This window comes from Musca autumnalis, unplaced genomic scaffold, assembly GCF_047663935.1.
Source record: "Musca autumnalis isolate F117 unplaced genomic scaffold, ASM4766393v1 scaffold_2, whole genome shotgun sequence".
In the NCBI taxonomy this organism is placed as follows: Eukaryota; Metazoa; Arthropoda; class Insecta; order Diptera; family Muscidae; genus Musca; species Musca autumnalis.
Genome location: NW_027411755.1, coordinates 240,422,667 through 240,525,945, shown reverse-complemented (window position 1 = coordinate 240,525,945; position 103,279 = coordinate 240,422,667). Strand labels below are relative to the sequence as shown.

General features: G+C 31.0%; 8 protein-coding genes across 12 annotated transcripts; 2 read left to right on the top strand and 6 right to left on the bottom strand.

Annotated features, from left to right (window-relative positions):
- The first annotated feature begins 613 nt into the window (after positions 1–613).
- Positions 614–77,525, top strand: Tbp (TATA binding protein). 5 transcript variants are annotated; one of them, XM_073971136.1, is made up of 5 exons: positions 614–901; positions 3,486–3,587; positions 66,592–67,420; positions 67,478–67,721; positions 76,867–77,525. In XM_073971136.1, the coding sequence occupies exons 3-5, from the start codon at positions 66,855–66,857 to the stop codon at positions 77,143–77,145; spliced, it is 1,089 nt and encodes a 362-aa protein (XP_073827237.1). In that variant the 5' UTR covers positions 614–901; positions 3,486–3,587; positions 66,592–66,854; the 3' UTR covers positions 77,146–77,525. The 5 variants fall into 5 exon arrangements, with proteins under 5 accessions (XP_073827237.1, XP_073827238.1, XP_073827236.1 ...); XM_073971137.1 differs by lacking the exon at positions 3,486–3,587; XM_073971135.1 differs by lacking the exon at positions 614–901 and having other exon boundaries at positions 3,130–3,587.
- On the bottom strand, positions 3,066–18,195 carry LOC141395394 (uncharacterized). The gene is made up of 4 exons (XM_073971133.1): positions 18,110–18,195; positions 17,797–18,028; positions 7,647–8,994; positions 3,066–4,787 (listed from the first exon to the last, which is right to left on the bottom strand). The coding sequence occupies exons 3-4, from the start codon at positions 8,989–8,991 to the stop codon at positions 3,736–3,738; spliced, it is 2,397 nt and encodes a 798-aa protein (XP_073827234.1). The 5' UTR covers positions 8,992–8,994; positions 17,797–18,028; positions 18,110–18,195; the 3' UTR covers positions 3,066–3,735.
- LOC141393372 (uncharacterized) lies at positions 32,404–34,559 on the bottom strand. Its single transcript, XM_073966371.1, has 2 exons — positions 32,910–34,559; positions 32,404–32,835 (listed from the first exon to the last, which is right to left on the bottom strand). The coding sequence occupies exons 1-2, from the start codon at positions 34,374–34,376 to the stop codon at positions 32,815–32,817; spliced, it is 1,488 nt and encodes a 495-aa protein (XP_073822472.1). The 5' UTR covers positions 34,377–34,559; the 3' UTR covers positions 32,404–32,814.
- On the bottom strand, positions 39,718–46,050 carry PrBP (Prenyl-binding protein). The gene has a single exon (XM_073971141.1). It carries the CDS (start codon positions 45,907–45,909, stop codon positions 45,430–45,432), a length of 480 nt encoding a protein of 159 aa, XP_073827242.1. The 5' UTR covers positions 45,910–46,050; the 3' UTR covers positions 39,718–45,429.
- Trs23 (trafficking protein particle complex subunit 4-like protein Trs23) lies at positions 52,235–53,114 on the bottom strand. Its single transcript, XM_073966370.1, has 2 exons — positions 52,907–53,114; positions 52,235–52,844 (listed from the first exon to the last, which is right to left on the bottom strand). The coding sequence occupies exons 1-2, from the start codon at positions 53,079–53,081 to the stop codon at positions 52,360–52,362; spliced, it is 660 nt and encodes a 219-aa protein (XP_073822471.1). The 5' UTR covers positions 53,082–53,114; the 3' UTR covers positions 52,235–52,359.
- On the bottom strand, positions 55,521–59,121 carry Klp68D (kinesin-like protein 68D). Its single transcript, XM_073971125.1, has 3 exons — positions 58,752–59,121; positions 57,861–58,619; positions 55,521–57,796 (listed from the first exon to the last, which is right to left on the bottom strand). The coding sequence occupies exons 2-3, from the start codon at positions 58,532–58,534 to the stop codon at positions 56,062–56,064; spliced, it is 2,409 nt and encodes an 802-aa protein (XP_073827226.1). The 5' UTR covers positions 58,535–58,619; positions 58,752–59,121; the 3' UTR covers positions 55,521–56,061.
- Positions 77,155–81,489, bottom strand: eIF3k (eukaryotic translation initiation factor 3 subunit k). The gene is made up of 4 exons (XM_073971139.1): positions 81,464–81,489; positions 81,298–81,399; positions 80,750–81,189; positions 77,155–77,830 (listed from the first exon to the last, which is right to left on the bottom strand). Exons 2-4 carry the CDS (start codon positions 81,366–81,368, stop codon positions 77,676–77,678), a joined length of 666 nt encoding a protein of 221 aa, XP_073827240.1. The 5' UTR covers positions 81,369–81,399; positions 81,464–81,489; the 3' UTR covers positions 77,155–77,675.
- Positions 81,490–82,459: 970 nt separating this feature from the next.
- Positions 82,460–83,373, top strand: LOC141395393 (uncharacterized). The gene has a single exon (XM_073971132.1). It carries the CDS (start codon positions 82,594–82,596, stop codon positions 83,320–83,322), a length of 729 nt encoding a protein of 242 aa, XP_073827233.1. The 5' UTR covers positions 82,460–82,593; the 3' UTR covers positions 83,323–83,373.
- The last annotated feature ends 19,906 nt before the right edge of the window (positions 83,374–103,279 follow it).

Here is a 103,279-nt window from a genome sequence, read left to right as displayed (position 1 = left end):
ACATGAAATCACGTCATCGCAAAGAACCCCTTCCGTCAAATTTTGCTGGGTTGTAACAAACAAATTAAATTTTTTTCATCTTTGGTCTGTTCCTGAACTGCAAAAATCTACTAGTTTTTACTATTTTTTCCGATAACACAAAGGAAAAATTGTTATCGTAGTAAAAAATAGTAGATGCTTGCAGGTTCTGGAACAGAGCACTTGTTTACAAAATTTTAATATTAAATTGTTTGTTGCAGCAAATCGGATTTGCAAAGAGGCTCTGCCATTTAGAGTTGTTAAAATCTAGTTCGTTTGAACGACCTAGTTCAAAATATAGTTCAGTGGACACCGGTTGTTTCCATGAACGAACTGCGAATGAGTTATTTTATCTCTTTGTTTTAATAACATAAATCATACGCAAACGAACTATGGTACTGAACTAGTTCACTAGATTTAACAACTCTACTGCCATTCCTTTATAATTTGACATTTGGGGAAGCAAGCAAAGCAAGCGAAGATTGATTCTTTTCTGGCCTTTAAAGCATACGATACTTCCTGTTTGACATATAATCAGTAATATGTGTGATCATCCTTAAAAAAACTGGTGCTGTGAACAGCCCTTGGTTTTTGTGCATTCTAACGGAATTTGTCGTGCTAGATCGTTTCAACTCGTTTGCTTAAAAGATTGTTGCTTTGCTTTACCTGCTTTACCAAGAATTATTATTGTAAAAGGCATTTTTCATTGTTTTAAAGATTTATTTAATTTTTGAAGTATTTGATTATCGAAATCCACTAACGCGGGTGCATTTAATGAATATAATTAAACACAGAAGTGGTAATCGACTGACGCTATAGAAAAACAAGTTCATTTTGGATCTTGCATTTTTTGGAGCTGTGTTGTGCTGCTTTCATCATTCTGGTAATTAAAAAATTGTTTTATTTACACTATATTATTTTCAATCTCGGGTTAAATTCAATCTGTGAATAATAATAAAGATGGATTGAAGTGAATGTGTTTCGGACTTCTCATAAAAGATGCTACCTGACGGAATGGCTTGCAGCAGCTTTGGAGTCTCGTAAATTTCTACTATTCCAATGTCAGAAAGATTTGAAGACTATCGGCAAATTCACAGAAATATTGTTAATTGAGTGCTCTAGCTTTTTGGATATTGCAGACGACAAACTCGCAATTTACAGATGTAAACTTTTAGGACACTCTAAGGTATTGTGAGTTTTTTCGGCAATTAGGAAGTTTTGATTTGACTCTGATTTGTAACATATTTTGCCACTACTTCCAAGATTAGCCTTTGCGCTGGAGAGAGGTTTGTTTTTTATGTTCTGACTGCTTCGTCAAATTGGAATTCACTCTTTCAATGGAATTCTGTTCGTGACTGAATCTTTATATGTGCAGAATGCAGTAGACTTCCCATCTGTCTTTTTGTTTATTTCCACTGTAGCTTTGCTACTTTTAAGTGGCATAAATTGAAAAATATCTTCCCGAGATATGGGGGAGTATTCAGTTTGTCCCGCGGGCGAGCTGAAGGGAGTCTTTTTAGACAAGTTGAAATTAGTCTTTACAGACGAGCTGAGTGAGTCTTTTTAGACGAGCTGAGTGAGTCTTTTTAGACGAGCTGAGTGAGTCTTTTTAGACGAGCTGAAGGGAGTCTTTATAGACAAGCTTAAGGGAGTCTTTATAGACAAGCTTAGGGGAGTCTTTATAGGCGAACTGAAGGGAGTCTTTATAGGCGAACTGAAGGGAGTCTTTATAGACGAGCTGTAGGGAGTCTTTATATACGAGCTGAAGGGAGTCTTTTTAGACTAACTGAAGGGAGTCTTTATATACGAGCTGAAGGGAGTCTTCATAAACGAGCTGATGGGAGTCTTTTTAGACGAGCTGAAGGGAGTCCTTTTAGATGAGCTGAAGGGAATCTTGATTGACGAGCTGAAGGGAGTCTTTGTAGACGAGCTGAAGGGAGTCTTTGTAGACTAGCTGCAGGGAGTCTTTATAGACGAGCTGAAGGGAGTCTTTACAGACGAGCTGAAGGAGTCTTTATAGACGAGCTGAATGGAGTCTTTATAGGCGAGCTGAAGGGAGTCTTAATACGAGCTAAAGTGAACCTTTATAGACGAGCTGAAGGGAGTTTTTATAGACGAGCTGAAGGGAGTCTTTATAGACGAGCTGAAGGGAGTCTTTATAGACGAGCTGAAGGGAGTCTTTATAGACGAGCTGAAGGGAGTCTTTATAGACGAGCTGAAGGGAGTCTTTATAGACGAGCTGAAGGGAGTCTTTATAGACGAGCTGAAGGGAGTCTTTATAGACGAGCTGAAGGGAGTCTTTATAGACGAGCTGAAGGGAGTCTTTATAGACGAGCTGAAGGGAGTCTTTATAGACGAGCTGAAGGGAGTCTTTATAGACGAGCTGAAGGGAGTCTTTATAGACGAGCTGAAGGGAGTCTTTATAGACGAGCTGAAGGGAGTCTTTATAGACGAGCTGAAGGGAGTCTTTATAGACGAACTGAAGGGAGTCTTTATAGACGAACTGAAGGGAGTCTTTATAGACGAACTGAAGGGAGTCTTTATAGACGAGCTGAATGGAGTCTTTATAGACGAGCTGAAGGGAGTCTTTATAGACGAGCTGAATGGAGTCTTTATAGACGAGCTGAATGGAGTATTTATAGACGAGCTTTTATCCATATTTAGAGGTAGTTTACACTAGTTATCAATGTCGTATGACCTGAAATAACTTTCCATATCTTCCCACGCCGGAAATGTGGAGACGTAATTTCACTGCATTTTTGCTGGTGCGGACGCAAAAAGCAAATGGCGTAAGGAAAATCCCCAATATTGCACATATTAGCGACTGTATAACGATGGAAAAATTCGGCACATATGACATTGATGGTGTAAACAACCTCTTAGCTGGAAATTGTTATTCTTTCGTTCGATCACAATTTAACTTGAAGGATTTTGAATGATGGAAATTGTTACCCCACACATCTGAAAGAGAGATTAGCCGCAGAAATAAGAATCACAAGAGGAGCATGGTGAAAATTACTGCATTAATTTCAATAAAACAATAATAATTTTTCATTAATCTTAAAATATCAAAAAATACATTTTATTTTTACTCTTTTCTTTATAAATATATAATTTTAGACGCTAATAATATCTCTTCAATTGCACTATTAAGGAAACTTGTTTGAAAATACTTTTTAAAATATAGACATAAAAAATAGGCGTTTTTTATCTTAAAGCATAAATAAGTACGAAATACTTTTGTGGAATGTTTCAAAATTTGAACCATTTTCATGTAGAAATCACTTTAATGGATTTCTGACTTAAAACTATGAAAATAAATTGTAAATAATAAAAAAATTGGATTTAAGGGCAAGCATGGAGTTTTTAAGTAGATAACTTAATTTTAATTAAATTTTGATTTTGATTAAAAATATTTTAAAGTGAGATACGTGTGTACTAATATCCATAATACATTATTTTATTAGGTACGTACAATTATTACCCATTATGTGGACAAACATAATCATTTTCAAAAGCAGACCTTAACGATTCATTATCATTGAGCGTTGTTGTTGGATAGCAAACAGGTAGGTATAAAAATATAAAATGAAAATTACTATTATATATAAATATATCCCTACTATAATTTCATTTTTATTTCACTTAATATATGTAAACCTTACATATTTTACTGGACAATTGAATAAAACCAACGTTACATTAACTACAAACCTTTCAGTCACATTCCACAACATCTCCATCAGCTTGGTGAGTCTTAAGATGATCATTATAGGCATCGATGTCACTGTAACGTTGACCACATTCACAACACTCCAACCAATCATTGCCACCACCATTTGAAGAGTCCTCCTCCTCATCATTTGAATCATCGATACTATAACTTTCACTTGATTGATATTTCCTACTATGTTGCGCCGATGTTGTATAATCATCATCATTTTTGTCCGCATCACCTGTATCGGGATGTGAATCTTTGTGTTCTGTGTATTTAAGAAAATCACGAAATTTCATTGGACAACTCATGCATTTATACCAACGATCCTTTTGATGGGTGACCATATGTTTCTTCAATGTGGAATATTCACGGAAAGGTTTACGACATTTACTACAACTGAATGGTTTCTCGCCGGTGTGGATCATATAGTGACGTTTAAGATTGTGACGAGTGCCAAAGGCACGATGACACAGTGGACAGGAAAATTCCTTACGTGTAATTACACCCATATCAAGTAAATCTTGTCGATGAACAGCCGGCATATTATATAACAGATGTTTGGTATCATTTGTTGTTGTCGTTGTAATGGTTGTTGAAGATTTGGAGGAATTGGGAGTGTTTACCAGGGTTATGGTTGCAGGGAATTGTGCTGATTGAACTGATTTTATAACTGGCTTTATAATTGCAACAGATGTTATTGTGGCTGTCGATTTTGAGGAAGATGCCACCGATGGTGTTCTCGCTGGTGGAGGCGGTGGCGGAGACTCTGAAAGCATTATTATATGACCATCTTTTTCTTCTGCCTTGTCACTATTCGACTGATTTGATTTTTCATCTTCTTCGTATTTCTTCATGGATGCCATTAAAACTGCATTCTTCGATTGGGTACAACAGTTAATACAACGTGTTGGATCATTCTCCAGCGGTGGCAATTTTTGGCAAACCATACACATGAAATTAGCTTCGCCAGCATGTCGTCTACGATGTTTCTTCAAATCGCTGAATTCACGGAATCGGCGATCACACAAATCACAGGCAAAGGGGCGCTCGCCTAGAGGAGAGGTGAAATGAAAAAAAATGTAAGTATACGTAATCTTTAGGAGATCATTATGGATGGGAGACGAGCAAAAGGGGGTCTTTATGGAAGAGCTGAAAGGGGTCTTTATAGACGAGCTGAAGGGGGTCTTTACTGAAAAGCTGAATGGAGTCTTTACAGACGAGCTGAAGGGAGTATTTATAGACGAGCTGATGAGAGTCTTTATGGACGAGCGGAAGGGGGTTTTTATATACGAGCTGAATGGAGTCTTTTTAGACGAGTTGAAGGGAGTCTTTATAGACGAGCTGAAGGGAGTCTTTTTAGACGGGCTGAAGGGAGTCTTTTTAGACGAGCTGAAGGGAGTCTTTATAGACGAGCTGAAGGGAGTCTTTATAGACGAGCTGAAGGGAGACTTTATAGACGAGCTGAAGGGAGACTTTATGGACGAGCTGAAGGGAGACTTTATGGACGAGCTGAAGGGGATCTCTATAGACGAGCTTAAGGGAGTCTTTATAGTCTAGTTTAAGGGAGTCTTCTTAGACGAGCTGAAGGGAGTCTTTATAGACGAGCTGAAGGGAGTCTTTATAGACCAGCTTAAGGGAGTCTTTATAGACGAGCTGAAGGGAGTCTTTTTAGACGAGCTGAAGGGGATCTTTATAGACGTGCCTAAGGGAGTCTTTATAGACTAGCTTAAGGGAGTCTTTATAGACTAGCTGAAGGGAGTCTTTATAGACGAGCTGAAGGGAGTCTTTATAGACGAGCTGAAGGGGATCTTTATAGACGATCTGAAGGGAGTCTTTATAGACGAGCTGAAGGGAGTATTTATAGACGAGCTTAAGGGAGTCTTTATAGACGAGCTGAAGGGAGTCTTTATAGACGAGCTGAAGGGTGTCTTTTTAGACGAGCTGAAGGGAGTCTTTACAGACGAGCTGAAGAGAGTCTTTATAGACGAGCTGAAGGGAGTCTTTACAGAGGAGCTGAAGGGAGTCTTTACAGACGAGCTGAAGGGAGTCTTTACAGACGAGCTGAAGGGAGTCTTTATAGACGAGCTGAAGGGAGTCTTTATAGACGAGCTGAAGGGAGTCTTTATAGACGAGCTGAAGGGAGTCTTTATAGACGAGCTGAAGGGAGTCTTTATAGACGAGCTGAAGGGAGTCTTTATAGACGAGCTGAAGGGAGTCTTTATAGACGAGCTGAAGGGAGTCTTTATAGACGAGCTGAAGGGAGTCTTTTTAGACTAACTGAAGGGAGTCTTTATATACGAGCTGAAGGGAGTATTTATATACGAGCTGAAGGGGGTCTTTACTGAAGAGCTGAATGGAGTCTTTACAGACAAGCTGAGGAGAGTCTTTATGGACAAGCGGATGGGAATCTTTATATACGAGTCGAAGGGAGTCCTTATAGACGAGTCGAAGGGAATCTTTAAAGACGATCGGAAGGGAGACTTTTTAGACGATCGGAAGGGAGTCTTGATAAAAGAGCCGAATGGAGTCTTTATAGACGAGCTGACGGGAGTATTTATATACGAGCTGAAGGGGGTCTTTACGAAGAGCTGAATTGAGTCTTTACGGACAAGCTGAGGAGAGTCTTTATGGACAAGCGGATGGGAATCTTTATATACGAGTTGAATGGAGTCTTTATAGACAAGTCGAATGGAGTCCTTATAGATGAGTCGAAGGGAGTCTTTATAGACGATCGGAAGGGAGACTTTATGGACGAGCTGAAGGGAGTCTTAATAGACGAGCTGAAGGGGATCTTTATAGACGATCTTAAGGGAGTCTTTATAGACGAGCTGAAGGGAGTCTTTATAGACGACCTGAAGGGAGTCTTTATAGACGACCTGAAGGGAGTCTTTATAGACGACCTGAAGGGAGTCTTTATAGACGACCTGAAGGGAGTCTTTATAGACGACCTGAAGGGAGTCTTTATAGGCGACCTGAAGGGAGTCTTTATAGACGAGCTGAAGGGAGTCTTTATAGACGACCTGAAGGGAGTCTTTATAGACGAGCTGAAGGGAGTCTTTATAGACTAGCTGAAGGGAGTCTTTTTAGACGAGCTGAAGGAAGTCTTTATAGACGATCCAGAGGAACTTCTAAATGGACAACCCAAAGGGTCTTTTAAATAGAAGGAAGTCTTTATAGACGATCCAAAGGAACTTCTAAATGGACAACCCAAAGGGTCTTTTAAATAGACGACCCAAAGGGACCTCTACATAGACGTCCTAAAGGGACCTCTAGATAGGTGATCCAAAGGGACTTATTGATAGACGACCTAAAGTACCTCCATATAGACGTCCCAAAGGGACTTCTAAATAGAGGAACCAAAGGACCTCCGACCCAAAGGGATCTCTCTATAGATGACCCAAAGGAACCTCCCACATGGACTTATAAATATCCCGAAAAAGAGCTCAAAGAGACCCAAAGCGCCTCTATATAGACGACCCAAAGGACTCTATACAGACCACCCAAAGGGCCTCTATATAGACGACCCAAAGCGCCTCTATATAGACGACCCTAAGGGCCTCCATATAGACGACCCATAGGAACCTATATATAGACGACCCATAGGAACCTCTATATAGACGACCTATAGGAACCTCCATATAGACGACTCAAAGGGACCTCTATATAACGACCCAAAAGGAGTCGTGTAGACGACCCAACGGGAGTATGTAAAGATGAGTCGAAGGGAAGTCTTTCAATGTGACTAGAATGAAGTCTTAAGATTAGTCTTTTGTAGAGAGTCTTCTTTAGCACAAAACCTGATTTGGATTTTCTTAAATAACCAAAACGATGAATCCTCGATAAAAACTTTTAATTATCCCCCCATTCATAACCCTACAACTGGATCTCAAAATAAACTTTATGTACTCACCCGTATGAATCATCATGTGGCGCCTTAAGTTATAACTGGATTGGACTTTCTTGTGGCATAGATAACACTCAAAGAAAACACGTTCCCTTTGGCGATCATATTCTTCCCAGCGAACAATTACATTGTCATGTGAATACGGATCAGAATGTTTTGAACGAGAATTTCCAAAATCTTGATACTTGGACGAAGAAGTAGAAGAAGATTGGTGATTGTTATCAACATCGGCGTCGTCGTCATCATCATCATCGTCACACTCCAATTCACAACTGACCGCTGCCAAAGGTGGCAGCGTATCATCGTCATCATCATCATAATAATCATCTACAGCATAATTATCACCATCACCGTGATTTATTTGAGCGGCGTATGAATTATTCTCATCGTTCTCATCATCATCATCGTCACTGCTATCAATTAAATTAATTTCTGCAATAATTTTTTGTTCCCCACCACGAGATGATGAAGAATTCAGCTTGGACTTCGGCTTTGTGGTGGTGGTGGTGGGAGGCACAGTCTTTTCCGGATTTTTCGGTATTAAACTAATATTTAAGGAATTTGTGTGGCGGGAATTCAAGTTTAAATTTATGGATGGATTTGTTGTTAATCTCTTGGCAGCCAAATTTTGTTCTGCCTGTTGTTTTATTTGTTTTAATTTTTCACGTTCATTTTCATCATCCAGCTCGATAATTTCATAGATTACGGGTCTACTATTTGCCTCCGATGAAGATGTGGTTATGACACGACTAATTTTTCTAGCATTCTCTGGATATATTTGACGCTGTTGACCAAAACTCATTAGATATTGTTTAACTTTTTCATCATCAATCGATACAAATTCCGGTTGTTCTTCAATGACAATGTGAGGCGACGACGATTGATTTTGCTGCAGATGACTGGTGGCGGCGGTGGCATTGATATTTGTGTTATATTGATGTTGTTGCTTATCGGCTGTCATGGGCAAAAGTGGTGGTGGTGCTGGAAGATTTTGTTGTGATGTTGTTGGTGCTGCTGTTGTTGGCATGCAACATGATTGCAAATTACAACAATAACCCACCGTACATTCAGTACAAGGTGGTGACGATAGAAGGCATTCGGTATTATTGACGGTGCTGGTGGTAGTCGCAGTGTTGCTGTTATTTTTGTTGTTGGCGGGTGGTGCTGCTGCTGTTGGTGGAATGTATGTTGTGATTTGTTGTACTGGCGTTTTAGTTTTAGGATAGGGGCTCGTATTTGTGCGTTGCTGCAATTGTCGTTGACGATCGACAATTTTTAATGATGAATGTCCCGTAGAGGCCACACTTGGTCCCGTCGTAGGTGAACATTTTACTTTCATAATTATTTCCATTGGCTGCAAAGAAGAAAGAGCGAGGGAAAAAGATTGTAATGAAATTCATGTTTTGCATATTGTTGGGAGTTGAAGGTGTAATTTTAAGATAGATGGACGATTTTGATACAAAGCCATGAGGTAGGTTCATACTTAGAGGAAATATCCTAAATTACGAGTGTTCTAACCCCACTCTTATGGAATTTATGGAGACTCCATAGACGACCTAAGGGTGTTTTTATAAATGGAGTCACTATAAAGGGCTTAAAGGAAATTTTTTTTAGGTTATCTTGTTTAGGGAGACATTAAAAATGAACTAATGGAGGAACTCTTTACGGGTGACATAAAGGAGCGAGTATTATATTTGATCTTAAGGGTGTTTTTATAAACGAATACAGGGGACACTCCATGAATAGGCTGAGGGACCAGTCACCCAGCAAACCAAATGTCTGATGTCCGACACGTCTGAAAAATTTCGGAAGCAAAGTCGTTCAGATTTAGTTCCGATTTCTAAACGATTTTTCGGATAGGAAATAGTTCAGATTTTGTACCGATTTCGTTCCGATTTCGGAACGAATGTCGGAAAGAAATTTCTTATCCGAATTTCCCAAGGATTTTCTTCAGATTTCGTTACGAAATCGGACCGAAATCGATCCGATGTCGCTAAGACATTTCGTTCCAAAATTATGTCAACCACTTCATACAACTCTCGTTAAGATATCGTTACGATTTCGGATCAGTAGTGGAATTCTGTAACTCATTTTTTGACTTACCGACAAAAATCGGTAAAATTAAAATGCTTATAATTTCGGTAATTAACGAAACTTTTTGGTAAGTTAACAATTAAAATAAGGCCGTCGCTAAGTCCTACCGATAGCAACAGTGTTGTCAACCTTTAGTGATACTTTTCATTCATAATTTTTCGTTTTTATTTTACCGATTTTTGTCGGTAACTCAAAAAATGTGTTACAGAATTCCACTACAGATGTCGGACGTATCGTCCGAATTTTGTTCCGATTTCGTTACGATGTCGGTACGATCGGTACAAAATCTGAACTATTTCCTATCCGAAAAATCGTTTAGAAACCGGAACGAAATCTGAACGACTTTGCTTCCGAAATTTTTCAGACGTGTCGGACATCAGACATTTGGTTTGCTGGGTGGCTACGTGTGTCCGTCCGACTGTCCATCTAAACCTTGTAATCGCAATTTTCATAGGATCGTCACAAAATTTTGGGTGTTGATGAGGATCCCGGAGGGGAAGAAGCCTATTGATTTTGGTGATGGTGGGATAATATTTAGGTGTCGGAATGGGCAAAAAACTTATCTGGAGAAAAAGTCAACGTTTTATTTCAAAGCGAAAATCTCCGCATCTATAAAGGGTAGATCAACAGCAAAACCTGCTAATGAAAGTAGAAAATATCACCTTTATAACAATGTGAAGAAACAACGAAGATATCGCAATAGTCGCTAATACAACCCAACTTTTCATTTTAGCGATTTTAATTATAATGACGAATATCACGGCTTTGGTTGGGGAGCTTCCAAAAGCAAAGCCAGACTATGAAAGTAGAATATCCCACCTTTACAATGATGCAAAGTTGGTTGGCGTAGATGGCCAAATAACGGAGATATAGCAATAGTCGGTAATACATCCCAGTTTTCAATTTTTTTTCGAAATCGCGCTACAGGTCGCAATTTTGATCAGATCTTCACGAAATTTTGGTAGTTAATGGGATTCCCACAGAGGAAGAAGCCTATTGATTTTGATGATGGTCGGATAATATTCAGGGGACGAAGGGGCAAAAACGTATTTGGAGAAAAGGTCAACGTTTTATTTCAAAGCCAATAGCTCTGTTTCTTTAAGAGGTATATCAAAAGCAAAACCTGGAAAGGAAAGTAGAAAATACCACCTTTACAACAATGTCGTAGGTGGTCAAACAACAGAGATATCGCAATAGTCGGTAATGCATCCCATTTTCCGATTTTTTGTAATCACGCTACAGGTCGCAATTTTGGTCGGATCGTCACAAATTTTTTGGGAGTTAATGGGGGTCCCCACAGAGGAAGAAGCCTATTGATTTTGGTGATAGTCGGATAATATTTAGGGGTCGGATAATATTTAGGGGGGAAAAACTCATGTGGAGACAAATTCAAAGTTTTATTCTTTGTGAATATATCGGCTTCTAGTAGGGGTATTCCAACGGCAAAGCCTGTCGATGGAAGAAGAAACTATTACCTTTACATTGGTGTAAAGTAGGTTGGCGAAGGTGGCCAAAGAAGGGAGATACTACAATAGTCGGTAATGCATCCAATTCTTCAATTTTGCTAACAGGGGTATATTCACTTTCATACGGGCAAAATGTGCTTCATCGAAATAATGGTTTTAGACCTCAAGTATGTTTGGACGAAATGTGTTTCAGACAATTTGGAGTCGATTTAGCAATGCCCGTCCGTCTGTCTGTCTGGCTGGTGCGCACGATAACTTTCGAACGTATGAACCGATTTGGTCCAAAATTTGGCTTTCGTAATATTTTGTCCAAACTTAGTTTAAGTTCGAAGATGGGTTATATCGGTCCACTCTTTCCGGTACCTCCCACACAAAAGTTCGGAAATTTGTGCGAACGATAACTCTTGAAGGGAGTAACCGATTTGACCTATCCTTTGTACATCGTGAAATTTCTACCAGACTTAGATGAGGTTTCAATAAGGACTCAATCGGTCCACTCCTTCGGGTACCTCCCACACAAAATTTCGGAAAAGTTCAGTTTAGGACCTGCTCTCGAATAACTTTGATTTTTGTTGTAACAACTTCTGTTCACTGTCCTCTATACGACAGTACAAGTTTCATCAAGGGCAAGTCCATCTTACCTGAGAATGGTGGAAAAAAATCCCTATGACACCGTTTGTAGTTGTTGGAGCGCAAGATAACTCTTGAACGGATCTGACGATTCGGCCCAAAATTTGGCCTTCGTAATATTTTGTCCAAACTTAGTCTAAGTTCGAAGGTTATATCGGTCCACTCCATCCAGTACTTCCCCCACAAAAATTCAGAAATGTTTGGAAAATTTGTGCGCACGATAACTCTTGAGGGTAGTGACCGATTTGGTCCACACACAATATATCTACCAAATATATATCAGGTTCGAATATGGACTATATTTGTCTACTCCTTCGGGTACCTCCCACATAAAATTTTGGATAAGACCACTTTAAGAACTGCTCTGGAGTCACTTTGATATTTGTTGAAGCACGTTTCATTCTCTGCCTCAATTACGACGGTAATAGTACGCGCGATATCTCATAAACAGAGCAACCCGATTGGAATCACACCCAAAATAAGACCCACTTTCAAAACGGAATATGTCGGTCCATCCCTTTTGATACCTTCCCCGCAAAATTTTTGAGCTTTTATCCAAATCCATATTTTTGTCGGTTCAAATTTTCAAAACCCTTTAAATATGTACTTTTTTTGGGGAAAAAAGTGTTTCCATTCACACAGGCTGAGGGTATATCTCTGTCGGCAAAGCCGACTGATCCTTTTTCACTTGTTTTTTCATTTAACATTAGTACATATATACAAGAGTTTAGGAATATAATTCCTGTTCTACTATATTATTAATCGGTTCTCTTATAATACAAATTAAACATTTGTATAGAAATTATAGTTTGGGAAAATGCATGATTTTTGGAGAAAGGGACCAAAAAGACCACTTTAATGATCAACACTAGTGTTTATTTTTTAACAGAAATATTCCATGCATTCTAGTCATTAAAGTTGCCAAAATGTAGAAATTATGGCAACTACCCACGTTTTTTTTTGGAATAATTGAAACCGATATTTTCTTGGTATGTAATGCAAATAGCGTTCACATTTCTTTAGTGACTTATTTCGAAATATAGCGGAGAACATTTTTGTCTTTGATATCATTACTCTAAATAATGTTTTGTGGGAAAATTTTGCATAAACTCAGATGAAGTATGTACAACTTAAACCAGAGCTCCGAATACTAGCTCGAATTACACTCGCGAGTGAAAGTTTTCTCGAAACTCTTCTCCAAAAAAATTGCAATCAAAAAAAGTTACCTCCTCCCCCCAAATTTTCACTCGCGAGTAAATCGGAGCTCTGACTTAAACCCTAAAAGCTGTTTTTAATTTTGAAAATTCGTGGAGTTATTTTATTAATCAACATTTGTCCAATTTGGGGTTCGACGTTGTATTGGGCAGGGTAGTGATATGTTTGGGCCTATAAGGAGGTGTGAAAAATAATAGAGCCAACAACATGTACGTTCTTTTAGATATCAACTCTAATAGAACGTACATGTTTTTTTTACTTCAGTTTTTGGAGCAAAGGAGCGCAAAGTTTTGATATTCCTTACAAGACCCACCATTTTGTGCACTGAAACCTTCAAAATACCAATTTTTTCAACTGGCTTTTAGTGTTTCCTGATTTTTGTTAGATGTTTTGCCAATTCCATTCAAATTACAACTTTTGTTGCGATATTGCGGTAGATTCGAGGTCCGTAGTGGGTATTATCTTTATTTCTGGGCCCAAATGTGTTTCCGCCCCTTCCGGGGTCTAAATTGTAATAAGCGGTGCGGAATTTATTCTGGAAAAGAATGCTATCAATGACAAATGTTGATTAATTTTTATACCCTCAGCCTTTAGGCTAAAGAGGGTATTTACACTTTGATACGACCAAAAATGTGCCTCATCGAAATAATGGTTTTAGACCCCAAGTATGTTTGTACGATATCCGTTTCAGACAATTTTGAGTCGATCTAGCAATGTCCGTCCATCTGTCTACTGTCTGCCTGTCTGGCTGGCTGATGCGCACGATAACTCTCGAACGGATCAATCGATTCGGTTCAAATTTTGGGTATCGAATTATTTTGTCCAGATTTGATATAATTTCGAAGATGGGCTATATCGGTGCACTCCTTCAGGTACCTCCCCCACAAAAGTTCAAAAATATTCGGAAAAATTGTCCGCACGATAACTCTTGAAGGGAGTAACAGAATTAGTCCATACTTTGCATTTGACATTTGCATCGTGACATTTCTACCAGACATAGATGAGGTTCCAATATGGACCTTTTGCTCAAGTGCAGTTTAAGGCCTGCTCTCGGATCGCTTTGATTTTTGTTGCAGCCACTTGTATTCACTATCCCCATTACGACGATATAATTTTTTCAGGAGCAAGTCCATACTTCCTCAGAAATCAGCACGAAAACTGCAAACAACCCATATAATACCATGTGTCGTAGTTGGAGCGCACGATAACTTTCGAACGGATCAACATATTTGGTTCAAATTTTGGGTCTTTCAATATTTTGTCCAAACTTAGTTTAAGCTAGAAGATAGACCATATCGGTCCACTCCTTCCGGTACCTCCCCCACAAAGGTTCAAAATTTGTCGCCAAGATTGTGGGCATGATAACTCTAGGAGGGAGTAACCGAATTGAGCCAAACTTTGCTATTGGTAATATTACTTTCAGGCATAGATCGGGTTCTAATATGGACTATATCGGTCCACTCATTTTGGTACCTCCCACACAAAATTTGGAAAAAGTATAGTTTAACAACTCCTCTCTGATCTTATTAATTTGTGATGCAGCAGGTTGCACTTGCGGTCCCTGATATGACGTTGTAATTTTTTTCGTGGGGCAAGTCCATACTTCCTTAGGTAATGATCCAAAAAGGTCCAGAAAATCCTACCGGCACCACCTAAACTGGCTAATGTGTAAAATAACCCTTTAAGTGTGAAATCGATTTAGCTCAAACTTTGTAAATTGAAAAGTAAAATTGTCATATATTTAAATTCAGAAAATTAAGCACAAAATTTGTAATTATATAGTATGTAAGGAAAATATCCATAGACTAATAAAGAAAAAAATATTTCCAACAAATTTGTATTAGGTCCGAATATGTACTACATCGGATTACTCCTACGGGTACACCCTACCCAAAATTTGGAAAAAATGCACTCGTCTTGGATCATTCTGAATTTTGTCGCAACATGTAGTTTTTTGCGGCCCTTTCCATCCTGGAAAATTTTCCCAACAGCTAAAAAACCTACAGAAGTATTGTGTTAACTTTTTTTCTTCGGGTACGTGACTGAGGGTATATCTCTGTCGACTTTATCGTTATCCTGAGAGATCACGATTTCAATAATGTTCAATGCACCTAAAAAATCCGGATCACAAACGACGCGATCTTGCGTGAAACGTATGAAGGAGCTGCGCTAAATATTGAAAAATTTCGTGGTTCATAACTCAGGAATTAATGAATTGTCACAGAAAAGAGTTGTAATCATGATCAGAGTACGTGAAAAAAAAAACTTTATGAAACGTTTGCAATCGTTTCGTATTTCCATAAGAACAAAACGAAGCATGGCCCAAGTTGATCGAATTCTGTTTAGTTTTGTTATCATTCAATTTCAAATTATTTTATAAATATAGGGCCAAGAGCGGTTCCAAAAAACTACAAACCCTGTACTACTACTCACTCAGCTTAAAACTAACAATGTATTGCATGCGTGAGTGTGAACAAAAAGAAAAACGAAATGTTCTCAACTTCACAACAACTCATAGCAAACGAAGTCGTACCAAACGAAATTTCGGATGTCCGACATGTCTGAACTATTTCGAAAGCTAATTCGTTAAGATTTTGTTTCGATTTCTATCCGTTTTTTCGTAGGAAGTTTCGTTCCGAATTCAGAGCTAAATGTGGGAAATAAATGCCTCTTCGAATATACCAATCTGATTTCTCTCCAACACTTCGTTCCGACATTATGTCAACAAGTCCATACAACTATCGTTACGATTTGGGATCCGAAATTGGACGTAGCATCCAAAGTTCGTACTGATTGCGTTACGATTGGTTTGCTGGGTTGAGACATCCACCCCAAAATCTTTCAAGTATGTTGATGTCCCAGCAAACCGACACGTCTAAACAATTTCGGAAGCAAACAAATATATACATACATGCCAACCACTCCATTCAACTTTCGTCAAGACATCGTTACGATTTCGGATCCGACATCGGATGTTGTTGCATCCGAATTTCGTGCCGACTTCGTTGCGATGTCGGCTACGCGATTTAAAGTTTTTCTATGGAACTGACGTTATTCAAAAACATAAACTAAGTCCATATTTACATTAGGCAATTTTCCTTGCGGCAATAGTCAGTTTGTGGATGAGAGAGGGTGTTGAGATGCAAAGGGTTACCATATGCCTCACCTCTCTCTCCTTTAAACTGACAATTGCCGCAAGTAAAATTGCCTAATGTAAATATGGAACAATTTATAACTTTAAACTTTTCCATAGACACCTAGGTGTAATGTAAAGAAATGAGCCCATATATCTGGATGCAGAGAGTTATAATCTGGCCTTTATTAAGTGAGCATATATAATGGGCCCATTTTCGAGGGTTTTATACTATATCACCTGAACACTGTTCAGTAGAACCGGTTCTAACCCAAGTTTTGTATCCGGACTTTCGGATCAAATATCCGGGATCAACGCAACAATATACGGAAATTTGCTTAAGTCTCGTTTAGGCGCACCTCTCGGATCGGGCTAAAATTTTCACCATAGGTAGTCCTTGGGACCCTGATCACAACTATATATATCTTTCCCGGGGAAGTCCATACTTCCCGAGATATGGGTCTTCACATTTCGGGAAAGTCCTACTTCAACACCATTACTTCATTTATGGGCGTCTCTCGGATCGGGCTGAAATTTTCACCATAGGTAGTCCTTGGGACTCTGATCACAACGATATATAACTTTCCCGGGGGGAAGTATATACTTCCCGAGATATGGGTCTTGACATTTTACTATTTTTACTTGGGCAATATTGGTATCATTTTAAAGCTCGTGGTGAATACTTTTGATTGCGTTTTCGACTTTTGCTCATGTCCATAGGAGAAAGTCTTAAATCCGGGCCGAAGGCCGGCTACTTAAAGAAAACTTATAATTTTGGAGAAACTTGTTCGCGTAGCCCACTTTTGCTCCTGTCCATAGGAGAAAGTCGTAAATCCCGGCCGAAGGCCGACTACTTAAAGAAAACTTAAAATTTTCCCATATCTCGGGAAGTATGGACTTCCTGCGCGAAAGATATATATAGTCGTGATCAGGGTCCCAAGGACTACCTATGGTGAAAATTTCAGCCCGATCCGAGAGGTGCCCCTAAACGAGGCTTAAAGGTAACGAGGTAAAAGTATTATAGCCAAATAACAATGGTGTGGCAGGAGAATATCAAGTTTACAAGATTTCCATTACCTTGTGATTCATAATATTCTATCCAGAACAACTCTTTGTCATCTCTTTTCATAGATTTCTCCGTAAAAAGTTTTGTGAATGATCACATACTTAAACTTATAATAAATATATATCAATGTAAACCACAAGTTAAAAAGTAATATGTAAATAGGTATATGCCCTTTTCACATTCCAGAGGAGCTCAATTTTATTCTCAATTTGTCTTGTTCTATGGTATTGTTATTATTACTGTATTTGTTTTTGTAAATTATCCTAAACAAAAACAATTGTTGTTTATTTTAACACACTACGCTCCAATCCAATAACACACAGGCACATAAACCAATTCAAATGCCAATTAGAGCCGTAAATACGAGACGAGAAGTGTCGTCCAACAAAGAAAAGTTGTATGTGAAAATAATTCTCACACTCTCTTATACTCTTTAGCTGTCATGCTTAATAAGTGACTTTTTAAACAAGTGTCCTTTTTAATACACACACACGCACCAATCACACAGTACAAAATGTAAATAATCAGCAGCAAATATCAAAATAAACTTACTTTATTTGTTAATAAAAGTTATTAAAAGAACAGCAACAACAAACAATTCACTATTTTTGTTGGCCACAAATCCAAAAGAAACAAAAACTTTGAATGTTAAGAAGAAAATGTTAGCGATTTTTCTTTAATGGTTGTTTTCCAGCAACTCTCTAAAACCCAACTGGATTTCACTGCGTCACCATCACCACACAAAACGCTAACAATGGAGGAGATGCACAACACACAACACGGACTGAAAAAAAGAAACAGCTCAAAATAATTGGAAAAATACTAAATAAGAAAACAAAATCGTGAAAAAACACAGTTGTTTTACTCGGCTAAGCAGCACTCGACAATGGCACAGCACACCACAGAGCGAGCACAACCAGCCGAGACAACAGGCAGAGTTAGTACCACAACAACAACAACGATGTACGTCAAAATTGTATATACACACAACGCAACACAGCCCAGCAGTGAGCTGAGTTGAGCGGCGAGCCCAGCAAGAGTTACAGGCGACGAGAGTAGAAGAAGAAACACATATTGGATTTTTGCTCGACAACGGACTTTAGGTGGTCGGTCGGTCGTGCTGTTACTACCACGGCTGTTGACTGTTATTATTGTGGTTGTTGTTTTTGTTGTTTAGCAGTGTGATCACGAACAACAAACTGGAATCACAGGCAAGGCATGCAGGCAATCAAGCAAGCAGCCAGGCAAGCTACAACAACAACAACGGCAGAAACATTCCCGGACTCAACCCCTCTCCTCACTTGGATTGCAGGAAGATGGAAAATAACGAGTTAGTGATGGGGGGATTTGTTATGGCTTAAGGATGGAGTTGTGACAACAATCGGGAGGGGGCATGATATGTATGACAGAGCACTGGAGAGGATTCGCGCGCTCGGTTGCTTACTCCACATGCAAACGAAGAAGAAAAGAATAATCAAATTGAAAGGCTCACGATTTTCTAGACTTGATTTTAAACGCCTTAAGCTTAAATTTTATAAAAACAACAACAACAACGCCAACATCTTCTGGCTACCTAGTACCCATGGAATACAAACGAACAACGAGAAGACATGGTCGAGTCTCTGAAATTTTTATGGTGAAGTCACCCAAGCAAAACTTAAAATCAACTCAGGCACCATCAACATCATCATCATCACCGACCGCCATCTAGACAAACTAAAGCTATAAAAATGTTTTTTTTTTATCGTGGTCTGCAACGAAATGCCATGATGACTACAATCATCATTGCCAGTAAGTAACAGCAGCATTAACCTAATCACTTCGGGTGAAGATATCCGTGTAGGGGCTAATTTATGGCCGGTGTTTTCTTGCTTACCGTTTTCTGTTGTTGTTGTTGGTCGTGTATTCGACATTTACAATTTTTCCGTGCATGAACGAGCCAAATTCAATACAAAGAGCAGCACACGCACGCATACCTATCTATACCTAGGAATGATTGCCGTGGTGCCTTGCTGCTCGTTCGTCGTTTTTGCTGTCTTCCTCTTTCTGATGAATGTATGAATCTAACTGCCTGCCTGCTACACACCATGACTTGGGCAAATATTCGTCGTTATTTTCAATTAATTTCAAGCTTTAAGAAACCAAAAATATATTCAACAATTGCGTGTTACGAGCTTCTTTAGACCACAGCCAACCAGCCATCATTCACACACAACCATTAACCACCAACCTTCCAACGGAAAGTTAGTTAGTACTCGCAATATTGGCCGAAACTGTAGAGAATTCCATTCCCTCAAACTAAGCCAAACAAAAACTTCAAGCCACAAAACCCTCAAACATATGGACACACATACACACTGAAGCGTATGCGAATTGATAAAGAAACCCCAACCAACAACAACAAAAAAGAGTTTTGAATTTGCCAATTCGTGTGACCGACCGCAAACGCCGTCACCACCATCATCATTATCACCACCACTTGTAATCACTGAAGTGGGGAGAATACGGGACGGGCCACAACAAGCAAGATGCGCTAAGTGTGTGGAGTCAGCCAGCCAGCCGCAGCTTCTCTGAAACAAATCGGTCGCGGGAATCATTGGGAGGTTCTTAAAACAATGCTCGTGTTTCTTCTTTTTTCTTCAGCAACTTGTATAACTTGTCGAGTCGGCTATGACGATGATAACGAACGACACTGCGAGCTCGATCTTAGTTTTGAATGTATTTCATTTCGCTTGTCGTTGATTTTTTTGCTCCTTTCCTTTTTTATTGCTTTTCTTTGGCATTTGGGTTTGGTTCGTAGCTCGATTGCAAGCTTTCTCACACACATTTAGAAGTCACTCTTGTTTGTCGAGTAATAGAAAAATGTGACTCATATATCAAATAGATTTGTGTCTAAAGAGGAAGGAATATTTGGGTAGATTTATTTCTATTGAAGGCATTGATGTTCCTCACAAATCAGGAATAAAGAATATCTATACTTGTTATACCCTCAGCATTTATACTAACGAGGGTATATAAACTTTCATACGGGCAAAATGTGCCTCATCGAAATAATGGTTTTTAGACCCCAAGTATGTTTGGATGAAATGTGTTTCAGACAATTTGGAGCAATGTCCGTCCGTCTGTCTGTCTGGCTGGCTGGAGCGCACGATAACTCTCGAACGGACCAACCGATTTGGTCCAAAATTTGGCTTTCGTAATATTTTGTCCAAACTTAGTTTTAGTTCGAAGATGGGTTATATCGGTCCACTCCTTCCGGTACCTCCCCCACAAAAGTTCGAAAATGTTCGGAAAATTTGTACGTACGATAACTCTTGAAGGAAGTAACCGATTTGGTCCATACTTTGCAAATCGTGAAATGTCTACCAGACTTAGATGAGGTTCCAATATGGACTCAATCGGTCCACTCCTTCGGGTACCTCCCACATAAAATTTCGGATAAGTTCAGTTTAGGACCTGCTCTCGAATCGCTTTGACTTTTGTTTTAGCAACTTATATTCACTGCCCCCCATACGACGGTACAATTTTCATCAGGCGCAAGTCCATACTTCCTGAGAAAATTGTCTGAAAAATGCACAAAACCCTATGACACCGTGTGAGGTGGTTGGAGCGCAAGATAAATCTCGAACGGATCTGCCGATTGTGTTGTATCCTTCATTATCTTTATCGAAATCCCTATCTGTTATACTTGTATTTTACTGTCATCAATGTTTGTCATTATACTCTCATTTATCAATACCTGTTTTATTGTAAACCGTAATCTTGGGCTTTACATGGAAGCCATTGTTCAATATTACTGCCCTTCTTGTTTTAAACGTCAATCAAGTTACACGTCTTAATTTTCCCTTAGTTTATAATGTTTTGTTAATAAAGTAATTTTATATTAAACAATGATCGACCACGCGTCTTCTTATTTAATTATGTCGTAGTACAGACATAACAGATTGGGTCCAAAATTTGGCCTTAGTAATATTTTGTCCAAACATAGTTTAAGTTCGAAGATAAACCATATCGATCCACTCCTTCAGGTACATCCCCCACAAAAGTTCAAAAATGTTCGGAAACATTGTTCGTACGTTAACTCTTGAAGGGAGTGGTCGAATTGGTCCATACTTTACACATCCTAATATATATACCAGATATAGCTCAGGTTCAAATATGGACTATATATGTCCACTACATCCGGTATAAGTTCATTTTAAGTTCACTTTAAGAACTGCTATCGAATCACTTTGATTTTTGTTGAAGCAACTTGTATTCACTGCCTCAATTAAAAGTTTTTTCAGGGCCAAGTCCACACTTCCTGAGAAAATAGCCTGAAAGATGCATAAAAACCCCCTATGACACCATATGTAGTGGCTAGAGATCCACTTCCATAATGGTCAATGTCGATCCCTTCCATTAAGTATCTCCTACGCAAAACTTTTGCTCTTTAATTCTAGTCAATATTTTTGTCGGTTTATACGCCGAAAAGTTTTAAAACCCCCTATATAAATACGTTTTGTTTGGGAAAACATTGTTTCAATATACACAGGCTGAGGGTATATCTCTGTCGGCCGACTGATACTTTTTTACTTGTTTAGTTAAAATTCAATACTCTTGAATATAAGAATTTGGCTCGGGTTATCGAATGGAATTCGTTATCATGTCCCAGTCGTTACGAACCCCTTTGAGGGTTACCTCTTTGGGCATTTCAGGTGACGATATACTAAGACGAAAAATCCCTGCGTCTCAAAGGATTAAAGGCCCGGGTATATAAGCAACCTCGTCGCCTGGCTCTCTTGCCTTGCTTCATTTCTGACATAATAAAAACAAAAGAATACAGAAGAAAAGGGCAACCTACTCTTGTGCCAGACACGGAAAATAACACATGAAAATGTTTTAGCTTTTAGGAGAGAGCGGAGGTGAAGGAGCTCCCTTTCTCCCTTCTTACCCAAAAGCTCAAAATATTTTCATGAAAATTTTCATAGTCTGGCACAAGACTTATTTATTGTTTTATTTTTATTGTGTCAGAAATGAAGCTAGGCCAGAGAGCCAGGCGACGAGGTTGCTTATGTACCCAGGCCTTAATAATGAAACACACAAAATGCACACGGGCAGATTTCCCGAAAACCCTGGCCAAAAATCTAAAAAATTAATCGATTTTTATATAACCTTGGGTACATAGGTTTTATGGGTTGCTGACTTCATACTATTTAACCCACAGGAAGTCAATAAAAGCGTCTTTTGGTCTCTTTTTCCAAAACTCATTCAAATCTCCAATAAAAAGTGATCGTATTAGATCAATATATTCTATAAAGTTGATCGCCATAAAGTTTTACTATAGGTCCCAGAATACATAAATATTCTATATCTTATTTAAATAAGTAAAATTTATGTAAAAATTAAAAACACTTTTAGAGGGTTAACGTCGTACTTCTTCTGAGTTTATTCAATATTATCGCACAAAATATTATTCGAGAGGAATGATGTCAACGACACAAATGTTTTCCACTAAATTTCACTATAATTTACCAAGGAAATGAAATATTTATTTTCATTACTTGGTCCATACCCAGCAAAATTTGAAGGAAGGGGTTCCATGCGATGACGTGATTTCATGGCATCTTTTACATTGGTTCAAACGAAGTCGTGAATGATCCGATCTTTTCATTAACATTTGATCCAATGCAAAGGAAGTCGTGAAAGATCCGATCTCTTCATCAGCATTTGAACCCATGCAAAGGAAGCCGTTAAAGATCCGATCTTTTCATCAGCATTTGAACCCATTCCATCGATCCAAAAGAGTTGAATTTTGTGTTTTCATTTATACACATTTTCTAAATATATAAGATTAATTATTTACAATAGGCTTGATGTTGTCGGAGACTCGAAATCACAACCAATGTTTTTAAAACTCTCACCGTAATGATAATGTCATTGCAAAGGGTTGGTGAAAAAGGCATGCCAAAGCATTGGTGAAAATGACATGTCAAAACATTGGTGTAAATGACATGTCAAAACATTGGTGTAAATGACATGCTTTGCATCCAAAAATAAATAGCATATTTGGGGTTCACGCTCATATAAAATTCATCGATTAAGATGCTAAAAAGATCACTTTCACCTATGATTGAATAGCATCGTTGGCATCGAACATTTTGCTGGGTATCTAGATTAGGAAATTTTATTTGCGGCAATTGTCAGTTTGTCGGTGAGAGAGGGTTTTGAGTGGCAACTGACAATTGAGGCAAGGAAAATTGTCTAATGTAGATATGGATATGCTAAGGAAATATTAGTATCAATTTTGCCAAAAATCAAGAATATAAAACAAAAGGGCAAGTTTCACCACTTCTACACTTTTGGCATATTTAAGTTAAGATTCCTTGGAATCCTTGCACAAAAGTGTTTTTTGGTCCCTTATTCCTAAAATCATTATAATCCATAAAATGTGATGGTATCAGAACAAAATATTCTACAAATTTGTTTGCCATATAACTTTATTTGCTATAGGTCCTAAAATACATCAAAACTTTATCTAAACTCCAAAATTAAAAACACATTTTTGAGTTTAAGTCGTAATTTATCTGAGCTTATGAAAAACCGCCCCACAAAATATTTGCAATCCCACGGCAGCAGGTTTTTTCTTACCGGATTGACCCGGAACCATAGTGTTTCGGCCAGCGGCTGCCAACTCAGCATTAAATCTATGCGTCAAAAGCAGAAATGTTCTTCAAGAAATTGCACTATAAGTTACAAAGAAATGAAATCCATCTATTTGCATTACATACCGGTATCAATTTTGCAAAAAAAAAAAAAAAATGAAACTAAACAAGTAAAAACCGCGTTACATTCGGCCGGGTCGAACTTGTTATACACTCCACCACAAGTTATATTGAAGTAAAATGGAATAATCAGTTTCCTTTCGTGTATAAAGAAGACTTAATACTAAATTTCAGCAATTTCGGTAAAACAATGGTTAACAGTTTATATCACCAACGAAAACTAAATACCAAATTGCAGCCATTTTGGTGGAATATTGAAGCCACAACCTTCAAAATACGGAAAATCGGGAGGTACCTTTCCATGGGGGCTATATGAAGGCGTGGACCTATACCGACAACTTTAAAGGGGAAATTTGAGTACCCCCAACGAAGTCTAAATACCAAATTTCAGCCATTTCGGTGGAATATTGATTGAGGCCACAACGTTCAAAATACCGAAAATCGGTAGGTACCGTTCTATGGGGGCTAAACGAATGCATGGACCGATACCGACAAATTTCTGGGGGAAAGTTTTATACCACCAACGTAGACTAAGTACCAAATTTCAGCCATTTCGGTGTGATAATGAAACTAAAACCTTCAAAATACCGAAAATCGGGAAGTACCGTTCTATGGGGGCTATATCAAAACGTTGACCGATATATCCCATTTATACCAACCATCCTGCAAGTAATAAAAACTTCTGTACCAAATATTGATTCTCTATCTTTAAAATTGCGAGCTGTATCTTGATTTCAACCGACAGACAGACGGACATGGTTAAATCGACATAGGATTTTATGCTTAAAAAAGTAATATATATACTTTTTTTAGGGTCTCCGACTTATATTTCGATGTGTTACAAACGGAATGACAAATTTAATTATACCCTCCATATGGTGGAGGGTATAAAAAGGGGAAATATAAACCATTTTTACATTTTTTAAAATATTTGAGTAAAGATTCTTCGGAATCATTCCACTTTAGGTAAATGGTGCCTATGGCAACTTTACTAACTAGAATGCGAGGAATAGTTTTGTTAATAATATTAACGCTCGTGCGGACCATAAAAGAGCTCTTTTTTGTTCCTTTTTCAAAAATCATTAAAATCTCATATAAAATGTGATTGTAGCAGGTTTACCCAAAAAGTAAATGTTTCAACATATTTAAAGATATACCCTCAGCCTGTGTGAATTGAAACTTTCATCTATGGATAATTAGACGCGAATACCGGCTACGTCAGCACATTCTTTTTTCACCAAGAATTATGTATAGGATGTTTTAAGATTGGTCCTCTTTGGACGTATGAATTTGCCGACAAAAATATATATTTAGATTGAAGCTCAAAAGTGTTGTTGAGGAAGTACGTGAAGGAATATACCGACGTAGTCCACTTTGGAGATCTTATTTTGGGTGTCGTTCCTTTCAATAGATATCGCTCCCACCAGTCATTTCAGTCGACCACCGGATAACTTAGAAGGTTTTGACCACTATGACGAAAAGCTTAAATCGCTGTAAACAGGAACGCAAGGAGTAGCATCGGTATAATTTTCCAAAGGATCTTTGGACTGACATGATCCATCTTCGAACTTAAACTAAGTTTGGACAAAATATTACGATATGCATATTACGATGTGCACAATTTTAGCGAAAAGTATTTTCTTCATAATGCAATCTCTCAAATAAAACGCTTGCTAACTTACTTACTTAGATGGCTTTTATACTAAACAGAACGTCTTGTTCCATAAGCCGAACTAAGAATAGATTTCCAAACGCACCGATCTTTTGCCTTACTTCTCCAATTTTGGACGCCATGTTTTGTGATATCTTCTTCAACTTGGTCTTTCCATCGGAGTTTTGGCCTTCCCTTGGGGCGTATACCGTCGAGTGGCTCGTATTCAAATGCGTTTTTGGCGGGGGGCATCTTTATCCATCCTGTTGACATGGCCAAGCCAACGCAATCGTTGTAGTTCGATACGTTTTACTATATCGATGTCGGTCGGCTGGTATAGCTCGTGGTTCATACGACGTCGGTATTCACAGTCAACGCATATTGGTCCATAAATCTTTCGAAGAATTTTTCTCTCAAACACACCAAGTTCTGCCTCATCTGCTTCCGCAAGTACACATGCTTCAGATCCATACATAAGGACGGGGTAGCATCAGTGCCCGGTCAAGTGTAGGTTTGGTTTGACGAGAGGTGGTTTTGCTTTTAAACTGTTTATTTAGACCAAAGTAGCATCTGTTGGCCAATATTATTCTTCTCTTTATTTCAAGGCTTATATTGTTGGTTTTATTTATGGCGCTGCTGAGGTAGATAAAGTCTTTTACTATCTCAAATTTATAATTATCAACATCCACAGTTGGTCCGAGTCTACTGGTCTACTCTTTTTCAATTTTTGCAAAGGTGGCTGTTACGGTTCGCGCTGATCTACCTATTATGTCTATGTCATCTGCGTATACCAGCAACATTACATCTTTATTGTATATCGTGCTGATTTTGTCTCTGACCGTATATATATTCGCATCTCGTATGACCTTTTCCAGTAGGATATTAAATAGGTCACACGATAGACCTTGTCTGAAACCTCGTTTTGTGTTGAAAGGCTCGGAGAGGTTTTTTCCTATTTTAACCGCAGATCTTGTGTCAGCCAATGTCATCCTGCATAGTCGAATTAGTTTTGCAGGGATGGCTTGAAACACCTTTGCTCTAATTGGGCTGTCGAACGCGGCCTTATAATCGACGAATAGGTGGTATGTGTCGATCTGTCTTTCGTGGGTCTTCTCCAATATTTGGTGTAGTGTGAAGATTTGGTCAATTGTCGACTTACCAGGTCTAAAACCGCATTGGTATGACCCGATTATTTCATTGACCATGGGTTTTAACTGTTCACACAGTATGCTCGACAACACAAACCGTTTTGTCTACCCTAATTTTTTTAATTATTTTTTATTTTTAACTTTTTAGTTAAAATAATTTTTAACTTTTTAGTAAACAGCATTTTTTATCAGTGAGAATCCCATAACCAAATTACAGCCAATGCTGATCTAAATTGTAGATAAAAATCGGGTGGTACCGTTATATGGGGGCTATACCAAAACGTGGACCTCTGTCCACAATTTTTAAGTTTTGGTGGGGAAGTGTCTTTACCATTTTTAACTCCAAATGCCAAGTTACAGCCAATTCAAGCTAAGAATGAAGATAAAATTCTCATTTGGTTTGGATTCATGTTTTCAGTTTTACTTCGATTGGACAATTGCAACTGTGTTAAAAATGAGTTACTAGATTTTAACTAAACAGACATGATACAAAGCAAGTTAAATAAAACACTGTAAAAACGCACACATCATTGGGAACACTATAAATTTTAAACACGTTTCATATACCTTTCATTACAATTATCAAAAGAAATATTTACCCCCTGTTGTTGTAATTAATTTTTGTTCGTTCGTCTATTTTCGTAATAAATTAATTTGTGCATCCATAGATCCGCCTGACATACAGAGCTAATTTAGATATATATAGTTAAGAATGCCTCATTTAAAAATCAGAGCTCTACATTTGCGCTAAGGCGAGTAATTCGATCTACAAAATTTGACAATTCGTGTGAAAATAATAATTTTTTTACAAAAGCAGGGGCTTTAGAACTGTTATTATCAAATTACAGATAAAAAAATTATTTTTTCTTTCATAACAACACTGGTGCAAGAAAGAAGGTGCCGCTAAAAAAATTTTTATCAAAAATAAATAACAAATATTTCTCTTCTATAAAGAATATCTGTGTACAACATCTTTATTTAAGCTTCGCGAAGAATATTTTACCGTTTTCTTCTACATTTTGTGGATATTTCGCGCAAAAAATGTGACAGCAAATGAAGACTACGGTCTGAATTCGCCTTTTGGATCACCTTGTTAAATTCGCCTTGCATAACAACAAACAGCGGAGTCTTTTCAACAACATTTAAAAGTAATGAAAACTTATACATATGTTTGGGAAATTGGCCACTGTGTGAGGGTACGTATTTTATTCACACAACACTGAAGTTGGATTTGTTTTTTGCAAGTAGGTGTAGTTATTTTCTAAGAAGTAACGTAAAATATTCATAATTGTCATTCTATGTTTAGTTTACCCTTACTTTATTTTATTTTTATAAGCATAATAATATTTTAATCATGGTTTTAATATCTTTTGTGATCGCAGCATATCCTTTGCGTGAAAGAATCTTCACGTTTTACCACTTTTTACTTGAAAATGTTCCCTTACTTCGAGAAGCATACAATTGGTTTGGGGAGAGTTCACATCTTTTACTACTTTTGCAACTTTTACTATTTTTTGTAAACAAGGTACAGGTCGCATTTATTGTCCGATCCGCATGAAAATTTGGGAAGATAGTTTTTTTTGGCCCAAGAACGAACGCTATTTTGGAAAAAATCGGTTCAGATTTTGATTTAGCTCCCATATATATTTTCGACCGATTTCACGTATTTCCTGCACCAAACACGATATATAAGTCCAATTTTTATGAAATTTGGAATGTGTGACTGAATTCGGTTTAGAAATTAATGTGTCAAATTATATCGAAATCGGTTTAGATTTCTATATAGCTAACATATATATTTTTTGCCCGATTTGACGTAAAGACTGCTCTAAACACCCTGGAATGTGTGACGAAATTTATTTTACATATTCACAGTGGTGTAGGGTATCATATAGTCTGCCCCGCACGACTTTGATCCTTTCCGTACATGTTTAAGATTAAGGAACAAACCCTAATACAGGGTTTGACCACAACTCCTTTTAATACACAAGTCCTTTTAATATATGACACGGGAGAGGAAAATGGAAAAAAAACGTTTGTATTGTTCACAATTCAAGTTCTACCAAACGAATGGCGTTTCTTTATTCAATATCTTTTCTTTTCACATCATTTCTTAAATCTATCCAAATACATGGTTGTCTTTTATATACATGGTTGCATTTTTGTGTACTTTATGCTATCAATTCAGGGTTTATTTACAATGGGTGTGTTCCTTTATGCTTACAACTCGGCCAACCTGACGGTAGTGACCGCCCCGGTCACACGGGGTTAGAGTAATTATAATGGTTAGTAGGGTACTTAGTCTATCTATTTACATACTTATGCTATAAGGTGAGTATTATGTACACTTAAATCTACGACTATCTACAACTATATACAATCGGGCAGAGCAGCTCTGGATCCCTAGCCTGGGCCATCCCTTTTCCACAACCTCATGTTGCATGCCTCGATTACCCCATCGTAGGGGATCTGCGTAATCTGACAGTTCTCTATGTCCCTAACCACATACCTGTCATTCGGTAGCACTTTGTGGATTACGTAAGGCCCCTTAAATTTGGGCACCAGTTTTTTATTGACTCCTACTGTGGTGTCTATGTTCTTAATTACAACAAAATCCCCTAACCGAAACGAATTAACCTTGTATCCTTTCTCCTCGGACCTCTTCTCACTATACCTTTGCGCCCTCGCAATAGCAGCCTCTGCTTTGTCTCTGATTTCCTTAGTACCCTCCCCCGGGCCCGAAAAGTTCTCCTCCAGGTATTCTGACAACTTGTCTACAACTTCTCCTCTTTGATTCACTCCGAACAAAAGTCTACTTGGAGTATCATTTATAGATCTGTTAATTGTATTATTAAATGCAAACTCAATTTTCCCAAGTTGCTTCACCCAGTCAGCATGTGATACTGGCTCACTCAGTTTAGCCAACATACCCACCAGTGTTCTGTTCACTCGCTCCACTTGACCATTTGCCTGGGGCGAGTGGACAGCCACCTTCACGTGGTCTATATTTCTTTCCTTTAAAAAGTCTGCAAATTCCCCTGAAGTGAAACAACTTCCCCTATCCGTTATACATCTGACTGGCCTACTATAATAGTCGAAGTATTTGAGAAGTGCCGCCTTGACTTCTTTGGTGCTTGTTGTTAATACCGGGTACAATCTAACAAACTTCGTAAATGCATCTATGATTACCAAAATGTGTTTCCTTTTAGATTGTAACGAGGGTAATGGACCCAGATGGTCTAAATGTACCGTATGAAAAGGTCTCGGCTCTTTCGGAATACTGTGCAGTGCTCTTGCATTGGGCCTATGAGGAGCAGAGTACATTATACATTTTACGCAATTTTTTCTATGGTCCTCTATTTTCTCTCTCATATTTGGGAACCAATAATGATCCTTCATTTTTAAATACACCTTATCTACCCCTAAATGACCCAACTTCTCGTGAACGCTTCTAATTACTTCAGTTTCCATTCCTTTTGGTACATAAAATCTCAATCCCTCATTAATCTTCCTATACACTACTCCATTTACCATATCATATCCACCCACGTTGCCCTCTTCCAGCTTTGATTTTAAATCCCTTATTTCCTGGTCCCGTGCTTGGGCCGCACATAACTGGAAGTCTATATCTTCCGACTCAATAGTAGCTACCACCTTACTATTATCCTGGTCAATTCTCGACAAAGCATCCACGTGTCCCATCTTTGCTCCCGCTCTATGCACAATAGTATAATTATAATTTTCTAACTCTAGAGCCCACCTTGCAATACGGCTATTGATATTTCTTTTCGCTAGTGTTAGTGTGAGTGAATTGCAATCCGTCAAAACTTTAAATTTTATACCCTCCAAATATGCCCTAAATCTTCTCAACGCATATATAATAGCTAATGTTTCCAGTTCAAAACTATGGTATCTACTTTCCGGCTCTGTGGTTCGTTTCGAAAAATATGCTACTGGATGAAATACACTGTCGTCCTGTTTTTGCAAAAGTATTGCCCCAAAACCTGCAGCACTTGCATCGCAATGCAATTCCGTTTCCCTTTGCGGGTTGTATATTGCTAGAACTGGGCTAGATGTTAAATGCTTCTTTAATGTTTCTATAGCCTTTTTACATTCATCTGACAATTCGTATTTGACCCCATCTTTCGTTAATGCATATAAAGGTTTTGCTATTAAAGAGAATCCCCTCACGAACTTACGGAAATATGCACATAACCCTAAAAATGCCTGCATTTCCTTAACATTTTTTGGTATTGGGTACTGCTTTATTGAATTCACATGACTTTCCGATGGTTCTATACCCTTCCTAGACACTTTATACCCTAGGTATTCTATTTCTGTATACGCAAATTTACACTTCTGCATCTTAAGCTTCAATCCATACTTTGCTAACCTATTTAAAATTTTTCCTACCAATTGAATATGTTCCTCCAATGTTTTCGAGGCTATCACAATATCATCCATGTAAATCACTATTTCATTTCTTTCCAAAAAGTCCTTAAAAATTCCCGCAATGAACCGCTGGAAGATGGCCGGTCCATTTTTCAGCCCAAATGGCAACCTCAAAAACTCATACTGTCCGTTAGGAACAACAAAGGACGTATACTTAATCGAGCTCTCTTCCATTCTAACCTGGTAAAACCCCGACTTCAGATCCATTATGGTAAACCATGTTTTCGCTTCCAAATACTCAAGACAATCCTCAATCAAAGGAAGGGGGTAATTATCTCTGACTATTATTTTATTAAGGGACCTATAGTCCACGCACATTCTTGTTTCCCCACTTTTCTTCTTTGCTAACACAATGGGTGATGCATATGGAGAATCACTCGGCCTTATAATCCCTTTGTCCAATAAGTCTGCTATAATTTCATTGACCTTTTGTTTTTCCGCGAACGACAATCGCCTTGGGGAGCAATACGTTGCATTTCCAGACGTAACCATTATTGGTGCCCTAAAGTCTGATATTTCCGGATCATTATTAAGTTCCTTCACGTAATTCTCCTCTATAATCCTTTCTATTTCCCTTTTTTCCCGCATACCTATCCGTGGGTTTATATCCCATTCTTCTTCGTTACTCCCCTCTATATTACCTACCACCAATGCTTGGTTTAGGTGCCCTCCCTCACTTTCTTTCCCCTTACTATTTTGTGTTTGTTTAACTTCACATCTGCTATCACAAAATTCTTCTAAGTTTTCTTCATTTTTCGACAATTCCGATTTTCTTTCTCTTTCCGTATTATTTGTCACAATTTCATTGTTTAATCCTACTTCCTTATCTTGTTTCTCCTTTTGTTTTAATTCACTGTTACCAATTCCATTTTGATCTGTTTCGATTACTGTTACTTTTTGCTTTTCTTTCTTTTTACTTTCTTTTATTTCCGCACAATCCATCACAATTTCATCATTCACTTCTATTTTCTTATATTCGATTTCCTTACCATGCGTTTCCGTTTGCTTTAATTCATTCTTACTAATACTATAATTTTCATTTTGACTTATTTCAGTTTTTGTTAATTTTTGTTTTCCCTTTTCTTTCTCTTCTTTGCTTTTCCCACTGGGTACTTTCTTTCCAATTCCACTTTTTCTAATTACCTGCTTGCTACCATCTTTCCTTTCCTTTTTTGATCCAATACAAACACCGCACAATATTTCTTTTTTGTTTTCTGTTTTTATTTCAGGTGGCTCCAGATTTTTTTCATTTTTTGAGTCCACACACAAATATACCTTTACATTACGTTTTATATTAAATTCACGTTCTTTTGATAACTTATTTTTGCAACATAAAATTATTCCAAATAGATTTAAAAAGTCTCTTCCAAGCACCATTGAACAAGGGGCATTACTCCTCAAAATATTTAAATTCAATTCTCTCTTTTTTCCCCATAATTCAACTTTAACTCCTATTTTTCCACACAACTTCAGTTTTTCCCCATTTAGGCTCCTAAATCTCGATACTTTTTCTTCCTTAACATTAGCACCCGGGCTCAACGACTTCACCACCTCCTCATTGATGAAGCTGCACGGGCTACCAGTGTCAATTAAAGAGTAAACAAAACAAGAATTAGACCCATAGCTAGAAGATCCCAAAACTACTCTTACCTTCATTCTCCAATCGATTTCTTCTTCCTTCTCCTCTTCGTCCACTGCCGCTACTGTTTGCTTGGGGCATTTTTCCTTGAAGTGGCCCAGTTTTCCACATTTGAAACAGGCGCCTTTTGGTTTGTACTCCATAGTACAAGTTGTTGCATAATGCCCGAACTGCTGGCACTTGTAGCATCTTACCTCAGCTGATTTGGGCCTCATTGCATTGGTTACCCGTTGCTGGCTCCGTTCTCGCAACATCTTCTCGTATTTTGGAATGCAGCTCTTAAAGCTTGCTAACGTTGTATGATTAAGTGACATTGTGGTGGCTAGTGATCTGTCTTTAACGCCCTCCACAATGTACTCAATCAGTTCTGCCTCCGTCACAGGAGCACCTTCTGCCAACTCTTGCATTACGAGGGTGTATCGATGTAAACTCTCAGCCTGGCGATTCCACTTTCGGTTTTCTAATGTTTTGAGCGTTTCCTTTATGCCCATCGATCGCTTGAATTCAATCTCCAATTCTTGCTTAAAATCTTGCCACGTTTTTGCTTCTGATGAACGCATAAACAGGCCCGCACTTCCCGCCATCATTCTGCGTGCGTATAAAAATTTCTCAGTCGCACCGCAACCCAACACTGTTGTAATTCTTTCGAACTCCCTTGTCCATTTTACCACATTCTGCTCGTCGTCACCAGTAAACTTTGCTATGGCACCTTCAACGTCCACAAAATTCACACCCTTTGTGTTCTCCTTCTTTTCTTCTACCTCATTCATCTCGTACTGTAACTTCAACAATTTCAATTTTCGTAGTTGCTTGTCTATTTCTGCCAGTATGTTGTTAGCCTGTACATCTTTGGCTTGCTTGTCTACGTGCTCGCGTACATTCATAGCAACAGCCGGTTCGTTTGTGTGTTCGCCCATATTCATAGCAACAGTCTGTTTGCTTGTATGTTCACGTACATTTATTTCATCAGCCTGTTGGTTTGTTCGTTCGCGCACATTCATGGCATCAGATTGTTGGCTTGTCTGTTCACGCACATTTATTTCATCAGCCTGTTGGTTTGTCCGTTCGCGCACATTCATGGCATCAGATTGTTGGCTTGTCTGTTCACGCACATTTATTTCATCAGCCTGTTGGTTTGTCCGTTCGCGCACATTCATGGCATCAGATTGTTGGCTTGTCTGTTCACGCACATTTTTTGTTGCCTCACCCCTGCGTTCTTGCTCGACGATAATGGAATGTATGTCGGCTTGTACTTGCTTACTGGTGGCGGCATTTGCTTCTGTGTGTGTATGCACATCGATTTCATCTTGCACATTTGCTTGTGCTTGTAATTCCACTTCACCCTCACTGTTCTGGTTTTCTGGCCCGCTGGCCCCAACCACCTTTCTCAGCATTTCCCTCAACTGGGACACTGTTGCAGTTTCTGGGAATTCCATTCCCAACTTCCTCAAATTTTCCATCAATTGTTCTCGTACCATTTTTATTTCCACTTTTAATTTCACTGGAACTCTTCCTTAACTTCAATTTTATTTCAGCTTCAGTTTTTCTCAGTTTCTGTGTATACCGAAATTCACTTTGTTATACACAATTTGTTCGCTTGCCGACGGGTTCTTTTTTCACACCTGAGTTGTTCACAATTCAAGTTCTACCAAACGAATGGCGTTTCTTTATTCAATATCTTTTCTTTTCACATCATTTCTTAAATCTATCCAAATACATGGTTGTCTTTTATATACATGGTTGCATTTTTGTGTACTTTATGCTATCAATTCAGGGTTTATTTACAATGGGTGTGTTCCTTTATGCTTACAGTATATTACCGACAATAAGAGTTAAAAGTCTCCCTTTCCCCTATGGGATGTTTGTTATACAATTACACTAGGTGTAATTTTTTGATTCATGGAAATTTAACCATAAAATAAAATATGAAGACACGTATCCCGGCGTTTTTCCCTGTTACTTCGACTTTTGCTGTTATAGGCCAAAAGTGCTGAGGCCTTGATGTCAAAAAGGTATCATTTTGTCAGGCTGATATCTTCTAAAGCGCTAAGAATTTTGGTTTACTCGTGGAAGCAATCTTGTACCTTTCGTCTTAAAGAATAATAATTGTGAACACATGAAATTCATTCAACCTCATCTTCAAGGTCAAAATCGTGAAGGTCAAATTTCCGTTGTAATTTGTTCTCGGATTTTGGTCTAAAGGTATCAAACCGATAAAAATTGAATCATACAACCAACTACAAAAGTACTACTCTTTTGTTACTCTGACTGAAGACATGAGGAGTGACTTAATGTTATTTTTTGACGAAAGAGCTGACAAAAGAATGGGAAATTTTTACAGTAAGTGGAGTTGATTGTTATGTACCCTTTTTTAACAAAAAAAAAAAAATAAATAAATAAATAAATAAATAAATAAAAATTTGAGTTACTACCCTTTTGCTGAACAGGTGCAATATGTTCCCACAACATGCCTGAAGGGACATAGGAGATTTCTCTCATATCAATGAGTGCAAGCCGATATTGGTTCAATGATATGGGACACCACTTGTAAATAGGTTGTTTATGGCTGAAATACTCAGGAAATGGGAGTCGACATTACTCTGAGGGGATTTGCCACCGCCGAACATTTGATATTCTGGTCGTGGACCGCAGACCTTCTGAGTGCAATGCGGACGTGCTTAAATTGTAGTCCATGGAAGACAGAAACAAAACAAAAAACTGGTTTTATTCGAATCTCAACTTTAAATAGGCATAACATATTTTTTTCTTCACAATGGATTTTTATAATTACTAATTATAAATTAGTGCTATCTATTATAAAAAAGGAAAAATTAAGTATGCTTTCGAAAATGGAAAATTCAACAAAATCGACTAAAGTAGATATTGAACTACTATTTATGCAATATTTTGAGTTTTAACTTTTTTTTCAATTTCAATTTCAATTCAATTCAATTTCAATTTTTTTATAATATTTTGTATTTCTTAGTACCACTGTGCGTAGGATTGTTATTAGTTTTCTAATTAATAACAATCATACGCACTGAGGTCCAAACTTTTTGAACTTTTTTATAAACTGAATTGTCAGAATATATTAGGATCTACACCGAATATTCCAAAATTTAATAAATATATTTCCAATCTGTTCTATTCAGTGCAGCATAATAAAAATAATTATCTACATGTATAGAGTAATTTCGATGCCAATTAAAAATTTTTTTAAATCTTTTCATTTATTTCCTGTAATTTTTTCTGTACTATTTTAGAAAGACCCTAGTATTCAAATGTTGCTATTGACATTTAGTTCCCATAAAACCGAGGCAAATTTATGTAAAGTACAGTGTTGCGCATATCAAAAGCAACAAATCCAGGATTTTGCATTAATTCAATTTTTGGATCCGTTACAATTTTTTAAAATGCAATATTTTGTGCCCAGTTGTTCTTTGTTATGTACAGAGAGCTTTCAGCAAGTTGTTTTTGTAGTTGGATGGGATAACAACAACAGCAATATTGGCTGATCCTCGAGAATGGAGCGTGCAAAACAAAAGCAACAATAAATATTTTATTAAAAATTTTAGTGTCTTCGGTGTAAGTTAACTGTACTTTTGACTTAAATTTGTCTTTTGGGCATGGTAGTGTCATTTTAGAAAGAATTTGCATTTTTTATTCTAACAGGGTTGCCACTTTCTACCACTTTTCCCACGGTCTGGGAAAATATTATAATACCCTCAAATCAAAATTTTTTATTAATTTTCTCGTTTAGAGTTAAGCTTGATGATCGGAAATTATTTGCAAGTGAAAAAGGAAAGCCAAGCCTTAAATATAAAAATTTAAATTTTAAAATATTCATTCGGAAAGTGGATCAATATCAACCTTTCTTTTGTTTGACGCATAATAAAAAAAGTTAAAAACCAAATATTGGTAAACGCAATACATCCTGGTGTAAATCCCTTGAGGCCATCGGCACATTGGGGCCAAAAACGTTGGGGAAACTTTAAAAATAATGCAAATAGGAACTTTCAAGAATTTGTTGGGACTGTACTTCGCAGAAGGAGTTTTGAAAACAATTTGTCCATTGTCCCAATTTGAACTTAAATATCTCAAAAATGGTAAATCATAGGAAAAAGTCATAAAGTTCAATCTTGTAGAGAATTTTCACTGCTACAACATTTTTTTAGTCCCATTACCATACGACTCGCGATTCCCAAGCAAAATCGTGAAAACCTAAAAATGCCCTAAAAATGCGAACTTTGACCGCGATTTTTTTAGTTTTTTGATTCTTCTCATCTATGAACAATTCAGTTTTAGAATCCGCAAAAACTTCCCAGGTGTAAGCACGTTTCATTTAAATCTAGTTAAGGCGCACCGTGTTATAAAAAGAAAAAGTTGCTGAAAAATATGTTTCAGCAACATTTAGTAAGTACGAGTACAAACCTATTTCCTTGTTTAGTTACATTTACCGATGACACAAATATTACAAACAAATTCCTATGTGGTTGTTGTTGAGTTGTATTTGTTGTAGTATTTACTTTACCTTGTTCGTTCTACCATGTCTTGAACTAATCAACCGATTTGGTCAAAAATGTTGTCTTCATAATATTTTGTCCAAACCTATTTTAAATTCGAAGATGAGCCATATCGGCCAATACCTTTCGGTGCCTCCCTCTTAAGAGAGCTAAACAAAAAATTTCACCAAAATGGTACGCAGGATTATCTTGAACGGAGCATCCTATTTGGTCCAAACTTTGGAATAGATCCGACTACTCATTGATTACATTGGTTTAAGGGAGACTTTACATTTACATATGTGTTGTCACTTTACACATACATTTTGTATATACAAAGTGACAACCCATATGTAAAAAAACATATCGTGTAAAGTACTCATAAGAAACCTTAACTCCAAGGGGTTTTGCAAACTTTCAAGGCCCATACTTCGTGATGAATACATTTACTGGAAAAAATCATCATAGCGATCATGAATACTCACGTAGGGAGCTTCTCACGAGTGAGTTGCAGCTCACTTCTCACGTCTCGACCTATCACAAATGACAAGGGAGGAGCGAAAAAAGTGAAGAGGGGTTCACAAGTTTGAAAATTGAAAATAGTGCCGCATTTTGTGAACCCTTGAAAATATAATTTGCGTTGCCATATCGTTATTGTATTTACAAATAATTTTGCAATAACTAAATTCGTATTTTTTTTATAAAACATTACTTTATTTTAAATTAAATTAATGTTTCTAAAACGAAAAATAATTTTTATCAACAATCCACTTTAAAAATACTTGGTAATTGATAAAAATATTAAATGTTTGATATGTGGCAACATCTGTAACAGCTGTTTTTGTTTTGTTTTGACAGATACATACATATGTAAAAATTGTTTATTTACGCCCGAAGAATTTCTGCAATTTGCAAAAAAGTGAACAAAAACCGTTTAAAGGTCATTAAATGGCAAAAAGAAATGAAAATGTTTAATATTGCATTTTGAATGATGTGCGAAACGACAAACGCTGAGGAATACAAAGAAAACCAAGCAAAATTTTGTGGAAGTCGTTCCATGCTATGCCAATATCTCACTGGATCTTTTGTATTAGTTCAAATGAAGTTGTGAAAGATCCCATTTTCAGCATTTGGAAGGAATTTCAAGAATTGTAAATAAATACAATACGTGAAACATCCGATCTCTTCTCCAGCAATAGGACCAATCATATGAATGCTAAGTACAATTCGTGAAATTCGGATCCTATTCAACATTTGAACCAATTTCATGGACTTTAAATACAATTTCTCAATTTTCAAGAAGGTTAACCCTGCAAAAGGCTATAATATAAACATGCCCTTTTTTATGAATTTAATCCTTCCTATTGTGGCTTGTTCGTGGAATATGCCATGCCAAGGTGGTTGTTAAGATACCATTCCACTGGGTTATTGAAGATGCCATCCAATGTGATTTGGATCTGTTAGGGGTCACAGTCTTGTAAAAAGAATGGGCGAAGGTGGTAAAAAGGTGACATATAACTTGCACTCATGCTTGAATAGAATCTTTGGCATCGAATATTTTGCTGGGAACCTTAGCGAACAAAGAACAAAACGAAGGCACTTAAAATATGTCACTTATCATCTTGAATGGCCGCAAAGTTTGGAAGTACCCACAAAAAAAAAAAATTTATAAAGGTGTTGCTCCTGATAGGATCCTCTTCCATTCCTGTTTTCATCATATGATTCTGAACCGCTTCCCATATCTGAAAAATTTTGGATAACTTCAACTCCACCTTCAAATTACGCCAAACTCGATTGAGGTCTTCCTTGCTTCATTGATACACGGATGAACATGTATAGTTGCCAAAAGAATTTCTAATTGTTTTTTTATTTGTTACCTTTAACGTAAAACACAAATAAATACAATTGATTATCATTGCAAAAGATTCGTTTCTTGTCGATTTTTTCTATAAAAAATGTCCATAGTTACATTTTTTGTTCAACTCACCTTGATTTCTGTGGTGAGAGAAAATTGCCTCATATTCTCACTTTTTTGACATTTATGATAGCTACTTTTCTCACGAACGTGAGTTTTGTTCTCCCTTATGATGTTTATAATAAGGGAGGAGGCGAGAGTGAGAAAACTCACGGTGAGATGATGTTCATGATTGGGCTGCATATATCAATTGAAATTACAATAGTTCCACTGATATATTATTTTTTGTGGTGGTACCTGTGATAAAATTCATATTTTTTATAAGTCGCAATAAACTTTAATTTTTAAATTAATTTATCCATTCCATAATCGTAACTGACTGAAATAATTAAAACTATGTTATTATTGGTTAACAGATTTTTTTTTTTGTTTGTTATTTTTATTTCAAATAAAACATATTTTTTATTTATTTATTTATTTATTTATTCGCTATCAATACAAAGAAAGCCTACAAGGCCAATTATACATGTATTGTGAGATTACAATTAAAATTTAGATTCCATGGCAGAAGGCCATTTAAAAAAAGTAATTCAATAATGTTGATATACGGCCCCCCGGCCAAATGAATATTGGAAAAAATAAGAAAAAAGTAATAAAGAGTCCTGCTGCGGCAATATATAAAAATTAAATTGGAAGCAAGAAATTCAAATTAAATAGGAACACCATTTAAGAACGCTTTTAATTTCTTTTTAAAAGTATGGTCAGTGTAGCAAAACATTTTAAGCGAGTTAGGTAGATAATTCCAGACTCGATAAACACGCACTAGAAATGAATGATCAAGGGCAGAAGAATGAGATATGGGAACGTCAATTTGCACATTACGAGTAGAATGTATAAAAGCGAACTCACTCACTAAAATTTCAGGTTGTTGTGATTTCATAATTTTATAGAAATGTAAGACTGTACGTAGATCTATGTAATCACGACAACTTAATCCAAGTAAATCAGAAGTTAGCTCAATTACTCGAACATGGTCATGTACTCTCAGTTGAAAAACATACCGGACAATCTTACGCACTATTTTCTCAACTAAGTCTATGTTATAGGACCAAGTCCCAGTATAAATTTCAAGACCGTAATTGATTAAGGGCATCAATAAAGAAAAAGCTAGATGTCTTCTTATGTTCCTTGGGGTATAAGCTTTTAAATTGTAAAGTCTTCTCAAAATAAGACAAATCTTTTTCGAAATTCCATTTATGTGGTCATTGAAATTTAGATCAACATCAACCAATATACCGAGACATTTTAGAGAATCAACAAACTCAATAGACTGTCCACAGACCATTATGTTAGGGTATGAGGTACTATTTCGAGGATGAAAATACATTGCTTTAGTTTTTACCGGATTTATTTCTAACTTGCTTAGTGAGAATAGGTCAGAGACGAATATGAGGTGGGCATTTATAGACTCCACAGAAGAATATGATTTGAATAATAAATATATATCATCCGCAAAAACGTAGGGCTGACAAACGGGGCTATTCATAGCAGAAACAACATCATTTATGTAGGAAAGAAACAGAATAGGTCCCAAAATAGATCCCTGCGGAACACCGGAAGTCACAAAACCCACACTCGAGTTTACACCTTTTATTGAGACATATTGTCTTCTATCTAAGAGGTAGGAATAAATCAATTTACATGCAGTTTTTGAGAAGTTGAAATGATCACGAATTTTTTTTAACAAAATAACATGGCTAATGCGATCGAATGCCTTTGTAAGATCTAGAGAAACCAGCGTACAGCTATGATGCACATCTAACTGCTGCCTGACAGAATCTGTAATAGCAAGTACAGCCGAGGTAGTGTTATGATGTTTGCGAAAAGCAAACTGAAACGGACTGAAAAATGAGTGGCGTTGGTAATGCTCTAGTATTTGGTCTTTCATAATTTTCTCTACAATCTTGGACATGGACGGTAGTACCGAAATTGGTCTAAATGTATTAGCAGAATCACGATCATCCTTAGGAATTGGTACCACCCGAGCCAACTTCCAAGCAGAAGGAAATTTAGAAGTAGTAAGAATCGTGTTGATCAAATGTAGCAAAACAGAAGAGACAAATGGAAAAATCAGTTTAATGAATTTTATAGGAACCAAGTCACAGCCTAAAGCATTTGATTTTATAGAATTCAGAGCAATAGATACCTCACACTCTGATACAGAGCGAAATGAAAAAGAGTCAGAACGATCCACAACTTCATCAAAATTGAAGGAAATATCGTCAGCAGGCCGCATGTTGTCCAGGAAATCAATTGCAATATTTTCAACATCAGTTTCTTCACAAGCGGAATTTTCTTTGCTGGTACAGCCCAACTGCCGTAATTTAGACCACATCTGGGAACCACTCACATTGGAGAAAAGTCCACTTCCGTATTTAAACCTGGCTTTTCTTATTCTTGACTTTGTCTTATTTCTTAAGCGGGTATAATTCTTCCAGTTTTCTTCAGTAGAATTGCGAAGATAAGTACTGTAACTTCTATCTCTTAGCCTCCTGGCTTGAATTATTTCCGGAGAGTTAATCCAAGCATGATCATTAGAAACACGATTACATCTAATTAAAGGAACTTGTGTGTGGAGTAAGTTAATGACGTGATTTACTATAGATAACTGGTGATCAACATCGTTGGTATCAAATATAGAAAGCAACTCAGTTTCTTCAATGAGATGTATAAAGTTTTCAATTCTAAATCTATTGTAGTCTTTAAACTCTATCCAATTTTGTCTCGACTGGTATGAAAATTCAACAGACAAGAATATGAAGCTGTGATAAGAGGAAAAGAACGGATATTGCAATTGACAATGGTGAGCACTAAAAGACGGTTCAGAGATTAAAAAATAATCAAGTAATGAGCTGTTTCCCGTACGAAGGCATAAATGAGTTGGGAGAGAATTATGCAAACAGTGAAGACCACATCTATCAGTAACAGTACGAAAATTATATGACTTGGCCAGTTCAAATAGGTTGTAATTGAAGTCACCCATGACAACAATATTAGAGTAACGATCAAATATGTCCATATGTAGATCTTCGAAAACATCAATTGCACCAGTTGGTAGATACACAACACCTACAATGAACGAAGTATTATTTCCAAATATCTCAATAAATAACGATTCGCAAGTACCATACCGAGTTCCCCTGAAAACCACCTTATACTTTAAATGCTTTGCAATGTATAAACAGACACCGCCACCTCTACGAGAAGGACGATCATTTCTAACCAGATTATAATTGGGAGTTGATAGAGAACTAGAGAACATGTGTGGTTTAAACCATGTTTCAGAAATTCCAATTATGTCTAGGCCGGAATCATTAAAAGTGTTTTTAAATTCTTCCAATTTCATGTTAGAGTTAGACGGACATAGACTTTGGGCATTTACATGGCCAATATTCAGATTTCTGGAAAAAGTCGATGTTAATCTTTTTATTATTTGATTATCAGTGCCTACAGGACCAAGATTTAGGTTATGAGTCATAAATTTTTATACAATATTCATGTGTTTGGGGGGTCGAATTTAAATGAACTATACATATCATGTTGAAAAATTCAAAACAAGCGATTTCAATATGAAACAATTAATGCATTTACAGTGGCACAGCCACTTAATTGGAAATATGAGATACAATATTGGTAAAAAAAAACATAAGAGAGTGAAATCAAGGAAAAAAAGACATTATAGTATCAAAAAGAAATGGAATTGGTTTTGAAAAAGTCGATACATTGATGTAGATTCAACTCCTTGGATTCTTGGTTGGGGAGGGTTATTTGCGCTTTAAGAATTTCACGATTTATGATACGGAAAGCTGTAACTTTGTTGTCTTTCTTAAGCTTCAAGCAAATATTCAGCAGTTTACTGGCCAGGTATGACAGATTGTCGTTTAAATATACCCGAGTTTCAGCCGATCCTCCAATAACGTCAGCCACTTTGAGTGATTTAGACTTGTAATAGGCATTCATAACTTGATCACGCTTCTCTACAAAGTTGAATTTAATCAGTATGGATCTACGCCTTTTTATGTACATGACTTTGTTGATGTGTTCAGGTGCGATGCCAACGTTTAAAAAGGCACATATATTAACAACCATATCATCTAAATTATTCAGATCTTGAGGTAGCCCAGTTACTATAATGTCAGCTCTATTCAATCTATGGTGTAACATATGGTTCTGCAGTTCAAGTTCAATAAACCGATTTTTATTAGCAACATCATGCGAAGCAACAAGTTCTTTGCATTTTGTAACGTCCTCCTTGATTTCTTGTAGCCCTTTCGACAGATCCGTCCGCACTTCCGCAATTTCATTTTTCATTTCAGTAGAAAGAGATTGGAAGGAATCTTTCATAGATGCAAATTGTTTACGCATTTCTGTCTTCAAGGAATCATCAGAATTGTCAGGCGGATTTTGCAAGCATTTGGCACAAGTATAGTTGACGTTTTTGTATTTGTGCAACATATCAAACAATGTTTTTGGCACTTTTTCACAGCTTGCATGAAACCACAATTCACAAGATCCGCACTCTATACTTTTTGTCCCCGTAGTATCAGTATCACATACACCGCAAGGATATGTCATTTCGTTTATTTTTATTTTCTTTTTAGGTAAGAATTTCAGATGAACAAAAATAGTCGATTTGATTGAAATGACGATGAAATGATGTTGTTTACTTTTGATTAGTTGGGCTGGAGAACAGTGCTGGCATAAAAAAAAATAACGCCGGCAAAAAGATTTGACAGCGTGTAGTAAGATTTTGACGGCGTAGAATTTTAAATTTTGCAGGCGGCGTGAAGTTTCAATTTTAATCAGTACTAATATTTCACACAACAATATCCCAATAGATCGACGGCTACTCCGCAATTGAAATTTCTGGACTCGGTGATTCCAAACAGCAAAAAAACACAAATGGCAGCGTGCAAAAAATTTTGTTTTTCACTTTAATTATATTAGTGTATTGCAGCAAAGTCACTTCGAAATTTCATATATTTGAGAGGTTACGACTATTTTTTTATGAAAATTTGGCACTTTTAATTCACTCTCTTATTAAATAGATTACTTTTTCTGAATTCCAACTAAGAGGCAAAAAAATTCACTTCTACCACAGCATAGCGTTGCCACTCTTTTTTCTCACGAAAACATTTTAGTAATACGAAAAAAAACAAGCGCTATTAGTTTTGTTTTTAGTTTTAATTAAAAATTATAAATAAATATATTTATATACTTATGTTGGGTATATTGTTGTAAATTCTTATTACATTATTTATCTAGAATTATTGCTTACATATTAAATAGCTGAATTAAAGTTTTGTTGGAAACGTTGAACGAAAAACGAATATCTAAAAATTGTTCATTCGTTCTATGGTTGTGGCGGCATCGTTAAACAGTTCCTTCTTCCTCTATATTCAAAAAAATGCAACACAAATTGTTAAAAATAAACGCAGACACACTAACATACATTCTACTAAATCATATATCAGTTTGTGTGTTTTGTTTGTTTGTTGTATGTGTGTAGTGTTAATAGTATAAGATATAAATACATATTATTAATAAATATTTAGTATTTTGTTTTTAAAGAAATGCTTAACAAAATTTCATTACTTTCAATTATTGTGTTTGGCGGCGTATATATGTTTATATGTATGTCGTTGTTGTTGTTTGTTTTTTGTTTAAAATCCAAGAACAATAACAGATGTACATAAATTTCTACGTATCTTCTCCTCAGTGTGTGAATGAATGCAGCAACCACCCAATCCAAGTGGTGTCATTGAACTGACCAAACAAAAAAATTAAATTTGTTTGTGGGGGAGCTTTAGAGGAGCCACACAGAGATCAAATAATCGATGAAATATAATGAAGCAGAAATCAATTTTATAATGTGTAGGCAGCAGACCGACGCTGATGATGATTCGAGTTGTGTTTTGTTTTTATTACCTTCAGTTGTTGTAAAGAAGTGTCATTCAATCAGCCAACTTGTCTTTTTGGTTATTATGAGCAGGCAATGTGTAGTTTTTTGTGTTGTTGTAGTCAACATTGTCGAGGTCACTGAGAATTAAGTGTTTATATATAGTAAAGTCGTACCACAGATTTGGTGATGAGTGTATCGTTGTCATAGAAACAGGTTTGAATGGTTACATTACCATTTAGGACCTTAGCAGGCATCATTTGTGATTCGGGTGCAGCTTCTATGGTCGATTGCCAGGTGTTTGTGGTATTCGCTCCCACCCAGCCCATTTCAAAGAACCACTCTTCCATAATGCGTCCCTTGAACAGGACCTTTTGATCTAGACGAAAGTTTTCCATTGCCTCAATTGTACTGAAATTGATTTCTCTTGATACCGCTCTCAAATCCAATATTTTCACTGGCACTCTCGCTTCATGTTCCACATCTGGGGATGAGAAATCTTTATTCTCCTGCCAAATGACCTTTCCCGTATCGGCATCACGTAAAATCATATAATTTATTTGGAATCCTTTTTGTATACGATCTCCTCGATCAAATGACTCACTGGAATTTGTGCTGGTGTCATCTGAACCCATTTTCTCCACTTTGATAGATTGATGATTAATTTATGTGGGGTAAAATATTGTTTTTAAGTGTTTTTTATCGAAGCACAAACTTTGAGGTGTTTTTGTTAATCTTTCCAAGAAAATATACAGACTGTGAGGTGTTGTTGTCAAAAACAGCTGTTTCAGTAAGTTGTTAGAGTTGCCACATTGGCGAGAGAGTATTGTTGTGCGATTAGTGAGAACGTAATGTAATGCCACATAGAAATGTGTTACTTTTAGGGACTCTAGTACTTTTTAAAGCCTTTGAAATAAAATAAAACCGTTGTTCAACTTTGGGAATTCATTAACGCTAATAAAAAAAACTTCTCAGCTTAATATAGACCTCATTTTCTGAGTAATCCAGCGATGATTTTATAGATCTTTTCTGAAAATATACTTTTGTAGACCCTTTCAGAAAGAAAGGGAGCTTTTCATGACACGGTGCTTTTATAGACCTTTTCTGAAAGAAAGGGGGGTTCTATAGACACTTTCTTAAAAAAAAGTTGCTTCTATAGATCCTTCCTGAAAGAAAGGGTGCTTCTATAGATCCCTCAAGAAAGAAAGGGTGCTTCTATAGATCCTTTCTAAAAGAAAGGGTGCTTCTATAGACCCTTTCTAAAAGAAAGGGTGCTTCTATAGACCCTTTCTAAAAGAAAGGGTGCTTCTATAGACCCTTTCTAAAAGAAAGGGTGCTTCTATAGACCCTTTCTAAAAGAAAGGGTGCTTCTATAGACCCTTTCTAAAAGAAAGGGTGCTTCTATAGACCCTTTCTAAAAGAAAGGGTGCTTCTATAGACCCTTTCTAAAAGAAAGGGTGCTTCTATAGACCCTTTCTAAAAGAAAGGGTGCTTCTATAGACCCTTTCTAAAAGAAAGGGTGCTTCTATAGACCCTTTCTAAAAGAAAGGGTGCTTCTATAGACCCTTTCTAAAAGAAAAGGTGCTTCTATAGACCCTTTCTAAAAGAAAGGGTGCTTCTATAGACCCTTTCTAAAAGAAAGGGTGCTTCTATAGACCCTTTCTAAAAGAAAGGGTGCTTCTATAGACCCTTTCTAAAAGAAAGGGTGCTTCTATAGACCCTTTCTAAAAGAAAGGGTGCTTCTATAGACCCTTTCTAAAAGAAAGGGTGCTTCTATAGACCCTTTCTAAAAGAAAGGGTGCTTCTATAGACCCTTTCTAAAAGAAAGGGTGCTTCTATAGACCCTTTCTAAAAGAAAGGGTGCTTCTATAGACCCTTTCTAAAAGAAAGGGTGCTTCTATAGACCCTTTCTAAAAGAAAGGGTGCTTCTATAGACCCTTTTTAAAGAAAGGGTGCTTCTATAGACCCTTTCTAAAAGAAAGGGTGCTTCTATAGACCCTTTCTAAAAGAAAGGGTGCTTCTATAGACCCTTTCTAAAAGAAAGGGTGCTTCTATAGACCCTTTCTAAAAGAAAGGGTGCTTCTATAGACCCTTTCTAAAAGAAAGGGTGCTTCTATAGACCCTTTCTAAAAGAAAGGGTGCTTCTATAGACCCTTTCTAAAAGAAAGGGTGCTTCTATAGACCCTTTCTAAAAGAAAGGGTGCTTCTATAGACCCTTTCTAAAAGAAAGGGTGCTTCTATAGACCCTTTCTAAAAGAAAGGGTGCTTCTATATACCCTTTCTAAAAGAAAGGGTGCTTCTATATACCCTTTCTAAAAGAAAGGGTGCTTCTATAGACCCTTTCTAAAAGAAAGGGTGCTTCTATAGACCCTTTCTAAAAGAAAGGGTGCTTCTATATACCCTTTCTAAAAGAAAGGGTGCTTCTATAGACCCTTTCTAAAAGAAAGGGTGCTTCTATAGACCCTTTCTAAAAGAAAGGGTGCTTTTAAAGACCCTTTCTAAAAGAAAGGGTGCTTTTAAAGACCCTTTCTAAAAGAAAGGGCGCTTCTATAGACCCTTTCTAAAAGAAAGGGTGCTTTTATAGACGCTTTCTAAAAGAAAGGGTGCTTCTATAGATCCTTTCTAAAAGAAAGGGTGCTTCTATAGATCCTTTCTAAAAGAAAGGGTGCTTCTATAGATCCTTTCTAAAAGAAAGGGTGCTTCTATAGATCCTTTCTAAAAGAAAGGGTGCTTCTATAGATCCTTTCTAAAAGAAAGGGTGCTTCTATAGATCCTTTCTAAAAGAAAGGGTGCTTCTATAGATCCTTTCTAAAAGAAAGGGTGCTTCTATAGATCCTTTCTAAAAGAAAGGGTGCTTCTATAGATCCTTTCTAAAAGAAAGGGTGCTTCTATAGATCCTTTCTAAAAGAAAGGGTGCTTCTACAGATCCTTTCTAAAAGAAAGGGTGCTTCTATAGATCCTTTCTAAAAGAAAGGGTGCTTCTATAGATCCTTTCTAAAAGAAAGGGTGCTTTTATAGATCCTTTCTAAAAGAAAGGGTGCTTCTATAGACCCTTTCTAAAAGAAAGGGTGCTTCTATAGACCCTTTCTAAAAGAAAGGGTGCTTCTATAGACCCTTTCTAAAAGAAAGGGTGCTTCTATAGACCCTTTCTAAAAGAAAGGGTGCTTCTATAGACCCTTTCTAAAAGAAAGGGTGCTTCTATATACCCTCTCTTAAAGAAAGGGTGCTTCTATAGACCCTTTCTAAAAGAAAGGGTGCTTCTATAGACCCTTTCTAAAAGAAAGGGTGCTTCTATAGACCCTTTCTAAAAGAAAGGGTGCTTCTATAGACCCTTTCTAAAAGAAAGGGTGCTTCTATAGACCCTTTCTAAAAGAAAGGGTGCTTCTATAGACCCTTTCTAAAAGAAAGGGTGCTTCTATAGACCCTTTCTAAAAGAAAGGGTGCTTCTATAGACCCTTTCTCAAAGAAAGGGTGCTTTTATAGACCCTTTCTCAAAGAAAGGGTGCTTCTATAGACCCTTTCTCAAAGAAAGGGTGCTTTTATAGACCCTTTCTCAAAGAAAGGGTGCTTCTATAGACCCTTTCTAAAAGAAAGGGTGCTTCTATAGACCCTTTCTAAAAGAAAGGGTGCTTCTATAGACCCTTTCTAAAAGAAAGGGTGCTTCTATAGACCCTTTCTAAAAGAAAGGGTGCTTCTATAGACCCTTTCTAAAAGAAAGGGTGCTTCTATAGACCCTTTCTAAAAGAAAGGGTGCTTCTATAGACCCTTTCTAAAAGAAAGGGTGCTTCTATAGACCCTTTCTAAAAGAAAGGGTGCTTCTATAGACCCTTTCTAAAAGAAAGGGTGCTTCTATAGACCCTTTCTAAAAGAAAGGGTGCTTCTATAGACCCTTTCTAAAAGAAAGGGTGCTTCTATAGACCCTTTCTAAAAGAAAGGGTGCTTCTGTAGGCCCTTTCTAAAAGAAAGGGTGCTTCTGTAGGCCCTTTCTAAAAGAAAGGGTGCTTCTGTAGGCCCTTTCTAAAAGAAAGGGTGCTTCTATAGGCCCTTTCTAAAAGAAAGGGTGCTTCTATAGACCCTTTCTAAAAGAAAGGGTGCTTCTATAGACCCTTTCTAAAAGAAAGGGTGCTTCTATAGACCCTTTCTAAAAGAAAGGGTGCTTCTATAGACCCTTTCTAAAAGAAAGGGTGCTTCTATAGACCCTTTCTAAAAGAAAGGGTGCTTCTATAGACCCTTTCTAAAAGAAAGGGTGCTTCTATAGACCCTTTCCCAAAGAAAGGGTGCTTTTATAGACCCTTTCTCAAAGAAAGGGTGCTTCTATAGACCCTTTCTCAAAGAAAGGGTGCTTCTATAGACCCTTTCTCAAAGAAAGGGTGCTTCTATAGACCCTTTCTCAAAGAAAGGGTGCTTTTATAGACCCTTTCTCAAAGAAAGGGTGCTTTTATAGACCCTTTCTCAAAGAAAGGGTGCTTCTATAGACCCTTTCTCAAAGAAAGGGTGCTTTTATAGACCCTTTCTCAAAGAAAGGGTGCTTCTATAGACCCTTTCTAAAAGAAAGGGTGCTTCTATAGACCCTTTCTAAAAGAAAGGGTGCTTCTATAGACCCTTTCTAAAAGAAAGGGTGCTTCTATAGACCCTTTCTAAAAGAAAGGGTGCTTCTATAGACCCTTTCTAAAAGAAAGGGTGCTTCTATAGACCCTTTCTAAAAGAAAGGGTGCTTCTATAGACCCTTTCTAAAAGAAAGGGTGCTTCTATAGACCCTTTCTAAAAGAAAGGGTGCTTCTATAGACCCTTTCTAAAAGAAAGGGTGCTTCTATAGACCCTTTCTAAAAGAAAGGGTGCTTCTATAGACCCTTTCTAAAAGAAAGGGTGCTTCTATAGACCCTTTCTAAAAGAAAGGGTGCTTCTATAGACCCTTTCTAAAAGAAAGGGTGCTTCTATAGACCCTTTCTAAAAGAAAGGGTGCTTCTATAGACCCTTTCTAAAAGAAAGGGTGCTTCTATAGACCCTTTCTAAAAGAAAGGGTGCTTCTATAGACCCTTTCTAAAAGAAAGGGCGCTTCTATAGACCCTTTCTAAAAGAAAGGGTGCTTCTATAGACCCTTTCTAAAAGAAAGGGTGCTTCTATAGACCCTTTCTAAAAGAAAGGGTGCTTCTATAGACCCTTTCTAAAAGAAAGGGTGCTTCTATAGACCCTTTCTAAAAGAAAGGGTGCTTCTATAGGCCCTTTCTAAAAGAAAGGGTGCTTCTATAGGCCTTTTCTAAAAGAAAGGGTGCTTCTATAGGCCTTTTCTAAAAGAAAGGGTGCTTCTATAGACCCTTTCTAAAAGAAAGGGTGCTTCTATAGACCCTTTCTAAAAGAAAGGGTGCTTCTATAGACCCTTTCTAAAAGAAAGGGTGCTTCTATAGACCCTTTCTAAAAGAAAGGGTGCTTCTATAGACCCTTTCTAAAAGAAAGGGTGTTTCTATAGACCCTTTCGAAAAGAAAGGGTGCTTCTATAGACCCTTTCTAAAAGAAAGGGTGCTTCTATAGACCCTTTCTAAAAGAAAGGGTGCTTCTATAGACCCTTTCTAAAAGAAAGGGTGCTTCTATAGACCCTTTCTAAAAGAAAGGGTGCTTCTATAGACCCTTTCTAAAAGAAAGGGTGCTTCTATAGACCCTTTCTAAAAGAAAGGGTGCTTCTATAGACCCTTTCTAAAAGAAAGGGTGCTTCTATAGACCCTTTCTAAAAGAAAGGGTGCTTCTATAGACCCTTTCTAAAAGAAAGGGTGCTTCTATAGACCCTTTCTAAAAGAAAGGGTGCTTCTATAGACCCTTTCTAAAAGAAAGGGTGCTTCTATAGACCCTTTCTAAAAGAAAGGGTGCTTCTATAGACCCTTTCTAAAAGAAAGGGTGCTTCTATAGACCCTTTCTAAAAGAAAGGGTGCTTCTATAGACCCTTTCTAAAAGAAAGGGTGCTTCTATAGACCCTTTCTAAAAGAAAGGGTGCTTCTATAGACCCTTTCTAAAAGAAAGGGTGCTTCTATAGACCCTTTCTAAAAGAAAGGGTGCTTCTATAGACCCTTTCTAAAAGAAAGGGTGCTTCTATAGACCCTTTCTAAAAGAAAGGGTGCTTCTATAGACCCTTTCTAAAAGAAAGGGTGCTTCTATAGACCCTTTCTAAAAGAAAGGGTGCTTCTATAGACCCTTTCTAAAAGAAAGGGTGCTTCTATAGACCCTTTCTAAAAGAAAGGGTGCTTCTATAGACCCTTTCTAAAAGAAAGGGTGCTTCTATAGACCCTTTCTAAAAGAAAGGGTGCTTCTATAGACCCTTTCTAAAAGAAAGGGTGCTTCTATAGACCCTTTCTAAAAGAAAGGGTGCTTCTATAGACCCTTTCTAAAAGAAAGGGTGCTTCTATAGACCCTTTCTAAAAGAAAGGGTGCTTCTATAGACCCTTTCTAAAAGAAAGGGTGCTTCTATAGACCCTTTCTAAAAGAAAGGGTGCTTCTATAGACCCTTTCTAAAAGAAAGGGTGCTTCTATAGACCCTTTCTAAAAGAAAGGGTGCTTCTATAGACCCTTTCTAAAAGAAAGGGTGCTTCTATAGACCCTTTCTAAAAGAAAGGGTGCTTCTATAGACCCTTTCTAAAAGAAAGGGTGCTTCTATAGACCCTTTCTAAAAGAAAGGGTGCTTCTATAGACCCTTTCTAAAAGAAAGGGTGCTTCTATAGACCCTTTCTAAAAGAAAGGATGCGTCCAAAGAAGTCTATCAAGCAATCTTGAATAGATATAAGCCTCTTCAAGGGATATAGATGGACGTTCTTTTCAGGAATATATGAAAGTCCTAAGGATTTGTCTATAAAGTCTTTTGTACATAGAAGAAGTGGCGAATGTGTAAATGTTTTGTAGAATATTCCCTTTATGCAAAGCACCATTTCTTCCTCACCCCTTCCACAGGCGTTCCTCATGGCCAAAAGTGTTTCATTTTATCTAGTTAAACAGGTTTATTTGTTTATTTGGAATGAAATAAATACGAAAATATTTAAAAAATACATAAAAATATCATTTAAGGGAACACATTACAAATACATACTTCACCCAGTATTAATTTATTTGTCCAAATTCAACGTCCCCGTTTTCTCTACTAAATCTAATAGCGCCTGTAACTTATTATCAAACAATTCACAGCGTATTGGCATTTCAAGTGAATAGAAAGGATTCTTGAGAGCATAATCTGAATATAATTCATAGATTTTTCGCAACAAAATATCCATACCGCTTAAACCTGTCTCACTTATAACAATAAATTTAACACCAGTCAGTGTTTGAAAACAATGCAATGTAAACGTGTCGGTTTCCAATGTTTCAATACCAGAACTTTTTGGTTCAGGACTTAACTGACTTGCTATGGCGAATAGTGGGTAAAACATACTGGCCAAAAAGATTTTTTCATTTGTGGTCATTTTTGGACGACTAAATTTCAAGTTTAGCGGATAATTTTCCGCGTTTTCCAAAACTTCTTTTACATCACGGCCATCTTCCAGAGTGGCACCGTTTACCTGGGTGCCATTTATCGCAACGAGAACGTGACCAACTGGAAGATAAAAATGTTTTTTACTTAGGTTTCATATTGTGAGTGAATCTTCAACTCCTTACCATTAATACCATCCTTCCTATTGAATGCCACAGTAACTTTCTTGGGATTATAGTCCAGCATTAGATCTAGCGGATATGTGAATGTTTTCTCATATTCGATTCTGGGTACATTGTTGTCCAAATTGAATATAAGACCACCAGATTTACTAACAATATACACCCCGTAAATAATCATTTTCGATTTGTGTGCTGTTTTTGTGTAAAATTGTTTTGCTGATAAAAACAGCTGTTTGAGTTAATGCAGAGTTGCCACATTTGGTGAGAGAGTATTGTCGTACGATTATTGAGAACGTTATGTAGTGTCACTTAACTATGAGATAATTGAACTCACTCTGTGTTCATACGTTTGGACTTAACTATTTTTTAAATCTTTTGAAGTGAAATAAAATCGTTGTTGTTCAACTTTGGAAAAACAAACAATTTTTGGATTTGCAGATAAAAAATATGCCGAGGCAATCGTTTATAACCTATATATTGGGGAATTAGTCAGACTTAGATTTCATTTCATTTATTATTGATTTGCATACCTTCTGTACAAAGAAGATTTATATCCTTTAAAAAAGTCCCTTTCTAGTAGCCTTCTGCAAATAAAAATCCTTATCAATGTGCCATCTATAGATATACATGTGTTGCAAGAAATCTTCTACAAATAGATATGGGATCAGGTTATCGTCTCTTTTAAGGTTCCTGAGTTATGTAGATAATCTTTAAAAATGTCCTGGATAGACGATCTTTCAAAGGGCATTTCATAGAAGCCTTTCCAAGAGGGCTTCCACATAAGTAAGAGCACAGTTCCAAGGGATCTTCTGCAAAAGTTTTAACTCCATTAGTGTTTTTTCAAAATTTATATTTGATGTATATTTCGGCTAAAGGTCAGTGAAACACTAGAGAAGGCCTTAAAAGGTCTTCGGTCTACTATAGTAGATATTAAAAGTAATTTGCGGTAAAAATTTTAAAATGATCCTCGTCGAACTATAGAAAAATTCCTAAAAACGGTCTTCTGTTTATAAAGAAGACCTAAAAAGGTACAATCCCACGGCAGCGGGTTCTAACGTACCGGATTGACCCGCAACCATAGAGTTTTGGGCAGCGGCTGCCAACCCAGCATCAAACCTATGCTTCTACGTAGGTTTCATGCTGCTACAACAACAACAAAAAGGTCTTCGGTCTACTATAGAAGACTTTAAAAAGGTTTTCGGTCTACTATAGAAGTCCTTAAAAGGCCTTCAGTATACAAAAGAAGGCCTTAAAGGTCTTCGGCCTACTATAGAAGTCCTTCAAAGGTCTTCGCCATACTAGATAAGACCTTAAAAAGGTCTTTGTTATACTAGAGAAGACCTTTAAAGGTCTTCTGCCTACTATAGAAGGCCTTAAAAGCTCGTTGGTCTACTAAATTAGACCTTAAAATGTCTTTTGTCTACTAGAGAAAACTTTATAAAAGGTCTTCGATCTACTATAGAAGTCCTAAAAACGTCTTCGGTCTACTATGGAAGTCTTTAAAAGGTCTTCGTTATACTAGAAAAGACCTTAAAAGGTCTTCTGTCTACTAGAGAAGGCCTTAAAAATCTTCGGTCTACCATAGAAGACCTTAAAAGGTCTTTGGTCTACTGTAGAAGAGCTTAAAATATCGTCGGTATACTAGAGAAGACCTTAAAAGGTCTTCGGTTTACTAGAGAAGGCCTTAAGTATACTATAGAAGACCTTAAAAGGTCTTCGGTTTACTAGAGAAGGCCTTAAGTATACTATAGAAGACCTTAAAAGGTATTCGGTCTACTAGAGAAGGTCTTCGGTCTACTATAGAAGTCCTTAAACGTTTTCGACCTTTAATGGTCTTCGTTCTACTAGAGAAGACCTTAATAGGTCTTCGGCCTGTTAAAGAAGAAATCAAAAGGTCTTCGATCTGCCATAGAACAGCCCTTAGAGAGCACCTTAAAAGGTCTTCTGTCTACTAGAGAAGACCTTAAAAGATCGTCGGTATACTAAAGAAAACCTTAAAATTTTTTAATTTTTTTGTGGGAGGAACCAGAAGGAATGGTCCGATATAGTCTATATTCTATGTTTTTAAGAAACAAATAATCCGGAAGTTGTCGTGCGCACAATTTTAGTGACAATTTTGAACTTTGTGGGGGATGTACCGGAAGGAGTGGACTCGGGGCATTGTAGACAGTGGTCTAAGAGGCATCAGGGTCATAGACTGCATCATAGGTGAATACCTTACGTTATTCTTTTTGTGTTTCCGTTTGATGATCTCATCATAGCCCTCAGAACGTTCCTTATTACTCATGGGACGACATCGTACCACCACCTGTACACATTCAAATAATGTTTTGCCACCATTACTGCCACCCGTTGCAGGTCTTCGTGCTCTAGCACTCATATTTGGTATTTTCTTTTTGATAATATTTCACAATCACCGCCACGAACGCGCAGCGCAACGTTACCAAGGCAAACAGATGGGGCCCATATTTTGTAAAGTATGGTCTTCCCCATAAAAATTATATATTATCGTTATCAAGGAGGCCAAGACCTACCTGCGGAGACAAATTTCATCACTTTCCGATTTTGGCGATTAAACTCAACGTGCTCCCAGATTTGTAAGAGAAAAACACTTCTCTTTTTTGTCTTGAGTGTCTTTCTTTATTTTTGTCAAAAAAAGTTTTGTGCAAAAAATAAAAATGCTAAAATTAATAATACAAAACATAAAAAGAAAAACAAATAAAAAATAACTATTTTTTAACTTATAAATAAAGAAATGCAGTTCACAATAATACAAAATACATAATAATAATGTAGAAAAAATTATAAACAAACATACACATAAATTAAGCTAAAAGCGATTCAATATTACGTACGAACATTATTAATTTTCTTTGTTATGAACATATTGCACTAAGAGATAGAGAGAGAGAGAAGTTGTCTTCGTCGTCGTCATCATCATCATCAGCAGCATCATCCAGTTGGAAAATATTAAGTAGATGAATGAGACGTATATGGGTAAGGTGAGTGTGAATGTGTGTGGATGTTTTCGAACCATATAAAGACATTTTCAAACACATGATGATGAAGATAAATAATTATTTTTTTCTTTTAAACTTCTACTTCCATTTTATATTTTTTGGTCATTTCTTTATCTGTTGTGTTGTTGTGGCCGGAGTTCATTTTGTGACTAGACCTCGAGCTTTGGGATAAGCTGAGACAGGCTTCTTGGCTGTGGTTGCAGGACGACCAGTTGGTGGTCTACGATTCGAGTCCATGGCCGGCGGTATACCTGATGCAATGCGACTAGATTTTATGCGACTACCACCATTGGCGGTGGGTCCAACACCATTAGTTGTGGGTCCATGGCCATTTGTGTTGCTGGCTGCATTAGCAGCAGCCGCCGCTGCAGCTGCAGCATTAGCACTGGCATTAATAATACTTTCCAAACGACTGCGTATGGAATTGGTGTGATTCTCCACGATATCAATGTCATCACCCGTCTGCATTGCCTGGGCCAGTACAGCCTGCAGAGAGGCTGAGATTTTTGGTGTTTTATATTCCTGAGTAGTGCGACAAGGCATTTCCAGTTCATAGGATACAATATTTTCACTTTTAAAGCGTAAGCCAGCTTCGCTTGTATTCGATTTAGCCTCAAGTAGGGCATATTCCGATATGGGTCGTCGTCTTTGGGGATGAGAGACGGGACGTTTGGTATTGTACGTGCCATCATTTCCTACGGGCAAGGCAGAGAATTTCCACTCCTCTTGTTCCTCATCATATTTGGCCTGGGTGTATAATCTCTGCTTAACCTCCACCGGCACAAAGTTATCAATGATCAATAGCTGACGTTTTAACTCCTTCACCAATTCATTTTGGGCCATTTCCAGTTCCCTCAAGTCCTGATTGTGTTCAAATTTACAGTCATTTAATTCCTGTTGCAATGCCAAGAACTTGGCATAGCATTTGGAAAGTTTGCGTTTCTTTAGCTCCACTTCCTGTTCTAAGGAGGTGACGGTTTCACGTATTTCCAAAGTGGTTTCTTCCTGCAACTCCAACTTTTGTTGCATTTCAATCTCCCGTTTCTTGCGTTCAGCAATTTCAACCAATTTCTTTTCCAATTCAATTTGTCTTTCACTGTAGGTGTCCAAGAGGTTTTTACCACCCCTTACCATTTGAGATTCCAGTTCTTTTAGTTTAGCTGCCAATTTTGCCGTTTCCAAACGTTCACTTTCCAACTGTTCATTGGTTTTTGCCACCTCTTCTTCGACTTCGTTTTCTTTATCGGACTCTTCTTCTTCGGCCTCTGGTTGTACATCAAGTGAATTGTCATTGATGGCACCCACTGTCTGTATACTTTCGGACATTTCTTTGTGTTGTTTTTCCTTTCTTTCTTTGGGTTTTTTGACCACCACCTTTTTAATGGGTTTCTCCACCTTTACATGCTGTTGTTTGGAACCTATTAAACGCTTGAGGCGCTCAATTTCTTCTTGATACTCCTTCAGTTTAGCATCTTGAGGATCTTCATTCTTTATGGGTTGATTTTGAATGGCCTTGGCCCTTGAGGCGTAACGCAGAGTGGTAAGGGTTTCATTGTAATTATAGGCAGAGGGGCCAACATTGGCAATCATAATTGTTTTGGAATTACCACCCAAGGAATCTTGCAAGAGTCGTGTCAATTTGGAGTCACGATAGGGAACATGAGGTGAGTTTTCAGCTAAAGCAGAGATAACATTGCCCAAGGAGGACAAGGCCAAATTGATTTTGCTTGCTTCCTTTAGTCTCTCAGCCGAGGCACCAGTTTTACTTTGACGTTCACTGCCAGCCAAATCAATCAAGTTGAGTTTACCCACCTTAATGGTATTCGTCTCAATGTCACACATTTCAATTTTAATCATAAATATGGAATGAGATCTGTAAGGAACAATTATTACACATTTGTTTATTGGACTTATGGGAATTGTACCTTGTAACCTACCTGGAACTGTGTTCATTCATATTGGTAAATCCCACGGTACGATTTTTGTTACCCACTTTCATGACATTCATCATATCCTCAACACTTTTACATGTCACCGAATGCAAATTGGGTACATAGACACCGGAACTACTTTCACGCACCTCTAAATTCTTGGAATTGGGCTTAAGAAGATCTCTCAACTCCTCCATGTAAATTTCCAAATAGGAAACATCAACAAGAAATTGAAAATTCTCCGTACGATTGATGTGCAGCCAGATTTGTTCAAAACTCCTGGGTATTATGCCAACCAATTCATCATTTCCCCGTATGCCCTCCATGGTAAATGTCTTACCAGTACCCGTTTGACCATAGGCAAAAATACAACCATTGTAGCCCTCCAATACCGAGCTTACCAATGGAAAGACCACTTCATTGTAGACAGTGGTCTGAGAGGCACCAGGGTCATAGACAGCATCATAGGTGAATACCTTACGTTGTTCTTTTTGTGTTTCCGTTTGATTGGAGATTTCAATGACGCCACGTTTAGGATAAACACTGATGACCTCATCATAGCCCTCAGAACGTTCCTTATTACTCATGGGACGACATCGCACCACCACCTGTACACATTCATTTAAGGTTTGGCCACCATTACTGCCACCCGTGCCAGGTCTCCGTGCTCTAGCACTCATGTTTGGTGTTTTCTTTTTGGTAATATTTCACAACCACCACCAACACGCACAGCGACGTTACCAAGGCAAACAAGACAATTGACAGCTAAGAGGGGGAAATAAAAGAAATAGAGAAAAATCAATAAAGCCCCTCGAAAAAGATTTAGAGAAATCATCTATAGGTTTCAAGTGCTAGAACTACTTTGCCAATCACAACTTGAAGACTCATTTAAGTTACCTGTGTTTTTAATTGCAATTATTGTGTATTTTTCTCAAAGAATTGTTTTGAGAAAAATAACACAAAAGAAACACCACCTGTCCACCACCACACCGCCAACTCCACAAACTTTTTCTATTTTTTTTCTCGTCTTAATAAGTCTATATTGAATGTGAAAAGTCCAATAAATGATTTAGAAACACAAACACCACACTTTTAAAGAAGATTAGAACATATTATTGGTTGATTTTCCATAAAATCTTTTTTATTATTATAAACTTTCTTTTTCGATGTGTATTTGTTATTACGAGCTTATTATTTTTCTGTCAATCATTCACAATAGTGACGAGTTATGAGTCAAACTAGTCCAAAGCCATGCCGACCATTATGCAAAACAAGTAACGGCGTTAAAATGTTATCACTATGTTATCGATAACAAACAAATGTTCTCGTTTAGTAGTAGGTTTACATATAACCGGATTTAATAAACCGACTGGAACATGGTAATGTAAATACAGACTTATATTCGGCAATTTTCCTTGCGGCAATTGTTTGAGTGAGAGAGAGGTGAGGCATATGGTAACTCTTTGCCTCTCAACACCCTCTCTCACCGACAAACTGACAATCACCGCCAGGAAAACTTCCGAATACAAATATGGACTTAGCTACACTCCAAAATATTTGCTCTGTTCCAGAACCTGCAAGAAGCTACTACTTTTTACTACGATAACATTTTTTCCTTTATGTTATCGAATAAAATAGTAAAAATTAGTAGATTCTTGCAGTACTGGAACAGACCAATTGTTGCTAGAAAATGGTCTGTTCCAGAACAGCAAGAATCTACTAATTTTTACTATCTCTTCCGATAACATAAAGGAAAAAATGTTATCGTAGTAAAAAATAGTAGCTTCTTGCAGGTTCTGGAACAGAGCAACTATTGGTTTGTTCCAGTACTGCAAGAATCTACGAATTTTTACTATTTTTTCGATAACATAAAGGAAAAATGTTATCGTAGTAAAAAGTAGTAGCTTCTTGCAGGTTCTGGAACAGAGCATATGTTATCGATAACAAACAAATGATCTCGTTTAGTAGTAGGTTTACATGTACCGGATTTAATAAACCCGATTGGAACATGGTAGTGTAAATATGGACTTATCTTGGGCAATTTTCCTTGCGGCAATTGTCAGTTTGTAGGAGAGAGAGGTAACCCTTTGCCTCTAAACACCCTCTCTCACGGCCTTTTTAGATTGCACCTTATATGCTTTCGTTTTACAAAATCCTTACAACACACGTACACAATAATTTTTATTCGGAACAATAGGAATTTCACAACACAAATGTTTACCAACTAATTTGACATAATTCAAAAACAAAAAAACATATTTTTTGCAAGTTTTTTTAACCATTTATTTTCACTTTGTTATTGTATGCCAATTCATAAATTAATTCTAGCTCGAGGTCATGTTTTTGAGTTGTATATTTATTCATAATCAATATCTCGCAATTTTCATGAATTGCATCCTCAGCATAATTGGTCTGTTCCAGAACTGCAAGAATCTAATAATTTTTACTATTTTTTTCCGATAACATAAAGGAAAATTTGTTATCGTACTAAAAATTAGAAAGAAGCTACTAATTTTTACTACAGGTTCTGGAACAGACCAAATATAATTTATTATTAAGCTGGGTACACAATGTCAGTTTTGAATGTCGATATTTCGCAATTATCGATAACTGTCAAACCGTCCAGCAACCACAAAATATTTTGCGGTTGCATGATGAATGACAAACATGAACGGCCACACTAGCAAGCAACAACAAAGCTGTCATTCAAAACTGACAATGTGTACCCAGCTTTAAATAGATATCTGATGCTCTGTCCCAGAACCTTCAAGAATCTACTAATTTTTACTACGATAAGAAAATAGTAAAAATTAGTAGATTCTTGCAGTTCTGGAACAGACCATGAAAGAAGGATACATATTTTTTCAGTTCATATCAATTAACTTTACTCGTCTTTTGGCTGAAACTTTCTTTAAAATCAGTAAACAAAACTATGAAAATATGTATCATGAATTGTGTACCATGTCGTATGAACGGGTTAATTCGTGTACGTAATTATAAGAACGAACGACGTGATTCAAATGCTGGTATGAACATGGCATTAAGCTTGGTACACATTTGGTCTGTTCCACAACTGCAAGAATCTACTAATTTTTACTATTTTCTTCGATAATATAAAGGGAAAATTGTTATAGTAGTTAAAATTATAGATTCTTGCCGGATCTGGAACAGAGCAATTGTCAGTTTTGAATGCGATATTTCGCAATTATCGATAACTGTCAACCCGTACAGCAACCACAAAACATTTTGCGGTTGCATGATGAATGACAAAAATGAACGGCCACACTAGCAAGCAACAACAAGACTGTCATTCAAAACTGGCAATGTGTACCCAGCTTTAAGGGGAGTACACACTATCAATCAAAAATGACAGCCACCGTACTTTTAGGACAATTTTCCGGCAAATAAGAACTTTTATTTAGCGAAAAACCTTTTAAATACAATATATACGGTATTATTTAGATATTACAAAAGAAATTTTTCAGTTAGGCTTTGATATTCACGAAATTGACCTCGATGACTGTCAGTTTTGCTTGTCGCTGTGTACTATATATACTTAAAGCTGGGTACACATTGTCAGTTTTGAATGACAGCTTTGTTGTTGTTTGCTAGTGTGGCCGTTCATTTTTGTCATTCATCATACAACCACAAAATATTTTGTGGTTGCTGGACGGTTGGACAGTTATCGATAACTGCGAAATATCGACATTTAAAACTGACAATGTGTACTGCTCTTTAGGGATACGCAGTGAAATGCAATAATCGGTTTTTCGATTGTTCGGTTTTCGTGAAAAACTTAAAACTCGACTTTCGGTTAGTCGATTATTTGAGAGCTTACTAAAATTCTACTTTAGATTATTCGTTAACCGCCGAAACCTGATTATAATCGAATATAAACGACCATGATGTATATATGTATAAAAAGTACGGCCCATTCCGCGGTAGTCGTCCACGATTAATAGTCGACAACGAATAATAATGGAATATGACTAAAGCGTGGTACACACGATCAGTTTTGACTGTCGATTTTTCGAAAATATCGATAACTTTCAAACTATCCAGAAACCACAAAATATTTTGTGGTTGCCTGATGACTAACAAAAATAAACGGCCACACTGGCAAGCAACCGATTATTTGAGCAAAACTGATCGTGTGCGCTAGAGGTGGCAAAAATTCGATGACACTATCGATAAAATCGATTATTTTTTAAAAATTATATATCAATAGATAGTCTTGCCTGTCGATATTATCGCAACAAAAATCCCCAACCTAAAATTCACTGAAATAAATAGAAATTTCGCTGCTTTTCGGTTTTGTGAGAAAGTAAGTCCGTAGTTACACGTACACATTTTCGGAAAAGTAAAATGCATTTTTTTAATATTTTTATAAAATAAAAGCAACTGTTTATTCTCCTTTACATTTCTGTGAACTACTTGTGCAAAATGTCAAAAAAAGCATTGACATTTCCGCCATTTTCATATCCAAATTAATGGTGTTGACAACTTGACGATAATATCGATAGCAATCGATATTTTAAAATATTATATCGAAAATATCTAATGTTGGGAATATCGATGGTTTGCCAGATCTACTAGAGCTGACAAAAAAACGATGGCATTATCGATAATATCGATTATTTAAAAAAATTAATATCGATAGATAGTTTCGTCTATCGATATTATTGGACTGAAAATCCCTAACCTAAAATCTATAGAAAATACGCGGTTGTCTTTAAGACAAAATTGTAAAATTTTCAAAAATTGCGATTTTGGTATTTTTGTGTGGTCTCTTAGGGTGTTCAATTGGGCCATGATATTTTTTATGGCCAAGTAAATCGGTATGTTAGTAAATAACGATACCACGTCGAAGGAAACTAAGATATTGTCGTCAACCTTAAATAACTTATAACTTAATAACTCGGTCTAACCACCCGTGAAACGTAGCATAGTGGTTGAATGTGTGGGACTTCGGTGGATTCCTAATTTTTCAATGTACCTATTAGGTCTAAATAGCTCAACTCGAAAGAGAATTAATTCAAATATCACTCTAAAAATGACCTTCGCCTTAATAAGGCAAAACAAAAAAAATGATTTCAGCATGAGCCAGGCTGGGATTTGAACCTGGGACCCCAACAACCAAGTGACACGGTTGCAGGCGTCTTAGCGTTCTAAGCCACCATCAACTTGTCAAAGATTCCGATGACAAATATTGATGATCAAAATCTTCTGATAAGAAGAACAAATAAAATAAAGGTGGAAAAAAGCTGCCTTAGTATTTGTAATTGAAAAATAGGGTTACCAGCCAAGTCGGACTATAGGAAAGGTTTGGAATTAAATGACTAACATTAAAAAAAAATAAATAATTCGAATATACAAATTTCGAATGATTTGTGATATAAATGCTAGTCTCCAAGCTTAGCCTTCGTCCACCCACTAAAAAAAAAACACCATTCAATATGCCTGATGATCGGTCTAACCACCCGTGAAACGTAGCATAGTGGTTGAATGTGTGGGACTTCGGTGGATTCCTAATTTTTCAATGTACCTATTAGGTCTAAATAGCTCAACTCGAAAGAGAATTAATTTAAATAACTTAATTTAACCCACAAAAATTATTTTCTTTTCTCTAAAGGGGAGTACACACTAACAGTCAAAAGTGACAGTCAACGTACTTTTAGGAAAATTTTCCGGCAAATAACAACTTTAATTTAGCTAAAAACGTTTGAAATACAATATTTACGGTATTATTTAGAGATTACAAAAGAAATTTTTCAGTTAGGCTTTGATATTCACGAAATAGACCTCGATGACTGTCAGTTTTGCTTGTCAATGTGTACTATACTTAAAATATATCTCTGACACCCAGAGATATCCGCCAAAACAATAAAATGTATAAATTATGCATCTAATTCCATAAATTGTACGGTAATACACACATTTCCTTGGGGTGTATGTAAACTTGTGTCCCTATAATTGTTTGGTTATTGTAAAATTTACCGTTATTTGTACTATGGAATATACTTTTGTTGTATTAAATATTGTTTATTAGTGAGAAGAAATAAAACTGCATACTTGGAATTTCATAAAAATCACTACTTACCCTAAAATCCGAGATTTATGGTTTGTATGTAAACTTTTGTCACTAACTGTATGTAAAAAAAGTACGGTTCATTGCGCGGTTTTAGCACACCCAATAGTCAACTACGACTAATAGTCCACGATTAATAGTTGACAACAAATAATAATAGACTACGACTAAAGCGGGGTACACACGATCAGTTTTGCTCAAATAATCGGTTGTTTGTCTGTGTGGCCGTTCATTTCTGCCAGTCATCAGGCAACCACAAACTATTTTGTGGTTGCTGGACAGTTTGACATTTATCGATATTTCCAAAAAATCGACAGTCAAAACAGTAGTCTTGGGCAATCTCGTTCATTGAGCGGATCGATCTTTTTCATTCCGTTCACCAAAAAGATCCGGGTCGTTTACTTCGTTCGTTGGCTCTTTTTCGTTCAACAATACATTTGACTGTATTATTTTGAAGTCGTTCGTTCTCTGCAGCATATGACTCCCTCGTTCTTTTGAAAATGTTCGTTCACGAATGACACAACTGTTTCTTGCTTGTTTGTGTGCTAATGGGGGTGGTTTTGTTTCTGAACGTAGTGGTGGTGGTTTTGATATGAAAGAACCAGATGAACGAATGATGCAATAGAAAGATATGACCGAGATGTGCTACTGAATGAGGTGAGTTACTGAGCGAGAGTAGCTCTCTGAATCATTGTTTGTTTTGTGTGGAAATTTGTGCTGTTTCCGCTAACGCAGCGTTTGTTTAGAGTTTGACTGTAAAACCAATGCTACTAATTTTGTAAGCAGCAATGACTCGTCCATCGGGGATCTAAATGAACGATATAAAAGAATGAGCTGGGTACGGATCCGTTCATTCTTTTCACGGAATCGTTCCTTTGAGCCGGTTCGTTCATGAACGACGCAACTCTACAAAACAGATCGTGTGTACCCCGCTTAATGGTTGACTACGAATAATATGCTGTGTGTTCGTTTACTTACAATTTGTACAAATTGTTACTGGATGTTGTTCGTTTACTCTACAGTACCATGCAAAATACCTTAGTCGATTACAAGAAGTTACTGGATTTGTACAAATTATTGAGTAAACGATGGTCTGTTCCATGGCAGAACTACCAGGTAGTGGTATCACACCAGCTGATCGAATATGAAAAGTCAAATCCCTTTATAAAAAATTATTTTTGTTGTAATTTCCCCAACAACATAAAGAAAGTTTTGACATAACATATTCAAAATTTTACGATGCCACTACCTGGGTAATTGTGCCATGGTCTGTTCCAAAACTGCATGGTACAATAATACAGGTAGCATAATCATTCCAGCTGATGGTAACATAATGTGTCAATTGCATAGAAATGTCAAACTGTACAGAAACAGGTAGATGTATCTCGAAAACAGAAAACAAATAAACCTAATGTTATACATGTAAAAAATCCGCATTTGTTGTGTTTTGTATGAGAACTTAATTTACAATAACTTATTTTAGCAGTTCAAGTTCGATCAGCAGGTATTTTCTATTTCGTCAAACAAAAATAACTGCGGGAACAACTTTTTCTCGGAAATGTTTTGTATGTATCTACCTGAATTGGCAGAAAAGAAATTCGCCCCAAAATTTTTTTCGCCTCTGTTTATAAATATTGACATTTAAAATCTTTGTTTTTCTTTGAATTCGCTTGATGGAGGACCTATAATTAAGCCATGCACTAGAGCTGGCAAACCATCGATATTCCCAACATTAGATATTTTCGATATAATGTTTTAAAATATCGATTACTATCGATATTATCGTTAAGTTGTCAACGCCATTAATTTGGAGATGAAAATGGCGGAAATGTCAATGATTTTCTTGAAATTATGCAAAAGTAGTTCACAGAAGTGTAAAGGAGAATAAAAAACTGCTTTTATTTTATAAAAAATGTAAAAAAAAATACATTTTATTTTACCGAAGAATGTGTACGTGTGACTACGGACTTACTTTCTTACACACACATAGCCGAAAAGCAGCGAAATTTCTATTTATTTCAATGGATTTTTGGTTAGGTGTTTTTATTCCGATAATATCGATAGGCAAAACTATCTATCGATATTGAATTTTTAAATAATAATCGATATTATCGATAGTGCCATCGATTTTTTGCCAGCTCTACCATGCACGATATATTTGGTCTGTTCCAGGACTGCAAGAATCTACTAATTTTTACTATTTTTTCCGATAACATAAAGGAAAAAATGTTATCGTAGTAAAAAATAGTAGCTTCTTGCAGGTTCTGGAACAGGGCAATTGTTGCTGGACGGATGGACAGTTATCGATAATTTCGAAAAATCGACATCCAAAACTGACAATTGGTATGTTCCAGTACTGCAAGAATCTACTAATTTTTACTATTTTTTCCGATAACATAAAGAAAAACATGTTATCGTAGTAAATAATAGTAGCTTCTTGCAGTTCTGGAACAGAGCAATAGTTGACTCCGTCTTCCGAAAGTCGATTAAGAATAAGCGATTATCCGGTTTTCGCACAATCAATAGTCGACTACGACTTTTAGAAATTTTACGGCTAATAATCGATTAACCGAAATCGATTTTACGTATCCCTATGCCAGTTGTTGACAAAAATCTGTGTTTTTTGTGTTTTTTTATTTTCTGCACAAGAAAATCAAGCAAATATTGGTGAAGATACGGCAAAATAGTTCGCCAATCAATAAAGTCCAATACAATAATTGTTATTTTCACAATCGCTTGGAAGGAAAAAAACTAAACCCAATTATAAGGAGTACTTCACAACAAAAGAACAACGCGCCTGAAAGCGCTAGCATCATTATCTATCAACATTAAGCTACCAGCTTCACAAACACCTCTACAATTCCTTTCCTTGATTGCAAAACTGCAAACCAGACAACACACACACCTCAAACATGGATCAAATGTTAAGTCCTGGGTTTTCAATTCCCAGCATTGGAACACCCTTACATCAAATGGATCCCGATCAGCAGATAGTTGCCGCTAATCCTGTTTATCATCCACCAGCTGCTTTGACACAACAACAACAACATGATATGAATCCAAATAATCATCATTATGATTTAAATTCCATTATGGGTGCATCACCAGCACCGGCTACCTCGAGCAGTGGTGGTGGTGGTATGGGTGTTACGAATAGCAATACCACAACATTAGGACAACATCCAACGCTGCCAGTACCCCATAAACAAATGCAATCATATCAGCCATCATACCAAAGTTCAATGTCCTCTTCAAATGGTGCTATGGGCAGCAGTAGCACAACAGGAACGACAACGACCACGGCACCACAATCCCTGATGCAACCTCAAACACCACAAAGTCTTATGTCGCCTATGGTACCGATGAGTGATCGAACCACAGATAATCTAAGCAATATACATCAGACCATGGGTCCAGCCACACCCATGACACCAATGACCCCGGGGTCGGCGGATCCTGGCATTGTACCACAATTACAGTGAGTATTCAAATGGCGTTTTTTCGTACAATTTATTAAATGTTTATTTTTTTGCAGAAATATCGTCTCCACTGTTAATTTATATTGTAAATTGGATCTTAAAAAAATTGCTTTACATGCCCGTAATGCTGAATATAATCCGAAACGTTTTGCCGCCGTTATTATGCGTATACGTGAACCTCGTACCACGGCCTTGATATTCTCATCGGGTAAAATGGTGTGTACGGGTGCCAAAAGTGAAGATGACTCCAGACTGGCGGCCCGTAAATATGCTCGTATTATTCAAAAATTGGGATTTCCGGTAAGATTTTGAAAGTAAAAAAACTAAACTCTCGGGAAACATAAAACTTCTATAGGTTTTCTATTTAGAGAAGACTTTTAGAAGGCATCTTTTGTCTATAGAACTTCTCTTAAAATGTGTTATGTCTGGGGAGGCCTTCGTGGAGTCTTTTGGCTGTAGGAGACACTTTAAGGTGCCATATTGTACCACAGAAGTTCCCTTAAAGCCGTACATCTTTAAATAATAGATCTGTTTAAGGTGTCTGCTAAATTTGGAAGACCCATGTAGGAGTTTCGGTATACACAAGATTTTTGAGAACAACATATATATATAGAACAACACTTGAAGAGTTCCTTTGTGTAGGCAAGAAACGTCTTCTGCCAAAAGAAGACCCTTCTTTTGAGGAGGTCTCTTTTTGTTCCTTTTTGATGAGATCTCCTATGTTGGACCACCATTTGAAGTAGTCTTCTGTCTGTAAAGGACCATTTTAAAAGGGACAAAGTTTTCATGATTTAATCTTTTTAGACAACTCTTTGAAAGCATCTTCTGCCTATAGAAGATTCATTGAAAGAAGTTTCTGACCATAGAAGCCCTTATGCATATTTTCTTCGTTTACGCAAAAATTTTTTTATACCCTCAGCATTTATGCTAACGAGGGTATATACACGTTCATACGGGCAAAATGTGCCTCATCGAAATAATGGTTGTAGACCCCAAGTATGTTTGGACGAAATGTGTTTCAGACAATTTGGAGTTGATTTAGCAATGTCCGTCTGTCTATCTGTCTGGCTGGTTGGTGCGCACGATAACTCTCGAACGGATGAACCGATTTGGCTTTCGTAATATTTTGTCCAAACTTAGTTTAGACTCAATCGGCCAACTCCTTCGGGTACCTCCCACACAAAATTTCGGATAAGTTCAGTTTAGGACCTGTTTTCGAATCGCTTTGATTTTTGTTGCAACAACTTGTATTCACTTCCCCCCATACGACGGTACAAGTTTCATCAGGGGCAAGTCCATACTACCTGAGAAAATGGCCGGAAAGGTGCAAAAAGCAACGCTATGCCTGAATAGTAGTGTGAGAGTCGACAGCTAATTATTTCAATAAAATTATGTACTTAAAGATGTTCTTTTAAATCAGAAATGTTATAAACAGTCATTTTGGTTCTCAAGACTTTTGGAAATGATGTCACTGTGAATGTAATGTAATATCATAATAATTGAAATCATAATACCGTGCTAACTTGTTCAACGATAAACGTGTTGCTGCAATTAAAAAAGAACATTCAAAGATAACTGTTGTTGGTCATTCGCTTTTGGATGCTTTCGTGTTTACTCTGTTCTTGTGTAAACACTGGAAATGCCTGCTGCTTCAAAGATTTTATGTGGCTCCTGTAAAGGTGCACTTGGCAAAAGTGGGAGCATTGAGTGCAGAATATGCTCCAGTTGGTACCATGGATCCTGTGTTAATATTTCGGACAAAGAGCTTGCTGCATTAAAATCGATTAAAAAATCTGTTTATATTTGTGTTGAGTGTGATCGTGGCCTGGATAGTGATACTGGGAATAGCCGCATTTCTAATGATATTCGATCTCTTAATAAGAAATTTGATGACTTCATCACATGCAATCAGAATGAACAAGTCTCAATCAAAAAAGCATTGGATGAAATAAAAACTGAGATGGCTTCATGTCTCAATGCTATGAAGAGTGATATAATGGAATGCAATAAAAGAATTGATGGAATTGCTTCTTATTCTTCAGATATTTTAGACCTACAGATTGAGAACAATATCCTCCATCGCAGGCTAAATAGGAATGACATCATGATAAACGGATTACCGGAAAACATTACCGACCTCGTGAGTGTGGTTGTTTGTTTGGCTGAGTTCTATAATGTTCCAATTTCCACTCATGACATCAACCACGTCTGTTATGTGCACAACCATAAGATGTTATTAATAAAATTCAACACCGTGCAGACACGAGATGCAATAATGAAAGCCTATTTTAAGGAACGTCAACTTAAAGTCTCTGATGTTATTAAAAGTTCTGGCTCTGACATTGAAAAGCGTGTATATTTGAACGATCATTTTCCTCCTGCTGCTTCAAAATTAAACTTGGTGTGCAGAAAGCTACGGGACAAAAAATTGGTTGCAAGGTTTAAGATTCTGAATTTTGATAAACCCAAAGCGGTACTTATTCTCTCTGATGGAAAAAAGGTGACTCGGGACTTCGATGAGTGCTCGGCGCTTCTAAACAATGTTGCTGCGGTTTAAATAATTGGAATGTTTTTAGTTTATTATCTTTAAGTGAAATAATTATACATGTATTTTCCTATGATACTGCTTTCGAATCGGAATGTGTAGTAATCTCTGCCATATATCCGTGTGAATCGTTTCAATGAAATTTCCGTTTATGTCTGTCCGATTAAAGAAAGAAAGATTAAAGAATATTGCCTTCATGTTTAATGACTGTTATACACCCATTCAAAAGTACATCTTTCGTATGTCTGTCTGATCGATTGTTGAGTTTTGACTGGTTCATTATGCTCAATATATGAATATGCATATCTCCGAATTCGTTATGGTGTTGTAGATATTAGTCGGTGGTATCGACTTTTGGAAATTTGCCATTTTTAATATAACTTTTAATTTAAACTTGAGTGGTTATTTACTCCTACTTAAATTTTTGATTTATATTGTATTATTGATTTATACTGAAAGGTTAGCTGTTGTTATTGAAGTGTTAATGAGTTATAAAATTGATTTAGTGATTATTAATTGGTTCCCCACAATATTTACTTTGTTTGGGTATGATGTCTTTTAATTTTGACATTGGTCCAATAGTTAGCAATAATATGTATTTGAGGTCGGTTTTGACACCATTAAATGGAAAGTTTAGAGTAGGGCATTTAAAATGCCAGAGTATTAGGCCATCGAGAAACTCGGTTAAATTTAATGAACTTAAATCAATTTTATCAGGTTCGGAACTGGATGCATTTGGCATTTCTGAGACTTGGCTTAAGCCTATAGTTTCTAATCGTGAAGTTGACGTTCCGGGTTACAAGATTTACAGAAATGACCGCAGGTCCATGAGAGGTGGAGGTGTGGCGATTTATATGTCAACTAAGTTCAAGCATAAAGTTGTTTTTAAGTCTTCAATTGTAGGAAAGTGTGAGTCGATATTTTTGGAACTGTACTCTGGCAATGCAACCATATTGTTTGGGGTAGTTTATCTGCCTCCTGTAGGAGATATTTTAAAGTTTGAGGAACAACATCACGACTTATTTCTGAAATACTCTAATATAATCGTTGCTGGGGATTTTAATTGTGACCTTTTCAATTCTACGCGTTCAGTAATTGTGAGAACAATGAGCTCAAGATTGAACTTGTCTGTCTTACACAATATAAAGCCGACCCATTTTGATGTTGTGCATCAAAGCACAAGCCTGATTGATTTTTGGTTGCTTAGTGATTGTAGCATGAATTATTACTCTGGACAACTATTTGTTCCCTCAATTTCACATCATGCGCTCATTTTCGCGTGTTTCGATGTTAGTATGAATGCAATGGAAGAAATTGTTGAATATCATGATTTTAATAGTATAAATTGGGATGGTATTTTTCAATGCTTATCGAATTTTGATCAGACACTTTACTATGCTACTGCTAATAGTGATAGCAAGTGCGAAATTCTTTCCAACTTATTTAAAGAGCTTTACTGTAATGTCCCTGTTGTGCAGAAACGCATTTCATCAAAAGTGGATGACTGGATTAACTCAAGGAACATTATATCTGCTAAATCTTTACGTGATTGCTCTTACAGGGCCTACTTAGAAAACCCTTGTTCTTCGAGGTGGAGGGTATATTGCAAGTATCGTAACAGAGCGAAAAGAGTTATGCGCAATGAACGATCTAAATATTACTCAATGTATTTTCGTAGCTTGGACACCAAGTGTCTATGGCGTGTACTTAGAAGGTATGGTTGTTCTGATGACAATGATGTTGAGAATAATTGTAATGCTGAGAATGTAAATGAGTATTTTGCCACATGTGTGACATCCGATGATACTGATAGGATTGACTTTGAACCATTCCGGGATACTGAAACTTCGTTTTCTTTTGCATGTGTTACCATGGATGATGTTATGAATGCTATTGGAAAAATTAGGTCGAAGTCTGTTGGTGAAGATAAAATATCTATTGAATTTATTAAAATAATTTTTCCTCATATTTCCTATATGCTGCTGAATTTGATTAACACTATATTGACGACTTCAGTTTTTCCGAAAAATTGGAAAACAGCCCGAATAGTGCCAATTCCAAAGTCAACTTTGGTACGGGGCCCCGAAGACTTAAGACCAATTGCCATTCTCCCTGCAGTGTCGAAAATTTGCGAGCACATTTTGAAAGAGCAGGTTCTGTTACGTACCAGTCGCCAGATTTTTGAGGGACAACACGCTTTTCGAAGTGGTCGTAGCACGACTTCGCTGCTTTTGCACCTAACTGAGTCCATAAGGAAGGATCTTAATGAAGATAAAATGAGCACGTTACTTGCGTTGGATATATCCAAAGCTTTTAATTCGATTTCTTATAAGCAAGTTTGATTTTTCTTATTCAGCCTGCAAAATGATAATGTCGTATGTTAGTGGAAGAACCCAATATGTTGAGATGAACGGAGTTAGATCTAGGACTGTCTCACTATCTTCAGGGGTACCACAAGGGTCGATCTTAGGTCCCTTACTTTTTATTCTTTACCTAAATGACCTCTCTGAATGTATTGATCTTAATGTTTGTTCATTGTTTGTATTTGCTGATGATGTGCTGTTGCTATTTAAGGCTCAAACTAATTGTATCGGTTACTTGGAGAGTACAATGAACTGTTGTTTAGATGACATAATAAGATGGACTCGATCTAACTCGTTACAAATTAACCCGCTGAAAACGAAAATTATGATGTTTGGTTCTCACGTTCAAGATATTGACATTTCTATTGAGGGTTCAAGAGTTGATGTTGTGGATAAACATAGGTGTTTGGGAGTTATTTTGGACAATAAGTTAGATTTTGGATTCCATATTGACAATATACACAGAAGAATCTATTTGATTTTGCGTAAATTGTACTCCACTAGTATTTATTTGCCTCAATGGGTTAGGACGAAACTTGCCCATGCACTGATGATGCCGCATATATTATATGCTTTAGAAGTTATATCTGGAACATCAGTAGGTAATTTTACTAAACTACAGCATATTATGAATACGATTGCTAGGTTTGTTTATAATGTTAATAATCGTGAACATATATCCCAGTTTGTTCTTAACTTTTTAGGCTCTTCGTGGAGTGATTATGTTAATATAAGAAATATCTTATATTTTTACAAGTTTATTAAAACGGGTGCACCTAGATCGTTGTGTACATTATTTACATTCTTTTCAAGTAGAAACCCACAGATCACCATCCCTCTAATTCATAACTCCGTGTTTGAAGATTCGTATGTTGTGCGCGTGGCAAGATGTTGGAACTACCTCCCTTTAGTTTTGCGTTTATTTTCACATTCGAATAATGCATTTCGGTTAAAACTTCGTGATCATTTGTCGGAGAGGAGAAGATTAGTCTAACCATTGCTCTTTTTCCTTAACAGAAACGCTATGCAGTTATTTAAGTTACATATATGTATCATGAATTATTTGTAAGTTTTTTGCACGGAAACGCACAATTCATATGTTTTAGGCTACTACATACATATGTTGCTAATGGACAATGTAACTTTCTTTTAATAATTTATCCTATATTTAAAGTAAATAAGGCTGGGGAGCCAATATCATGGAATTATTTGAATTATCAGGAATATTACAATGCTATGTAATACGTATATTAGGCCAAGAAGGCTTCTGTGTTACAAGTGAAGAAATAAATAAATAAAATAAAATAAAAAAAAAAGCCCCTATGACACCTTGTGTAGTGGTTGGAGCGCAAGATAATTCTCGAACGGATCTGTCGATTCGGTCAAAAATTTGGACTTCGTAGTATTTTATCAAAACATGGTTTAAATTCGAAGATGGGCTATATCGGTCCACTCCTTCAGGTCCACAAAACTTCAAAAATGTTCAGAAAAATTTTGCTATTGAAGGGAGTGACCGATGTAATCCATACTTTGCACATCCTAATATATCCACCAGATATACAGTCTGTCGCAAAAGTTAGTATACACCGTTGAAACCAAAATGTATTAGGGATAAATATCACTATAACTTATTGAAAACAACAAACAATTAGTTTTATTTGATAGACAAGAAGGTTGTCTTCTGTAATAACAATTAAAAGCGCGCAATATTTGCATACATTAGCAAATGTAAGGTTCGAATCCCAAAAAGACCAAAATTAATGTCGCAAAAGTTAGTATACAACGGAGAATCCTCGTGGAACTTTGTAAAAAATTCTTGATATTTTTGAACAAAATGAAACTAAATCTGTACTTAAGATCATAAAACGTATATTAATTGGTTTTAATGGCAGTTATAGTACTTATACTGTCAAGCCCAACGTACACTGGATCGTAAAATCCACAAAAATTGGTCATCTACAAATACAACAACTGTAGCGACAAAATTCCGGGTGTTATGTCTTGTTTATGAATTCTAAAGCCATGAAATGCTCAGAAATGCTCTAAAGTTTTAATATGGGGTGATCTTGGTCGAGTTTCGACTTGTCCTGTTTGAAAAAATGAGAATATCTTGAAGGAAACCCATACTTTTGAGGCCATTGTCCTTTTGAAACATGTAATAATCCTTAATCCTTACACATAAGGACTTTCCTTTTGAGTTAATTTTCTCGCAAATGTTATCCCTTTTCATATTCCGGCCAAAAGTAAATAGTAGGAGAACCTCAAGGTCCGTTGTAAGCCCTACAGTTATACTGTCCTACCGGCCTTTAGTAGTATCGGCCATGCTTCTCGTATCCCTATTGTCTAATGTACTACTAATGTCTAAAGAACTACTTCTAACTGATCCATTTAGTTGTATTTTGGTCCCAAGTGAAGCGAGCACAGCTTTTCAGAACGTTTTTGCACAATTCATGTGTTATAACAGCAGAGAAAGCTCTGTATTAAAATTTTAAATTAGCTATCATATCCTTCTGTGGTGGTGGGGTATCACTGTAGGGCTTACACCAGAACTTGAGTTTCTCCTACTATTTATTTTTGGTGGGAATGTGAAAAGGAACATAATTTGTGAGAAAATTAACTGAAAAGGAAAGTCCTTATGTGTAAGGATTAAGGATTGTTACATGTTTCAAAAAGACAACGGCCTAAAAAGTATGGGTTTCCTTCAAGAAATTCCCGTTTCTTCAAAAAGGACAAGTCGAAACTCGATCAAGATCACCCCATATTGAAACTTTAGAACTTTTCTGAGCATTTCATGGCTTTAAAATTCATAAACAGGACATAACACCCGGAATTTTGTCGCTACAGTTGTTGTATTTGTAGATGACCAATTTTTGTGGACTTTACGATCCAGGGTACGTTGAACTTGTCACTATAAGTACTATAACTGCCATTAAAACCAATTAATATACTCGTTATGATCTAAAGTACCGCTTTAGTTTCATTTTGTTCAAAAATATCAAGAATTTTTTAAACAGTTCCACGGGGATTCTCCTTTGTATACTAACTTTTGCGATATAAATTTTGGTCTTTTTTGGATTCGAACCATACATTTGCTAATGTATGCAAATATTGCGCACTTTTAATTGTTATTACCGATGACAACCTTCGTGTCTCTCAAATAAAATTAATTATTTGTAGTTTTCAATAAGTTATTGTGCTTTTTATCCCTAATACATTTTGGTTTCAATGGTGTATACTAACTTTTGCGACAGACTGTAGATCAGGACCGAATATGGACTATATTTGTCTACTCTTTCTGGTACCTCTCACACAAAATTTCGGATAAGTTCACTTTAAGACCTGCTATCGAATCAGTCCATATTTCTTGGGAAAACTGCCCAAAAGGTGTAAAAAACGGCTATGTCACCATATGTGGCGGTCGGAGAACACGATAACTCTCGAACTGTTCAACCGATTTGGTCCAACATTTGGTCTTCGTCATATTATATCCAAACTTAGTTTCATGGGCAATACCGGTCCACAACTTTCGGTACTTCTCCCCAATATTTAAAAAATTCCACTAAAATGCTAGGACGATATCACTTGAATGGGGCAACCAAGTTGGTCCAAACTTTGGATCTCCTAATAGTTTATCAAAATTTAGTTTAACTTCCAAAATGGCCCATATCGGTCCTCCCTAAGGGTAACTGCCCTACAAAAGTTCTACATTTGTCTTAGTGCAGTTAATTCCTAATCCACATTTTTGTCGGCAAGTTCAAATGTCCAAAAAGGGCCACAACATTCTGAAGATACCTTAAATACATTCGATCTGTCCGGAGGTAAAAGTTTCGCTTCACATTGGCTGAGGGTATATGTCAGAGTCGCCCATCTGTATATTGCGGGCGCCCACTGAGTTGTTTTGCTTCTGCAAATCGAAACTCTGTCTATAAAATATTTTGCATAGAAGACATTTTGAAGCGGTCTACTTTCTATAGAAGACCCTTAGAAGAGATCTGGGTTCTAGGAATACCCTTAGAAGGGGTCTGGTTCCCTTTGAACGGGGTTTCTTTTTATAGAAGACTCTTAGAATGGCTATTTTTCTATAGAAGATTCTCGGAAAGGGTATTCTTTCTGTAGAAGACCATAACGGTGGGTCTTCTTCCTATAGAAGGCCATTAGAAGGGGTCTTATTTCTATAGAACACCCTTAGAAGTGGCCTTTTTCACCAGATGACTCTAAGAAGGGAACTTCTTTCTATAGACGGTTCTATGAAGGTGTCTTCTTTATATAGTAGACCCTTAGAAGAGTCTTCTTTCTATAGAAGATCCCTAGAAGGTGTGTTTTTTCTTTAGAAGATTCTTAGAAGAATCTTCTTTTTATACAACTCTGTCTATTTCGGATCTTTCACTAGTAATCCCTTGAAGTCGTTTTGAAGATTTCATCTGTCCGTAGTCCTGTCCCTTTGAAGAGATTTTCAGTCCGAGAGTTTTGCTTTGTTTAGTTCCATTCACACAAAGATCTTTAAATATAATTTTCTTTTCCCTTTTCTTCTTTCTAGGCAAAATTCCTTGACTTTAAAATACAAAATATGGTTGGTTCCTGTGATGTGAAATTCCCAATCCGCTTGGAAGGCCTGGTGCTTACCCATTGTAATTTCAGTTCATACGAACCAGAGCTATTTCCTGGCCTCATTTATCGTATGGTGCGTCCACGTATTGTATTGCTGATATTCGTTTCGGGTAAAGTTGTGCTGACGGGAGCCAAGGTACGCGGTGAAATCTATGAAGCATTTGATAAGATATTCCCTATTCTAAAGAAATTTAAGAAACAATCTTAACCAACATTCTGTTTTGTACTTCGAATAATATTTAAGAGCCAATTTGAATAGGTCATTATCATTAGTTTTTTAAATTGATTTTTTGGTTTCAACTTTGCTTTAGCAGATTAAACGAAGGGAAGTTATGAAATGAATGTTTAATTTTTTCTTAACTCTTTTTTTGATATTCGCCCTTCTCCTCTTTTATTTATGTTTCCTCCTCGAGTTTTGTTTCTATTATTAATTAGATTTATAGATTTTCTATTCTTTTTTTGGCTGCTCTTTTGTTAAGATTGTTTGCCGTGAGTGCGTTTGTAATGTCACAGTGGCAGTTTAAGTTAGTCGTAACAACCAACAAACAAAAAATAAAATTTTTTTCTATAAAAAAATCACACATGAAATTATTTGTTTTATTTATCTTGTTCTTATTCTTCTTGTTGTTGTTGATGTGGGGATTTTTTCTTTGTTACAGAAATACAAAATAAAATTTGTTGTGGAATATTTTGTTTGCGGTTTTGGTTGCGATTCGATTTTGCTTCTTCTCCTTCACTTTACAAACATTGAGCCATAAGTCCACCCAAATTGTCGAATTCAATCTTTTCTGTAATATTTTTGGTTTTGATTTTCTCATCTTGCGATGCAATCATAACCAAATGGCCTTGATTCTTCCAGCCATTTTGTTTAACCCATTTGTCCAAGGTGGAATCTGGAAAAAAAGGAAAGGAAAAGAGAAAATTAGTACAATATCAAAAACTGTTGGAAGATCCTCACCACATACAATTTTGAATTGGAAGATATTTTCCTTATTTAATATCAATGTCCCTCAGAAGAGGTCTTTTTCATAAAAATGGGACTTTTTCCGCAGAAGACCCTTAGAAGTATTTTTTTCAACAGGAAACCATTAAACTTGGCCTTCTTTCTATAGAAGAATCTTAAAAAGGGTCTTCTTTCTATAGAAGACTCTTAAAAAGGATATTATTTCTATAGAAGTCCCTTAAAATGGGCCTTCTTCCTTTAGAAGACCCTTAAAATGTATCTTCCTTCTGAAGAAGATCCTGAAAATGCGTCTTCTTAGAAGGGTTCTCATTTCCACAGAATACCTTTAAGAGAGGCCTTAATTCTATAGAATATCTTCCTTCTATAGAAAACCCTTAAAATGGGTCTTCTTTCTATAGAACACCATTAAAATGGGGTTTCTTTTTATAACTGACCCTTAGGGGGTCTACAGAAGGCACTCAGAAAGGGTCTTTTTTCTATATAAGACCCTCAGAAGGGGTCTTGTTTGTATAGAAGACCCAAAACAGGAGTACTTTTTCTATAAAAAAAACCCTTGGAAGGGGGGTCTTCTTTCTATAGAAAACCTTAGAAGTAGCCCTCTTCCTATAGAAGTTTCTTAGAAGGAGGCACATTCTTTTTAAAGAAGACATTTTTTTCTATAAAATACTCATACGAGGGATCTTCTTTCTATAGAAGAATCTTAGAAGGGTTCTTTCTTTCTATAAAAGACCCTTAGAAGGGTTCTTCTTCCTATAAAATACCCTTAGAAGGGTTATTCTTCCTATAAAAGAACCTTAACATGGGTCTTTTTATAGGAGATCCCGTAAGTGGTCTTCTTAATATAGAAGATCCTTGAAGTGATCTTTCTATGGAATACTCTTGAAATGGGCCTTCTTCCTGTAGAAGACACTTAACATCGATCTTCTTTCTATAGAAGACCCTTAACATGGGTTTTATTCTATAGGAGACCCTTAGCATGGGTGTTCGTTCTATAGAATACCCTTAGAAGTGGTCTTCCTTCAATAGAAGATCTTTAGAAACGGTCTTCTTTCTATAGAAGACCCTCGGAATGGGTCTTCCTCCTATCGATGATCCTTAACATAGATCTTCATTCCATAGAAGACCCTTAAATTAGGTCTTCTTCCAATAGAAGACCCTTAACATGGGTCTTCTTTCTATAGAAGGCCTTAACTTGGGTCTTCTTTCTATAGAAGGCCTTAACTTGGGTCTTCTTTCTATAGAAGGCCTTAACTTGGGTCTTCATTCTATAGAATATCCATAGAAGGGGTCTTCTTTCTATAAAAGACACTTAGAAGCGGTATTTTTTCTATAGAATACCCAAAGAATGGGTCTTCTTTCTACAGAAAACCCTAAGAAGGGGCCTTATTTCTATAGAACCCCATAAAAGGGGTCTTTATATAGAAGTATTTTTCCATAGAAGGTCCTTAAGAGTATCATTCCTTCTATAAAAGACGCTTAGAAGGGATCTTCCTTCTATAGAAGACTCTATATAAGGGATATTATTTCTATAAAAGGCCATTAAAAGGGGTCTTCTTTCTATCAAAGACTTAGAAGAGAGTTTGTTTCCTACAGAAGACCCTTGTAGGGTATCTTCTTTATGTATAAGACCCTTAGGAGGGGTCTTCTTTCTATAGAAGATCCTTAAAAGGAGTCTTTCTTCTGTGGAACCCCCTTAAAGGGGTCTTCTGTCTATAGAAGTCTATTACAAGGGGTCTTTCTTAGAAAGAAATTAAAGAGGAGAATTTCTTTCTATAAAATATCATTAGAAAAGATCTTCCTTCTACGGAAGACTCTTTATAAGGGATCTTCTTTCAATAGAAGACTCAGAAAAGGTGTCTTCTTCCTACAGAAGACCCTTAGAAGGGGTTTTCTTTCCTATAGAAGACCTTTATAAGGGGCCTTATTTCTACAGAATACCCTTAGAAGGAGGGTTCTTTCTATAGAATATCCTAACAATGGGTCTTCTTTCTACAGAATACTCTAAGAAGGGGTGTTTCTTCTAGAGAAGATTCTAAGAAGTCTTTTTTATATAGGAGACCCTCAAATGGGGTCATCTTTCTATAAAAGATCCTTAAAAGTGGTCTTCTTTCTATAAAAGTCTGTTAGAAGGGGTTTTCTTTCGATAGGAGGATGAGCCTTCTTTCTAAAGAAGACTCTTAGGAGTGGTCTTTCTTCTACAGATGACCCTCAGAAGGGGACTTCTTTCCAGAGAAGATCCCTTAGAAGGGGTCTTCTATAGGAAGACCCTTAGAAGGGGTCGTATTTTTACAGAAGACCCTTATAAGTGGTCTTATTTTGTCAGAAGACCCTTATAAGTGGTCTTATTTCTATAGAAGATCGTTAGAAAGAGTGTTTTTCTTTAGAATACCCTTAGAAAAGCTCTTATTTTTATAAAAGGCCATTGTAGGGTTCTTTTTTTATATAAAAGCCTTAGAAGGCGTTTAAAGTTAGTCTTCTGCTATATATGACCTATTGAAATAACCTTCTTTCTATAAGATGCTCACGAAAAGCGTCTTATTTCTTCCTTTAGATGTCCCTATAGTATTATCTCATTGTCATCATTTGCTTGTCCCTGGCTGTTTTTTCCAGAAAATGTTGTCCGACTATAGCAGATGTCCTGACAAATAACTCCACGAAACGACAGGAATGGATATGCTTGGCGGCTTTAAATCCTCAACATCATTTTGTTATTTCGATGACATGTTAATAATGCCATGCATCCATCACCATTTTGATCCTAATACCTTCTGCTCTACTATAATTTAAATTTTTTCTTTAATAACCCACATTCAGAAAATTCAATATTCCACATTTCTCTCTCTCTTACCTTCAATACCGCCCAACAGCTCCTTCAACAAATCCCGTCTGATTGTCTGGAAGGTGATGCCAATAACATGACAAACAAATTTACGAATGGAATCATGGAAACCGGCAATGTGACGGAATAGACTCTTGTTTACATCGGCTCTCTGCCAGAACAAAGTGAAATCGGTACGTTCCAAAATATCAGCCAATTCAATAATGGTCTGAACAGTTTCATCTTTCATTTGTTGGGGCAACAACAAGCACTTGGCCATAACAAAATCGGTATGTGGCAGGTTGGTGAGACATTTCAAGAGGATGGTATAGGTGATTTCATAATTCAACATATGAGGATTGAATTGATACAACTTCAGCACAGCCAAATTGGCTTCCAAATCGTAGGTGTTATTCTTGGCCTGTTCCTCAACATAGGCTTCCAATGTCTTTAAATGATCGGGATTGTATCTGTGGGGGGAAAGAAATCAGAATTTGTAGGTTATGTTTTGTTGTTTCTGACTGTCTTGTTCGCGTGTTAAGTTTTGTTGTCATTTTTTTCTCGCACCACTCACTCACCTTTCAATGCATCCCAACATTTCTTGAATTGATTGGCTTTGGCCATTACCCATTGTTACCATGTGTGGCATCTTGTTTTAGTTCTTTCTTTGTATTTCTGTACTGTAATTAAAAAAGGAAAATTTAGCAAAATCCAACAAAACTTTTTGTCGCAAAAAAACAATACCAACAAATTTGACGTTTCAGAGAAAAAGGGAAGTGTTGCAGTGATGCTAACCGCAATTTAAAGAGAAAAACGCTAATATTTGATTAAGTGGTGGTAATAGTATGTTATCGATAATAACAACACGTTATCGAATAAAGCCGTTGAAGTTGGGTTATTTGAAAATGTGGGGTTTTGAACTTTGCAAACAAAATTGAATGGCAATGGGCCCAGAAAGTATGTAATGCCCCAGAGAAGGAAACTATTTGCGGGAATCATAGTGAAAAATAAGAAAAATAGTGAATTAAGTTAAAATGTAGTTTTTAAATTTATTTTTAAGTGTCTTCTATCTTTAGAATTAAAGACCCTTTTAGGTGTCTTCTATCTCCTGAAGTTCGTCGAAGGTGTCATATATATATTGAAGACAACTTGAAGTTGTCCCCCGTCTATTGAAGACTCTTTGAAGGTGTTTCTTTATATGGAAGACTCTTGAAAGTGTTCTTTACATATTAAAGACTCATTGGATGTGTTGTCTATTTTATAAATATAAACAGAAGTTGTCTTTTATATACAATAGACCGCTAGAAGTTGATATATGTTTTGATAGAACCTTTGAAGGTGTGTTTTATCTGTGTAAAATCCGTTAAAGGCCAATTGAAGACCCTAGAAATTAGTTTTTTATATATTGATGTCGTTGGAAGTGTCTTCTATCTGTTGAAGATCTCTTTAGTGTGTATTCTATATATTGAATGTACTTTGGAGGTGTCTTTTATCTACTGAAGATGTTTTAAAGAATTTGAGATTCTAATTTTGTTTTTGTGGTTCAAAAATTGTCTTTTAGAGATGATTAAACATGAGTTGGGTATACTTCCCATACGCTTATGCGCTTACTACTGAAATACCACCAACATCTAATCTACTACCTTTGAAGCGGAACATTTGCCAAATCTTTCATAATCATCTAATTTTTTGCATTCCAAGTCTTTAAATGGCCCAAAAAAAAAAAAAAAAACGAATATTTGCGGTTAACCATGCCAGTGGTGAGTGACACCACCGCCACCCAGTCATCATTGAAAACTACATCAAGCTTTGTAATATAAATTAACATTTTTCGGAACAACTTTTGGTAGTTGAAACAAGAAGCCCAAGCAGAAATGGGAAACCGCCAGCTAAAGGTCTTACTTCTTTTTACCCTACTCACGCTCGATGTGATGGTGGTGCTGGCCAAAAAGCACAAAGAAGAGTCTTCCGAAGAAAAAGAGGAAGAAGGTGAAAAATATAAAGAAGAAGAAAAACACGAAAAGGAACACAAGTCCGAAAAAGGTGGCAAAGAACACGACGAATGGGATGAGGATGAAAAGAAACATCATGAAGAGGAAGATCACAAACATCATTACGAACATGAAGGTGGTAAAAAGAAAAAGGATTTCGGTGAAGAGGAAGAATATGGTGAAGAACATAAAGATGGCAAACACAAGGAGGCCAAGAAACATCATGGCAAAAAGAAGCACAAGAAGGGTCACAAGGAGCTGGAACATCATAAAAAATTCCACAAAGATGAATATATAAAGGATAAGAAATTCTATGATGATGAAGATAAGGGTGGACATCATAAGAAATATGGCAAGGAACATAAACATCACGAATCGGAGGAGAAGGAACAAAAAGAGGGCAAGGAGCATGAGGAAGGTAAAAAGAAACATCATAAGGGACACAAGAAACACTATAAGAAAGGACATCATGATGAGGATCATAAAAAATACAAAAAGGAAAAGAAACATCATGAGGGCGGTGAGGAGCACAAGAAATGGGGTAGTGAGGAAAAGAAAAAGGAGCACAAAAAGAGCGGTCACAAAAAGGAGAGTGAGAAGAAGGATCATTGAGTTGATGGAATTTTGAGAAATTAATAAAAAATATAAGTTGTTACAACTTAAGGGCTTTCTTTTGGTTTCTTTGTTGACTAAATGGCAATGAGGAAGGTGTTAAACATTTTTAAGGATCTGAATTTTGCCGGAAATATAAAATACAAAATAAATATAACATATAAAATATAAAATATAAAATATAAAATATAAAATATAAAATATAAAATATAAAATATCTATATATATAAAAGAGCTCAGTGAGTGAGTGAGTGAGTGACTGACATATCATCGCCCAGACGAAACCGCTGAAGCTAGAAAGCTGAAATTTTGACTGCGGGTTGCTGTCGGTGTGTAGGGGTGAGATAAGGCTGGGTTTTTGGAAATTCGACCTAGAAGGGTACGAAAAGTACTAAAAGGTACTAAATATGGTACCCTTTGTATTAGGCAAACGGGAAGAGCTAGAATTCTGAAATTTGGAATGAGGGTAACTGATGGAGAGTTAGAAAGATGTACCAAAGGGTTTTTGGAAATTCGACCTATAAGTGTACGAAAAGTTACTAAAGTTTCAGATATAGCTACAATCTTCATATTTGGTATGGGAATCAAGGTTGGGAAGTGGCGTTAATATAGGGAAATGATTTTGGAAGTTCGTACTTATGTGTACGAGTAATACTAAGTGGTACTAAATTTGGTACAATTCGGATTTGGGTGACCGGATAGAGCTGAAAACCTGAAATTTGGAATTTAGATTACCGTTGAAGCGTGCGATTGAGATATGGGTGTACTTTTGGAAATTCATACTTATGTGTACGAAAAGTACTAAATGGTACCAAATTTGGTACACTTTGGATTTAGATAGACATAGAAACCTGAAATTTGGAATTATGATTACTGATGGAGTGAAGGATTGAGGTAGTTTTGGAAATTCTTACTTATGGGTACGAAAAGTTGTAAACGGTACTAAATTTGGTACAAATTGGATTTGGGTGAACGGATAGAGCTGGAATCCTGAAATTTGGAATTTAATTACTGTTGGAGTGTAGGATTGAGTTAGTATTAGAAATTTATACTTATGGGTACGGAAAGTACTAAATGGTACTAAATTTGGTACAATTTAAATTTAGTTGAACGGATAGAGTTGGAATCCTGAAATTTCGAATTAAGGTTACTGATGGAGTGTAGGATTGAGGTAGTTTTGGAAATTCATACTTATGTGTACGAAAAGTAGTAAATGGTACCAAATTTGGTACAATTTGGATTTAGATAGACATGGAAAACGGAAATTTCGAATTAAGGTTACTGATGGAGTGTAGGATTGAGGTAGTTTTGGAAATTCATACTTATGGGAACGGAAAGTACTAAATGTACTAAATTTGGTACAATTTATATTTGGGTGAACGGATAGAGCTGGAATCCAGAAATTTCGAATTAAATTGAAATTTCGGAAAATTCTAAATTTGGTATAAGTTGCATTTGTATGGAGAGATAGCCCTGTAATCCGGAAATTATAATAAATAGTAAATAATCTATATATATAAAAGAGCTCAGTGAGTGAGTGAGTGAGTGACTGAGTGACTGACATATCATCGCCCAGACGAAACCGCTGAAGCTAGAAAGCTGAAATTTTGACTGTGGGTTGCTGTCGGTGTGTAGGGGTGAGATAAGGCTGGGTTTTTGGAAATTCGACCTAGAAGGGTACGAAAAGTACTAAAAGGTACTAAATATGGTACCCTTTGTATTAGGCAAACGGGAAGAGCTAGAATTCTGAAATTTGGAATGAGGGTAACTGATGGAGAGTTAAAAAGATGTACCAAAGGGTTTTTGGAAATTCGACCTATAAGTGTACGAAAAGTTACTAAATTTGGTACCAGTTGTATATTTTGAGCGGATATAGATATAATCTTCATATTTGGTATGGGAATCAAGGTTGGAAAGTGGTGTTGATATAAGGAAATGATTTTGGAAGTTCGTACTTATGTGTAAGAGTAGTACTAAATGGTACTAAATTTGGTACCATTTGGATTTGGGTGAACGGATAGAGCTGAAAACCTGAAATTTGGAATTTAGATTACCGTTGAAGTGTACGATTGAGATATGGGGGTAGTTTTGGAAATTCATACTTATGTGTACGAAAAGTACTAAATGGTACCAAATTTGGTACAATTTGGATTTAGATAGACATGGAAATCTGAAATTTGGCACTAAGATTACTGATGGAGTGAATGATTGAGGTAGTTTTGGAAATTTTTACTTATGGGTACGGAAAGCACTAAATGGTACTAAATTTGGTACAATTTAAATTTAGTTGAACGGATAAAGTTGGAATCCTGAAATTTCGAAGTAAGGTCACTGATGGAGTGTAGGGTTGAGGTAGTTTTGGAAATTCATACTTATGGGTACGGAAAGTACTAAATGTACTAAATTTGGTACAATTTATATTTGGGTGAACGGATAGAGTTGGAATCCTAAAATTTCGAATTAAGGTTGCTTATGGAGTGTAGGATTGGGGTAGTTTCGAAAATTCGTATTTATGGGTACGAAAAGTACTATATGTACTAAATTTTGTACAATTTATATTTGGGTGAACGGATAGAGTTGGGATCCTGAAATTTCGAATTAAGGTTACTTATGGAGTGTAGGATTGGGGTAGTTTCGAAAATTCGTATTTATGGGTACGAAAAGTACCAAATTTGGTACAATTTGGATTTGGGTGAACGAATAGAGTTGGGATCCTGAAATTTGAAATTAAGATTACTGTTGGACTGTAGGATTGAGTTAGTCTTGGAAATTCGTACTTATGGGTACAGAAAGTACTAAATGGTACTAAATTTGGTATAATTTAAATTTAGGTGGACGGATAGAGCTGTAATACTGAAATTTGGAATTAAGATTACTTATGGAGTGTAGGATTGAGGTAGTTTCGAAAATTTGTACTTATGGGTACGGAAAGTACTAAATGGTACTAAATTTGGTACAATTTATAGTTGGGTGAACCGATACAGCTGGAATCCTGAAATTTCGAGTTAAGGTTACTGTTGGAGTGTAGGATTAAGGAAGTTTTGGAAATTCGCACTTATGGGTACGAAAAGTACTAAATGGTACTAAGTTTGGTACATTTTGGATTGGGGTGAACAAATAGAGCTGGAATCCTGAAATTTATCATTAAGATTACTTATGGAGTGTAGGATTGAGGATGTTTTGGAAATTCGCACTTATGGGTATGAAAAGTACCAAATGGTACTAAATTTGGTTCAATTTGGATTTGGGTGAACGGAGAGAGCTGGAATCCTAAAATTTAGATTAATGTTGGAGTGTAGTACTGAGATAGTTTTGGAAGTTCGTACTTATTGTTACGAAAAGTACTAAATGGTACTAAAGTTGGTACAATTAATTTTGGATGGACGGCTAGAGGTGGAATCTTGAAATTCGCAATTACTGTTGGAGATAGTTTTTGAAATTCGTACTTTCAAACGAAAAGTATGAATGGTATTATGAATAGAGGTGGAATTCGGAAATTTGATATTTTAGCCGCTGTTGGTGTGTATGGAGGGTTGAGATATGGATGCGGTTGTGGATATACGTACAAAAAGTGTACGAAAATTACTAAATGGCACAGAATTTGGTCCAAATTGTCATTGTGTAAAGGGGTAGAGCTGAAATTGTGAAAGTCGTTATTAGTATAGCAGTTGACGTTTAGAGTGGAGATAGAGAGGAAGTTTTGGAAATTCGTACTAATGTATACGAAAAATACTAAATCGCGGTTGGGATATAGTTTTGGATAAAAGGAAGTAATTTTTGAAACTTATACATTAGGGTTAGTCTTTTTGTTTAGATTCAAAATCTGTGGAAATAGCATATAGGGCAGGCAAAAACAAGCAGAATTGCGTTTTTACTCTTTCGAAATTGTGAAAAAACGTTCCGCACAAAATGCAATTACTTTAGCTCAAAACCAACTTTTTTATTTGAATTTTTTGTGATTTCTAAAATTTGATAACATTTTTTTTTTAGATTTCTCAAGCACTTATCCTCTATATCTTTCAATTATATTGATTTCTTTCGGAAATTCGTATAAATGGTATAGCGGCAAAACAGCTTTTTTTATTTCATTCGGTCTTTTTGCTTTAAAATTTTTGACCCAGTTATCACTGTTTTTTTGGACATTTTTGCAACTTTTTTTAAACGACATGGCGATGTGAACACAAACTATGAAAAAATAATTTAAAACTCAAAACGATATAAATAACGATATAAAATATAAAATATAAAATATAAAATATAAAATATAAAATATTAAATATAAAATATAAAATATAAAATATAAAATATAAAATATAAAATATTAAATATTAAATATAAAATATAAAATATAAAATATAAAATATAAAATATAAAATATAAAATATAAAATATAAAATATAAAATATAAAATATAAAATATAAAATATAAAATATAAAATATAAAATATAAAATATAAAATATAAAATATAAAATATAAAATATAAAATATAAAATATAAAATATAAAATATAAAATATAAAATATAAAATATAAAATATAAAATATAAAATATAAAATATAAAATATAAAATATAAAATATAAAATATAAAATATAAAATATAAAATATAAAATATAAAATATAAAATATAAAATATAAAATATAAAATATAAAATATAAAATATAAAATATAAAATATAAAATATAAAATATAAAATATAAAATATAAAATATAAAATATAAAATATAAAATATAAAATATAAAATATAAAATATAAAATATAAAATATAAAATATAAAATATAAAATATAAAATATAAAATATAAAATATAAAATATAAAATATAAAATATAAAATATAAAATATAAAATATAAAATATAAAATATAAAATATAAAATATAAAATATAAAATATAAAATATAAAATATAAAATATAAAATATAAAATATAAAATATAAAATATAAAATATAAAATATAAAATATAAAATATAAAATATAAAATATAAAATATAAAATATAAAATATAAAATATAAAATATAAAATATAAAATATAAAATATAAAATATAAAATATAAAATATAAAATATAAAATATAAAATATAAAATATAAAATATAAAATATAAAATATAAAATATAAAATATAAAATATAAAATATAAAATATAAAATATAAAATATAAAATATAAAATATAAAATATAAAATATAAAATATAAAATATAAAATATAAAATATAAAATATAAAATATAAAATATAAAATATAAAATATAAAATATAAAATATAAAATATAAAATATAAAATATAAAATATAAAATATAAAATATAAAATATAAAATATAAAATATAAAATATAAAATATAAAATATAAAATATAAAATATAAAATATAAAATATAAAATATAAAATATAAAATATAAAATATAAAATATAAAATATAAAATATAAAATATAAAATATAAAATATAAAATATAAAATATAAAATATAAAATATAAAATATAAAATATAAAATATAAAATATAAAATATAAAATATAAAATATAAAATATAAAATATAAAATATAAAATATAAAATATAAAATATAAAATATAAAATATAAAATATAAAATATAAAATATAAAATATAAAATATAAAATATAAAATATAAAATATAAAATATAAAATATAAAATATAAAATATAAAATATAAAATATAAAATATAAAATATAAAATATAAAATATAAAATATAAAATATAAAATATAAAATATAAAATATAAAATATAAAATATAAAATATAAAATATAAAATATAAAATATAAAATATAAAATATAAAATATAAAATATAAAATATAAAATATAAAATATAAAATATAAAATATAAAATATAAAATATAAAATATAAAATATAAAATATAAAATATAAAATATAAAATATAAAATATAAAATATAAAATATAAAATATAAAATATAAAATATAAAATATAAAATATAAAATATAAAATATAAAATATAAAATATAAAATATAAAATATAAAATATAAAATATAAAATATAAAATATAAAATATAAAATATAAAATATAAAATATAAAATATAAAATATAAAATATAAAATATAAAATATAAAATATAAAATATAAAATATAAAATATAAAATATAAAATATAAAATATAAAATATAAAATATAAAATATAAAATATAAAATATAAAATATAAAATATAAAATATAAAATATAAAATATAAAATATAAAATATAAAATATAAAATATAAAATATAAAATATAAAATATAAAATATAAAATATAAAATATAAAATATAAAATATAAAATATAAAATATAAAATATAAAATATAAAATATAAAATATAAAATATAAAATATAAAATATAAAATATAAAATATAAAATATAAAATATAAAATATAAAATATAAAATATAAAATATAAAATATAAAATATAAAATATAAAATATAAAATATAAAATATAAAATATAAAATATAAAATATAAAATATAAAATATAAAATATAAAATATAAAATATAAAATATAAAATATAAAATATAAAATATAAAATATAAAATATAAAATATAAAATATAAAATATAAAATATAAAATATAAAATATAAAATATAAAATATAAAATATAAAATATAAAATATAAAATATAAAATATAAAATATAAAATATAAAATATAAAATATAAAATATAAAATATAAAATATAAAATATAAAATATAAAATATAAAATATAAAATATAAAATATAAAATATAAAATATAAAATATAAAATATAAAATATAAAATATAAAATATAAAATATAAAATATAAAATATAAAATATAAAATATAAAATATAAAATATAAAATATAAAATATAAAATATAAAATATAAAATATAAAATATAAAATATAAAATATAAAATATAAAATATAAAATATAAAATATAAAATATAAAATATAAAATATAAAATATAAAATATAAAATATAAAATATAAAATATAAAATATAAAATATAAAATATAAAATATAAAATATAAAATATAAAATATAAAATATAAAATATAAAATATAAAATATAAAATATAAAATATAAAATATAAAATATAAAATATAAAATATAAAATATAAAATATAAAATATAAAATATAAAATATAAAATATAAAATATAAAATATAAAATATAAAATATAAAATATAAAATATAAAATATAAAATATAAAATATAAAATATAAAATATAAAATATAAAATATAAAATATAAAATATAAAATATAAAATATAAAATATAAAATATAAAATATAAAATATAAAATATAAAATATAAAATATAAAATATAAAATATAAAATATAAAATATAAAATATAAAATATAAAATATAAAATATAAAATATAAAATATAAAATATAAAATATAAAATATAAAATATAAAATATAAAATATAAAATATAAAATATAAAATATAAAATATAAAATATAAAATATAAAATATAAAATATAAAATATAAAATATAAAATATAAAATATAAAATATAAAATATAAAATATAAAATATAAAATATAAAATATAAAATATAAAATATAAAATATAAAATATAAAATATAAAATATAAAATATAAAATATAAAATATAAAATATAAAATATAAAATATAAAATATAAAATATAAAATATAAAATATAAAATATAAAATATAAAATATAAAATATAAAATATAAAATATAAAATATAAAATATAAAATATAAAATATAAAATATAAAATATAAAATATAAAATATAAAATATAAATATAAAATATAAAATATAAAATATAAAATATAAAATATAAAATATAAAATATAAAATATAAAATATAAAATATAAAATATAAAATATAAAATATAAAATATAAAATATAAAATATAAAATATAAAATATAAAATATAAAATATAAAATATAAAATATAAAATATAAAATATAAAATATAAAATATAAAATATAAAATATAAAATATAAAATATAAAATATAAAATATAAAATATAAAATATAAAATATAAAATATAAAATATAAAATATAAAATATAAAATATAAAATATAAAATATAAAATATAAAATATAAAATATAAAATATAAAATATAAAATATAAAATATAAAATATAAAATATAAAATATAAAATATAAAATATAAAATATAAAATATAAAATATAAAATATAAAATATAAAATATAAAATATAAAATATAAAATATAAAATATAAAATATAAAATATAAAATATAAAATATAAAATATAAAATATAAAATATAAAATATAAAATATAAAATATAAAATATAAAATATAAAATATAAAATATAAAATATAAAATATAAAATATAAAATATAAAATATAAAATATAAAATATAAAATATAAAATATAAAATATAAAATATAAAATATAAAATATAAAATATAAAATATAAAATATAAAATATAAAATATAAAATATAAAATATAAAATATAAAATATAAAATATAAAATATAAAATATAAAATATAAAATATAAAATATAAAATATAAAATATAAAATATAAAATATAAAATATAAAATATAAAATATAAAATATAAAATATAAAATATAAAATATAAAATATAAAATATAAAATATAAAATATAAAATATAAAATATAAAATATAAAATATAAAATATAAAATATAAAATATAAAATATAAAATATAAAATATAAAATATAAAATATAAAATATAAAATATAAAATATAAAATATAAAATATAAAATATAAAATATAAAATATAAAATATAAAATATAAAATATAAAATATAAAATATAAAATATAAAATATAAAATATAAAATATAAAATATAAAATATAAAATATAAAATATAAAATATAAAATATAAAATATAAAATATAAAATATAAAATATAAAATATAAAATATAAAATATAAAATATAAAATATAAAATATAAAATATAAAATATAAAATATAAAATATAAAATATAAAATATAAAATATAAAATATAAAATATAAAATATAAAATATAAAATATAAAATATAAAATATAAAATATAAAATATAAAATATAAAATATAAAATATAAAATATAAAATATAAAATATAAAATATAAAATATAAAATATAAAATATAAAATATAAAATATAAAATATAAAATATAAAATATAAAATATAAAATATAAAATATAAAATATAAAATATAAAATATAAAATATAAAATATAAAATATAAAATATAAAATATAAAATATAAAATATAAATATAAAATATAAAATATAAAATATAAAATATAAAATATAAAATATAAAATATAAAATATAAAATATAAAATATAAAATATAAAATATAAAATATAAAATATAAAATATAAAATATAAAATATAAAATATAAAATATAAAATATAAAATATAAAATATAAAATATAAAATATAAAATATAAAATATAAAATATAAAATATAAAATATAAAATATAAAATATAAAATATAAAATATAAAATATAAAATATAAAATATAATATATAAAATATAAAATATAAAATATAAAATATAAAATATAAAATATAAAATATAAAATATAAAAAATATAAAATATAAAATATAAAATATAAAATATAAAATATAAAATATAAAATATAAAAATAAAATATAAAATATAAAATAAAAATATAAAATTAAAATATAATAAATATAAAATATAAAATATAAAATATAAAATATAAAATATAAAATTAAAATATAAAATATAAAATATAAAATATAAAATATAAAAATATAAAATATAAAATATAAAATATAAAATATAAAATATAAAATATAAAATATAAAATATAAAATATAAAATATAAAATATAAAATATAAAATATAAAATATAAAATATAAAATATAAAATATAAAATATAAAATATAAAATATAAAATATAAAATATAAAATATAAAATATAAAATATAAAATATAAAATATAAAATATAAAATATAAATATAAAATATAAAATATAAAAATATAAAATATAAAATATAAAATATAAAATATAAAATATAAAAATAAAAATATAAAATATAAAATATAAAATATAAAATATAAAATATAAAAAAATATAAAATATAAATATAAAATATAAAATATAAAATATAAAATATAAAATATAAAATATAAAATATAAAATATAAAATATAAAATATAAAATATAAAATATAAAATATAAATATAAAATATAAAATATAAAATATAAAATATAAAATATAAAATATAAAATATAAAATATAAAATATAAAATATAAAATATAAAATATAAAATATAAAATATAAAATATAAAATATAAAATATAAAATAAAAATATAAAATATAAAATATAAAATATAAAATATAAAATATAAAATATAAAATATAAAATATAAAATATAAAATATAAAATATAAAATATAAAATATAAAATATAAATATAAAAAATATAAAATATAAAATATAAAATATAAAATATAAAATATAAAATATAAAATATAAAATATAAAATATAAAATATAAAATATAAAATATAAAATATAAAATATAAAATATAAAATATAAAATATAAAATATAAAATATAAAATATAAAATATAAAATATAAAATATAAAATATAAAAATATAAAATATAAAATATAAAATATAAAATATAAAATATAAAATATAAAATATAAAATATAAAATATAAAATATAAAATATAAAATATAAAATATAAAATATAAAATATAAAATATAAAATATAAAATATAAAATATAAAATATAAAATATAAAATATAAAATATAAAATATAAAATATAAAAATATAAAATATAAAATATAAAATATAAAATATAAAATATAAAATATAAAAATATAAAATATAAAATATAAAATATAAAATATAAAATATAAAATATAAAATATAAAATATAAAATATAAAATATAAAATATAAAATATAAAATATAAAATATAAAATATAAAATATAAAATAAAAATATAAAATATAAAATATAAAATATAAAATATAAAATATAAAATATAAAATATAAAATATAAAATATAAAATATAAAATATAAAATATAAAATATAAAAATATAAAATATAAATATAAAATATAAAATATAAAATATAAAATATAAAATATAAAATATAAAATAATAAAATATAAAATATAAAATATAAAATATAAAAATATAAAATATAAAATATAAAATATAAAATATAAAATATAAAATATAAAATATAAAATATAAAATATAAAATATAAAATATAAAATATAAAATATAAAATATAAAATATAAAATATAAAATATAAAATATAAAATATAAAATATAAAATATAAAATATAAAATATAAAATATAAAATATAAAATATAAAAATATAAAATATAAAATATAAAATATAAAATATAAAATATAAAATATAAAATATAAAATATAAAATATAAAATATAAAATATAAAATATAAAATATAAAATATAAAATATAAAATATAAAATATAAAATATAAAATATAAAATATAAAATATAAAATATAAAATATAAAATATAAAATATAAATATAAAATATAAAATATAAAATATAAAATATAAAATATAAAATATAAAATATAAATATAAAATATAAAATATAAAATATAAAATATAAAATATAAAATATAAAATATAAAATATAAAATATAAAATATAAAATATAAAATATAAAATATAAAATATAAAATATAAAATATAAAATATAAAATATAAAATATAAAATATAAAATATAAAATATAAAATATAAAATATAAAATATAAAATATAAAATATAAAATATAAAATATAAAATATAAATATAAAATATAAAATATAAAATATAAAATATAAAATATAAAATATAAAATATAAAATATAAAATATAAAATATAAAATATAAAATATAAAATATAAAATATAAAATATAAAATATAAAATATAAAATATAAAATATAAAATATAAAAAATAAAATATAAAATATAAAATATAAAATATAAAATATAAAATATAAAATATAAAATATAAAATATAAAATATAAAATATAAAATATAAAATATAAAATATAAAATATAAAATATAAAATATAAAATATAAAATATAAAATATAAAATATAAAATATAAAATATAAAATATAAAATATAAAATATAAAATATAAAATATAAAATATAAAATATAAAATATAAAATATAAAATATAAAATATAAAATATAAAATATAAAATATAAAATATAAAATATAAAATATAAAATATAAAATATAAAATATAAAATATAAAATATAAAATATAAAATATAAAAAATATAAAATATAAAATATAAAATATAAAATATAAAATATAAAATATAAAATATAAAATATAAAATATAAAATATAAAATATAAAATATAAAATATAAAATATAAAATATAAAATATAAAATATAAAATATAAAATATAAAATATAAAATATAAAATATAAAATATAAAATATAAAATATAAAATATAAAATATAAAATATAAAATATAAAATATAAAATATAAAATATAAAATATAAAATATAAAATATAAAAATATAAAATATAAAATATAAAATATAAAATATAAAATATAAAATATAAAATATAAAATATAAAATATAAAATATAAAATATAAAATATAAAATATAAAATATAAAATATAAAATATAAAATATAAAATATAAAATAAAATATAAAATATAAAATATAAAATATAAAATATAAAATATAAAATATAAAATAATAAAATATAAAATATAAAATATAAAATATAAAATATAAAATATAAAATATAAAATATAAAATATAAATATAAAATATAAAATATAAAATATAAAATATAAAATATAAAATATAAAATATAAAATATAAAATATAAAATATAAAATATAAAATATAAAATATAAAATATAAAATATAAAATATAAAATATAAAATATAAAATATAAAATATAAAATATAAAATATAAAATATAAAATATAAAATATAAAATATAAAATATAAAATATAAAATATAAAATATAAAATATAAAATATAAAATATAAAATATAAAATATAAAATATAAAATATAAAATATAAAATATAAAATATAAAATATAAAATATAAATATAAATATAAAATATAAAATATAAAATATAAAATATAAAATATAAAATATAAAATATAAAATATAAAATATAAAATATAAAATATAAAATATAAAATATAAAATATAAAATATAAAATATAAAATATAAAATATAAAATATAAAATATAAAATATAAAATATAAAATATAAAATATAAAATATAAAATATAAATATAAAATATAAAATATAAAATATAAAATATAAAATATAAAATATAAAATATAAAATATAAAATATAAAATATAAAATATAAAATATAAAATATAAAATATAAAATATAAAATATAAAATATAAAATATAAAATATAAAATATAAAATATAAAATATAAAATATAAAATATAAAATATAAAATATAAAATATAAAATATAAAATATAAAATATAAAATATAAAATATAAAATATAAAATATAAAATATAAAATATAAAATATAAAATATAAAATATAAAATATAAAATATAAAATATAAAATATAAAATATAAAATATAAAATATAAAATATAAAATATAAAATATAAAATATAAAATATAAAATATAAAATATAAAATATAAAATATAAAATATAAAATATAAAATATAAAATATAAATATAAAATATAAAATATAAAATATAAAATATAAAATATAAAATATAAAATATAAAATATAAAATATAAAATATAAAATATAAAATATAAAATATAAAATATAAAATATAAAATATAAAATATAAAATATAAAATATAAAATATAAAATATAAAATATAAAATATAAAATATAAAATATAAAATATAAAATATAAATATAAAATATAAAATATAAAATATAAAATATAAAATATAAAATATAAAATATAAAATATAAAATATAAAATATAAAATATAAAATATAAAATATAAAATATAAAATATAAAATATAAAATATAAAATATAAAATATAAAATATAAAATATAAAATATAAATATAAAATATAAAATATAAAATATAAAATATAAAATATAAAATATAAATATAAAATTATAAAATATAAAATATAAAATATAAAATATAAAATATAAAATATAAAATATAAAATATAAAATATAAAATATAAAATATAAAATATAAAATATAAAATATAAAATATAAAATATAAAATATAAAATATAAAATATAAAATATAAAATATAAAATATAAAATATAAAATATAAAATATAAAATATAAAATATAAAATATAAAATATAAAATATAAAATATAAAATATAAAATATAAAATATAAAATATAAAATATAAAATATAAAATATAAAATATAAAATATAAAATATAAAATATAAAATATAAAATATAAATATAAAATATAAAATATAAAATATAAAATATAAAATATAAAATATAAAATATAAAATATAAAATATAAAATATAAAATATAAAATATAAAATATAAAATATAAAATATAAAATATAAAATATAAAATATAAATATAAAATATAAAATATAAAATATAAAATATAAAATATAAAATATTAAATATAAAATATAAAATATAAAATATAAAATATAAAATATAAAATATAAAATATAAAATATAAAATATAAAATATAAAATATAAAATATAAAATATAAAATATAAAATATAAAATATAAAATATAAAATATAAAATATAAAATATAAAATATAAAATATAAAATATAAAATATAAAATATAAAAATATAAAATATAAAATATAAAATATAAAATATAAAATATAAAATATAAAATATAAAATATAAAATATAAATATAAAATATAAAATATAAAATATAAAATATAAAATATAAAATATAAAATATAAAATATAAAATATAAAATATAAAATATAAAATATAAAATATAAAATATAAAATATAAATATAAAATATAAAATATAAAATATAAAATATAAAAATATAAAATATAAAATATAAAATATAAAATATAAAATATAAAATATAAAATATAAAATATAAAATATAAAATATAAAATATAAAATATAAAATATAAAATATAAAATATAAAATATAAAATATAAAATATAAAATATAAAATATAAAATATAAAATATAAAATATAAAATATAAAATATAAAATATAAAATATAAAATATAAAATATAAAATATAAAATATAAAATATAAAATATAAAATATAAAATATAAAATATAAAATATAAAATATAAAATATAAAATATAAAATATAAAATATAAAATATAAAATATAAAATATAAAATATAAAATATAAAATATAAAATATAAAATATAAAATATAAAATATAAAATATAAAATATAAAATATAAAATATAAAATATAAAATATAAAATATAAAATATAAAATATAAAATATAAAATATAAATATAAAATATAAAATATAAAATATAAAATATAAAATATAAAATATAAAATATAAAATATAAATATAAAATATAAAATATAAAATATAAAATATAAAATATAAAAATATAAAATATAAAATATAAAATATAAAATATAAAATATAAAATATAAAATATAAAATATAAAATATAAAATATAAAATATAAAATATAAAATATAAAATATAAAATATAAAATATAAAATATAAAATATAAAATATAAAATATAAAATATAAAATATAAAATATAAAATATAAAATATAAAATATAAAATATAAAATATAAAATATAAAATAAAATATAAAATATAAAATATAAAATATAAAATATAAAATATAAAATATAAAATATAAAATATAAAATATAAAATATAAAATATAAAATATAAAATATAAAATATAAAATATAAATATAAAATATAAAATATAAAATATAAAATATAAAATATAAAATATAAAATATAAAATATAAAATATAAAATATAAAATATAAAATATAAAATATAAAATATAAAATATAAAATATAAAATATAAAATATAAAATATAAAATATAAAATATAAAATATAAAATATAAAATATAAAATATAAAATATAAAATATAAAATATAAAATATAAAATATAAAATATAAAATATAAAATATAAAATATAAAATATAAAATATAAAATATAAAATATAAAATATAAAATATAAAATATAAAATATAAAATATAAAATATAAAATATAAAATATAAAATATAAAATATAAAATATAAAATATAAAATATAAAATATAAAAATAAAATATAAAATATAAAATATAAAATATAAAATATAAAATATAAAATATAAAATATAAAATATAAAATATAAAATATAAAATATAAAATATAAAATATAAAATATAAAATATAAAATATAAAATATAAAATATAAAATATAAAATATAAAATATAAAATATAAAATATAAAATATAAAATATAAAATATAAAATATAAAATATAAAATATAAAATATAAAATATAAAATATAAAATATAAAATATAAAATATAAAAATATAAAATATAAAATATAAAAATATAAAATATAAAATATAAAATATAAAATATAAAATATAAAATATAAAATATAAAATATAAAATATAAAATATAAAATATAAAATATAAAATATAAAATATAAAATATAAAATATAAAATATAAAATATAAAATATAAAATATAAAATATAAAATATAAAATATAAAATATAAAATATAAAATATAAAATATAAAATATAAAATATAAAATATAAAATATAAAATATAAAATATAAAAATATAAAATATAAAATAATAAAATATAAAATATAAAATATAAAATATAAAATATAAAATATAAAATATAAAATATAAAATATAAAATATAAAATATAAAATATAAAATATAAAATATAAAATATAAAATATAAAATATAAAATATAAAATATAAAATATAAAATATAAAATATAAAATATAAAATATAAAATATAAAATATAAAATATAAAATATAAAATATAAAATATAAAATATAAAATATAAAATAATAAAATATAAAATATAAAATATAAAATATAAAATATAAAATATAAAATATAAAATATAAAATATAAAATATAAAATATAAATAATATAAAATATAAAATATAAAATATAAAAATATAAAATATAAAATATAAAATATAAAATATAAAATATAAAATATAAAATATAAAATATAAAATATAAATATAAAATATAAAATATAAAATATAAAATATAAAATATAAAATATAAAATATAAAATATAAAATATAAAATATAAAATATAAAATATAAAATATAAAATATAAAATATAAAATATAAAAATATAAAATATAAAATATAAAATATAAAAATAAAAATATAAAATATAAAATATAAAATATAAAATATAAAATATAAAATATAAAATATAAAATATAAAATATAAAATATAAAATATAAAATATAAAATATAAAATATAAATATAAAATATAAAATAAAAATATAAATATAAAATAAAAATATAAAATATAAAATATAAAATATAAAATATAAAATATAAAATATAAAATATAAAAATATAAAATATAAAATATAAAATATAAAATATAAAATATAAAATATAAAATATAAAATATAAAATATAAAATATAAAATATAAAATATAAAATATAAAATATAAAATATAAAATATAAAATATAAAATATAAAATATAAAATATAAAATATAAAATATAAAATATAAAATATAAAATATAAAATATAAAATATAAAATATAAAATATAAAATATAAAATATAAAATATAAAATATAAAATATAAAATATAAAATATAAAATATAAAATATAAAATATAAAATATAAAATATAAAATATAAAATATAAAATATAAAATATAAAATATAAAATATAAATATAAAATATAAAATATAAAATATAAAATATAAAATATAAAATATAAAATATAAAATATAAAATATAAAATATAAAATATAAAATATAAAATATAAAATATAAAAATATAAAATATAAAATATAAAATATAAATATAAAATATAAATATAAAATATAAAATATAAAATATAAAATATAAAATATAAAATATAAAATATAAAATATAAAATATAAAATATAAAATATAAAATATAAAATATAAAATATAAAATATAAAATATAAAATATAAAATATAAAATATAAAATATAAAATATAAAATATAAAATATAAAATATAAAATATAAAATATAAAATATAAAATATAAAATATAAAATATAAAATATAAAATATAAAATATAAAATATAAAATATAAAATATAAAATATAAAATATAAAATATAAAATATAAAATATAAAATATAAAATATAAAATATAAAATATAAAATATAAAATATAAAATATAAAATATAAAATATAAAATATAAAATATAAAATATAAAATAAATATAAATATAAAATATAAAATATAAAATATAAAATATAAATATAAAATATAAAATATAAAATATAAAATATAAAATATAAAATATAAAATATAAAATATAAAATATAAAATATAAAATATAAAATATAAATATAAAATATAAAATATAAAATATAAAATATAAAATATAAAATATAAAATATAAAATATAAAATATAAAATATAAAATATAAAATATAAAATATAAAATATAAAATATAAAATATAAAATATAAAATATAAAATATAAAATATAAAATATAAAATATAAAATATAAAATATAAAATATAAAATATAAAATATAAAATATAAAATATAAAATATAAAATATAAAATATAAAATATAAAATATAAAATATAAAATATAAAATATAAAATATAAAATATAAAATATAAAATATAAAATATAAAAATAAAATATAAAATATAAAATATAAAATATAAAATATAAAATATAAAATATAAAATATAAAATATAAAATATAAAATATAAAATATAAAATATAAAATATAAAATATAAAATATAAAATATAAAATATAAAATATAAAATATAAAATATAAAATATAAATATAAAATATAAAATATAAAATATAAAATATAAAATATAAAATATAAAATATAAAATATAAAATATAAAATATAAAATATAAAATATAAAATATAAAATATAAAATATAAAATATAAATATAAAATATAAAATATAAAATATAAAATATAAAATATAAAATATAAAATATAAAATATAAAATATAAAATATAAAATATAAAATATAAAATATAAAATATAAAATATAAAATATAAAATATAAAATATAAAATATAAAATATAAAATATAAAATATAAAATATAAAATATAAAATATAAAATATAAAATATAAAATATAAAATATAAAATATAAAATATAAAATATAAAATATAAAATATAAAATATAAAATATAAAATATAAAATATAAAATATAAAATATAAAATATAAAATATAAAATATAAAATATAAATATAAAATATAAAATATAAATATAAAATATAAAATATAAAATAAAAATATAAAATATAAAATATAAATATAAAATATAAAATATAAATATAAAATATAAAATATAAAATATAAAATATAAAATATAAAATATAAAATATAAAATATAAAATATAAAATATAAAATATAAAATATAAAATATAAAATATAAAATATAAAATATAAAATATAAAATATAAAATATAAAATATAAAATATAAAATATAAAATATAAAATATAAAATATAAAATATAAAATATAAAATATAAAATATAAAATATAAAATATAAAATATAAAATATAAAATATAAAATATAAAATATAAAATATAAAATATAAAATATAAAATATAAAAATATAAAATATAAAATATAAATATAAAATATAAAATATAAAATATAAAATATAAAATATAAAATATAAAATATAAAATATAAAATATAAAATATAAAATATAAAATATAAAATATAAAATATAAAA

Coding starts and splice junctions, on each gene's coding strand:
- LOC141395394 (XM_073971133.1), bottom strand. CDS start 8,991: ATGGAAATAATTATGAAAGTAAAATGTTCACCTACGACGGGACCAAGT. Junction 4,788..7,646: donor CCACATGATGATTCATACGG/GTGAGTACATAA, acceptor CCTCTCCTCTAG/GCGAGCGCCCCTTTGCCTGT.
- PrBP (XM_073971141.1), bottom strand. CDS start 45,909: ATGGGTTCAGATGACACCAGCACAAATTCCAGTGAGTCATTTGATCGA.
- LOC141395393 (XM_073971132.1), top strand. CDS start 82,594: ATGGGAAACCGCCAGCTAAAGGTCTTACTTCTTTTTACCCTACTCACG.
- Trs23 (XM_073966370.1), bottom strand. CDS start 53,081: ATGATTATTTACGGGGTGTATATTGTTAGTAAATCTGGTGGTCTTATA. Junction 52,845..52,906: donor TAGGAAGGATGGTATTAATG/GTAAGGAGTTGA, acceptor TTTATCTTCCAG/TTGGTCACGTTCTCGTTGCG.
- Tbp (XM_073971137.1), top strand. CDS start 66,855: ATGGATCAAATGTTAAGTCCTGGGTTTTCAATTCCCAGCATTGGAACA. Junction 67,421..67,477: donor GGCATTGTACCACAATTACA/GTGAGTATTCAA, acceptor ATTTTTTTGCAG/AAATATCGTCTCCACTGTTA. Junction 67,722..76,866: donor TTCAAAAATTGGGATTTCCG/GTAAGATTTTGA, acceptor TCTTCTTTCTAG/GCAAAATTCCTTGACTTTAA.
- LOC141393372 (XM_073966371.1), bottom strand. CDS start 34,376: ATGGTACGAGAACAATTGATGGAAAATTTGAGGAAGTTGGGAATGGAA. Junction 32,836..32,909: donor AAATCGATTGGAGAATGAAG/GTAAGAGTAGTT, acceptor TGACACTGGTAG/CCCGTGCAGCTTCATCAATG.
- eIF3k (XM_073971139.1), bottom strand. CDS start 81,368: ATGCCACACATGGTAACAATGGGTAATGGCCAAAGCCAATCAATTCAA. Junction 81,190..81,297: donor ATGTTGGGATGCATTGAAAG/GTGAGTGAGTGG, acceptor TTCCCCCCACAG/ATACAATCCCGATCATTTAA. Junction 77,831..80,749: donor GCTGTTGGGCGGTATTGAAG/GTAAGAGAGAGA, acceptor CTTTTTTTCCAG/ATTCCACCTTGGACAAATGG.
- Klp68D (XM_073971125.1), bottom strand. CDS start 58,534: ATGAGTGCTAGAGCACGGAGACCTGGCACGGGTGGCAGTAATGGTGGC. Junction 57,797..57,860: donor ATGAATGAACACAGTTCCAG/GTAGGTTACAAG, acceptor TGTTCCTTACAG/ATCTCATTCCATATTTATGA.